Consider the following 133,021-nt stretch of genomic DNA (forward strand, 5'->3'; position numbering starts at 1 on the left):
CGTATGGATGCTTATCTCAAAATCGTCCGCGACCTCTCACAACAGTTTGAGTTCTTTGAGCTCGTCAAGATTCCGCGCAGCGACAATGCTCCAGCTGATGCACTTGCAACGCTAGCCTCCACATCGGACCCCGACCTCCGTCGAATAATTCCTGTGGAAAGCATTGATCAACCAAGTATTGACGTCGAACTCTTTGAAGCCGCCCTTTCAACAGAAGCGCCAGCAAACCCGAGCGCGAGCTCAACAATCGTCTTAGCAGTCACGCGATCAGCCTCAACGGCCACAAACACAAACACTTCCACTGCCACGGACACACCCGCCGCGCCCATTCCGACCCCAGCACCCCCAGCTACCGCCGTACCCGCACCACCCGCCTCCAAAAGACAAGAAGATTGGCAAACTGAGATTATAGCATTCATCGCGGATGGAATCATGCCAAAAGACAAGTGGGAATCAAGACGTCTTCGCGTCAAGAGCGCACATTACACGCTGTTGGATGGTAGCTTGTTCCGTTGGGAGGCCAATGGCGCTCTTCTCATCTGTGTTAATACAAAGGACGTCAACGACATCATGCGAGAGGTAATCACTCAGGGGGGCGAGCATTGGCACTTAGAATTTGCCGCAATGGCCATTTCTGGCCAACCATGGTAGCCGATTGCACCGCCTTCGCAGCCAAGTGTGAAAAATGTCAGCGACATGCACCATTCATCCACTCTCCAACAGAGCTTCTGAGGACCACGTCCCCACCTTACCCCTTCATGCGATGGGCGATGGACATCGTCGGCCCGTTAACTCCGTCAAATCAAAAGAAATATCTCCTCATAATGACGGACTACTTTACAAAGTGGGTTGAAGCAGAATCGTATGCCTCGCTCGAAGCTAATGAAGTCCAGAACTTTGTATGGAAGAATATCATATGCAGGCATGGACTTCCATACGAAATCGTGTGCGACAACGGCCCTCAATTCATTTCTCTCCAGTTTGAAGGGTTCTGCGCTGGGTGGCGAATACGCCTTAGCAAGTCAACCCCAAGATATCCGCAGGGCAACGGACAAGCAGAAGCAATAAACAAGACAATTATCGCTGGAATTAAGAAGCGTCTCGACGCAAAGAAAGGACTCTGGGCAGACGAACTTGACGGCGTTCTGTGGTCTCACCGAACTTCTCCACGCACTTCCACCGGACGAACCCCATTTTCACTCGCCTACGGTATGGAGGCGCTCGCACCAGCCGAAGTTGGAATCCCAATTCTCCGACGGTCAATGCTGGTACATAATCCGGAACTAAACGACAAAATGCTATGTGACAGACTCCTTTTCCTCGAAGAAGAACGCGACCAGGCACTATTGCGCATCCAGAACTACCAGCAAGCAGCGGCCAAATTTTACAACAAAAAAGTCAAGTCTTGTTACTTTGCCGAGGGAGATCTCGTCCTCCGCAATGTTTACGAAAACACCGCCGAGAAGAACGCTGGAAAGCTTGGCGCACATTGGGAAGGTCCCTACTTAGTCTCGAAGATCGTCAAGCCAGGAATCTATCAACTTCTCGAAATGAACGGCACGCCAATCCCGCGATCCTGGAATTCCGCTAACCCCAAGCGCTACTACCATTAGTCAATCAACTTGGAGGATGCTAAAAAAAAAAAAAAAAAAAAAAAAAAAAAAAAAAAATAAAGAAAACCAGCTCGTCACCGAGCATTCTTATGTAATACGAACTACGATTGGTTTGATCCCTCTCGAGGATACGTAGGCAGCCTTTCACGAGGTCCAACTATTACTTTAATAAAAAATAAAAATTTTGAGCAAATCCCTCGTCGTCACACTGACGCCTTGGCCAGGTGCACAGTTCTACGTTCCGCATGAATGTAATGGTGAAATGATCCATACTTTACTTCGGTAAAGAATAAAAGCCGAGTCCATACTCGCAAGCGCTCCGCATGAGTGCCGTGGTGAAATAATCCACGTCCTTACTTCGGTAAGGACTTATAAACCGAGCCCAGACTCGCAAAGCTTGCAGGGCGCAGAGTGAATAAGCCGAAGACCCCGACTCGCACACTCTCGCGATTCCTGCAGCACCCACAGGGTAAGCCGCTCACGACTGAACGCACCTAACTAGTACGACAAGCCCGTCTTGTATACTCTCGCAGTTACGGGGAATAACATATCCAGGATAAGCCAGGAGACGTCCTGCACCGCAAAATATGCCCCGCAACGATAAAGGATAAAACGAAAGCAACTTCATCATTACGAGGCGAACAAAAATTTGGCAATAATTAACACTCGTACCGGAAAGCAAATAACCAAGTTTATAAAGCAAAAGCAAACGAGTTCGCAAATATCCGAGAAAAGTACAGAAGCAATCAGCAACTAAGTGCGACATAACAAGAGAAACACAAAAGCAAGAACAACAAGCAATAATACGAGGACAAATCACTCGTTTGCGACATCATCAGCGCCTCCACCAGCAGCTTCTGGAAACGGCTCAAGATCATCATCATGAAGCGGTGGCACCACAACCCCGTTTGATTTCGCCGTATACTCCTTCTCGCCAGCAGCAAGACGCGCCATCCTAACTTCGGGAATAGCAATACCCCTACTGATCAACTTTGCCAAACATTGCCTAGTTCCGGCCACTTGGCTAAGAGTGAGTAAATGTGGCTGTTTCTCGCGTGTTGCAATCACGTGCGTCCTCAAACGATCGATGCGTTCCTCGCGCGCCCTAATCACGACAGCGGCCTTGGCGCGCTCCTCCTCTCCGCGCTCATCCCTCGCTTTCCTGAGTCGCTCCGTTTCGGAGGTGAACTTGCGCTGAGATTGCTTGAGTGAAGCCGTGAGCTCCTTGACCATCGCTGTGTTTTCTTTGCTTGACCGCTCAGCCCGAACACACGCATCCTGAGCAAGCGAGGCCTCCTTCCTAGCGGCGCGCACCTTCTCATCACAGTCGCCAGCGAGATGGTTGATCCAGCTCATCGCCTAAAGCACCAAACAAAATAATCTGATTATGACTAAGTAAAATCCGAATCGGGGCAAACTGAGAGGTAGAATACAAACCTGAAATTGTCGACGAACGGCTTGCTCGTACGAGTCTTGACAAGCCAAATCACGAGAGGTAAGAAGCGGAACAGAGTCACCGTCAATCCTGCTGGCGAGGTCCGCACAAGCTCGCGGGTTCCCAACAAACGCCTGGTCCTTCACGTCGTAGCGAAATGAGAAGGAGCGATCATCTTCACGACCATCTCCCGTCTGAGGGTCGAATTCCCCGCGCCCATCTTCTGCGTGATGAGGACGCCTAGAACTACCTCCAGCATCACTCCGAGGACTCGAACGTAATGATCTCTTCCGAGTACGATCGCCACCAACTGCTGGAGCACTCCTTCGAGACCCTGAGGAAGGCTTCTTCGCGGCATGAGCAGCAGCAACCTCGACAGAACGGGGTCTGCGACCAGTCTCACCCTCGAGAGCAGGCACCTCACCATCCTCGAGCTCCACAGCAACGATCTCCGCGCCAGTCTCATCGTCCGGTGCAACAACCTCGGTAGCAACAGCTGGTACCTCCTCAGCATCGAACAGATCAGCGTAACATGGCATCGGACAGTCCCCCATTTGCAATCCAGTCCGCGAACCTACTGGATAATGTACGTCTTAGTCATAAAAGCACGTGAATCTCGAAAATGAGGATGAACCGCAAAACTCACAAGTCATGAGATGAGAAAGAACTCTCAGCCACCGTAAAACCTTACACCCAATAAAAGCAGCACCTCTGTCAACAGTTCCCAAGTCGCGCGCAGCTGAAGATGGCGGTTTTCCTGCAAAGAAAAAACATAAGATCAGAAAACAGTTAGAAACACCAAAGCGATAGGAGCCCAACCCAGTAACGGCTACCGGGGGTGAAGTTCCAAGCAGGAGGACAGGTCGTCCCGGGATCTTCAACCGAAGCATCGTTTATCTCCACAAAGAAAAACCGCCTGCGCCAATCATGGATATGACTCCTCTGGCCACTCATGATCGTGAGTCCGATCGCACAACAAGCAACGCATAGCCCCGATTTGTCACGTAGGAATCGAGTCAGCAACTCGAAGAGGTCCATGCTCATCTTGACTTTCATATGGTTGCTAATTATCGCAAGCCCCACTGCATTACGGACGCTGGAAATCGACAACAGCGAGAGCGCAATCTCACGACGCGCACAAAAGCTCGTCAGAAATTCCGGAATAGGAAACCACAGACCGCCATCGGTAAAATAATCTTCGTAAACGCATAGATGACCTTCAGGGCAGTCCCACGGGCGCTCGTCTGCACTCGGTAGCACGAACTTCAGACCGTTTGGCATTTGGAAGAGATCAAGGACGCGGGCTATGGAATCCTCATCGCATAATGTACTCCCCGCGTCACGGGAAATGCGTTCCTTATTTCCCGTACGGTCTCTGCGGCGCCTCGGAGCTCCATCACCAACAGCTAGACCAGCGACCAGAGATCTAGGAGAATCCTTCACAACAGTTCGTTCTTCGTACAGAAGAACCTTTCCGCGACGCCGACCTGGAGGAAGAAGAATCAGACTGAGCGCTTGGTCACCCGTCGGGAATATTACTTCGAGCTCCTGGACCTCATCTACCGAAAAATCCGCCAAATCCGTCACAACACCGTTTCCTTCTGATGGCTCCCACCAAGGAAATTCCCTTCCCGTCTCGTCGAGGTCCCCATCTGACGCGCCATACTGGTCATCGTCGAGCTCTTCCGGAATATCGCCAAAGAAGTCATCTCCCGAAGCCATGGCGCCCTAGCAAAACCAACCAAGCAACCGGTCAGTATGGGAGTAAAGATACCTCGAAAGCACCACAAAATCCGGACAGAACGATCACACCCGAGTGAACCACGTACTGCATACGGTGCACTGCACCAAGCCTCGTGTCCGTCGAACTGCCTTCTCTCATAAACAAGCTGTCTCGCCAAGTTTTCATAAGAGCCTCGACCAATCTCACCAATCGGGCGAGTAACGTACATAACACAATGTCGGAAACTCAACACACCATTAGATTGGGAATTCTCCATCTCGCCAGGATCCCATACGTTACAATCTTGTATTCCCGCTACGAGCTCGCCACCCTCTAGCTCGCCATATTCTATATACGATGTCCTGAATTTGAGCACACCGAAGTCCCATACGCGGCGACATCGGCCTCCCCGACGGCGCCGAACGAAGAAGTGATCTCGCTAAGAAAGAACTCGTCGAGCCCCCATACGCGGCAATCTCGACCTCCCCAATGTTTCCGTACGAAGAAGTGTTGAGCTCCACCATCACGTTAAGCTCCACCTCGCCAAAATCTCGTACAGCCAAGCTCGCCAAGCCGCGAGCTCACATATCCACCTCGCCAACTTGTCGCCGTGACCGCGTCAACTCACGAAACAGTTGAGGTCGCCAATCTCGACCCCGGATCTCCCGTGTGAGCTCGCCAATCTCGATCCTTAATCTCTCATGTGAGCTCGCCAACTTGAGTTCGTCGGGGTCTCACGCGCTTTAGTCCAGACATCAACACTCACCGAGCTCGCACACCATCTCGCAAACACGTAAACGTCGAGAAATGCATTAGCGCGCCCTGTATCAAGACTTTATGCAACTAAAGGCTCAGTCACACCACCGGAGAATTTGATCTCGCCAGCTGAACAGTACGAGAACGCCTTCCTCACGACACGCCGCCAACCCCGGAACAACCAATTACTTCGATCTTTCCGTGACACCTCGCCGGCGGAAGAATATGAGCGCACATCGCCCCCGAATCTCCATCTCGCCATCGGCACTTAGAACACAACCTCGCCTCCGTTCCCACGGTCATCTATCTCGTCACGAATGCCACCTCGCCCCCGAAAACCTCGACCTCGCCAACAACACATGCGACTCGGACTATCGATCTCGCCAACATAAACGCAAAGTCCTCACCTCGCCAAATTCGATCTCGCCACTTCACAGCTCGCCCGCCACGTACGGAACTCATCACTTCTCACGGACACGGGCGAGCTCTCTCCGTTTCTAATCCTGCGAGCTCCACCTTCTAGCTAGAGTCAAGTTCGTCGGCCTCCACCTCACCAAATCGAGCTCGTCAATCGCGAATCCCTTGATCTCGTCACTTCGCCACAAGTCTCGATCTTGTCTTTTCTCCGTTTTGCCATCCCACGCAATTTCACCGCTAAACCCCATTCTCGCACATGGACTTGCACGCGATACCATCACTAGAATTTTGACCTCGCCAGCGAACACGCAAAACGACCACCGAGACGAGTGTTGAGGACCTCGACGAATCTATCAGCCAACCCCGCATCACGACATCGACGCCGCATCAACACAGTAAGGTCGCCAAGCCTGACCCGGATCTGCGCGCACTACCCCACCGAAGTACGCTCCCGCGCGATATAACGACCGTCGAAGCAGCACCACCAAAATCCTTCAGCATCAGTTCAACAGAACTGCGGCGAGGTTGACGGCGAGAAGAAGCAAGACCGGGACGCCGCACGATCCCGGCCAGATCCGGCAGAACGGAGCGAACTCGACGGCGGAGAGAGGTTTGGCACCGGCAGAACGGACCGTCAGCGTCAGCCAGACACCATGACCGGCAAAGAAACCATGTCAGGCGGCAAAAATCTCGGGAATCTCCAACAAATAGACTCAGCATCACCGGTGAAGAAACTATGGCGGCGGCACCAGCGGTGGAGTTTTCGGGAGAACCACCGGCGAGAACGGACGGCGGCCGGGAACTGAACCACCACGGCGGCAAGAAACAGCAAGGCTGGAGACCATGCTTGGCGAGATAGGGGACCGGAAACCATGCTCGGCGAGATAGGGGACCAACCAAAAAAAAATCAAAAAGAAAAAGATAAGGGAGAGAGAAGAAGAAATTACCTTGTGGAGGAGAAGAAAGTTAGGAGAAAATTTTTTAGGTCAAGGAACATATTTATATGGGGGGACCAGCACACTGACCCAGATAAAAACCCTAATTTTTAAGCTGTCTCAACTTCCCGCGCCTCGGCAAACGTGCAGAATACACAAAACTCCCGTAAAAAGCCCAACGGATACCTCGAAAAACGTGCCCGACGCACTGTTCATCCCGGAATCTCTCGGATGCCTCGAAAAACGTGCCCGACGCACTGTTCATCCTGGAATCTCCCGGATTCTTCGAAAAACGTGTGCAACACACTATTCATCCTGGAACCCTCCGGAAGGCGACAAAACTCTCGAAATCTTCTGTTCTTCCCGCAAGACGGACCTGAAGACACAGAGTTGGATCCGACGGGTTCAAGCAAGCCATCACACATCGGACTAGGGGGGGACCATTGTTGGATATGGGCTTTGCCCCCAACATTGATAGAAGCCCAAGTAGAAGATTTCAAGAAGATTTGGGCCAAAAGTCTTGGATCAGGCCCAACAGGCCGCAGGGGCAAAATCGTCATTTTGCCAGGAGACAAAAGAAACCCTAGGTCAAGGTCCCACTATAAATACTTGATGTCATTGTCACGTCAGGGGATCCACTTTTTGGGCAATTAGAGAGAGAATAGCTATTATTTTCGGATTAATTGCGTTAGCTCTTTAATTGTCATTTCTGTAAACCCTTCTTGAATTCTACGTTAAATAAAAGGACCAGATCCGATTTATTCCCACACAAATACTCGTATTATTTAGATCGTTGATTTCATACATCAACAACTACCCTTGTGTGTTACTTCTCTTTACTGCAGAATTGCTTTCATTGATGTGGATGATGAAGAAAGGGGTTTAAAACTAAGTTACAAGGGAGGGTGGAATCTTTATCTTACGCTGGCTAAATATTCACCGGAATACCACCAGTTACCCAACTTTAAAGGCTGCAACATTGTGGTTCTTTTCTTTTGGAGCGCCGTTTGAAAAGATTCCTCGATAGGCCCCCGCGGCGGTATTAGCCTCCCACAACACTATTGCTCGCTCTGCTACTTGACTTGTTTTATTCACCACACCAGATGAAACTTTTCTTATATTAATTATGACTTGTTGTACTGTTTTCGTTGCAAAAACTTCTGTTTGAAGAACGTGCGTGGTTTGAATTTATGTTTAAATTTATGAGACCATGAATATGAATTTGCTTTCTCTTCCTGAGCGCAGAGAACAGTGTTGCATGTAGCTTCGTGAATAATATTATTAACTACACCCTTCTCATGAATGTTGGCCTAACATCTTTATTTAACGTTGATTTATTTACACCCGCACCCACTTTGTGAGTTTAATGTTTCACATCGACCTATTTTGCAAACGATGGTGTGTACTCATCCCACAAACTCTCAAACAGCGACATGTTACTGTTTCTCTATCCTTTCACAGGGATGTTTGACATATCACAAGATATCCGACAAGCCTTTGCTTACATTACATGCCTTAATTTGCTCAACGTTCTAGCACCAAATATGAATACATCCCTCGATAACTTTCCCACATCTCCACAATCCCATCTAACTTTTCAAGCTAAACTAAAAGACTCATATGATCCGTGTGGCTATCGATTTTTCGGAGACATTTGCTGTGAGGAGGTTTGCAAAGTTGCATCATTCATCACATCTGCTAAAGTTGGCGAAGGACTCACTCACGATGGCCTTACTCATGCTTCTATCCTACACTTTAACCGCAGCCAAAAGAAATCACAAAATTCATGTAACCTTAAAAGAACATTACTGCCGGCCTTTCTTTTACAGCCAATTTGGTTGAAAACAATTTCCTTTGCATAAAACAAATCCTACTCTTTCTATTACAATAGCTTGCTTGCTCTGGTCTTCGAAAGTATCTATCTTTTTTTTGTTTGGTTTTATGAAACCAGACAAACAGTATGTGTTTCTTTACTTCTTCTTGTCCGTCCGTTCCTTGTTTTAACAACACATCAAGAAAATTTGGGAGTAACAGCCACAGAAGCATCCTCCTGAACTAGTAGAATTCTAGCAGTTGAGTCAGCGGTTCCACTCTTTAAACCCTCTTGTTGGCTTGTTGCATTACAGAACGTACGTAAAACCTTCATACCGCAGGTGCTGGACGCCTGGACCCGGCCCGCCTGTGCACTAAAAGCATAATAAATCCAATTCTTAGCTTTTTGTTATAGAAGAATATTTAAGCCACACCCAACCATTAAGAAAGATATAAGGACATATACAGTGCCAATAAACCGCAACACTCTCTAGCTGCAAAGTGAAAATCCTCTCACTCATAAGATACTCTCCTGCTCCAGACACACAGCAGTAAAAAACTGAAAAAAACTTTACATTGACTACTTTTATTTCAAGTAATTAAGTATGATTTAAAAAAAAAAACTTTAGATGAAAGGTCATGTATTATGTTATTCAGATAGTCAAATCAAATAGTTTTATTCGGTTGTTGATAGCACATATATTCTACATTATTAAATATAAAATGAGATTGTTCAGTTATACCAGAATTAATAATGTAGAAAAAGTATAGAATACCAACCCTCAGGGATACAAATTAAAGGAAATCAATTCAAGACCATAAGCATAATGTTCACAAATAAGAAACTGAAAAGTTAATTCTCAATCACCTGCCTCCTTATTGTCCTAGTAAACAGTTTTCTCAGAATATATAGCCATCATTAACTGATAAAATTATCTTAATCAAAAGATGATTGAATATTTTTCTCCATCCAAGCCAATCTTCTCTCAAAGCTCAACACACTTGTATGCATATTCCTTGCATCAATCTCAGCGACGATAGCACAAACCCGTAAAAGAATGTAGTAATCCGCGTGAGCCGCGTATATCAGTGCTCCATCATTTTTTTCCCTCAAATATTGAAGATAGTCTAGTCTCTTTACCTTCTTCACACAAAGGCGAGGCGGTATGTATCTGAACAAATTGTCCCCCATGTCTGTTATCAGTCTTATTATCGCTTTCTCCTTGTCGTGATTAATATGATTATCTGGTGATGGCAGCTCATCACTATCGCTTTTTCTTGAACGACGACTGCTACAAAAGGTGTTGTCTCTATCCCTCAACTTGTCATCGTTCAAGGACATTTGGTTAAGTGATAAATCATCTTCGTCCCAGTCTCTTCCCCTCTTGGATGGAATTCTAGACAATTCGGATTCCTACAAAATGAGATGCAGATTATGAAATCATTTATCGTTTATCGTTTATTATCTAGTACTAAACACAATTCTATCGTTTATTATCTAGTACTAAACACAATTCAACTAATAAAGAAAACAATCTGCAGAAGGGTCAACTCCAATTATGCCACAATATAATTTTTCACCTTATCGGGTGGTAACTATTCCACAGATGATCAACAACTTTGCATTGGAAAATCTTTCAGTCATCCCATGTTGTTATATGGTAGCAGATAAACCTAGAGAAAATGCATGAATCCAACAATCATTTGAAAATTCTCAAAAAATAAGTTTGTTTATTGGATAAAAGCTTTAAAATACTACATTCATTTTTTGTTTGGACATTTAATACCTCCTTTTTTTCATTGGAATAAAAATACATGGATCATTTATATTTTTCATTTAAAATATTCGTTTATACAATCACTAATGAATTCATTAACAGCCGTTTACATGGGTGAGTTAAATTTGATCCCCACGTATATAATTATACATACCATTTGCTAATAATACGAATAAATTGTAGTGGTCTAGAGTGGTTACATGTTTACTATTTGACCTGCAGGTTCCTGTTTCTTAAAAATGGCATTTTCGTTAAGATTGCTAATGATGTTCTACCAATATTTTGGTTTGGTTTAGGTTTGAGTTGTCAAGTTATATAAATTTCGGTTTATGAATAAACAACTTTTAATTTAACGTGTTGATGATTTGGTATGGTGTAATTGGGATAGATGGTCATGTTGGTTACATGGCTTCGACTACTTTTATTAGTTGAAGTTTCTAGTTGAATGTAGTTGTTAAATGTTGCTTGAAGAATTTAACCTAGTATTTAGGAGTATGGCTTGTGTAAGATTTAGAATTATGGTTTATGCTTCTAGAGTAAATTCCTCAAATTCTTACACAATTGATCACACTAATGTATGTGTGATGTGTGTTGTGTAAAGAAGTGCAAGTACTTAAAAAGACTATCATACTACCATTAAACAGTTTAAAATTCTTCAGGATCATCCTCAGTTGACATCTTCCGCATGATCAAACTAAAAAAAAAAAAAAGTAAATCAATAAAATTTTTATACGATAGAACCAAAGTAATAAGAGAGATTCTTTTAAGAGGCAAAATATATACCTTAAATTCATAAACTTGGGTAATGAGCCCCTTATGCCGTTCCAATCAAGTAAAACCTTCATCAGCAAAATAACCTCATCGGGTTTCTTGGATCTCAAAGAACTCGACCAACTCACCATTCCGCGGCCAGTTATGACCGAGCAATGATCAACTAAATTCTCGTTAAGCATTTGCTGGATATCAGCAACGCTTGGGCAGAAAACTGACTGGAAAAAGTTTAAGTAGGTACTCGTTGACTGTTAAGTATAAACACACAATATCATATATGTTTGGAAGATTTCAAATTTGAAAAGAGATTAAACGAACTTACTTTCTTTTCTTCACTTTCCGAATTATTATAACCTACTTTTTTGGCGAAAACGAACATAACCAGCCACATAAGGAAAGCATATAGCTACTGTACAAAACTTGCAATTGATTTGAGAAAGCAACAAGTTTGCATTGGAAAATCTTTCAGTCATCCCATATTGTTATATGGTAGCAGATAAACCTAGAGAAAATGCATCAATTGAAAATTCTCAAAAAATAAGTTTGTTTATCGGAAAAAAGCTTTAAAATACTATATTCATTTTTTGTTTAGACATTTAATACCTCAATTTTTTTCATTGGAATAAAAAATACATGGATTATTTATACTTTTTATTTGAACTATTCGTTTATACAATCACTAATGAATTCCTACATATGAGTTAACAGCCGTTTACATGGGTGAGGTAAATTTGATCCCCACGTATATAATTATATATACGGTTTGGTTACACAGTAATATGTATAAATTGTAGTGGTATAGTGGTTACATGTCTACTATTTGACCAGCAGGTTTCGGTTTCAATTCGTAGTTATAAACCCTTTTTTTTGTTCTCATCAACTATGGATAGGAACTATGGATATGCATCCAAATTTCGGGAACTGAGTTGGTGTTTCTTAAAAATGGCATTTTCGTTAAGATTGCTAATGATGTTTTACCAATATTTTGGTTTGGTTTAGGTTTGAGTTGTCAAATTTTATAAATTTCGGTTTATGAATAAACAACTTTTAATTTAACGTGTTGACGATTAGGTATGGTGTAATTGGGATTAGATGGTCATGTTGGTTACATGGCTTCATGTTGACTACTTTTATTTCAAGTAATAGTATGATTTAAAAAAAAAACTTTAGATGAAAAGGTCATGTATATTAATGTTATTCATATAGTCAAGTGTCAACTAACTTTTGCCTAATATCTATCAGCTGCAAATCAAATAGTTTTATGCGGTTGTTGATAACACATATATTCTACATTATTTAATATAAATTGAGATTATTCAGTTATACCAGAATTAATAATGTAGAAAAAGTATAGAATACCAACCTCAGGGATATAAATTAAAGAAAATCAATTTAAGACTAATGTTCACAAATAAGAAACTGAAAAGTTAATATGTCCTTGTGACAGTAAACAGTTTTCTCAGAATATCCATCATATTGATTCTCTATAACAAACAAAGACCATCACTTTCTTGGGATGCAAAACATGCATGATTGAATATTTTTCTCTATCCAAGCCAATCTTCTCTCAAAGCTCAACACACTTGTATGCATATTCCTTGCATCAATCTCAGCGACGATAGCACAAACCCGTAAAAGAATGTAGTAATCCGCGTATATCAGTGCTCCATCATTTTTTTTCCTCAAATATTGAAGATAGTCTAGTCTCTTTACCTTCTTCTCCACTCGGACAACCCGTGAACCCTTTAAATCGGGTTTTTCCTATTCTTCTTCTTTGGTTTTTTTTTCCTTTGTTCAGTCAATTTACAATTTCAATTTGGTGTATTTGCTTTATGGCTTTCTGTGTTCTAAATTTAATCTATATTAACATTTTTGCAGCAGTTTTGGTTAAGAAAACTTGGAGTTGAAAAATATTTAGTTATTTATATCACATGTCATTATAATTAAGACATTTAAAAGGAAAAATAAAGGAAGAAATCGAAATAAGCAAAAATCGGATGTGAAAATACATGTTTTCTTAAATTATCTGAACAAAATCAACTTTTTTATTTTCCTTTTCAATTACAAGTTTTAAATGTTTTAATAAAAAAAAGAAACTATAATATAGTATTTACCTTCTTCAGTGTCGATTTTCCATAATTTGTTTGGGAAATTTATTCCCAAAGATCTTACAAAATACTAACTGAGTTTTGTTTTTATAAGTTGTTTAATGTTTTTAAAGTTAAAATGGATAGACCAATTGATGTCAAAATAGATAGGAAAAACAGAAAAATAAACTAACAATGTATGATTTTATCATACTATATGTATTTTTTTTTAAGCTCCACAAACGATATATGTTTTTTGACTAAAAAAATGTGTCATTTATAAAGTTATGATGTCAAATACATATATATATATATATACTCTGTTACACAATTTAAATATTGAATACATCACATTTAGTCCTATGAGTAATATCAACAATGTTACTAATTTTGTGATAATAAAACTAAATTTGTGTAAATACCGATTTTAGCAATCTAACATATGCACAATACTTTATGGAAAATTTTATTTATCCACGGACTAAACCTAGACTAAAATAATCACAAGTATGTTATGGGAACTAGGGTTAATATTAGTACACTTATATATTTTTGTGGATTGGTCTAAAAACTCAAACAAAATATCTTAAACATAATTTTATATAAGAAGAATTAAAAACTAACACTAACCCGCTTCATCACTCTCATATACAAAACTAACTAATTTTAAATTGGTGAATAAATTTTAAATAATACTATGTAAACTACAAAATATTATAGATATTAACATATGTTTACTTTCACAACAACTAATTATGATTAATTAAATTCCAAAATAAAAGAAATTTGATTAATTAAATTCCAAATGAAAATAATAATTTGTATATAGATAAAGCAAATAAAATCATAGATATCATAATATTATTATTAAAAACTTTAAAAATATATATTTGATCCAACATAATATTTTTTAGTAAGTTATACTGTATAAAATATGAAAAATATAATCATTTAGTGTAAGCGGGTTAAAATCATGTGGGAATGCTCTTGATATACAAGAATTTACAAATTTTGTCCGATTTTAGTATTTTGAGTAGGTAGTAGGTGTACAAGTCAATGTATGTCTGCCAAAACTATTATTTGACCATACAAACTAGGTACTTTTAAAGGAATGATCATTCAAAAGTATGTTTTAAATTGTTGACTTGTTTTTTTTTCATCGATTTATATTCATTCTTTTGTTGATTTTTTTATTCATGGTAGATTAATTACATTTTAGATTGACTTATTAATAAGCTCAATATTTTGAACTTTCATTTAATTCTGGTCGAGTTATTTTATTTTCTACTATTAACTTCTTTTAAATTTGTTGACTTATAATTTGTTTGACTGTTGACTTATGTTTTGTTTAATTGTTTAGATTTGACTATTTTTGGTTATTTAATATAAATTAATAATTTTTAAAAAGAAATTAAAATCATTTAACTTATATTAAAATTTTCTTAAAATAAGTAGTATATTAAAATATACATATATTTACGAAAGTTTGGAAAATATGTAGTAAATGATATCTATTTATATTTTTGTATTTATTTTTAAAGTTAAATCATTTTTATTATATAATTGAAATTCACAAATCTGAAATCTACCTTTTTTTTGTAATGAGAGGTGACTATAGAGAGAAACTAAGTGGGGTGAAGGAAGAAGAAGATCGAGACTTGGGGACACTAGGGTTGACTGACGGCAATAAAAGTTTACTTAAATACACATCACTAGGGTTTGCGTGCCGTTTTCTGCACACAGCATGCCGTTTATGCACACAGCATACCGTTTGTGCACAAGAACACAACACAGCCTGTCGTTTTGTGCACTAGACAACAGCAATGCGTGCCGTTTTATGCATAAGATCAAAGTAACCGTTGGTCTTGTATGTTCCCTTGATTAGTCTCTATATGTTGTGACGATAAATATATCACATAAGACTATCTCAAACTTAAGAGGATAGCATCATAAGATATTACACTACACTCATCATCCGAAAAGTGTGGCAATGATGTGCACATATGAGAGAAAATAAGTTTAATGACTTACTCACTTGATGATCCTTCTACCACAGATTTATCTGACCAGGTCAGTTCAATTTTTGTAGTGTAAATTTGGTTTGGGTTCAATTTTTGTAAAATTTGGGTTCGTGCATAAACAATTTCCAGTGTAACATAACTTTGATGATTTGGTGTTGGTGTGATTGGGATATAAGTTTGTACTTAATAACTACAAAAATCAATCATCATATATACCTTTTTTTAACTGACCAAATTACAAAATCACATCTTTATTTTTAGTTTTGGTTAGGTTCAAAGTTGGACTTGTTGAAGACAACTTTATTATACCAATCAAAGTATTCATAGATTGTGGATTCTATAGTGCCCATCCCTTTTCCATTATGCGTGATGAAGTCCAACCGGAACACCATTCTGCCTAACTTGAAAAGAGTTAAACAAATAGCTTCGTATTCGTAACTACTGAAATGTAGATGCTCAATCGTCGAAAGAGAAGGAGGTTGAGTTATCAATATTCAATAGTCGAATCACTGTTGTTTCGTTTTAAAATCTCATTTTGCATTTGCATTTCTTTTAACTGAACATCAAGGAAAGCAGTCAAATCACCATAATTACATGTTTCTATTATTCACAAATCAAGTCTTGACACTTCTAATCATCATTGGCAATGTCTTCTTTATATTTCTTCCAGAGGCTCTCGAACAATGCGTCTCGAGCAGAGATCAGAATCCGAATATGTATAAAGTCTTGACCTTTACACCATATAGAGCTCGTAAGAGGGTTTTAGCTTTCACAAAGTGTTTCTTCTTAGCCTTCTTGGATATATGATGATGATGATCCATCGATTCAACAAGCCTACTCAAAACAGCTCCGCAGTTTTTGATTCTCGGGTTCTTGGAGACCATGTGCTGATTCCAACTGTCGATATACGATAACTGGAGTTCCTTTTATCTCGAGCTTACTAAAAGCAAACGTGAGCAATAGGTTTCCATGGTTGAGACGATCTAGCTCTGAGGACCGAGGTGAAGGCGTTGCAGAGTTCAAGCAGCTTCAAGCTAATCTCAGAGTAGATATAAATCAGATTTTCCTCCAACTTCAAAGCAAGTTTTCTTCTTAGATTTTTCAAAGACTTCAGAATTCTGAAACATACGCTATGTGATGATTTTTGCAGAAACCAAACAAAAGCGCATGGAAACGATTCAACGGTTTGAAACATTGGCTAACATTAGTCCTTTCACTTTGAACGAATGGGCCTCAATGGACGAAGAATCTTGCATGGAAGGAGGACAAGTGGCAGATATCAAATATGATGATGATGATGATGATGATGAGAACTATGATACTGTTGATGGAGAGAGACTGAAGATGAAGACGCAGATGAGATTGAAGAGAAGGCAGCACAGCTATGGAACCGGGTCAAAGAAAGACATGCAATTTGGATTCACGAAGACCATCTGTCTGATAATGGACTACTTCAGAGATGAATTGATGCAAAGGACAAACTCGTTCCAGGAAACTCAACACTTTGAGGACCAATTGGTGAGCGAGGCAAAAGGATGCAGGTCACAGGGACAGAGAGAAGCAGAGCTCGAACGCGGAACATGTGAGCAGAGGAGACAAGCATGTGCTAGAGAAGTTGAAAGACGAGGCTGGGATCAGAAGCGGATGAAGGAGGAGCACGAAGAGGTTGCCGCGCAAATTAAGGATGGAATCTTCAGCCTCTTAATGGATGAAACTTTAACTGCGCTTTACCAATGCCGATTCCAGTCACCTGAACATGACAAAACGCAACATCATCATCGATGCTTAAGTTACTACTCGCCAGAATGAATCAGACACAAACAAGATTCTAAAGCATAAGTTGTATCACTAGAAGGAAGACACGTGCGAATGAAGGATTAAAGAAGAAGGAGCACGTGACTAAACTTGGAATATAAACTCTGTAATTGTCAATTTGTAGAGCTTATGCATTGTTTGTTGTATGTTGAGTCACGTATGTGTCGCCTATCACCTTCAATGACGTTACCCTAGTCTCCGACGCTTTAGAATAGGATCTTTGCGACTCCTCTTCTCCTAAAGCTATATACAAAACACAGGACACGATGTAGTAACCTTCACAGAACCAGGACATCACTACTTCATCAGCTCAAATCAAGCTCAATGCACTTTGGGACAGAAGTCGTGTATCTGCATAACACAGCTCAAAGGTAGTTTTTTTTTTTTTTCCAGCAAATCGACTGCACCAGCTGACATGTTTGGGAATCTAGCAGCAAAGCTCTGTCTCGGGTACTGTGGAAGCTGTCTAACGTACCTTCTTGCGTTGTCACTCCTTAAGAACCCCAAGCTTGAGTCATCAGGCGATCCTATAAGCTGTTTTTCCAGAGATTTATCAATAGATGCGGACGATACCAAGAAGAAACACTAGTAGTGATGTTATGGATAAAACATATTAAACTAGAGATTACCTCAGTGATGAGTCTAAGCTGATGAACATAATCTTTACCAGGAAACAACGGCTCTCGTGTCATTGTTTCACCGAGTATACAACCGACAGACCAAATATCGATTGCTGCAGTGTATTCTGAGCAATTAAGAAGCAACTCTGGAGCTTGGTACCACCGTGTAACAACATACTCAGTCATGAAGTCTGTCTCGGATTTGGTCCTTGCAAGCCCGAAATCCCCAAGCTTTAGATCACAGTTTGCATTCAGGAGCAGATTGCTGGGTTTTAGATCTCGATGCAGTACATTAGCTGAATGAACGTACTTGAGCCCACGCAGCAACTGATACAGAAAGAACTACAAGCAAAAAAAAAATGGAAACTAGTTACTAAACACCAACAATCCAAACTTCCAAAAAACACACAAACCAAATAAAAAGGAACAAACATAACAAGCAATACTGACTATAACTGTTGTTTGACCAATATTATTTCCTCAGATGCACTAAAATCACAATAGAATATGGATGGCTCTAGCTTCCCGACCCAAGTAACGTCTAAACTAGAAATAGAAGATTCATCTGCAAGATGGTAACTGATAGGTTTCAAAGTAAGAAGCAGAGTGAGGATGAAGTGGTGCCAGCTAGGCGATCAAGTCGGACACATAAGCCTAACAGCAAGTACTTGGATTGACGAAGTCTTGCTGCTTCTTTGTTTCAGTTTCGCAAATAAGAGACGTGGTCTTCCTTGATCGAAGGATCACATTCTCCACTTTCTATTTCCTGTTTTGTAGGAGTTAGTAACTCCACTTTCTGTTTCAGTTATTTGCTTCCTTGTATTCGTTTGTCTATTTAATCAATGAAAAAAACCAAAAATAGGTAGTCTAAACTACCAATCAAATCTCTTGTGTTCTGTTTTACAATCTCTTGGCTTTGAAGAGGGACCAACGTATCAAGTTGGTATCAGAGCGGTTTTCTTTTTTTTTTTTTTCATCTTCATCCATTTTCACCATTTCACCATTGCAAGAACAACTAAAAATTCACGACGTAGATTGGAATTGACTCCACCAACCAGGGACGAGTCAATGGCCAAGGAGAAGGAGAGGATCGACACTATTGAAACAAACATTGGTTCAGTTACGGAGGATGTACGCGCGATCAACACTGGACGATGACAAATTTCGGCTCATGGAGAAGTCTCTTCATCAGTCCATGGAGGAATCGTTTGACCGAATGTTGGATGTTATGAAGACGATGATGCATACTCAAGGAGGAGGAACGGGGTCTGTCAGAAACCGTCAATCCAAAGCACCTCCGCCGTATGGAGAACAACAAAATCTCGCCATCGTACCCACACAAAACAGGGGTGTGAAGCTGGAGTTTCCGAGATTCAACGGCGGTGACCCGACGGAATGGGTGAGCAAGGCGAAACAGTATTTTGCCTATCACGATATGGCCCGGGATCAGAGGGTGAGCTTTGCGTCGTACCACTTGACGGAGGAAGCGAACCTCTGGTGGCAGGCAAAATCAAAAGCAATTGGTTTACCCGATCGACAGACTCCATGGGAGCGGTTCGAAGTGGAGCTATGGACTCGATTTGGGCCTCTGGATGGTGAGGATTTCGATGAAGCACTGTGTCACATCCAGCAGAAGGGTTCCTTATTGGAGTTCCAACGGGAGTTTGAGCGGTTGCAGAACAAGGTGGAGGGCTGGACGGAGAAGGCTTTGGTGGGAGCGTTTATGGGGGGGTTACACAAATCAATTTCGAGCGGCATAAGGATCTTCAAGCCTAAGACCTTGCTGGAGGTCATCAACTATGCGAGATTGAGAGACGACCAGTTACAACACGAAAAACGGTGGAACAACCCTCGCATCATGGCACCACCACCGGCGTATACAGTGAGTCATCCTCGCGGGGAGATCTAAGTCTACGCCACCACGAAAATTAAGTTGGGAGGAGCTGAAGAAAAAGCGCAGTTTGGGATTATGCTTTAGCTGCGACGATAAATTTTTTCTGGGGCACAAATGCAAGCAACCGCAACTGTTCATCATGGAGAGTGAAGCTGATGGGGAAGAGGTCGCGGTTGAGACCATGGAGGAGGTCGACCAGTCCCCGGAGATCACACTACACGCCTTAACTGGTTGGGATGCGCCGACAACCATTCGTCTTCGAGCAGACATCGGCAAACACCACCTGCTCGCCTTGGTCGACAGTGGCTCGACCCATAACTTCATCAGCCTGAAAGCGGCACAACGGCTCCGATTGAAGTTTACGCCAACACCATCGTTTCGGGTTCGTGTGGCTAACGGGGAACCTTTGACATGTGCCGGCAAGTTCGATGAGGTTCTGGTTCAGATCGGCGAGGCGGCATTCACGGTGACCTTGCACGCACTACCATTGGTGGGCCTCGACCTAGTCTTAGGAGTTAAATGGCTTGAAACTCTAGGCCCAACAGTTTGTGACTGGAAGGCCTGTACCATACAAATCGAGTGGGCCGGACAGACTCACACTTTGACTGGGCTTCAACACGGATTGATCCAAGCCACTGATACTAACGACATCGTCAAAGAAGCTCGCCAAGGCCAAACTCTGTTCGCGATCTGTCTTTCTGACGTGAATCCGACGCTGCTACCGGTCGAACCTGAGATGCAAGCTCTCATACAAGAATTCGATACACTCTTTCACACACCCGATGAGTTACCACCACGACGTGCGATCGAGCATCGGATCCCACTCAAGGAAGGTAACGACCCAATCAATGTCCGACCGTATCGTTATGCGTATTTTCAGAAGGAGGAGATTGAGAAGCAAGTCTCGGAGATGCTCAAATCCGGAATCATTCGTCAGAGTTGCAGTCCGTTCTCGTCACCGGTTCTGCTGGTCAAGAAAAAGGATGGGTCGTGGCGTTTTTGCACAGACTACCGAGCACTCAACGCAGCTACCATAAAGGACCGCGTCCCCATTCCAACTGTTGAGGACATGCTCGACGAACTGCACGGAGTGGCATTCTTTACAAAGCTTGACCTCACTGCGGGATATCACCAGGTGCGAATGCATCCCTCCGACATCCACAAGACAGCATTCCGCACACACAACGGTCATTACGAGTACCTCGTCATGCCCTTTGGTCTATGCAACGCACCATCTACGTTCCAAGCTCTGATGAACGAGATTTTTCGTCCGTTGATGCGCAAGTCGGTGTTGGTTTTTTTTACGACATCCTCGTTTATAGCCCGACATGGGAGTCGCACCTTCAACATGTTCGTGAGGTTTTCAGTCTCCTCCAACACCATGGCTTGTCGGTAAAGTTTAAAAAATGTGATTTCGGTAAGCGGGAGCTGGAGTACTTGGGTCATATCATCTCCACTACAGGCGTCAAGGTGGATCAGTCCAAGGTGCAAGCGATGTTAGACTGGCCAGTTCCCACCACGGTGACGGAGCTGCGTGGATTTTTGGGCCTTACCGGCTACTATCGCAAATTTGTGCGAGACTATGGTCTCATTGCAAGGCCACTTACCAACCTCCTACGCAAAGGCCAGTTCACTTGGGGGTCGGAAGCAGAGGATGCTTTCCTGAAGCTGAAAACAGCAATGACGACGACACCAACTCTCGCACTGCCCGACTTTACTCAACCCTTCGTGATACAGACAGACGCCTCTGGTGATGGTATTGGTGCGGTTTTAACTCAAAACGATCAACCTATTGCCTTCATGAGCAGGTCACTGGGCGTGTCAAAGAAGGCATGGTCCACATACGCTAGGGAGATGTTGGCTATCCTCATCGCAATACGGACTTGGCGGCCATACCTATTGGGTCGACGCTTTACAATCCAAACAGATCAGAGAAGTCTCCGTTACATGTTGGAACAGCGTATCCTCACACCAGAACAGCAGAAGTCGATGGGCAAGCTGGTGGGGTACGGTTATGAGATAGTGTACCGTCCAGGCAAAACCAACGCGGCGGCTGATGCATTGTCTCGTTTACCGGAGAGCCCCACATTACAGGCCATTTCGGTTCCATATGCGTCTATCTGGGCGACTCTGCGTGATTTGGCAAAAACGGATCCGTACTTGGTTCGTATTGGGCAACGGTAACCGCCAAGCCTGGTCAGCCATACAGTTGGCGAGAAGGGTTGTTATGCTACAATAACCGAGTGGTTATTCCACCCACATCACCGCTTATTAGCCAACTCCTCCATGAGCATCATGATACACCACAAGGGGGCCACTCTTGCGTGCTCCGCACGTTTAAGCGTCTCTCTCGCCAGTTTTATTGGCCTGGTATGCACAAGACGATCGTGGAGTATGTGAGTCGGTGTGACACTTGCCAGCGTGCTAAGTCTCAGACCATGTCACCCGCTGGTCTTCTTCAACCCTTGCCGATACCATGCCAAGTGTGGGAGGATGTTTCCATGGACTTTGTGGATGGGTTGCCAACTTCCAACAAGTTCACGTCTATCCTTGTGGTCGTTGACAGGTTAAGTAAGTCTGCTCATTTGATTCCCTTGACTCATCCTTATACAGCTGCGAGTGTCGCCACAAAATTTGTTGCCAACATCATCAAACTCCACGCTCAATTCTCAGTGATCGGGATCCGGTTTTCTTGAGTAACTTTTGGAAGGAGTTCTGGAAGATTTCGGGCACCAAGCTGCGCATGTCCACCGCATACCATCCCCAAACAGATGACCAAACAGAGGTGGTTAATCGGTGTATTGAGCAGTTCCTTTGTTGCTTTGTTCAGCACCATCCGACGCAATGGAGTGGTCTACTTCCATGGGCAGAGTACTGGTACAACACGTCCTACCACTCTTCCACTGGTATGACACCGTTCGAGGCTCTTTACGGCCGCCCACCACCACAGCTGCCACGGTATGAACTCGGCTCTTCCTCCTTTGCTGAGATTGATGTTCAGATGCGAGAGAGAGATGAGGTTTTGGGTGAGCTGAAACGACATTTGGAGGCCGCTAATAACCGTATGCGACAGTCAGCCAACCGCAAACGTCGCGATGTTGAATTTCAAGTCGGCGACTGGGTCTTTCTGCGTCTGCAGCCTTACCGCCAACAGTCCGTGCTCCGCCGTTCTTGTCAAAAGCTCGCCAATCGCTATTTTGGTCCTTTTCAGGTGGAGCAACGTATTGGTATGGTCGCTTATCGCTTGAAGCTGCTGGAGGGTTCCCGGATTCACCCTGTGTTCCATGTTTCCTTGTTGAAGAAGTGGGTCGGAGAAGATGATCCAGTGGCGGTGGAACTTCCTCCACTTCGTGACAATGGCGTCTTTCATTTGGAGCCGGCGGAAGTTCTCTCTGTCCGCATGATTCAGATTGGGGCAAAGCGCAAACCCGAAGTGTTGATTCGTTGGCATCAGCTACCTATAGAGGAGGCGACGTGGGAAGACGCTACTCAGCTCCACGCAAGTTTTCCACATTTTTCGATGAACCTTGAGGACAAGGTTCTGTTGGAGGGCGGGAGTATTGATAGGTTTCAAAGTAAGAAGCAGAGTGAGGATGAAGTGGTGCCAGCTAGGCGATCAAGTCGGACACGTAAGCATAACAGCAAGTACTTGGATTGACGAAGTCTTGCTGCTTCTTTGTTTCAGTTTCGCAAATAAGAAACATGGTCTTCCTTGATCGAAGGATCACATTCTCCACTTTCTATTTCCTGTTTTGTAGGAATTAGTAACTCCACTTTCTGTTTCAGTTATTTGCTTCCTTGTATTCGTTTGTCTATTTAATCAATGAAAAAAACCAAAAATAGGTAGTCTAAACTACCAATCAAATCTCTTGTGTTCTGTTTTACAATCTCTTGGCTTTGAAGAGGGACCAACGTATCAGTAACATGAAGAATGAAGCATACCCGACAATGATCATCAGTCAACAGTTGGTTAGAACGTATAATCTGGTGGAGATCAGTGTCCATGAGCTCATAAACAATGTAAACATCATTGAAGTTCTCTCTCCGTGGTGGTCTTATTATATCCTTTACAGCAATAACCTGTCCAGTGAGTAAACCAATATATAAAGATTCACAACACACTAAAAATAGATACAAGGAAAAAAACAAACAGAGATCAAGTGAGTGGCGTACATTTTCATGATGAAGCTTAATCTCTCTCAAAGTTCTTTTAGCGTCGATAATGTTATCAAAAGCATTACCAATCTTCTTGATAGCAACCTCTTCTCCAGTCTCTGAGTTTATAGCAGCACTGATCATCAAACATTGAACCACAAGTTAAAATTAAAGATCATCGACATATACAAAGAAGAAACCCAGAAGAAGTTCACAATTCCACAGTTCAAATTGACAAGTTCCAAATTAGAGAAACCCTATTTTACAAAGTTCAAAATCAGAAAACCAATCGTTCCCAAATTGAAAAGAAGACTCACCAGACGATTCCGTAAGCGCCTCTACCGATCGGGCGAAGAGGAGGAACATATTTTCTGGAAACTTCGAAGAGATTGCCATAGACATTATATTGGACATAGCTACCACCATGAGTAGGCACCCCTTTGCTGCTCTGATCACCTGAACTGCCGAAACAACTCTCCGCCGACATCGGAATCCCCAAAGATAGAACCAACCCTAGATACACGCCACAGAGAAATTGAGGAGGAAGAGAGAGAGAGAGATAAGCTTGTAGCTTAAATCTGTAACAACCCGTCCCGTGGACCCCACTAGCCTCACTGCTAGCCGCCCAAACGGACCCCAAGTTGGCCCTGCAGGGCATCGATCATAACCCATCACTGTGGAAATCCACATCCACCAGTAGGTTATTGGTGCGCCAGGCGTTCCTCGAACCCTGGTCCCCACCTTTTAACAACCTTCCCACAGGACAAGCTATCACCAATTGAGTGCAGATCAATTGGTGGCAACTTGTCCTGTGGGAAGGTTGTTAAAGGGTGAGGACCAGGGTTCGAGGAACGCCTGGCGCACCAATAACCTACTGGTGGATGTGGATTTCCACAGTGACGGGTTAGGATCGATGCCCTGCAGGGCCAGCTTGGGGTCCGTTTGGGCGGCTAGCAGTGAGGCTAGCGGACTAGCAGTGAAGCTAGTGGGGTCCACGGGACGGGTTGTTACAAAATCAATAAATTGAGTTGAGGAGAGATGGGTGGGTGTTGACATTTCTAACAGTCGACCTTTTTTATTCAACAGTGAAAGGTAGAAAAGGCTCCTCCACTCGGGCGACCCGTGAACCCTTTTCAAAACCGGGTTTTTCCTATTCTTCTTCTTTGGTTTTTTCCTTTGTTAAAGACTTAAAAGTCAAGTCAGTTTCAATTTGGTGTATTGGTATCTTAGTTAAGTTGGATATGAATTATATCCGATGATTGTTCTAAATTAATTAATTGATGCATGAATTTCATATAACCGTAGTAGACGTTAATGACTTCAAGCAGGGAATGTCATTGATATACAAGAATTTTAATAAGGGTCCGATTTTAGTGTTTTGAGTAGCTAGGTGTATAAGAATTTTAAATGGTCATTTTCTGCATTAATTAAAAATTCAAATTTCCTCTAAAAAACTAGATACACAATCATTTAAACCAAAAGAAAATCTTAAATCATACAGTAAGAATTAAATTTACATTAAAAAAATAATCCAATTGAAGTGATGTTGAACGATTTTTTTGTTCGGTTACAAGATGGGAATCACATTTTCAGATCAACAAAACATTATTTCATTACTATTAAATACTAAATAACTAAAGAAATGCAAATCAACTTACTTGCCCACTACAAATAGAGTAAGTAAGAGATCAATCTTATGATAAAATCCTTCAATTCTTAGTCTTGGACAAACTTTTAGTCACTGTACAAAACTTGCAATCGATTTGGAAAAACAACAACTTTGCATTGGAAAAACTTTTAGTCATCCCACATTGTTATATGGTAGCAAATAAACCTCGAGAAAATGCATGAGTCCAACAATCATTTCAAAATTTTCAAAAAAATAAATTTGTTTATTATAAAAAAGTTTAATAATATTACATTTGTTTTTGGTTTGGACATTTAATACCTCATTATTTTTTTCATTGCAATAAAAATACTTCAGTTATTTAATATCCAATGATTGTTCTAAATTAATTAATTGATGCATGAATTTCATATAATCGTAGTAGACGTTAGTAACTCCATGTGGGAATGTCCTTGATATACAAATTTTTTAATATGTGTCCGATTTTGTTTTGTTTTGTAATGCGAGGTGACTATAGAAAGAGAGAAGCTAAGTGGGGTGAAGGAAGAAGAAGATCGAGACTTTGGGGACACTAGGGTTGACTGACGGTTGCAATCAAAATATACTTATATACACATCACCAGGGCTTGCGTGCCGTTTATGCAGACGATAACAGAACAGCGTGCTGTTTTATGCAGAAAACAACAGAACGGTGTGCCGTTTTATGCATAAGATCAAAGTAATTGTCGTTGGTCCCGTATGTTCCCTCTATTAGTCTCTATGTTGTGATACCACATCAGACTATCTCAACTTATGGTTGATTAAATAAATAAGATTTCCATTAATTTAGTAAAACTAATAAAGAAATTAAATCAACTTTAGAACATTCTTTTTTTTTTCCAAGAGAAGAGGTGAATCAAAATTCTGAAAGGATTAAATCTTCGATTACTCTAGAAAAAGGAAATAAACAAAATAAAATCCTAAAAGGATTAGGAATGGTACTAAAGCATTATATAAACATTGATAGGGCAACGTTCTCTCTTCACAACTCATCATTCATCAACACAACACAGCACAACTCAACTTTCTCTTTGATTCAGCGAGTTCGAGATCTCATAAAGTTGGATTTGTTGAAGACAACTATATTATACCAATCAAAGTATTCATAGATTGTGGATTCTATAGACCCCATCCCTTTTCCATTATGCGATTGTGGATTCTATAGACCCCATCCCTTTTCCATTATGCGTGATGAAGTCCAACCGGAACACCATTCTGCCTAACTTGAAAAGAGTCAAATAAATAGCTTCGTATTCGTAATTACTGAAATGTAGGAGGTTGAGTTATCAATATTCAATAGTCGAATCACTTTTGTTTCGTTTTAAAAATGTCATTTTGCATTTGCATTTGCTATAACTGAACATCAAGGAAAGCAGTCAAAGCACCATAATTACATGTTTCTTCTATTCACAAATCAAGTCTTGACACTTCTAATCATCAATGCCAATGTCACTCCCAATTCTTCAGCATATTTCTTCCAGAGGCTCTCGAACAATGCGTCTCGAGCAGAGATCACAATCTTCGACAAGCTACGTGTTTCATTAGAGACAAGATCAAACCTTTCCGAAAGTTCTATCACTGACTTCTTCAAATGCTCCAACAACAACATATTAGGAACCGACCCTTCTTGTACCGCTGTGTTTAACTTCTTCACACTGGTTACAACAGCCTCGAGATCTTTAATAACCGTGAATCTGTCTGATAAGAGTGTGTTTTTGATCTCCGGGTTAACCTCGTTCTGCAATTCCATTAAAGCTTGTGCCCATGGAAGCTCCTCCATCTCCTTTGAAACTCTTAGATAGAATAGGTTCTTGGAAGAACCTGAAAACGCTGCAGCAAACACGCTGAATATGTATAAAGTCTTGACCTTTACACCGTATAGAGCTCGTAAGAGGACTTTAACTTTCACAGAGTGTTTCTTCTTAGCCTTCTTGGATATATGATGATGATGATGATCCATCGATTCAACAAGCTTACTCAAAACAGCTCCGCAGTGTTCGATTCTCGGGTTCTTGGAGACCATGTGCTGATTCCAACTGTCGATATACGATACCTGGAGTTCCTTTGTCTCGAGCTTACTAAAAGCAAACTTGAGCAATAGGTTTCCATGGTTGAGACGATCTAGCTCTGAGGTGAAGAAGGCGTTGCAGAGTTCAAGCAGCTTTAAGCTAACATCAGAGTAGATATAAATCAGATTTTCCTCCAAGTCCGATACAGAAAGCTCCAGATCCTTCACGAGTGTCCTGATACTCTTGTGTGTCTCGCAAAGAGACTCCATGGCTTGTATCATCCAAGAAACACTAACGATATCATTCTTATCTTTTGGTATAAGTTGTCTAATCGATACCGTCAAGTTTGTCTCGAAGTTATTCAACAGCGAGAGAAGCTTTGGCGATAATCCAGCATCGTTGCTCTTCTTAAACAGAATCTTTAACGGGTTTCTAAAGTGGAAGAACCGGAGAGAAGGATCTTGTTTACAAGTTTTGCTCATATTACCTGAACATGCAAAAAAGAAGAAACAGAGTTAGTAGTCTGAAACAGTGAACAAAAACACCAATAACATTGTTCTGAATCCTGATTTAAATATTGCCCATCAAGCTTGAATTCCATATAAGATCTTTTCAATAGCTGTAACACCAACAACGTTCAAATGAATAGACTTCAAGAATGCTCAGACAAAACATAACTTTCAGTAAACCAAACAAGAAGCAGGTCTTAAAAATCCGAATTCCAAAGATTGGTTAATTTCACATCTAAATTGACATTAAGAAAAAGTAGCAAACTCGCCGACAATTAACATGACCAACGATTTACTCACCTAAAGAGAGAGTCTCTTGGGCTATGTTACCGCTTACTTCAATGGGTGGGCTAATTCAACAACCGAAGATATGAAAGGAGAGAACAAAAGCAAAAAAAAACCTAATCTAACTTTGCAGAGAAAAGAACTCTAAAAGAAAGTATAAATAGGAGGACGGGTTTAGTGTTCTTACCGAGTAGAAGTAGATAATAGGGATTCGAAGAAATGTCGAAGAAACAAACGCAGAGACTTAAAAACGCGTTCTTATAGGAAGAAGGAATCAACTAAACGTGCCGTGTTCTGCAGATCAACGCAATCCAACAACAACTTTAACTCCCTTCCGCGTTGGTTTTGCTATTGCTAGTTGTAAAGGACTTGCTACGCGGCACTGACTACGAATACAGACAAACATATACAGTTAGGGATTTAGGATGTCTTAATTGTCACGCAGTTGTTGACATTTGTCACTATACCACTAATAAAAAAGCAAAAGTGGTAAGTGTGTTTATAGCCGCCGGATATTTTCTCAATCTGAGGGCTAGAAAGTTCTGGTTTCTGCGCGATAATAATTGTTTTATTTTGGGGGTATATTTGTCATTCTGTCTTCGTATTTCGTAAAAGCTCCAGGCCCATATCACTGGGCTTTTTTTGCAACGAAAACAACATGTGACTTGTGAGTTTGATAGACCAACATATTCATAGAATGCTCTGTTTTCTTGTGAAGTTATTGTTGAACTTGAAGAAAATTATCCAAACAGAACTAATGCTAAAAACGGTCCGATAAAAGCCGTCATAGCATCTCTATCATTTGGATCACGTGAATAACTGTGACCTCTTCTTATCAGAAGATAATATCCGATTCAGTATATTTTCCTTTTTATTATTTAACGCAATGATGAAACAGCTAAGGAATAGTACACATGGATCCATTTTGGGTACCGTTGAGAGTGACCACCACGATGTTGATCGATCCATCATACATGGATTTGTATGAAATGTGTGAGTGTGAATATAACTCCGATCATCATCTTATGTTGAAAATAACAGCTAGGTTGGTCCACTGTCCACACATCTTATAATCATACCACTATTATCAAGCGTAGACATATTCGTCTTGATGTCTAACAAAATAACAAAACCATTACCATTATCATCTTATAACACTACGTAGTCTACGTTGGTGATGTTTGGGACGACAGAGATATATACACAGAGAAAATTTTCATAATTAGACAGTGAGCTAAAAGAATTAAGATAATAATTTTGTCACATACAAGAAATTAAAAATTGATTAACAGAAAAAAATATTTTAAGAACTAATGGTCGGAAAATTTTCAGTTCCTTCTCATACATCTTTTATCTACGGTCTCTTGAACTTTCACTTTCGCTCGTCTCAGCCACAGCCGCTGAAATTTCAGTCTGTCGCTGGTTATAATCGCGGCTTGCATGCTCTCTCGTGGCTCGTCGTTCCTGCTAAAAGTATACTCTGTGAGTAAATAAAACGACTTACTTCAAATGTTTATTTGTGAGTGATTATAAACACTTACGTCACGATAGAACAAGTCTTCAGCTTCAAGCATGTGTATAATATGACCCATTTTAGGTCTCTTATTCGCATCGGGATCCACACAACGCAGCGCGACGAGCAACACACGTTTGAGAGCTTTTGAAGTTGGCGGTTCTGGTATTTTTGGATCGACTACTTCCTCAGACCTTCGGTTTCCAACCATTGATTTCAACCACTCAACCAAATTCACCTAACAAAACGAGACAGTCAAGTCAATAACCGATAATACAAGGAACAAGCACACCGTTTTGAAACCTTAGAAAAATGGATACCTCTCCTTGAGGTCGACTATAATCAACAGGGTTTCTTCCGGTGATTATCTCCATGATCAATATCCCAAAACTATAGATATCACTCTTTTCAGTCAGCATTCCCGTGCAAGCATACTCAGGTGCTACATATCTACATAACAAACCAGTCAAGGAATAATCAAAAATGTGTTTCAAGAACTTGGTATCCTTAAAACTATCTAACTTAATATGCCAAACTAAACAATTTACCCGAAAGTCCCCATCACACGTGTTGTCACGTAACTGCTCTCAGAGAACAACAGCTTAGCAAGTCCAAAATCTGATACCTTAGCATTCCATTGACGATCAAGCAAGATATTACTTGATTTAATGTCCCGATGAACCACTTTTGGTTCGAGACCTTCGTGTAGATACGCCAATCTGTGGGAATATCAACAAAGAAATTACATATAATAGAAAAAGAAGAATTCAAAAAAATGAAAGTAATCAATCGGGTCTCGGAAGTGTTACCCTTTCGCCATGCCAAGTATTATGTTCATACGAATATCCCAAGTCAGTGGACTTTTGTCACCAACATCACCATGAATCCATTGCTCCAAGTTTCCATTATCAACGTAGTCATACACAAGCATCCTAATTTCCCAAACCATTAGCGTAGAGTTATCAATCACAAAATGTACCGAGCAAAATTCCACATTACGCATGCGGGGTTCTTTTTTTTTACCTGTATGCACCTTCAACACAGTACCCTAAAAGCCTAACGAGATTCTTATGCCGTACACGCCCAATGGCTTCCACTTCCACTCTAAACTCCTTCTCAGCTTGACCCCTTCCAACATAATTAAAGAACGGTTTAGAGTACAAATCAAATCACAAGGACCACATTAATTACACAACACAACAAACACATTCCAAGGACCACATTCTTCCCCTAAACAAGACATTGTATACTCATCCAAGTACAAAGAACACTAAAACCATTCCTGTTGTTAAAAAATCAATTTTGACATTGTAATGTAAAAACCAAAACTTGATCAAAGTACCTGTTGTTAAGAAGATTCTTGACAGCGACTTTAGTACCATCAGTGAAAACGCCACTGTACACAATCCCATAACCACCTTCTCCGATCACATTCTCTTCACACAATCCATTGGTAGCAGCTTCGAGCTCACGAAGAGTATACCATCTTCCCCAACCAAGATGCGAAACCTCAGGTCCAACACAACCACTCCCTGAAAACGAAGCCGTTTCACTAGCGCTCACCGTTCCTCTGCTTTCACCACTCGAGAACACAACTCGGTGCTCGATCTTCCCGATATCGACTTGGATCTCCGCCGCAACGGGCTGCGTCTGGTGGTGGTAATGGTCTTGCGCCGGAACGATCTCCTGAATCTCTTTGGAAACCGGCGGGCTCGCTACCGCTGCGGACGCGAAATCGGCGTGACGTGGCTTGCGGTGTCTCCGGCGAGAGGTTAAACAGAGGGAGAGGAAGAAGAGAGCGATGACGATAAGAGATCCGAGTAAAATACCGATGACGACCCAAAGCTTAAGACCAAAGATCGATGTTGGTTTGGAGAGCTCGTTGTTAATTGAATCAGGATTGAATAAAGACATCGTCATTCGAATCTTTCGCCGGAAAAGAATAAAACTTTCCGGCGAATCAATGGATATGTATATGGATAATAATAATAATAATAATAATAATAATAATAATCAGTTAAATCACAGTTGCATGTTGTGGCTTTTAGGCTAAACAACGAAAATAAAAAATAAAAACAGAGAGAGAGAGAAGAATCGAACAGAACCGAAAACAGAGGATTGAGTAAAAAACAAAGAGACGAAATAAACAAATTCGAATCGAATAAATTATTAGAAAAAGGCTCTCTCTCAGTGTTGTTGTCTGTTTAATGTAATCTCTGAGAGAGAGAGAGAGAGAGAAGTGAGTATGGATGATGAGCTGTCGTCTGATTCTCTATCTCACAGTTGTTGTATAACTACGCATGTTGATGACGGCGACGTTAATTAAATGACGATGTTACCCTTTTAGGTTTAGGCGAAAAGGCAGAGGGACCTACGTATTCTGGAAGGGATTTGTTTGTAATTAATACAGACGACGAGATGACCGAACTATAAATACAAGTTGATACAACTCATACAAGTCTAGTAAAATCTCTATAAATTAATAATATTGAAACCAAGACATTTTATTAATTTATAGTGATATTAATTTAAATAAATTAACAAATATTATTTTATAGTGTAAATTATTAATTATTAATTTATAGATATATTTTTAATTGTTTAAATTCTTTAAAATTATTAATTGAGACAATTTTAGCAAAATAAGATTAGATTTTCGGATGTTGTAAATTTTATGGTTTAGGAATTGAACTTATAATATCTAGAAAAAATTATTGACAATTAATTACAAATACTATAGACAAATTGAGTTATACACATGACATACATAAATTCAGATTTATGAATAATAATATCAATTGTCCTATTTTAATAGTCTGTTAAATTATCAAATTGTAAATAATGCATATCTAAAAATTGAAAACTTTAAAATTTAACTATTTTTATGACATGTTATAGAATATTTTAGAGATATAGTTATAGTTTGAAAATACAACATTACAATCGTTTTATAGAAATAAGCTTTAGGAGAAACATACATTATTATATCAATATAGATATATATATATATATGTAAATTTACATGAATGTTAATTTATGATATTATTGGAATCATAATTTACATAGGGATTTCAAAAAAAAATTATTTTATTATCTTATCGAATTTTGTTAATTTTTATATTGGTCTGATTTGGGACCAGTAAAATTTATTAATTTATAATATTTATTAATTTATAGAGTATTAATTTATAGAGGTTTCACTGTACAATTTTTGTGGACATTTTAAGTTTGTTTTTTTATCCTAGAAGAAATTAATGTACTACTAACTAAGATTAGTACATATTTAGTCGTCAAAAAAATTAAAATAATGTTAGCTCTCTGTTATGTTTGTTTGATATCGAATCATGATGGTTTGACTAGAAGAAACATTATTGTATGCACAAAACAGAATAATTTTTATTTTGAAGGAAGCTACGTTTTCAGTACTGCTATTAAAGGGCATTAATATCGAATTAGTTTTTTTCTTTTTTGGAGAAATAAGGAATCAAAAGACTTTGTTATACCGAAGAGACTAGTCACTAGAGTGCATTAATTAACAACATTTCGTTCGTAAAAGAAAATGTATGATTTGGAGGAATTTGGACCTTTCACTTAATTTTTGTTTTTTATTTTTATTGCTTTTGAATTGTGTTCTTTTTTCCACACCTTTTTTAATCACACTAGACGACGTCTACATAAGAAGGATATGTTGTAGAGTTGCCAGATCGGCATTCCATTTGACAAAACGAAAATAGAGAATATTTTTTTCTTTATTCTTTTCATTAAATTAATAGTAGTAAATCCTTTACAATAATGACTAGTATAATAAATTAAGGGGATCATCAATTCAAGGGTATAAAACTTTAGTCAATTTAAAATTGTATGCGTCAAAGGATCCACGAGCGTAAGTTTCCAAATTTATTTTCAGAGTATACTAGGTGCTTGCTTCCCCATGCAACGTGTGGGTTGTGGTGTAGTTGACACTTTTTTTTTTTTTTTGTCTTTTTCGTTTTCTCTTTTGTATTATTTCATTTTAATTAGGCATATACGGGCTTTGCCGTCACTTTTATTTATACACTATATGTTTATACTATTTTGTTCAGATGTGTATAATTGTGGCGTTTACTTTTTATGAATTATGAAGATGTTGTTTCTTGCTTTTGAAGATCCAATCTTATCATTGACTGATATTATTTCCAATACATTTATTGTATTATAGATTTTCTAATTAACAACTTATGTAAACCCTTCATACGTTGATGTTGCAATAATAAGTTATTTTTTTAAAAGATCTTTCGTGTAAGTGATTATGTTTGTATGCTCATGTTTTGGTCTAATATCAATAAGATCGTTTATGTTTTTCTTTAGTTGGCTTTGAAACCAATATTGAGTTAAGCAAATAATGGGTCGAATTATGGTGTTAATAAGTAATATAAATTCTTATGTATATATATTGTATATATGTGACTATAAATTTAGCTAACTAAAAAATTATGTAATATTTAAATACAATCTTGAACATATATATATATATATATATATTTTTTATTTGTGGGAGAAATATATGAAATTATTGGATAGAAGTTATTTTTGAGTTAAATGACCTTTAATGTCTTTAAAGTGAGTTAAATATTAATAAATTTTTATATGTGTCTTGACTTTTTTTTAAAGGAATACCAAGTGTTTCCTTCCAAATTTGAAGTGATATAGTATTTTAGTTTTCTTAAATGATTTTATGAACTTCAATGTAAAAGTTTTTCAAATAATAAGTACACTCACTGATTGAATTATAAAATTTGGAGAAATGTTTATTTCGTTTAATCATCTGCTCTTTTAAATAAATTAAATAAGTATATTGTTATTCCTACAAATAGGACAACATATATTATAGTTTAACCATGGAGTTAAGCAATGGAAATGGAACTTGTGATTACAAGACAAAATGCTTATATGTTACACATTGATCGTTTAAAAATGAATAGGAACATCTAATTCTCAAATAAAGTTGATTGTTTTGTTAAAACCAACATATGTGAATTTAAATATAACTATGCAAATTTAAAAAATAAATATGAATATATTAGAAAGGTAAGAAATATAAAAGAAATATTTTTTTATATAAATAAAATAAAAATTGAAAACAATGTTAAACATATATAATATTTTCTACATTAAAATATAGAATCAAACTCTTACAAGTTACAACACATATGAGATATAACAACATTTGATATTGGTAGGAGAGGAAGAGAGAATGTTTACTATAAGATGGTAATCCAAATTAGATAATAGAGATGAATCTTTAAAAAATAGAACAATATAATATCTATATATATATAATACTTTCTAAATTAAAATATAGAATCAAACTCTTACAACACATATGAGATATAACAACATTTGATATTGGTGGGAGAGGAAGAGAGAATGATTACTTATAAGATAATAATCCAAATTAGATAAAGGAGATAAATCTTTTAAAATAAGAACAATGTAAAATATATATCATGTAGTCTCTAAAATTAAAATTTAGCATTAACAATTTACAATGATATTTCATTTTTTTTTTACAACCCATACAACAAAAATAAGAAATCAAAAATAACAAAAAAAAATGAAAAATGATTTGAGGTATTGTAGAAGAGAATGAGAGAATAGAAGAGAATGAAAAATGATTTGAGGTATTGTATAAATTATTTAAAATGATACATGAATATGTAAGATAACCAGAGACATAATAGATAATTATATATGGATCATTTCAACTTTATGATCTTATTGTGTGGTGAATATTGTAAGGAAGTATGAAAATAATGACTTATAAGATGTTAATATAAAATAGAAAATGGAGATAAACATTTTAAAAGATTAAAATAAATATATAAGATATACATATCATACAAACTCTAAAACTAAGCTTTTACAATGATATTTGATTTGATTTTTTATAACCCATACAACAACAATAACAAAAAAATACAAAACAAAACAAAAAAGAGATTTGAGAGTAGTGGAAGAAGATGAGAGAATGAAAGAGTGATAGACTAAGAGAATAAGATAATGAGTATTTATAGGAAGAGAAATGATGAAAAATTACATTTAGAAAAATGAGAGTTACAATTCTAATTTATTGTTTTGTTTTAATACAATTGATTAATACAACTTAGTGGAGAAATAAAGTTAATGCATAATTTATAGGGAGAAGCTATAAAGATTTCAGTTTTATATTATGTGAGTTAAATGTGAAAATTAATTATTTTAAATTTGTGTTTTAATATAATTTTTTTTTGGTTAAAATTGCATTGCCAAGTGGACCAATAAGGAGAGACCAATAAGGAGAGACTGAAACTCTACTTTTATATATATGATTTTGGAAATCCGTGTCCGTATCAAGACAAAGAGATACAACTATAACGCTAAATTCTAAAATTAATGGTTGGATTGGATTCACCAAAAACATAGTCTTTGCAATTTAATGTTCTTCTGATTTTTTTAACAGGTTAAGATTAATCCTTGTTTAAGAAGGTTGCTTTTAAAGTTAATACTATAATGATGAGAATAGAAAAAGATAATGTTGGGGAGAAAAGAGAAATCCATTATTGCACCATCATAGCAAGAAATGTATCATTTCCACACAAAAAATAAAAAATTGTATTATACATTTTGTGTTAGTTATGGCATTTTAATTTTTAACTGAATGCCTTGGTCAAGTTCGGTATTGGTACTGATTCCAATGTTCCATTTCCATTATGTAGATTTTGTTCAATAATTCTGTGCTGCTGATTACGATGTTCAATCTGGCAACTTTTACACGGTTTTCCAACATGTGGAATTGGGACTGTGATAGTAACACCAATCATAATAAGCTATGTTACGTCAACCTTATCATGTTCAAAACAGGTACGGAGTATAATAACCACTTCTTACTATATTAGGCGAAAAATGATTGATGATCATATCAAACAGTGAGTGATTCCACTTTTAAAAACACGAAACCAAGTAGTCGTAACTAAGCAAAAAACCCATTGTAAAAGTAACAAAAGAGGCCTGTGCCTGTAAGGTTTTTCACTTTTAGTTTAATCTTTCACCTAAAAGTCATTGATCCTTACAAGAGACGAGAGAATATACGGACTTAATCCGTCTTCTTGTCTTCTCCATCGATGGCTCGAAGCCTTTCAACAAGAGGAGGATGTGAGTAGTGATAAGCTGAGTACAACGGATCAGTGTTCATTGCTGATAAGTTCTCTTCCTGAAAAACCCAATCAGATAAACCATTATAGTATGAACACAAAATTGAGGAAACAGTCTTGTCTTTTCTGTTGTTGTCTTCTCTTACCTGTAGTTTCACCAGAGCAGGACGAAGATCTTTTGCATACCCAAGCTTTACAGCAAAAGCATCAGCCTGCATAAGGAACATTAACTCACATTAGTGATGAGGCAGGCAATGAAAGAAAGAAATTATGATTGGTTCTTAAGGGATTGTAAGATCTTACCTGAAACTCAAACGCTCGACTAACGAGGTTGAGGCCAAAGCTTACTAGATGTTGTAGTGGTATAACGGTGTGCTGCAAAATCAGACAGGAGAAATAAGATAGGTTTAGTGTTTTTTTTTTGTTGATTCCTTCTTGATTCATGACTTCAATGTCCCAAAGCAAAACAACAGACCTGAAATATGATCAAACCAATGAGGACTGGCTGTGTATCAAATCCAAAACTCCTGAAGAGATCAGTGGAGTTTCTGACAAGAGTGTATCCTCCAAATTGCAAGAAGGCAAGGATCTGCAATAAAAACATTGAGAGGTCAAAAGACATGATTTCTTAAGTGAAATGTAGATATGAGCCAATAAGTTTTTGAACTGTCGGTTGAGGCTCACTTGAACTGCAATGAATGAGTATGTCGTGTGATTCAGTTTCCAATGTCCTAGCTCGTGTGCAATAACAGCCACAATTTCATCCTCATTCTTGCACTGCACAAAATAAGAATTGTATTATGTTTTAGAACCAAAATCGGAATGTTAGTATAGCTCGCTTGAAGTATCGAAAGTGACTGTACCTGCTGAATCAATGTATCATATAGAACAATCCTTTTGTTCTTGAAGAAACCATACATGTAAGCCTGTACGATGTAACAAGAAACATGAACTTCTAATGGTAATCTAGAAAAGTAGTCATGAAGAGATCTCAAGCCTTTAAGTTCCTCACATTGCTATGGCTTGACCTTGTCGATCCATCAACAACAAACAGCTTCTTCAGAGGAAACATTAGAGAAGAAGCAAGTTTCTCAATTTTCTCCCGGAGGTCTCCATCTGGAAGCTATACACAAATATAATGGATGATTAAGTTGTCTTGTCTGATAATAACATAGTACAAAAAAACATTGATATGTAAAGTGGCCACGACAGAAATACTCACAGGAGTGAACTTGTTGAAAAGCGGTGCTATCAAGACTGGGTATATAGTCATCATCACTAGAGACAGAATAAACATGAATGCCCACAGGTAGATGGCAAGATAAGGACCTCCTTTCTGGAAAAGAGATTATAATTCCATGCTTAGAGAAATCTATTATAATTTTTTAACACGAAACTTTGAAGCTCACACTCATTGGAGATTAGTCATATATGTGAAAAACGCAGAAAGAAGATGAAACCATAATCACCAAACCTGTACTATATAAATTATCGCTGCAACAATGGGTGGGCCTAGTATGACAGAGAGAAGTGTTCCTTTGATCATGTCCCTAATGAACATCCATATTGTTTGCTGTAAACATAATTTAGAGGCAAATTTAATCCACATCTCTACTAAAGGAACGCTAAGTCAACAAGGTAGTGTTGAAAATACGACATACTTTGTTGAACCCATGCCGAGACTCAATCACGAAAGTTGAGTACAACGAAAAAGGCAAATCAGTGATCTGCATCAGAATATGAAAATTATCTTAAGAAAATAGATATTTTAATCATAAACGTATAAGACCACACGAAGGGGTTAGTTTGAAAAACCTGTGACCATGTCATGACACCAGCCAAGAATGAAAGAGTATGCAGTATTTCATTCTCTGGATCGAGGCCCAGCCTCGGTAGAACAGCTCCAGATATCTAAGGTAAAGATGAATATTAATATAACAACTTTATATCCAAAAGGAGATACTATATAGTATATACTGAAACCAGGATATGTACCTTCCAAAACCAAGGCAAGATCCCAAAGAACAAAATTGCAGAGTCCATAAGTATAGTCACAAACTCATGAACAAAGTGAAAATAGCTGTAAAAAATGAAACATCCTCAGTGATAATAATAGCCTTGGCAATAATAAAAAAACTAACATGATATATATAATTAAGACGAAACCTTTTGTCAAGACTGTATGCTCGTGATTTCTCAAACTTTTCTTGGCTAATCACTCCAACCAAGGTTTTCGGGAGAGTTGGCAGCTTGAGAGCAGTGAGTTGCCTCAGATCCAAATATGTCTCAAAAATGTACATCACTATCATAAAACCTGCAAGTAAAAAAGCAGAACATGAATATAAATGCCAAAACATCATTTTTATTTCAATAAAATCTTCTACTTTCCAATCAACCAGATATAAAAGGATCAAATGCTGTTCATCTGATTTAGCTAAGTTAAGCAATCTATCTATGTGAGTACAGCATAGGCTCCTGAAATATGGATCTCTTGTACTGATGGAAACATTAAAGCATTGGCAAGAGTTTTGATGCACCTATCTACATTCACAAAAGGTTACACAACACTAAACCCATTTCAAAACAACTCTAGAAAACCCTAGTTGCTTTCAGGAACATCACACCCTAAAAAAAGCAAGAAGATTTGCCCAAAAACTCTAGCTGTAGTATGACTTCAACACAGAAAAAAATTTCAAGATTCTCAATTTCAAAACTGAAATGGGAGAAAAAGACTCCGACTTTTCTTCACTAAACCCTAAAAAAATTGTTGAATAGAGAGAGAAGCATAAATAAAGCTCCGTATAATCTATAATACGAGGACAAAAACAAGGTCACGAAACCTCAGATCAAACGCACAAGTAAGACAAGAAACAGTTCGATTAACAAAAACCACAGATCAAGATACAAAATATCTGAAAAGAACCAAATTTAGAAACGAGAAGCAGAGACGGATGGTGTATAAAAGCAGTCATGGAATCGCAACACACACACAACAAAAAAACGCAAAACCCAAACAAAAAAAAACGAAATGCGACGAGTGAAACCGGAGAGAAGAATGTTTCAGAGAAGGTTTTGAAACTTACCCACGACGGTTTCCATGTAAGGAATCGCCATGGCTGACAAAACGAGTAGCCTGAGACGCGAACGAAGAAAGAGAAGCAAATCGAAGAAAGAAGAGAGAAACCCAAAAAAAAAAGCTTGGGAGAGGTTTTGAGTTTCTCGCTCGGGTCGGTGTGGTGTGGTGTGATATGTAAAACGACAAAAAAAAATACGGGTACGGGCTTTATAGCATATGGGCTGGGCTTTGGGCCCATTTTAAACAAGCCCTATATTTTAATTTAATATCTCTTGTGAGTTGTGACCCCATATAATATTAATTATCATCAGAACACCCCTTGGTCCAGTTCAATATATAACTTTGGGTTCTTTAATGGAAATATACTGTTTTCTAGGGGTTCAAAATGAAAAATCCTTATCCTCAAACCATGGAACAAATTACAGAAGGTGCCACTGGTTATCACAAATAACCGAACGAACGCCGAGAGAGCTCAGTCTTGGTTCTCCTCTGCTTAACTTTATCCACTTGGAGCTTCGACAATGGCTTCTCCTTCGCTTCTGCAATCTTCTGCTTCTTCTTTTCACGGCCGTTTTCCTCAGTTAGCGGCTCCATCCTCCGCACGGATGCTCTCTCCGCCGCTCAGAAACGTGGTGAAAGTCTCGGCGTCCGAAACTGTGCTGGTCGAGAAATCTGAGGCCGAGAAAACTCAGCGGCTCAAAACCGCGTACCTAGAGAGGATTATCCCTGCGCTTAAAGAAGAGTTCAAGTACGTTAATATCCACCAGGTAACCTCAAATTCTTCCCTCTTAAGCTCTCAAACCTAGTTTTTGTTCTGTTTGAATTTGGGTTTTTTTAGGGAATGTTAGAATGGGTTCTGTAAAATGTCGTATCTGAAATGGGTTGAGATGAGTTACACATAATTTGCTTTTCCTGGTAAATATTTGTGGGTTTTTGGATTGGTTAATGTAGTGAAGCAGTCTAGATTTAAAGCTTGTTGTGTTTGATAAAAGGTACTTATTGAGATATGTGTGTCTTGTTCTATTTTTCAATTTGATGTCTGATTAATGTAGTGAATGCGGTGTGTCATTTTGGTCTTTGATGTGGCTGCTTGGATATCTTCTGTACCAGGTTCCAAAGGTACAGAAGATTGTTGTGAATTGTGGTATTGGAGATGCGGCTCAGAACGACAAGGGTTTGGAGGCTGCAATGAAAGATATTGCGCTTATTACAGGACAGAAACCTATCAAGACACGAGCTAAAGCTTCCATTGCAACTTTCAAGATCAGGGAAGATCAACCGCTTGGTATTGCTGTCACTCTCAGAGGAGATGTGGGTTTCCCTTCTCTTGCGCTCATTCTTTGAATCTTGACTTATCAAACTTTCATATATGAGTTCTTTTACAACATTTGTGATTTTGAATCTTGTGACAGGTAATGTACTCCTTCTTGGATCGTCTTATCAATTTAGCCCTTCCGAGAACTCGAGATTTCCAAGGTGTTAGTCCCAGTAGCTTTGATGGGAACGGAAACTACAGTATTGGTGTGAAAGACCAAGGTGTATTCCCTGAAATCAGGTCAGTTATTCTTTTGTATCTACCCTCAAAAGCCATCAAACTTGTTAGCCAATGGTCCATCAAGATCAAGCGTGGGTTCCCTTTACTCCAATCTTTGTTTACAACATCTAATGTTGGTTGGTTATTTACACTTTCAGATTCGATGCCATTGGAAAAACGAGAGGAATGGATGTATGCATCAGCACGACGGCTAAAACCGATCAAGAAGGACAGAAACTATTGGCACTGATGGGAATGCCGTTCAGGGAAGGTGGTGGTGGCAGCACTGGTGCCATAGTGAGGAAGAAGAAACTAAAGTCTCATCATTTCGATGCTAAAGGAAAAGGAAAGGCAAAGAGATGAACATAGCTGCCTTATATTGTATGTGTGTATTGTCTGTCTTATGTAAACCATTTCATGTTTCAGAAAAACACCTTCCTTTTGTAATGTTTTTGTTGCATTTTTAAGATGATGATAAGAAAAATATGAGTTAATTTGATAACAACTCCTTCTTTCATGGGGTAGCAGCATTAGCAAAGTAGGTTATTTATGTAAATCTTGAAACATTTGGAAATATTATGCAAAATACATTTAGCGCGTGAATGGGCGTGAGAAAGAGGCGCGTGGGAGTGTCAAAATTTGGACCTTCCTCATTGAGAGAAATCTGTCTGTCTCTCTCTCTTCCTTGTTTGTAAGACTTCGTTTTCTCTCATTCGATCTTTTTCTCTCTCTCTCTCTCTTTTGTTTTTCATCAATCGATCGAAAAAAAACACAGCAAAGAGCTAAAGCATCTTTTTGCAGATCGGAACCCTAATTTGTTTTCCTCTGTTCTCCTTTCGCTATAGAATCCGCGACTTCTTTTTTTTTTTTGTTTTTTTTCGTTTTCTTTCTATATTATCTTTTCAGATGGATTCTGGAATCCTTGTAATTCCCTAATAGCGCTAAAAACCCTAGCTATCGACGACCTTAGATTACTGCAGGAAACTATCATTTCTCTCCCGATTTGAGCTTTTTTGGATTTGGAACTTTTGATTTGTTGGGTGTGAATTAGGGGGGCTTCTTCACAATCCGATACGAGAGATTAGCTTTCTCACTTTAGGATGAGCTAGTTTTTTTTCTTTGGGTGGTTTTAGCTGTGATTTCTCTTGAGTTCTGGGCGAAATATCTTAGATTTGCCTTACTGTACATATAGCTAGATCGTGACGACGACGACCTGATGAAGTTGGTGAAGCGTGGGTTTCGTTTTTAAGTTTTGCTAGTTTTGATCATGCTGAATATTGTTGGTGGTTATTAGAGAGAGAGAGAGAGCTGAGATTATTTTAGGAGCCGAGAGATTTGCGTTTTGGGGGATATTTATTAGAGACAACTACTACTGTAGCCTTACTTGATTAAGGCGTTTGAGAACAGATACTGGTGGTTATTTCTTGACCTCCATCAGCTAAGATATTGTGTATCGGCCTGCATTTTATAATGAGTACAGCAAATGAACAACAATTTCCCATGGATCAACTTGTCGAAACCAGTGATGAATCCAGAAAGTATGTTTCTCTTTTTTGTAAATCATGTATTTGTTTTGCTTCTCATTGTTAGTTTCAGCGCAGTTTTTAATTGTTTTTTCGCATTGAATCAGGAAACCAAGAATATCATACACGAGAAAGTTTCTTTTATCCGTGAGTGATAAAGATGTTTGCAAGAAGCTGCCTAATCTGCCCGGTGAATTTGATGAAGCACTGTTGCTGTGAGACTCTATTCGATAGTTTTTATTTCTACAAAACTGTATAAATGTGTTTGATCATGTAGTCGTCTTATCTACTACACTATCTGGTTTGGAGTGACATGTCCTCATCTGTACAACTCTTTGTTTGAGCAGTGACTTCGAAGATCCTTCACCCGAGCGAGTAAGAATTTCTGGCGATTTTTCGTCCCATGGTTTCAGGCGGAATGACTATAGTTCATCCCCTCCCACCAGGGGTGAATTAGGTAGTAACTCTCGAGGCATTCATGGAAGATGGGAAGGGCGCTCAGGTGGATGGAATGATAAAGATAGCGATTCACAGTCAGACCGGGACTCAGGTAGCCTGAGCCTACTCGTATCCCATTCTTTACATGCTGTATCATGACGTTACTACAGTAACAAGGTGGATTAGTACTCTGAATAGTACCTTGTTGTTATCTTTGATCTATAAAAATACCCCTATGATTTATTTCTTTCTGCATAAAGTGTTCAATATTATGATGTAAATTTTATCCAGCTGGCTGTTCAATATGTGTAAATTTAGATTCCCACTTTTTTTACTAAAGCGAATGGCCTGAAGTCTGCTTTTCTAGTGAACATGAAATGAAGGCCATAGCGATTTTTTTTGGAATTTAGGTGTATTATAGTTGATTTTGAATTGTATATTTTGTTAGGAGAGCTTGGGAGGCGTTCTGGTATGCCATCTCGGAGGCCTTGGCAAGCACCTGAGCATGATGGACTTCTGGGGAAAGGTTCTTTCCCTAAGCCTTCTGGATTTGGTGCAGGAACATCAGGCCCCAGACCTCAATCTAATGACTCACATCAGCTGAGTAGAACCAATGAACCTTACTATCCTCCTCGCCCATACAAGGTTAAGTACCCAAATATCTGCTGTACTGATCTTGAATAGTCTCTGGTACCATTGATTGTTGCATGCTGCTCCATTAAGTTACTGGGTTTCATCAGCTGGTTTGTGAGGTGTATTTGAGTAAATTTGAATGAGTTAACGGCACAGATTCCTAAAGATCTCATGTACATTTGTAGGCGCCACCTTTCACCAGACGTGACACTAGAGACTCACTCAATGATGAAACATTTGGTTCTTCTGATTCTACAAGTGAAGATAGAGCAGAAGAAGAAAAAAAAAGAAGAGGTACAGGGGATTTATTGACTTTGATGTGTTCTAAACTTAGCTCTCTGCCAGTTTGTGAGCATCATTCTTTTTGTGTCAATCTTTAATTGACATTCTCAACTCTCCATCAGCTTCTTTTGAGTTGTTGAGGAAGGAACATCAGAAAGCATTCCAGGAGAGGCAAAAATCAAACCCGGACTTACGTAAAAACGACTTTGATTTTACTGAACTTCTTGGGGAGTCCAAAGATGAAAAAGGGCGTCCAACTCCAAGTAGAGGCGATGAAGTCAATAATACTCCAACGATTCCTGGTTCTAATAACACCTCTTTTTCTTCTCAAAGTAGTGCACCCAGACCGCTTGTGCCTCCTGGTTTTGCAAGCACAATTTTGGAAAGAAAACAAGGGGAAAAAACGCAAGTAAGTCGCTATCTATCTGAGACCCTCATCCATACCTAATATCTGAGTTTTAGGAAGGTTACGTTATTGTTTGCATATTTATTGTTAAAGTCCTAAGGGTAGCGAAATCCACGAAGAAGAATCATAGTACTTAGTAGAGGGTACTTTATGATAATATATCAAATCTTCTCCCAAATTTAAGGTAAAAAGTTTAGAAGTGGCTTTCGTATAGAAATAGTTGGAGAGGGGAATTTGTTACCAGAACTTTACAAGTCCTGAGAGAATGATTTTGTGCAATTCATGACAGTAAGGTCGAAGGAAAAGTTCATTCCTAGTTCTTCTGCCAAGTGAAAAGCTTTAAACATACTTTTTGGATTCTATGTTTTAGAGTGTAAGTCGTTTAGAGTAAGGGAATGGAGGAATATAGTATATTTTATTGAGGAATAGAGTATATTAAAAATCTCACTAAAAATACCCATGATACGAGCTGAAACCTTCCATCTTTGATATCATATATTCTTTCAATAACGCCTTTGTTGGGTGTATGTTATCTAAGGCTGCGGTTGCTTGATCGATCACTTTAATTGGACATCATGTTACTGTAATTAGTGAGGGTTGAAGTTTGAATGTGGTGGCTCTGTTTGTTTTAATTTATCGTAAATATTTTGTTCGAATGCATGCTCTGATTAGTACTTTGATTTACTAAGTTTTCCACTATCTTTGGTTGCACCTGTTAACTTGTTATCACATCATTTGCAGATTGAAACTTCTCAACATGAGCGTAGTCCTTTAAATTCCAAAGGCATTAATGTGGTGAATGGAACATCTGTTAATAATGGGGAAAAACCGTCGGGAATCAAGATAGTTTCAAGTGAGATGCTGATAGAAGGTGAAGATGGTCGTGTCTCCTCCACTGATGCAAGTGAACGGGCTGTTAGTATCTCCTCATTTCTAGGAATATCTACAGATACAGTTCATAAGGAGAAAAGTTTTGAAAAGCTTTCCTTCATCTCAACTCCTGCTGAAACTCAGGGGTATCCTAAAAAAAGTGAGCAAGCTACAGTGACGTTGGACAATAAGAAAAGCTTGGAGATTTCAGAGGGGCCATCAATTCTGGATAAGATATTCAACACCGCTATAAATTTGAATACTGGTGACTCCTCTAATATTACTGAGGTGAGTTTTTTCTAATGTCATAGCTCGTGTATCCTTGGAACTTCAAAATTCTACTCACATGATAGCTCTTCCATATATGCTAATCCTCATGAATCTGCTTATCAATATGCACTTCATATTTGGTCCAAATGATGTGTCCTTCTTTCTGATGTAGTTTCCACTAACTAGTCATAAATGAGGCTTTTTCCCTATAAGATCTTGATTGGAAAAAATGATGGATAACATAGTTTGTCTTTTCTCTTAGTAAAGCAAATGATGGTCCATGTGTATATAAACAAAATCAAATGTTTTGTCCTGAGGAAATGACTGTTTGTTTGTGACATGATATGGTACACATATTTAGACTCGTTTATGTACATGCATCATATATGCACTGTGGTATTTGAAGAATCTCATTTGACCTGACGTTTGTCCACACATCTTTGTAGAAAAAAGTCGAAAAGGTAGAAGAAACACGGAGTCCTCAGATCGCTAAATCCTCCAAGTTCGCACATCTATTTCTTGAAGAAGGTAATCCACTCACTGTTATGCTACAATTGTAATGTTTTTTCCATTCTAATGTTCTTTTTTTGGTGCAGATAACAAACCAGTCGAAGATCTCCCATCCAGTGGGCCACCAAGAGGCTTACTGTCACTACTTCAAGGTGCAGATAAGTTGCAAACCTTTGATACAAAAGCAAAGGGAGAATTATCAACGGATTTTCCTTTTCAAGGCCATTCCACTAAAAGCACGGATCAGTTAAGTAAACCAGTAACAGCTGTTCCACCTGTTCTCACTTGTGAAGACCTTGAGCAGTCTATTCTGTCAGAAGTCAGTGACAGCTATCATCCACCTCCGCCACCAGTTGACCAAGACTTGAGTGTTTCTTCAGTAAAAAAGACCAAACAGCGGAAAACATCTGTTGATGACCAGGCTTCGCAGCACCTTCTTTCTTTACTACAGAGAGGTGCAGACCCAAATAGTCAAGAGATGCAGCTACTTTCAGTTACAGAGAGGAGACCACCACCTTCATCTGTGAAATCAACTACAGCTGGAGAAGCAGATCCAGGGAAGTCTTTGACTCTTGAGAATCTGTTTGGGAGTGCCTTCATGAACGAACTGCAGTCAATTGGAGAACCAGTCTCTGGAAGAGGTTTGGTTTCTGATGCTCCAGGTGTCCCGCTTCGATCAGAACGGTCTGTTGGTGAACTGAGCCAAAGAAACCAAATCAGACCTGACGGTCTCCCCGGAGGGATTCTAGCCCTTCCAGAAGATGGTAACTTACTTGCGGTTGGCGGTCATGCAAACCCACAAAAATACATGTCTTTTCCAGGATCTCAGAATCAAGAGCCTGAAGTAGCTTTCAACATATCTGACAAGTTAGCTGCCTTAAACTCTGGACCAAGGAACGAAAGACCAACAATGGGAGGTCAAGATGGTCCTTTTCTGCACCAACATTCCCAACAATACGCGACCGATACCTCTTCTCACTTGAATGGTTCAGGCCCAGTATTCCATCCGTTCGATTCACGACATGCTCATGTAAAACCTCAGCTCGATTTCATGGGACCAGGAAGCATCATAGCTCAATATCATGATCCTCCACCAAATCACCGGTTTCCACCAAACATGATTCATCGTCCACCTTTTCATCATACAACAACCAGTGGACACCCCGAGTTTGATCGCCTTCCTCCACATATGATGCAGAAGATGCATATGCAAGACAACCTGCAACACCAACATCTAATGCAAGGATTTCCGGGTGGTGGTCCACAACACCTTCACTCTCCTCATGTAAACAATCAAATGCCCGGGCTCATTCCTGAGTTAAATCCTTCACAAGGCTTTCCCTTTCCCCATCGCCAGCCCAATTACGGTATGCCACCACCAGGTATAATATAAGGGAACATACAACTCTCAGTCATTTTTGGCCTTGGATAAAAAGATGTGCGTACTTGAGTCTGCTGATCGAGGGACCCTTTATTAATATCAGACAATGCAGGGACTAGTTGATTGAGTGTACTCACGTTTTTTGGCTTTTCAGGTACGCAAGTCAACAGAGGAGAGCATCCAGCTTCACTGCAGGCTCTGTTGGGGATTCAGCAGAGGATAGACCCATCCAAGCAGATACCAACAGTGGGTCAAGCCGGTGGTCCTAATCGTCAAGGCTCTATGGGACATGAACTCGACCTTGGGTTTGGTTACAGGTAAACTCTGCTCTGGCCACAGTCCTCTCAACACCCTAAGCGGTTTGTCTACCTAACAGTGAGTTGCTTTGTGATGTGCTAGTAAAATTACCATTTGTGATTTTTTTTTAAGAAAAAAAAAAAAGAAAAAGAAAAAAATTTATACTCTTGTCTCTGTGAACTGTCGTTTCTCTTGCTGGTTGTCATATGAAGATGCTTTTTAACTAACAGTGGTAGAATTTGATAAACGTTCGAGTCCATGTTATTGGAGTATTCTATTTTAGGTCTTTTGTTTCGTTAAAACCGAACCGTAGTTTAAGTCACAAGGGGTCGAATTTTTTGTTAGAACAGTAAAAACAAAAGAACAGAGATTAAATTATAAAATTTATGACGAGAGCGGAAGTAACTTAAATCTCTGATTTCATAAACTAGTAAGTAAAATATGAATTAAAAAAAACTAGACAAGAGGAGCAAGCCAGAAGTGAGAGGGCTGGAGGAGGTCCAAAGGGAACTGATGGATAGCACCCGTGGCAATGTCGTAGATACCGGCATTGGGGATGGACCCAAGGGCGACAAAATAGATGGAGTTAGGCTTAAGTCCCGGGTACATAGCGGAAGAAAGACAGAAAGCTTCATTCTTTCCAACAAAAATGCAGAGATCCCCAATATCTTCTGTGTAGCTCATCTCAAAATTAGATTGCTTAAACACCGTGAATCGTTTTGCATGGTGGGCGAGACGGTGGTATGTCAGAGCTTGCTCTTCTGCGTGGGAGGTCTGGAAGTAGCTGCATCAATAGGGGAGAACCTAACTCAGTGAAATAAAAGAAAGAAGAAAAACTGAGGAATAAGGTAAACAAATAAATCAAAATACAAACCCGGTAACATGGAAGAATTCACAATCTTGGGAAGGTGACTCCACCAAGTAATGGGTTGTGAAACATGACAGCATCATTTCAGCGACTGACCGAGTGAAAACGGGGTTTTTAGTACGACGAAGTGGAGTCAACCAAGAATTGTCCCAAGAGGAGCTGGTATCAGAGTATGTGTGTAGATCCCAAGCGGCCAAATACTGACTTCCCTGAGTCGTCATATAAAACTTTTGGTGTCTATTGGAGTAGACAATGCTAGAGGTGTTGTAGTGGTTCTGACGTAGATGGACATGGTTCCATGTGGCGTACTCCTCATCGGAAGGCCTGCAGAAACTGAAACGAGGTCCAAGAAACTTCACAGCCAAGATACAATCAGCATCTTCCTCAGGGGAGGACGAAGAGAGAGACACATTCACGATACTCTGAGGGGGATGCTTAGGATCAGACAAGGACGGAAGGCGTGTGTAGGGGATACAGTGTTCACTGTTGTCTGACCTTGGTGAGAGAAGTATGGAGCGTTTGTCGTCTGGTCCGGATATAAGAGCTAGCCATCCACGGGAGGATCCTATAGGATATGATTCCGAGAGTTTACTGGATTGTATCTGGTCTGGGAACGTGATCGTCTCCTCTTTCCTCGGGTCGAATAATCTTGTATCGACATCGACCACTCTATCATCCGAATCGGGATCTGTATGAACATGTGACACAACCTCGTCCTTAAGATACAGATACGGGGTTTGGCTTGACAACGAAGAGAACAACCGCTCAAAAACTGGCCTCCTCTGTGGAAGCTTCTTCAAGATCTGGCCTAGATACATCTTTTTTTTTTGTTTTCTTGCGTCCAAAGTCCCCCTCACAAGCCCTAGTTTTATATTTTCTTTCATTTCATACATATTATACAAATATTAAAAATATATTAAACGAATATAAACTTTTTTTTTTAACACTTAAACGAATATAAACTTAATCGGATATTATTTCAAGGATTGTTTAATCATATCAATTACAAACAAAATATTTACTTGAGATTGAGATTGCATTCTTCGAGTTGCAGAATATTTATTTACTTGATTAGTAAGTTTTTAATATTTTTTTTCATTCTTGAAATAATTAATACTATCACCAAAGAGAAAAGAGAAAAATTTCCGAAATTAACCTTTTTTAAAAAAATTGTCCGACTAATATCTCGTTTAATAATTTTCTTAAATTTATCAGTCAAAATCTCTAATCGAATTGACACTATTGCCCTCCTCATTTTCCCTTAAATCGATTTGGGATTTTCCAAACCTAAAATTTTCCTTCCAATTTGATTTTCTCTACCAAAACTTAGGGGGGTGTATTGAATTTGATATTTTAGGGGATTTGCTGGGATTTTAATATTTCAGGATTTTGAAAGATTTGAGTGTAATTTTGGGTGATTTTGATATTTTGGCAGAATTTTGAGATTTGGGTTCTAGGATTTAGTGAGATTTGATTATTAAATTTTAGGTGATTTTTAGAATATAAAAAAGAAAGAAAAGAATCACATTTGGGTGATCAGAAATACATGGTGATCGAAGACTCGGAATGCAATACGTACGTAGACATTGTACGTAGACATTGTACATGGTGATCAGAAATCACATTTTACCTAAACTTCACTCATATTTTGGTTAATTTAAAACTTCACATATTGCTTTCATGTTCTAACCAGTGGTTATATTGACCTTTAGCTTTCACAGCATGTGAATCTCCCATTGTAGTGTGTAAGCTAACTAGCCATACCATACAAAAAAAAAAAAAAAACAATTCATGAGTAATGACATATCCCACAGATCCCAAACAAGTATTATTTAGAAACTGGCTGGCCATCAATTCGTTTCCAACTTAAGAAATTTCTTTCGTTGGTATATATAACTAACTAGCACCATGATACAAAACGTGGAAATAATGCTACTTAAACAATCTTTGACCTTGCGATCTTCAATACAAGCATCATCTAGTTATAATCGCTCTGATAGAAACAAGTTGCTAGAGGTACCCCAAAAAAAAACAATCCCAAATTTTATGCAGAAGTAGTAAAGAACCTGTAAACACGCTTACAAAAATACATGTAGAACACAGAAAACAATAAAGAAAGAGAGGAGCTAAAAATCTTGTGGAGTACTCTGTCCAAATCTTGCAGCGGCTCAATTACGCAGGGGGCTCAAAGTATACTCTCGCAGAGCTTCCATATACTCTGCGTAATTGCCTTACATGGATAGAAACAAGTCCAAAAGACAGAGACAGAGAGAGAAAAGCATTCAGCTGAAGGTAGAAAAAACAACAAATAGAGATCTCTAGGTAGAAGAAAACTCAATGAATGGAGATCTCCAGATTGTTCAAGGTTTTGTTTCAATCATCAACATAATTACTCAGTACTTCTAATCAAGGTTTTGTTTTGGGAAGTATGTGTTCGGGAAGGTGATGTGTGGATTTGTTGAAAAAACACAATTTCTAGTTCTAAGAACTTGATGCAACAAAATATTTGTTTTCTGCAGGAAATGATCAACATCAGAAACAATCTATACTTGTAAATACTAGCTTAATAAATAAACAAAAAAAAGATGTCTAAGGACATTACACGATCAGTAATTTCTATAGCTCCTTCCCATCCTTTTAACACGCTAATGAACATCAACAAAGTATACTTCTAAATGATAGCTAAATCAATGAACATATAATTATCCAAGTACATTGTTACCAATCCTAAATCAATGTAGAACTCCAGAATGAACTAAACATAGATCAAGAGAGAGATATATGTACCGTGAGGTTGGGTTAGTAATTGGCTGGGGAAACTTTGAAAAGCATTGAGCTTCTTTTCAACAGACTCAGTCTCAGTTACTAAGCTATCGAAATTCCAGTTAGGTTCAGGATCAATATTAATCCCATCAACGTTTCTTGGACAAGGAGGAATCATTCAACGTTTTTTTGTGCGAACCCAAGAAAAATTAAGCAAAATTCAAACAAAATCTCAGTAAAAATCACAAAAACTTTGAGAATAATGAGAAATTCGAAGAACCCATTAAAGAAGAGAGCTTACCAGCCAGCGAATTGAGATCTGATAGGATTGATTCCTGCAGAAGATGAACTCGATTACACAAATTGTTTTTAGGATTTTTCAAGAGTAAAGAGTAAAGAGTAAAGAGAGAAGAGAGAAGAGAGAAGAGAGAAGAGAGTTGCACAAGTCGAAGAAAGTCTTTTTTTTCTTTTGTTTGGGTAGATGGAAGAAGATTTTTTAAACAAATATTATGAAATTTCACCTTCAAAGGTGTGATTTTGTAAGACATATTTTAGAACTAAAAATGTTTTAAAAGTCTCCTAGAATCCCATTCAATAGGTTTTTTAGAAAAATTTATGATTTTTTGAATAACAGTAGATTTGAAGTGAGATTTATAAATGATTGATTGAATAACAACAGATTGTAAATGATTTTTATAAATTTCACATTCAATAACAATGGATTTTAGATGATTTTAAAAAATCACCAATTAAATAACAGGGGATTTAAGAATAACCCAAAATCTTCTAAAATATTAAATTCAATACACCCCCCTTAATCGATTAAATAAAATTGGTGTATTTTCCTTTGAGACAAACTATACTTGCGATTTTCTTCGTTACTAAATGAAGCGATCTAGATAAAATTGCACTATACTATATAGATTGTTGGACTGACGAGTAAGAAAAAAATTACAGAACGAAGGAGGATAAATGAAATGATACAACAATATACATTCATGCTTTATTTTATTTTAAGTAAATCATCCTCTTTGCCTTCTCTTCAACTTGTTTTGTCACTCACTGAATTTGCACTTCTTCTGCTGAGTGCTGACTGCCAAACCAATATCACACAGACTTAAGATTGATCCAAACTCACTTTTTAGCTATATTAATATAACTCTGCAAAACCCTCTATTATCTATACACACATATACATAAGACAGGACAAACAAATGTGCTCCACCGCGACTTACAGGGACATAAAAAACCACAACTCAGTAGCCATCTAGGAATCCTTGCTTGGGTAGTGAGAACTCGAGGCCCTGGATCTAAGGAATGCACAAACAGCCTTGGATGAATGTCTCTTGCTCTCACATAAGGTACATTGCTGTTTTTACCTATCTCTATTTCAAAGCTTTAGCGCTGTATGATGATATCAACCTCCTCTAGAGCACCAAATCAATAAATACGAAATTACTTGAGTACCCCACCGAGAAAGTATTATTAAGAGTGGCAAACTGGTAATGAATATAATTTACTACTTACTTGCTCTGCAAACTCGGGACTTGTCAGATTTACAGACAGGTTTCTCATTAGTAAAAGAACCTGACGTACCAAAGAGAAACATATATAAGCTTTCTCTATTATAGATATAATCAGGAATAAAGTTTTGAACAAAAGGCTCTGAGTAGGAGTAGGCATTGAGTCTGACTAAACGTGTCTCGCTCGTACCGTTTCCATATTTATTGGATCCATCTGCTTTAATCTCTGGAGGTGGCCAGAGATGTTGGGATCGAAGACACTTCCAATGAAGCTGTAAACTTCAGCAAAATCCGGCATCACTGCATTTGAATCCGCCACAAAACAGCTCATCATTGTCAGCGTAAATCTCAAAGATGGTAAACACATAATGTAAACACGACAAGAAAATCTACCTCGATGTGGCTTTTCACAACTTTCTTCACTAGGCTTTGTCAATACTTGTACTTTCCTCCGTGTTGTATCTTCCTTACTGCAAATATTCTTAGGGAGAGCTGTGGCCGAGACTCCTTGTTCCTCTACTATCACAAATTCATTGTCAACACCAGTTCACATATACAACTAACTCAATCGAGAGCTAAAACACACTCATAGATTTAATACCTTGAATGACCGGTTTAGGCAGATTGGTTGTTGTTGGTTCATGATTCCAAGAAGAAGAGGTAGATGCACAAACAGCCTGGTTCCCTAGCAATGACTGTGAATCAGAGGTGTACAAGTAACCAGGTCCAATGACTTGAGACGTAAAAGCAGCAGCAACATTATTTTTAGGAGCCTTTTGAGGATAAGGATGAGTAGCTTTCCTCTTGGGACGAGGAGGTGGAAGGTGTTCATTAGCACCACTCTTCTGTACTTTTAGAAAATATTTCTGAGCATGGCTTCGTATCTGCCCAAATAACACCATTACTCAACAACATCAACACAACAACAACATCAACAGAGTAACAACATAAGTATTAGATTCTTTCTTTAAATTTATTATACCTGTACCACTGTTTTTGATCCAACAAATGCTTCTATTTTCTTCCAATCTCGATCAAATCTGTAATCAAAAAGATATCAAAATCAAATCTTGAAGCTTTCAACGAAAAAAAAAAAAAACACAATCGATTGAGAAATTAAAAAAAAAAAAAATCAAAACTTTATAATGAAACGTACAAATGAAGAGCTTCTAAGAATTTATCGTGTTCTTGCTCTGTCCAGTTCTCTCTGGACTTCTTGATTGTGTACGGCTTCCGAATCTTCGTCGTCGGATCTTCTGAAAACGACACCGTGTTATTATTATTAGTTCGTCCGGTGACCGGAGTCGAACCAAATCCATCGGAGGAGGAGCTCGGTAAACTCATATCGACGGGATCGAAATATGGAAAACCCTTAGGTCTAGGGTTTACAGACACCATAGAGCTTCGACGAAATCGCGATTCGCTTTGCGTTTCAGATTCGCTTTGTGATAAAATAAAAAATTTGGTACAGCTTTTTTGCGTTTCACAAAAGATTTGACTTCTGACAGTTTTTTTTTTTTTTTTTCTGTGGAGAAGAACAACAGAGGGGTAGAAACGTCATTTTAATGTATAATTCATGGTTTTCCATACACGTGTTAGGATCTTGTTGCTCTTGTATGATTTGATTATAACATCATCATCCGTTAAAAAATGTGTTATCAACTTTAAAACAATCTAACGGCTAATAAAAGGTGCCCCTGTGTACTCACGCTTTCTACTTTCCAGTTTCTAGCATCATCCACAATTTGTTCTACTATGCATGCAGCAACGTGTACGTTTTAGTCAATTTTTAAATAGAAAGCTGAAGATTATTTTTATTTTTATTTTTGAAAGCAGGAAACTGAAAATTTTACTTCTTCCAAACAAACTGAGAAAAAAACTATTATCTACTGTTCTGAGAAATTGTATGTGATTTTAGGGTATTAGCCGGATGGATGTTATCAAGGGAGATAATATGTATTCTATTTGCCCTCATGTCCTCGGCTTTTATGTCACATTGTCTTGTTTTTTTAGATCTAACATGCATGGCTTCTCTGGCTTTTGTTTCATTTCTAATTTTGTGCCTTTTTCAGGGAACATTGAGGTCATAGATGAATCTCATGATCAACAAGATACCACAGATCTTGATATAATGCATCTTGTTTGTTATAATCGTCTTGAAGCAAAACACTGAGATGAGATTTGGTGGGGTTTTTAAGCATATCAAACTTTGGTTAAATAAGATAAATCACAGTACCTTCTCTGGACTATACCTATCAAGAAACCAGCAGGACTTCCGGTAAAAGACAATATACACCTTATGCACTGTTAACTTTAGTGTTACGCTAGCTATTATGATATTCCTGATGCATGGAATAACTAAAATTTCAACATTATTTTGTTGATTTGGTTTGATCTTAGTAGCAAATAAATTGATACAAAATTTTCTATAATCTTAGATGGTTGAATTTATAAAAGAAATTTAAGTTTTAAATTGCAATACTATGGAGAATAATCGAGTTTGGATTTTTTTTCCATGTAATGTAATTTTGACACGATGTAATTTTATCACTGTTCTAAGTGAAAAGTCTTGTGATGGTAGTAAAATATATATCTTTTTTGTTTTTGTTTTGTTTTGGTACATTCGGATGGTAGTAAAATTGTGTTGTGTTGATGAAAAAGAAACTAAATCAACTTTAGAACGTTCTTTTTTTTGTTTATTTCCAATAGAACTAGAAGAAGTGAATCAAAATTCAGAAAGGATTAAATCTTCTATTACTCTAGAAAAAGGAAATAAACAAAATAAAATCCTAAAAGGATTAGGAATGGTACAGGATTATATAAACAATGCTAGGCTAGGTTCTCTCTTCAAAAGTCATCATTCATCAACACAACACAATAAAACTCTCTCTCTCATTCGAGATCTCACCACCTTTCTTCAATTCCCTTGTCAATTTGTTCATCTAATCATGGCCACAACAATGAAGAAGATCTTCCTCTTCGTGCTGCTGGTGATAACAACCTTCACGACGGTTCTCTTTGGTTCTTGTTCGGCTACTGTCTACACCGTTGGGGACTCGGCTGGATGGATTGCGAAAGAAGGCTTGTATTACGAATGGGCCAAGGAAAAGGTGTTTTACGTAGGAGACTCTTTGGTCTTCAAATACGATCCCTACGTCAACGACGTTACTCAAGTTTGGGGCGCTTTAGAATTAGAATTCTGCGAGAGTTCTTCTCCTAAAGCCGTCTACAATACAGGACATGATGTGGTAACCTTCACGGAACCCGGAGATCACTACTTCATCAGCTCAAATCAAGCTCAATGCGTACTTGGACAGAGGCTCGACGTCCTTGTTGTTCATGACCCGTCACGTCCTATTCCTCCACCACCACCGAGCAAGATCCTTCCTTCTGGCGAAATCTACAAGGTCGGTGACTCTAACGCATGGAGCGTTCCTGAAGAGAGCGACTACTATAACAAGTGGAGTCAGGATAAACTGTTTCATGTAGGAGATAGTCTACTTTTCTTATACGACAAGGAAGTAAACGACGTCTTAGAGATTACCGGTGACCTTGAATTCATAACCTGCGACCCGACTTCTCGCGTAGCCGTGCACAAGACGGGCCATGATCTCGCTACGCTCACCAAACCAGGAGTTCACTATTTCATTAGCTCAGAGACGGGTCACTGCGCGGCTGGGCTTAAGCTTCGAGTTGTGGTCGGACCATTACCCAAACCCGTTACTTTCACCAATTTTCCCAAGAAGATGGATTTGTCAGCTATGCACCGCCTCACAGAGTGGTTAAACACTTTCATACCCCAGCCCCATCACTAAAGTTTTCGTGTTTATTTGGTTTTTTCTTTTCCTTGTTTCTTCCTTAAGACCCAAGTTTGTTTAGTTCTTGTTTTCCAGTACTACATACTGATGTAACGTTTCAGATTTCTATTCATTATATAATACAATTTCAGTTTAGCTCTTCCAATATTTTGCCTCGAGATAGAGTCAAGAAGATCAAATAAAGTCATTAGCTAATTAGAGTTTCTTTAATTCTCTTGTTATCTTCTTTAATATTTTTTGTTTCCAATGTCGTTTGTAGAGTCGGTTCATTCAAAACAGTATTAAATAAAAAATTCAGATTCCTTAATCATAATTGAAGCCCAGACATGTAAGCATCAATATATAGTTAATCTCCACAATGACTGAGCCACTGAGTTTGTTTGTTTTTATTTTCTTTTTCTCGATATATCTAAAGTTTTCTTTACCCGCTACACACTGAACCAAGTTATTGCGTTTGCCTTTAACAATGATATATATGGAATCGTAAGATTCAAGGTATATATATGCCTTCACAGAATTTAAACCAAAATTATAATGTTACATCCAATATCTTTACAAAAGAAAACATTAAGAAAAGAGTAAACATATACAAGACTGAAATAAATCGTTCGTTTCACCTTAATTGCTAAGAATATATAGTTTACAATATGTCACGTACTTAAGAGAAACCCATTCATGAAGTTTCAAAAGTTGTATATTTTTGCATAAACATATATAGTATACAACATGTTGCATAAACATAAGTAATAGTAAAGACAAAAAGCAATAACAACATGTTGATTATTGATTCTGGAGTGAAATCATGGTGAGGACATTCTTTTTTTTTAGTCTTTGAACCTTTCCCAAGTCTCATGAAATGACTCAGTAGCACTCTGCTGAAAGCTTGAAATCTTGTTCCTGAGAAGAGTATTCCTCGCGCCTGGGTGAAATACTACAGCAAGAAACAGTGCCGGTCCGACATTTATTAGTGCCCTATGCCGAACTAAAAAACATGCCCTTTTATATATTACCAAAAAATTATAACTAACAGTATATAAGACTTTATGTTTAGTGTTTTGAAAATTTATTAACACAAACCAAAATCAAAACATTAGTTTTGATGAAAAGATTTATCTAATAGTTTAACAAAGCAAACTATTAACCTCAAAATGAAAAAAATCAAAACTAGCACTTATATTAAAGTCCACATTTTTGTAAAAATCTTTAGATATATATAAAAACTCTATAATAATTTTACAAAAAATGCAGTCTTATACTCATCCCATGTTCGAACATTATCTCCCTTCAATGACTTAAACCAGCGATGAGCTTTATCATTGAGAGAAAATGAGAATAAACTGCATTTGACAGCATCATCAAGCACCTCATTAATTCTCGTTGTACCACATATAACCTCAAAGTATTCCAAATGGTAAACCGGGTTCTCCGACGGCAGACCATGAAACTGATTTTGCTTCACAAGAGCTAACAGTGCCGGTTTGATCTCAAAATCACTTTTGGCGATTGGAGGATGTTGGACACATCCGCGGTACATCTCAGCTTTGGGAGCATCATGTTCTCTTAAAGTCTGTCAAACATTTGTAGGTCTTTGATTAAGAGCAGCTAAACGGGAAGCTTCTCGGCGAGCAGTCTCACGGCGCGCAGCTTCTCTTTGTACAACTGCACAGGAAGCCTCTCCACCACCAGGAGAATTAATGTTTCCAGTGGGAGGATTATCCTCAAACTCTCCATGATGTTCATCATCCACTTTATCGTCGCGGCGTTACGACCAGCTAAACCATCAGCCATCGCAACTAGTGTTTTCTTCGTCTTATTTTTTCTCTTAAACTTTCCCACGCCCTCCTGATACTTCTCAAGGTTTGAAGAGCATGTATTGCGGGTCATATACCTTAAAACACCAAAAAGAGAGAACAAAGCTTTAGTTAGCAACTGTAAATTTTAAAAGTACTCTACACTATAAACTAATCATAAATCTCTGGGTAACACAATTGGTCCCTGGGTAACACAATCATAAACTTGATTGCTCGAGTAATTATCCGATAAACTTAACCGTGAGACAGTATATGCGAGATCGAATCCACAAGGACCTATGGTACACTAAAAATTTGTGAGACTTGTGAATAGCTAAAGCGAGGTAATGTTTGTTTATTTGGCTTCAGAAATTGTAAATAAATAAAACGATTTAACGTATGGGATTAAAACATTGGGCCATTGGGTATTTCAAAGATCAATGACAAATGAGAAAACGAAATATGGAATTCAACAATTAATAACTGTTCTAGAACATGAACACAATAATAGAATAATCCTCTTTCAATGCATTATAAACTAAATTTGACTATTAGTTTGCTAAACTTAAATTTGCAACCTCCTAGCCAAATTCACATTACAATCAAGTTCATTAAGCTCACAATAATGCGCCCAAACATCAACTTTCACATGCTAGAAATACATTGCTCAATTCATATTAGTTCATGCATTCTATCGAACACTTTCGATGCATAGAAAAATCTAAAATCTAGAGCAAGGTGATCAGTCTTATTCTAGCATTAAGAGCATATGAATCAAAGAACCTAAAGATTGAGAATTCCAAATAACAATCAAAACATCAACGCATTGAATCCCCTAATTAAAACCCTAAACCCCAATAAAGAGACTTCTCACACATATTGAATTGAACAAAACAAAGAAATGAAGAAGACATAATAGATTAATGAAATAAACAAGAAAAGAGTTTAGAAAACTCTTCCAAATTGTCAAAGAGGATGGATCGCTAGAATCTCAAAATATGTCTCACAAAAGGTCTCAAGTGCAGCCAAAATCTTAGAAAAAATAGAATCGTTTTTTTCTAAAACCTAAAACTTCTATTTATATCCTAAAAATTGCTAGGAACTAATGTTGTAAATATGAGGAACTTTGGGGCAGCTTTTGAGTCCTCAGAAATTGAAAAAATCATTAAAAAAATTCTGCCTTTCTGGAACCAAACATCGGGCACTACTCAGCAATATCGGCTGATGTGAAAAACCATCTCTTCTATTTGAAAACTTTCTGAAAAAAATATCAGAATATCTCAGGAATATTGACCGTTGTAGAAAACCAGCTCTTTTGTTTAAAAACTTTCTGGAAACAAATATTAGGCTATCTCAGGAATATCGACCAATGTAGAAAATCAGTTCTTGTGCTTTAGCCTCAACACCCAAAATGTCTCCAAAAATGTTTCAAAACTCTCTATTAAACTCCAAAGCATCCCAAATTGCATATGACCCTACAAAGACCCAAAAAGAACCTAAAAGCAAAAAACACACATATATCATGGTTAAAAACCATAAAAAGCATGATATATCATTAAGTTTGGCGTCACTAGTTCAAATTTTTTACAAGTAATGTAATTTTAACATGATGGATGTTTTTTTGATTCTATAAAGATTGGGGACAAAATAGAGAAAAAAAAAATATGGGATCCTAATAGATAATTAATAGGAAATATATGTTAAGATGACCATCTCTTGCTAATCATGAGAAAAAAGGTAACCTTAATTGAGATTATTGCATATTTGGTGTCAAGTTTCATGGGATTACATCAGTTAAATTGCGGAATGTTAGTCACTTGAGGAGCCTCTTCATCACAAAGTCACTTGGATGATATCCAAGTTTTTGTCCTTCGACCCAAGAGAGTTTGTCACTGGAAACCGGAATTGGTAACTATTGATTCCAGTTTATATTAGAAATCAAAAACAAAAAAAAAGAAATACACAGACTTAATATCTTATTATATAAAGTTAGGTTTTAAAAGTTAGTCATTAACAGGATTTTGACACGTGTCAAGTTATTAATTTAAGATTTTGATATATGTAAAAGTTAATATTTAATAGGAGATATTTGAGATAATGACAAAAAAACAAAAAAAAAAATGTTTTCTAGAATATTAATAATGTAAAAATATAATTATAAAAAAAAAATAAAAAAAAAATTAAACAGTTTTTAAAAAAATACATTATAAGAAGATTATATATTTCATAAAATTCGAAATTATAACATTATTTACTTATTTTTAATTTTAAGGTATTAATTCAACAAAAATAAAATAAAAAAGGGATTAAAGAAAATATACAGTTAATTATTAATTCTAGAAAATGTAAATACTCACTTCTATATAAACATATATCTTCTCACATTTTCATCTAACAAAATAATTTATTCAAAAAAATTGCTTTAAACTTTGTTTAATTGGTAAAAAAGTTTTAATGGGAAAGTAAATTTTCTTTATTTTTTTTTAAACCAAAATTTTCTCTTGCTTTCTCCTTTTTCCAGTTTGGAATAGGTTATATTAAAATGTTAACCCAAGAAAAAATGTAAGATTAATATATCCGTCTCTTTTTCTAATACTGTATTTTAAATTTTATTGTAGTATTTTTAGATTGTTTTGTTTAATTTATATTCTCATCTTTTATTTGAGATTCATATATTACCGTGCTTTTAATTTTTTATTATTTCTTTAATTATGTCAAATTAATTTACTTCTAATTTTTTAACCTTGATTGGTTGGTCATAGATATTTTTTTATGCAAACATAATTGTTACCATTCATTCAATCCCAAAGGGAGATAAAGAGTAGAACCCTATCAACCTAATGGTTGGATAAAATAGGCTAATCAAACTTAAGCTTACAACAAATATAGATAGATAGATTGAAAAAACATAAACCGTTTTTGAAAGGTCCATAGGAGCTCAGAGACAGAGGCTACATCATCATGTGTCAAAGACACTTTCACTTATACATTGGCAAATATAACATTAGTTACTATCAAAAGATTTTGTGACGTTGGAAAAATGCTTTTAGTTTCATTGGTTGTCGGAGCATGCCACTTTGAGATAGCTAAAAGACGTGAAAATGTTCTCTTCACACATGAGTAGGACAGAGACAAGGTTCTCTCCATGGTGGAGGAGGTTGGACGCATGCAAGGTTATCTCCCCAAGGGAGGAAGGCGGAGCCAAGGTTCTCTTCATGGTGGAGGAGGTTGAACGCAAGGTTCTCTCCATAAGAAAGGAGGGCAGACCCGAAGTTCTCTCTATGGTTAGTCATACACTATTATTGTGATCATACATCATTGATTAGTATACTATGTAATATATTTTTAATTCGAGAAGTTTCTTGAACCAACAATTTTAGTGATTCAAGAAAATATGCAAAAGTGAAAATAAATAGACGTATAATAGTTCGCTTAATGTGTTTATATAAATATTTTCCTAGGTAGTGGTAAAAAATATATTTGTAACATACAATATACTTAGATGTAAAAAAATACACCTAATGTTGGATAAAATAGGATAACCAAACAAAAGCTTAAAACAGACATAGATATATAGATTGGAAAACCATAAACCATTTTTGATAGGTCCATAGGAGCTCGGAGATAGAGGCTACATCATGATGTGTCAAACACACTTCCACGAATACATTGGGAAATTTAACATTAGTTACTATCAAAAGATTTTGTGAAATTGGAAAAGGGCTTTTAGTTTCATTGGTTCCTGGAGCATACCACTTTGAGATAGGTAAAAGACGTAAACATGTTCTCTCTAGGAAAGTCGGTATTTTCATACCCCAGCTAAGAGGGTATGTTGAATTCCTACCTCAGCTTTAACAATGAGCAAATTCATACATTAACTTAAATAAAATTCAAATTGACTACTCCAACTTGTAAAACGGTGTTGAATCATACACAAGCTGTAACGGTGTTAAGAAACCGTTAACGGTTGCTTACGTGGAAGCCACGTAAGAAACGACGTCGTTTTGAGAAACAAAAGAAACAACTTCTGCTTCTCAAAACGACGTCGTTTAATACTTCTTCTTCCCCTTTTCTTCTTTCCCGAATCGAGTTACTTTGCTCAATCTCCACAGACCCGTAATATAATACCATAAGAGCAATCAGATCTAAACACTTTGAAGGAGAAAAGAGTGACCGAGAAGCTGCGATGTCGTCCACCTCTCACTCGATTCTTTATGTAGACAACAATCAACAAAACTCCTAAACTCGTCGGAACATCCTTCTGGCGCACGCGGCGGCTCTCCGAAGCACACGGCGCACATCAGCGTCGCCCAATCAGGTCTCTATCCCCGAGGAAGTAACGGAAAATGTCCGACGAATAGCTCGAGCATCATCAGTCCAAAACTCCAGATATCGCATGCGTATACATCTGAGTTTTCTCCGGAGACGGAATCGAATCTCTCCGGACTCATGTAAGCGCACGTGCCGACGAACGAATCCCAGTGATTTTGTGTCAGACTTTGTATATGATCCCGCCGTTTCCACTTCCGGGGACGGTCGATGCGACGGCGGCAGCGGTGGAGGAGGGAAAGGAGAAACAGAGGAGGCGATCTGAGAGACGTGGAAGAGGTAGATAGAGGTTGATCTGACGGTGTTCACGAACAAGAGCCATTGAAGTAATTAAAAGTGATAATGATGATTTGAGAATTTTGAAGAAGAAGAGTGATGGTAACTGCAGCTTTTATTTGGAGATTGAACAAAGTAACTCGATTCGGGAAAGAAGAAAAGGGGAAGAAGAAGTATTAAACGATGTCGTTTTGAGAAACAGAAGTTGTTTCTTTTGTTTCTCAAAATGACGTTATTTATTATGTGGTTTCCACGTAAGCAACCGTTAACGGTCTCTTAACACTGTTATGGCTTGTATATGATTCAACACTGTTTTACAAGTTGGAGTAGTGAATTTGAATTTTATTTAAGTTAATATATGAATTTGCTCATTGTTAAAGTTGAGGTAGGAATTCAACATACCCTTTTAGCTGGGGTATGAAAATACTGATTTTCCGTTCTCTCCACACATGAGGAGGGCAGAGCCAAGGTTCTCTCGATGGTAGAGAAATTCGGACGTATGCTAGGTTATCTCTCCAAGGGAGGAAGGCGGAGCCAAGGTTCTCTTCATGGTGGAGGAGGTCGGAGACAAAGTTCTCTCCATAAGGCAGGGGGACGGAGCCAATGTTCTCTCCATGATTGGTAATACACTATTGTGATGATACATCATTGATTAGTATATTATGTAATATATTTTTAATTAGAAAAATTTCTTGAACCAATAATTTTAGTGATTAATGACACTATGCAAAAGTGAAAATAAATAGACATATGATAATTGGCTTAAATTATGCCGCTTAATGTGTTTATATAGATATTTTCCTAGGTGATGGTAAAAAATATATTTATAACATACATTATACTTAGGTGTAAAGAGATACACTTCAAATGGTAACATACATCAAAATTTTGTAAATTGATATAAATCAATGTATGTATAAATAACTTACAACAAATTTTAATATATTTTTGTTCAATTTAATTTTATTTACAAAGTTTTAAAACTCGCACATCGTGCGGGTCCTTATCTAGTATATAAAAAAGCATAACATTTGATTAAAAGAATTAAAAAGTTCATTCAAGCACAATGGTTTATCAATAATGCACCAAAAGATAAAAACTTACATCAAGTTCAAGCTGCGGGTTTTGAATAAAATTAGCTGGAATCATGTAGAGAAAACATGTATATATAGATGATCCATCATTATTATTTTCAATGAAAAGTCTTGTGATGGTAGTAAAATACATATCTTTTTGTTTTGTTTTGTTTTGGTACATTCGGATTGGCTTGGTGCAAAACCTGATGTCCACCATGGCTTTGCGGATTTCATGCCTATGGGGAAACTTGGTGAACTTTGTTACTTGGTGAAGGATAAGCTCTATGTGAGAGTTGAATTTTATAGTAATTTTATACCACTTATTACTGTTAGCTAATTTAGCTTCTTGGATTTTAAAAGGAACTTCTTTTACGAGCCTTATTGTGAGCTAAAAAAGTAGTATGTAATGCAAAATTGACTTGTGATGGTGGGACAATATTGTCAATTTGTAATATGACTGTGCATCTTAGCCAAAAGTCACGTAAATAAATTTAAGAACATGAAATTGTCGTCACATCTCTTATTTCCATGTGAAGCATTAGAGAATTTAAAGGAAAAAAGAGCTTTATTTTTGGATATGTAAAAATAAAAAAGAAATTGTGTTGTGTTGATGAAAAAAGAAACTAAATCAACTTTAGAACGTTCTTTTTTTTTTGTTTATTTCCAATAGAACTAGAAGAGGTGAATGAAAAGTCAGAAAGGATTAAATCTTCTACTACTCTAGAAAAAGAAAATAAACAAAATAAAATCCTAAAAGGATTAGGAATGGTGCAGCGTTATATAAACAATGCTAGGTTAGGTTCTCTCTTCAAACTCATCATTCATCAACACAACACAACAAAACTCTCTCTCTCATTCGAGATCTCACCACCTTTCTTCAATTCCCTTGTCAATTTGTTCATCTAATCATGGCCACAACAATGAAGAAGATCTTCCTCTTCGTGCTGCTGGTGATAACAACCTTCACGACGGTTCTCTTTGGTTCTTGTTCGGCTACTGTCTACACCGTTGGGGACTCGGCTGGATGGATTGCGAAAGAAGGCTTGTACTACGAATGGGCCAAGGAAAAGGTGTTTTACGTAGGAGACTCTTTGGTCTTCAAATACGATCCCTACGTGAACGACGTTACTCAAGTTTGGGGCGCTTTAGAATTAGAATTCTGCGAGAGTTCTTCTCCTAAAGCCGTCTACAATACAGGACATGATGTGGTAACCTTCACGGAACCCGGAGATCACTACTTCATCAGCTCAAATCAAGCTCAATGCGTACTTGGACAGAGGCTCGACGTCCTTGTTGTTCATGACCCGTCACGTCCTATTCCTCCACCACCACCGAGCAAGATCCTTCCTTCTGGCGAAATCTACAAGGTCGGTGACTCTAACGCATGGAGCGTTCCTGAAGAGAGCGACTACTATAACAAGTGGAGTCAGGATAAACTGTTTCATGTAGGAGATAGTCTACTTTTCTTATACGACAGCGAAGTAAACGACGTCTTAGAGATTACCGGTGACCTTGAATTCATAACCTGCGACCCGACTTCTCGCGTAGCCGTGCACAAGACGGGCCATGATCTCGTTACGCTCACCAAACCAGGAGTTCACTATTTCATTAGCTCAGAGACGGGTCACTGCGCGGCTGGGCTTAAGCTTCGAGTTGTGGTCGGACCATTACCCAAACCCGTTACTTTCACCAATTTTCCCAAGAAGATGGATTTGTCAGCTATGCACCGCCTCACAGAGTGGTTAAACACTTTCATACCCCAGCCCCATCACTAAAGTTTTCGTGTTTATTTGGTTTTTTCTTTTCCTTGTTTCTTCCTTAAGACCCAAGTTTGTTTAGTTCTTGTTTTCCAGTACTACATACTGATGTAACGTTTCAGATTTCTATTCATTATATAATACAATTTCAGTTTAGCTCTTCCAATATTTTGTCTCGAGATAGAGTCAAGAAGATCAAATAAAGTCAACCCCATCACTAAGCATCCGCTTTCTATTCATTAGCTAATTAGAGTTTCTTATCTTTATAAAGATAAGATTTTATCCTTATAAAAAAGAAAGACACTTCTCTTATAAATTACAACGCTTAAGGTCCCCAAGTGTTTTATTAGCCACAACAAAAAGTTACATTAGAAACCAATGAAAGAGTAATTTAATTGTACATGATTTATGCAAAGCATATCCGAGATGCTAAGTTTCTTAAACAGATGTCTGACAAATTAGCGATTAGGTCTTCCAAAATAGTGTTCAATCTGCAGACAACCTTGAGAGGACGAGCCACTTGTTTTAGTTCCAAGCTTGAATCTCTTACCACTTCCTGAGCTTGCATTGGCGCTCTATACAATGCAACAGAGAGGTCAACAACACATTAGGCAAGGTATTGCTTATAGAGTTATAGTGCTGAGATGGCAATAAGAATAAGGGAGATAACATAACTCAAAATTTTAAAATCCGGATTTTGTTATGAATGAAGTAACATACTGAAAGAAGAATGCATAACTCACAGAAATTTGGGGTTTAGATCTCAGCACTTTGATTCTCCCACCTTTACCATCGGGTCCAATAGCGATCAGATCATCTTTGCTTGGAACTGAAGGCCCTAGTGATGGAGTTGCTTCGTTTCTCTCTCCATGTTTGCTCCATCTACTAAGGTTTCGATTTGTTCCACTTGACAACCAACTGTTTCCAACACCTGCATTTAGTTTTTCACAATCTTCAAATCTACTGTAATCAAGAACTTGAAATGATGATGTCGACAAAAAAAAAAAGTACCATTGCTGCCAGGTGAGACTGCTGATGTCGAGTCATTTCTGATGTTGAACTTTATATCCCTTACCATGGGATTATCACATTTCTCTTCAACATTAGTATCTGAATGTCTGACGCCAGAACTGGTGGTTTCAGGAACATCATCATCTACATCGATAACAGAGTCCGTTCTTCTAGTACTGAAGGAGCCTTCTCTTCCGCTTAAGCACGATCCATGATTGGTGAAGCCATCCTTTTTCTCAAATTTACTTAATGGTGGTGTAGAGATGTTCTCAACAATGTTGTCAGATGGAAGCATTCTGAAAGAAGCCAAGCTCTCAGTTGGAGGCTCGTAAACTTCTCTCTCACTGCAATTCTTTGAAGTTTTGATAGTCCTAAGAGCTCTGTTGTCTCTCTCTTCAGTTATCAACTCAAGTTCCCTCATTCGCTTCTGCTCATAGAATAAAGATAATAACTAATAAGAGCCAGATATAGAAGAACCAAACAAGATCGAGTGCAAAAGACACACCTTTAATATATCTATCTTTTCCAGAGCTTTTTCTAGTTTCTCAGAAGATCGAGCTTCGCCTCTGCCCAGCTGACTGCACTTTGCTAACAGTTCCTTATAACTCCTGTCAAAGGATAGATATAGAATAATGTTTTGAATTAGAGACTTCACAAATGATGAATAGGTAAGAACCGCAATGTACAGTCCCCGTTTCCACAACTTCTTGACCATATCTACTTGCTTATGATATTTCGTAATTTCAAAGATTAACAAGCTGCTGTAAGATACTAGTAACCAAACAAAGTACTCTACTCTGCAGGAATAAACGGATGAGTTAAGGTAAATCACCATCTTCCTAGGTTACTGAAGGTCATATGCTTTTTAAAACTGCTGCAGACAGGACTAATGGTAAACAATTCACAAAGTAAATGACCAAAAATGAGACCATGGAAGCAGTGACAAAAATACCTATTTCTGATAACCAAGGACTTGACTAGAGTGTCAATAGTATCTTTTGACTTAGCGTTATTCCCCAACATGGCTAGCTTCAGGACATCATCTTCCTCCAAGCTTAGATCAGAAACCCTGGACGCAAAACAAGAAGAGAGACTCAGAAAGATTTAACCAAAAGATTGAATGATGATTATATCAGAATCTGAAAACATTAGAAAAGAGTAAAAGAAAAATATCAAAGATTCTTCTTCGCACAGTTTAAGCGCTGCGAGCTCCTTGGCAAGAGCCATAGTTCTCTCATGTAGCTTAGCACACTGTGAAGTAAGCTGGATACATTCCTGTAAACAAACAAAATAATAAGTGACTCAACACCAAATGCTACTGTGGAGGATAAGTAGAAACAAAAGCATATTAAAATCAAAGGATGTTGAGTATAATGAAAAACCTCAGACTTCAACTTAAGCAAGTGCTGAGTCGTTGATATTTCTTGCAGAGACTCCCACCTTTTCACTTTATCCTCTTTCAATTGCTCATTGCATTGCTGCAACTGAGAGAAGCCAAAAAACAAAAACAAACACCAAAATTTACACACAATCTTCTTCTTAAGGATACTACTAATCAACAAAAGAATTAACACAAATCAATGACCTTATCGGAGAGCTCAGCATTCTCCTTTTTCTGATTATCAAGAGAAGAAGAAAGATTATGAATCTTCCCTTGGAGACGCTTCACTTCAACTCTCAGTAAAACCGGATCTTCCTCGATTTCAACAGTCTTTTTAGAAGAGGCAATCGAATCGATTTGGTCCCCAGAAGACTGAAAATAAAGCCGACACGGATCTTTTAGAGAACACTTCTGTTTACAGATCGGACAATTTCTCTTGTTCGTATTCGGGCAGTACTCGAACCATTGCTGCAAACTAGGGTTTTCCCCCGAACAAAATCGATTTAGCAACAGAATAAACCTAAGAAAAATAAAATTAAAAAAAAAAAAAAAAACGTAGTATTTACTAACCAGAGTTCGTGAAAGACGTGGCCACAAGCGGAGATCGATTGGAGATTCTCAACCACCGGTTTGAGATCTTCGTAACAGATTGAACAAATAGCATTCCCCGCCGTGTTTTCTTCGGTTATGGACATCTCTTCCGCCAATCCGCCGCGACTGTAGTCAGTTCTGACACCTTCCTCCTCATCCAGTCACCATTTTTATCTCGAGAATATCAAAAAGGAGGAAAAAAAAAACATGGCGCGGGGAACAAAGTTGAAATTTTCTGAGGAACCGCGAAAAAAATGCTGGGGGAAAGAAACGCACGAGCGAGTCACGTGGTGACAATCAAAAGTGGCCTTTGTTTAGGCCCAAATTCTTTTAAAACCAAAAATGACACATTAAGCCCAATTACAATTATAGATCAGTGGAGTACACAATTTATTAATAATTCCCAATAACTGGGGTTTACCGACTTAACCTGTATCACTTGTGCAAGTTGTCCGAAGAATCAAAGTTACTACAACAACAACAAAAAAAAAAAAAAAAAAAAATCTCTTAACTTTATTTTGGAGATAAATCATTAATTAAAATTTGCATCAGTCAAACAAAATGTTTAAATTAATGTTGACTGTACTCGGTTTTAGTAATAATATTTTAATGTATATCTTTATTATTATTATTATTATTATTATTATTATTATTACAATATACTACTAAAGAAACAAAGAAAGAAAGGAAAAAAAGGTGGGTCCACGCGCTTTGATACTATGCTTCCTCGTGCAGCCCACTTGTAGCAATACTACTATTTTGTTTTTTATTAAACAAATAAAAAAAAACCGTCCTCGAAGGTTTCACGTGGCTCATGCACACCCCTGACTGAGTCAGGAGAAACTGGACCGTTTGATGAGTGTTGAAGCAACAAAGCTGGGATATGACCGTAGGATGATGAATGACTGACTGATAAAAAGATGTGATCGTTTATAAGCCGTACGATTTTGACTCACAAAGAGAGAGATAGAGAAAAGAATCAACATCACGAGGAGGCGAGCGAGAAAGAGAGAGATAATGGTAACGGCATAAAAGCATATATCTCTCTCCCAAAGGAGGGACAGCTGTAGCTACTCCACCTCATCATCTCTTATCTTTTTACTCACTCGCTCGATCTCTCGCCGTGTGTGTGTGAACCGTTGATTTCTGTTTTTTTTTTTTTTTTATGATAATGTCAACCTTTTTTAACTCGCAGAGATCACGCGCTCTGGCACGTGTGCCTTACTCTGCTACACTGTTGAATTCTCTTTACCAATTTTTTCCTCAGAAAATGATTTAAAATTTTGTACTTCTTATTTGAAAATTTTGTGTTACTCTTATTAAAGAATGTGTACATAACTTCCTAAGTTTATAGATACTATTTACATGAGCGTTGTTGTTATTCTTAAAAGATACAATGAGTATGAAAACAAATAGTAACCCCCAATGTTTAGAGTATGTGGCAGAGAGAGGGATCAGCTAATGGTGCTAAGTGACAATCACTATCTTTTTCTATCTACATACTTTTTTATACACATCGATGCATATTTTTTTTCCTTCCAAAAAGTATATATAAAATGGAATACATATGTTATCCATGAATAATTTTTAAAAAAATCTCAGTTGTTGGATTTGACTATTGTAATGTCGAAAAGCTCACAATGATCTGGAAAGCTTACAAATATTTAATCTGAACAATTTCCAATTCCATAACCGTAGGTGTTGTAAAAAAGGTAAAAAGGATATTATTAACAAATTTTTAACTTGTTGTGCGCATCGATCAAAAGAAAAGTAGGGATAGGCACTAGTACTACGAAAGTATGGTTTCCCACTACTAATTCAATCAAAGCAAGCTCGCTCGCTCGCTCCCCAGAAAGCGCGTGTGAGAGACGCGTGGAAATGTCCACAAAGGAAGTTGTGAGGTTGACAAAAGTAGAAGAAGGATTTATTCAAAGCCTTTGACAATTCATCAAAGTCAACCAAATACAAGAAACCTGAAACCACTTCTGGTTTAATTTTTTTGGGTGTCCAGCACTAGGCGACAAAGACAGGATAAGCATCGAGATACCATCTCCAAAACCACATAATAATACTTTATAGATTTGTTAAACAAATAGTATATAAAATACGTATTATATATATATACACGCAATATGATTCCGACACTGTTCATAATTTCCAAGTGTGTTCATACTTGTTTGCTTTTAAAACAAGAAATATATAGCTCTGTTTAATTTAGTTAAACTTTAATCACAAAGTAAACATATGTCCTGAGCATATGCTTTTCAGTCAAATAAACCCAAAAAAATTAGAAAATTTGGAACGAGATGTTTGCACAAAAATGGTATAATCGGTTTTAAGAGGATTCTTGATTTATGTTAGAATCCAATGATGTTTACTAATTACAACAACATCTCATATTAGTTCACTATGTTTACCAAAGTACAACATCTCATATTAGTTCAATATGTTTACCAAAGTACCACCATCCGTACATAATTTTCGTTTATCTAATTTTATAATCGCAAAAACATATTTTCAGCTCATACTTTGTGATAGAAATCTATTTATTTTATATATATTTATCAAACTAATAAACTAATATCTGGAAGATGATACTATATAAAAGGGTTCACATGTTGAATAATTGCAATGTTTAAAATAAATATAAAGAGAACAACACAAAATTGTATTTTACACTGTATTTTTATCATCTAATAACAGTTTAATAATAATATATTATCCTTCAATTTTTTCAACCCTTTTTTATTAATTTTCCTCCTCTCACTCTCTTTATAAACATCTCTCTCTAACCTTCAAAAGTCAGCGCTCTCTTTTGTCTCCTCTGGCTTTCTCTTTCTCTCCTCAGAGATTCGAAGCTTTTGTCTCCCCTGCCTGAGTTTTACCAAAATCAAATGGCCGACGATTGGGATCTCCACGCCGTGGTCAGAGGCTGCACAGCCGTGAGCACATCAGCAACTACTTCAACAACCAACGTATTTTCCGGCGGCGTGTCATCTCACACGAGTCCTATATTCACCGTCGGAAGACAGAGTAATGCCGTCTCCTTCGGAGAGATTCGAGATCTCTACAAGCCGTTCGTACAGGAATCTGTCGTCTCTTCGTTTTCGTGTCTGAATTACCCAGAAGAACCAAGAAAGACACAGAACCAGAAACGTCCCCTTTCTCTCTCTGCTTCTTCCGGTAGCGTCACTAGCAAACCCACAGCTGGCTCCAATACCTCTAGATCTAAAAGAAGGTTCGTTCTTTTTAACCTTTTGTCAAACCCATCAAGCGTCTTTTTTCTTGTGTTGAATCTTTTTGTTGTGAAGATGTGGTTAAAAGTCTCAATTTTGTCGAACCCATCAAGAACGTAATTAGCAAATGGAAAAAGATTGGTTTTTCTTTTTTATTTGAAGTCATCAAATTAAAATCTCGAATTTGATTGTACTATCAACTATCAAGAAGGCTAAAAAAAAAGACTCTGTTTTAATTTTTCTTGTGTGGTTGCTTGTTACAGAAAGATACAGCATAAGAAAGTGTGCCATGTAGCAGCAGAGGCTTTAAACTCCGATGTCTGGGCGTGGCGAAAGTACGGACAGAAACCCATCAAAGGTTCACCATATCCAAGGTAAAAAAAAATTACACACACAAAAAAAAAAAGATTTATTTTTCTTTATTTACCAAAAATTCATTTATTGACTTATAAATGTGTGTATTCTTTCAAGACAAAAGAAACTTGTCTGTTTTTGTGATTCTGTCTGCTTTTAGTTTGTTAAATTATCTCAGTTTCAATTTTGGTAATAATACAAAAAACATTCTAATTTATTTTTTATATATTCATTTTTTTTTTTAAAACAGAGGATATTACAGATGTAGCACATCAAAAGGTTGTTTAGCCCGTAAACAAGTGGAGCGAAATAGATCCGACCCGAAGATGTTCATCGTCACTTACACGGCGGAGCATAACCATCCAGCTCCCACTCACCGTAACTCTCTCGCCGGAAGCACCCGTCAGAAACCATCTGATCAACCGATGACATCCAAATCCCCGACGACCACGATCGCCACGTATTCATCGTCTCCGGTGACGTCAGCAGACGAAATTGTTTTGCCGGTGGAGGATCATGTAGCGGTGGTGGAAGGTCTCGACGGAGACGAGGATCTGTTATCTTTGTCGGATACGGTGGTGAGCGATGATTTCTTCGATGGGTTGGAGGAATTCGCAGCCGGAGATAGCTTTTCTGGGAACTCGGCTCCGGCGAGTTTTGATCTCTCTTGGGTTGTGAACAGTGCCGCCACGACCAGCGGAGGAATATGATTTAGATTACGGCTTAGAAAGAATACTCTTTTTTAGGGAAAGATAATAGAATGAGGATTAAGGAATTATTCTCGGATAATATGTATAAATAGGAAAAAGAAAAATGTTCTTTGTTAGTACTTTTTTCGGGGGTTCTTCCTATATATATTGTTTCTAAATATCTTAGAAAAATTTAATTGTATATTCGTTAAGCTCGATTTTTGATATTTGAGATGAAGCATATTTTTTTTGGGTCAAAATATGCTTAAAAAAAAAAATAGTTAAAAAAAAGTCAACCAAAGATAAAAACTTATCCCACAAGTCAATTTGGGCTTTATTTATAAAAGAAAAGCCTTTTACCTCTTATGTAGTACATAACTTATCGACCGTATATATTAAAAATAATACTATAATGATTTGTATATCATGTCATTGCATTAATTATAAAATTGTGTTAAATGATTTCCTACATGTATATGCTTGCATATAGTATCTCAATTTTCATTACCAACAAAAAGTATCTCAAGAGTATATACAATATAGTATTTGAACAGCTTATGCTCCAGTTTCAAAAGCGGCGATCATACTCATTTCTTAATTAAGGGTTTTGAAACAAAAAAAAGTTTTAACCTATGGTATTCGATACAATCAAACATAATAAAGCACTGGTGTGAGAGCAGGTTGCGAGAAAATGTCTAGATTATATGGACAATGTTTTCAATAAGTTAGAAGATCCATACTTTGTAAACATGTAGTAAGAAGTTGTAAACTTTATAATTGGTAGACATTATGAAAAGAAAAAAAACCTTCTTAATATTAAAAAAATACATGGAATCATTGTTTTAAAAATGTCTATTGGGTGTGACTAAATTAAAAATATACTTAAATGCAAGATATATACTCTATAATTTTTTTTGATTACAATGGTCAGAATATAAACATTTGATGTTCAATGATATAGGTCATACGATCATACCATTTCCAGCCTCATTAGTTAATTTTATTCATCAATTCAAGAATACTTAAAAACTAATTGGATAAAAAATGGACCAATATGTGCTAGTGATATCCGTCGATTTCAAGGTCTGATGAAGAGTTGAATAAGCTCAAATCATCGATTCTAAACAAAAAATGAGTTTAATGATTTTATACTCACCAGTAATAAATACGAACTAGGAAAACCATGTTTTGAAAACTAACATAGTAATTTACATATAAATATCTCAATCTTACTATAATTTTTCCTTGTTTTTGTAACCAAAAATCAAAATTACCAATTTTTTTAAAAATATATACATTTAATAAATTTACGTGTATTATTGGTGAATTAGATTTTGGCATGTATCAAAGAATAGTTCATTTAACATGGATTTTAACTGATAAAAATGAATGTTGAAGTTCAAAATAATAATATATAAGTTATGTAAATTAATTTAATTGCTTAAAATGTATATATATCATTGTAATATAGTGTTTTTAATTCATATATGAAAACGCAAAAAAACAATAGTAATGAGTTTAGAAGAATGAATCTATATTACCTGATTAGAGTATGAGTATAGCTTTATTTGTGCTTGATTTACAAATTATGATGCATGTTGTCATAAGTGGAGCCAAAAAAACTTGAGAAAAAGAATCAGGTTCTAAGAATGAAATTTTAATTATTTGATGAGTATATTAGTATATATTTATTTATGTTTTATTCATAAGTTTTAACACATTTTAAACAGTTTGACATTACTAAATGATTACTTATATGGCATATAGAAAATTATAATAAAATGTTGATTTTGTGGATTTCTATTATATATACCTATCTTTTCTTAAAAATTTAATTATTTAAATACTTCCTCTTTCACATTATATTTTTTTTTGGCTAAAAGCACAAATATTAAGAAATAATAAATATTTTATCATTCATAAAATAAACAATCAATAGATAAATAGAATGCATTAAAAATTAAAAACTAGTAAATTTGAAAAAAATGTGCATAGAATTAGTAACTTGAAAATTAATAAAATAAAACAAACGGAAAGCCTATACTATTAGTCTATGTACACTGACGATTATGACAAAATAGTATTACCTGATATTATGTATTTTGGAGTTTTAACAAAAGTAATGCAAAAAACATTTTGGAGTTTCGTCTATATGATGATAGCTAATTACGAGTATGTGATGGAGGGATATAACAGATTTTTTGTTAGCTTATAAGGCTTCCGACCGGCAACCATGATCAATTCCAATCTTTTACCGATTTCCTTTATTTGTGTCAATGGTTGTATACAAATGATTCATGTATTTTGTAAAATTCTTAATGATATAAAATATTTGATTTGCCGAAAAAAACCCTGATATTATGTATATATTATTTTCTATTAAATATTTTAACTTTTATTTAATAAAAAATGCATATAATTAAAATCTGGTTTAATACAAAGAAAAATATTGTTAAATTAAAATCGTGTTTAATACAAAGAAATATTTGCGTATTTGGGATAAATATATTCTTTTTTTTTTTTTTTTTGTTCTGGTGGTTGACTATGTAAATACTCTGAAGTCTGAACCACATTTGCAAATCCGCAAATTTCGTCCACCGTCGCATATCTCCGGTTGATTTCCTCGTTCGGCCACCGGCGAGAAAATGACGTCTTCATCACCGAAGTCTTTACAAGATTATGCAACTACAGACATCGTTCTTTGAAAGCCCATCCCTCCCGATGATGACTCTCCTCCGGTAACTATAGAAAAAAATTGAACTATATATTGTTTGTTTATTAATACTATTTCAAATGTTTTGGGATCCATAAGAATCGGCTTTTCTCATTACTTGCTTCTAAATCTTCGGCTTAATTTATTAATATCCTTCCTTAAAGTCTGCAACTTTTCTTGGGTTTTCGCCTTGTACCCTCGTGGGGTTTCCTAAAAACCTTCAGAAATCTCCATGTGCAATTCGAAGCTTGTGCTTTAAGTAAGTTTGTTTATTAGTATATAATATGAATATCCCAAGGTTTTATATTAATTCCACTAATCCCTAGGTACACTGATGATGTTAAAACGTTCATCCCTTCAACCAGATTTTGTAGAGATTTGTGCTTGTACAGAGAGGTTCAAGGATGGGGAAGACGAATGTATTATCCAAGATTAGAGCTTTCAATGGCGTCAATAGACCCATCTATGTGTTGGCTGGTTTGGCTTTTCTTATCTCTGTTGCTACATTAGCTAAGTTCAACTACATCACACCTCTACGCTTCTCTGATCGGTTCTGTAACTCTCACGGAAGCTTTGAAGGCGACAACTATAACATCGGAAGCCAAATGAGGAAGACAATCGAAACCGCCATTTTTAAAATCCACCAAGAAATGGATGATCTCAAGGCTTTAGAAGCTAATTCTTCTTCAGCTTCTGGATCTATGTTTAGGCATGTAGCTTTCCTTGCGGATGTTCTTTCACTGGTTCAGTCAGTTCATTTGGAGTTACCTTCGTTCGAAGAGAGGTTCGTAGATCATCCTTTGAAGCAGATGAACGGTGACCCCGGAGAGCATTTTATGAGAGAAGAGATAAAGAAGTACATAAAGATCAAACCAAACCGGCTTGGGAAACAGAACTTCATGGGAGCTAACGGAACATTCACATCGATCGGACACGCTTGTTTCGCGATGAAGAAAGATCTTGAAGAGTATATGGACTACGATGTTGGCGAAATCTGCAACGACGATTGGAGGTTAGCTCAGAAGCTTATGGTTCACGGATGTGATCCTCTGCCTAGAAGACGATGCTTCTCACGTGCACCTCAGTTATATCACAAACCGTTTCCGATCAACGAGTCTTTATGGAAGCTTCCTGATAATAGGAATGTGAGATGGGGACAGTATAAGTGCAAGAACTTTGCTTGCCTCGCTAGCAACACAACAGCACGAAAAGGGTTCTTCAAATGCACTGATTGCTTCAACCTCACGCATCATGAATCCCCTAGGTGGCTTAACCGAGGAGAACTCGATCCTGAGACGAACCAAACTGCAGATTTCTCTATAGCGGAAGTACTCGAGATAAAACCGGGAGAAATGAGAATCGGATTGGACTTCAGCATTGGCACGGGAACTTTCGCAGCAAGAATGAGAGAACAGAACGTTACGATTGTATCAGCAACCATCAACCTCGGAGCTCCATTCAACGAGATGATTGCTCTGCGTGGTTTAGTTCCATTGTATCTAACCGTGAACCAACGGTTACCGTTCTTTGACAGCACGCTTGATATGATTCACACGACGAGGTTTCTTGATGGATGGATCGATCTAATACTTCTTGATTTCGTGCTGTTTGATTGGGACAGGGTTTTAAGACCAGGTGGGTTGTTGTGGATCGATGGCTTCTTTTGTCTGAAAGAGGATTTGGATGATTATGCTGAAGCTTTTAAAGCGTTAAGGTATAGGAAACATAAGTGGGTTGTGGTGCCTAAGAAAGATAAAGATGATAAAGAAGTGTTCTTCTCTGCTTTGTTAGAGAAACCTCCAAGACCCTTTAGATGATTGACCATTTATTCATTGCATAGTCTATGTGTGTTTACAATATTGTCTTTGTAATATTCTTACTGTATTAAACAAAAAATTACAGAAAATGTCAAAACAAATTGAGATGTATTTTTAGTTATATGTTTTGTAATAAAAAATATAAAGATTCCATTATGATGCAGTCACTTAATGTTTTGTAATGACTAATGAAGCATATAGCTTACGATACGACTGACTAATGTAACTCTCTGAGCTATATGTCGATATATAAGTAACTAATAGGCTATAGGACCTAGCGATATAAACAACTTTTGCATCTTCGATTTCGTTACATCGGTAGGGTAAAGTTTTTGGGAATTCGGAGGAATGGAGGAGGAGAAGCTAGAGATCGTCGGACCAAGGGAGGAGCCGTTGATGGGGAACATCGTACCAGAGGAGGATTCGCTTTCCTCGTCAGATACTGATAGCGAGAAACCAGGATCCCCTGTTCCCATCAATGCTCCGATCTACCGTATGTTTGGTAGAGAACGACCGATCCACATGGTTCTCGGCGGAGGTAAACGTATGAAACACTCTCTACACTCATTCAATCAATGTTCATTTCTCATAGATTGGTTCGGTTTCATTGACATTGCATCTAAAGGGATAATGATTACAAATGTCTTCCATCAGATAGCGTGTGAATTTGTAGAATTAGAGATTTAATTGATTATGTGACCTAATCAGCTAGTGGTTTGGTAATTTGTTGAAGCTGCTGATGTGTTGCTATGGAGAGACAAGAAGGTCACGGCAGGATTACTCAGTGCAGTGACTGTGATTTGGCTTTTGTTTGGATTTGGAGGTTGTAGTCTTCTCACGTTTATATCTCGTGGCTCTATACTCTTTCTGCTGCTCTCTTTCCTCTGGTCCAATGCACTCAACAAGTAAAGATCCTTTTGCCGCATATCCTTCCCTGATATATGTTAAGTTAAAACCTGATTCCTTGTTTGCTAATCATCCATCATTTGTGTAGATCTCCAGAGAACATAGTGGAGATTTACATCCCTGAGAAGCCATTACTTCAAGCTGCTTCTGTATTGACCTTTGAGCTTAACTGTGCTTTCGCAACCTTGAGGAGCATTGCGTTAGAGAGAGACATCAAGAACTTTGTAGTGGTACGTGTTTAGTTTCTTAAGTCTTGTTTAGAGAAATCACTGAAACGACTTACGAGCTTGTTTCTTTTTGTTGTTGTATGTTCTGAAAATAAGGCACTCGTTGGACTTTGGCTCGTATCGATCATCGGAAATTGGTTCAGCTTCTTGTCATTGCTCTACATCTGTAAGTTCACTACTCGTTTTCACTCTTGCTTATCTATCTACAGATCATGTATTGAACTAATTGAAACGAAACAGGTTTTGTTCTGATTCACACGGTGCCAATGCTTTATGAGAAGTATGAAGATGAGATTGATCCACTTGCAGAGAAGGCTGTGATTGAGATGAAGAAGCAATTCCAACTTTTTGAGGCCAAGTTTTCAAGTAAGATCCATCATTAGCCAAACAACTCAGTAATCGAGAGATTGAACTAGATTTGATTAATTTTAGTTGAGTTCATTTATCTATTCCTTTGTTTGTGGTTTTGGTTACGTACCACTCAAGTCATCTAAACTACTGTGGATATAAAATGGGCTGGGCCTTTCAAAGAATTTCTAGGAAGGTCCTCCTCATCTTTTTATAATTGAAATCTAAAATCTTACACTTCTCCATGGTTAATAAAAAATAAAATACATGCTAATTGCTGAGTTTATGTAAATCTTAACTTTCAATTAGATAGTTTTTTACCTGAAGATGTCAAAATAATTACTCCCTCCGTTTCACAAAGAGTGTATATTAATAAATAATTAATGTACTAGTGTGTATGTGTATGTTATTGAAACAAATACATCTGAACAAATAAAGTACGAGATCAATAATATCCCAATAAACTTGGAGGAACTCTCACAAAAGTCAGAGAAAGAAGTTCACAAATAAATTCTACTGCTTATACTTGAACTGACACACTTCTATTTGATATAATTATGATTACCTTTCCAAAGCACCTTAAAGGTATTGTGGCCTGACTTGCAGGTAGTACTGAGTATAATAGTCACATGTTAGAGATCAATCACTACAAAAAAAAAAAAAAAGGTGTGTTACATCAATTAATTTGTATCATAAACAAAAATGATATTAATTTAAATTACTTTTTAATAACTTACAAAAATTATATACTAACATCAATTACAATAATTGATACTGTTATTGATTGGTATGACATCATTTCATTATAACTGATGCAAATCGAAATTATTATTACATCACTTTCAAAATATTGATACAAATATATAAATTTACTTCACTTAATAATTGATGTATATATTAATTTATATTAACATCACTTAGAAAATGATAAAATGTTTACATCATTAAAAAATGATTTTAGCAAAATTATATGTTAAGTTAATATATTAACTTAACTTAGATTGTTAAAAGTTAAAATTTATGTAATTATTTGTTCATTTTTATCGTTTAAATAATTTTTCTGTTTTTATATTTTAAATTTTGGGGAAAGCCATTTGATTTTAATATATACTCTTTAAAAATGAAAACTCCAAAATAGAAATTTAAGAAAAATGTAGATCTTTTTATTTTTTTCAACAATAAAAATGTAATTCAAAAACTTAAACAAAAAAAAAGAGAAATATAGAAAAAAATAGAATTGTGTTATTCTGATCGATTAAATAATCATATAGTGAAGAACTATTCTCGTATTGAACACAAAAAAAATATACTATGTCGTCCATTACATTATTAATAGAGATAGTTGATAATACATATAATTCAATACGAGAATAATTCTTTAAATATGTTTATGGTAGAGTTTTAAAGGTAGAGTTTTGAAGCATTGAATCTTTTTTTTTTTTTTTTTCATCCATTGAATCTTTCTTTTTTATAAAACATTATTCCATTAAATTTTGGTATTTGTTTAAGAAACAATACAGTAACCTAATTAATCGGAAAAATCCTGCATGTTTTTCTTGACATAATTGTTGATCGATCAACAATGAAAATGAGACAAGAGAGGATATTTTTGGACAACAAACACCAACTTGAGTCGTAAGAAGTGGCTCTTAACACTCTAACGATTCCACTTGGAAATCATACCGTAATTACACAACAACAAACGAATCAATATTAGAGAGAACGATCGTCGCCGTGAGGTAAGAAAATGTTGGAGACGAAGTCTTGGAATCTAGAAGAGTAAATCTTAGGATGAACGGTCGAGATTGAGTTCGAGTTATGTTGGATGGATTTGTAACAATGTTCTATGCGTTTCTTCATACCATAGTCTTGAAACGTGTCTACGATCCCTATATACAAAAGGACGTCGTACCATTCTTCTTCTCCCGTCTCTCTCGTCACTCGCCGTGCCCTCGCCGGAATCTTCATCCCAAAACTAATACTTGAGCTGCAACAAGAAATGTTAGATTCTCCCTTTTTTTTTTTTTCTTTCTAATTCATTGTGAAATTTCTAATAATGTTATATGATGGTACATCTTTACCTACTGTGGATGAGGTCATTGAGTGTTACTGCTAATATGCTTTTTCTGTTGATCTGATTTTTTTTTGAGCTTGTGCTATTGCTTGCTACTGATTGTATAGACTTCGGCTTTTCGCTTTCGACTGAATCTGTCAAAAATTATAAGAATTGTAAGTTTTGTTCCCATATAATGTAAGTACTTTGATTAAACAAAATCATATAAATTAGGTTTACCTCTATCGGGGGAGCATGGATTCATTGTTACAAAAGATCTATTAGGAGAATTCAAAGCCGTCTTGATCGACTTTGTGCTATCGCTTTTGAACGAGCCTGAAAATGTAACCGATAGACATATTTATATATTTATGTTCTAGTCTTGCAATAAATCAGAGATGGAAGAATGTTGGTAAAGATTTGTACATGGAGGTGTGAAGCTACCGTAAACCGGGTTTACTCCATGAAGTGAACCTGTTAAAGAGTGATTTATTATGATCAGAAAAGATCCAAGTCGATATGCAAATAGTTTTAATTCACTACTAAGAACAGAGGAAACCTTACCTGGACAAGACTCTTGAGCTTGTAAACCAACCAGTAAGCTATAATCCATTATACCTTCTTCTTCCAAAAGCTCGCAATCTAGCTTTGTTTGCCTGTAGTCACATAATAAACCCTTTCCGTTTAGCCATTTGAATCATAAAAATTGTTGAAAAGATCAATCAAGATGGTGTAGAGAGAAAGAAAGAGGGATATATACTTGATGATGCGTTGTCTGGCCAATGGATCAACGTAGAAACAGAAATCGAGATCGATATCCTTCAAAACAGTGGTGTTTCTCACTTCAATTTTCTTGTTAGTTCGACCTTTAGGAGAACCTTTTAGATCATAGAGCTTGTTCATGAAGATCGTTGAATGTAGCATGTTTGACATCACAGCAAAATATGTCTGTATATCCAAAACTAATGATTAGTGACGAATCAAACTAGCACTAATCATGATAAATTCCATATAAAGATATATAAAAAATAATTCACCTTAACACCTCCAACAGGCTTCAAAGCATGAACACCATAAATCCTTGTGAATAGTGAAGATTTGTACTTGTTAATATGGCGGTAGTAACCGGGAAGCATCTCTAGTGTCACCTATAGAAATATGTAAATCACAAGATTTTAGAACACACACAAGAATGAGTAGTACATAAATTTTTATAGGTGTAAAAAATTAATTAATGATCTATATTAATGTAAAATGACACTCTTTGTGAAATAATTTTTTTTCTCTAAAATGACACTTTTGTGAAACGGAGGAAATATTTCTAAAATGACATATAACACACGTCCCCCAAAAAAAAAACCAATTGATGATACTGGCAGATAAGGCCGATATGTGGGCCTAATTTCAATATTTGAAGCCCATTTAACACCGACAGATCAAACATTACGACCCGATTAACTAAACGGAATAAAGAAAGAAATAAAAAAATTGTCGTAAAAATAAATAAACTCTTCACAAATGAAATCACAATCGCCATTGTTTCTGTTATTGAGATCTCCCTCCATCAGATCTAACACTTCCCACTAAATTCTTCTCTGTACAATACACTTCTCGATTTCGAATTCGATCTGAAACTACAAATTTTGTTTAGCTACTTAAAAAAAATGGCGCAGCAACAGTTCCTTCACCAGCGTCCAATCCAAAACCCATTCACAAACCCATTCGCTTCCTCTCCTCTTTCTAATTCCTCAACCTCGAACCGTCCAATCTCACTCTTCAGCCGCAACGGTCTCCTCCTCTTACTCGCTCTCCTCGTTATCCTCGGCGTATTCTTACCCTGGGCTGGATCTCCTTTATTCCCGTTTCCAAACAGACTCTCTTCTTCTTCTCAATCCAGATGGCGTGACTATTCCCTCGCTCAAGCCGTCAAGTTCGTCGCTAAGAACGGTACCGTCATCGTCTGCGCCGTCAGCTATCCATACTTGCCTTTTCTCAACAACTGGTTGATTAGTGTTTCTAGACAGAAGCATCAGGATCAAGTCCTCGTCATCGCTGAGGATTACGCTACTCTCTACAAGGTTAATGAGAAGTGGCCTGGTCACGCCGTTCTCATTCCTCCGGCGTTCGATTCTCAGACGGCTCACAAGTTCGGTTCCCAGGTATTAACATCATCTCCATCCGATTTTATCAAATCTGGATTTTGCGTTAGTGTTAGATGATCTGAGATTGGATACTTAATCTGAGTTTTTGAGCTATGTTTGGTACATCCATGGCTAATCCTATGAAATAAGAGCTTGTATTGCGATGGAATCGATCGTATTAACTGACTTCATGTATCCGATTAGGGTTTCTTCAATTTCACAGCACGGAGACCGCAGCATCTCTTGCAAATTTTGGAGTTAGGTTACAATGTAATGTACAACGATGTTGATATGGTTTGGTTGCAAGATCCGTTTCAGTATTTGGAGGGAAAGCATGATGCATACTTTATGGATGATATGACTGCAGTATGTATACATTCTCTCTCATGCATCTCCTTCATCGATTGGTATTGACTTAGTTAGTGTATTTATTGTTATCTTTTTGGTTATGGTTCCAGATTAAGCCGTTGGATCACTCTCATGCTTTACCACCTCCGGGTAAAAAGGGGAGGACTTATATATGTAGCTGTATGATTTTCTTGCGTCCCACTAATGGCGCAAAACTTCTCATGAAGAAATGGATCGAGGAACTTCAAACACAACCTTGGTCCAGAGCTAAGAAAGCAAATGATCAGCCTGGTTTTAACTGGGCACTTAACAAAACAGCTCATCAGGTATGTTCCTTCCTGCTAGGTCCACAATAAAACAATAACTTTCTGTATATTGGTCTCCAGCTTTGATAACACAATTATTGAATTCATTTGAAACTGGAAACTCACAAGACTGAATCTTTTGATACTCTGAGATTCCGCTTTAGCTACTCATAGCTCTAATCTACTTCATGTTCAATTGCGATTTTCAAGCTTTTTATAAACTCCTCTAATCTACTTACGAATGTTTAATTACGATAGGCTTTGTATTAGTCATAATCATTTGTTTGTATTCATTTTTGTGATTTCTGTTTGCAGGTGGATCTCTACTTGCTTTCTCAGGCAGCATTCCCAACAGGAGGATTGTATTTCAAGAACTCGACATGGGTAAAAGAGACAAAGGGAAAACATGTCATAATTCACAATAACTACATTGTCGGTTTCGAGAAGAAGACCAAACGTTTCCGTGACTTTGGTCTATGGCTAGTCGATGATCATTCTTCAGAGTCTCCATTAGGAAAATTAGAGTAAATCGCAAAAAGAAAGATTGTTTTATCTCTCTCTCTCTCTCTCTCTCTCTCTGTCTATCTTGTTCTTATTGAAACTTTTCAGGCCGAAAAAAGGAAGGAAGAAAGATCCAGTGAGTAAATTGTTTTACATTTTTGGGGGTCTTTAAAGTCATGTGAAGAGGTGTTTATATGGCTAATTCAATACCACTTGAGTTGAGTTTGGTAAATGTAGTAGACTGCTAGAATTGGCCGTCGAGTCTGACAATTCGATGATTCGTTCATTCAAGTCAGTTTGCAATCAGCATTTACACCCATGGGATCATAATTACTGGCATACATATATGGTATAACAAAAGGGAAATAACAAAACTGTATCAGTGTTTTTGGTCTTTTGGATGATTATATTATGTTCAATTGTTCATACAGAGAAGAAATTAATATATTTGTTTGTTGGGATATCAATTGATATAAAATGTTTTATTTTCTGTATTGATGATATGAAAATTAAGTACTTTTATGATGGCAACAAGAAAATATAGTTTGGTTATGATTTGATAGATTGTATAAATCCTGTTTCTTGAAATTAAATTTGACACAAACATGAAGTATTGAAATTAATTTTTTTTTTTGTAACAAAATTCTCTGCAAAATAGAAAAACAAATACTGACAGCTAGCATATGGGGGGGATACGAGGGTCCACATTGATTAATATACAAATTTATTTGAATTATAGTTGGGGATGGATGTTATTTCCACATACTTTACAACATGTGACTAAACCAATAATAAATAGAGATAAATATTACAATTATATAGACTTTTTGGAGGATGCTGCTTATGTAAGATTTACCGTAAATGATAAACATTATAATTAATTAATTAATTAAAAATCAAATACTACTAGTTCTTTCTTTCTTGCATTCGTGTGTTTACTACTAAAACAATTTATTCCCCTAGATCTGATATATTTATTGCAATTACTAAAATCCAATTTCAATAAATAATGATTTCTATATACCTCTCGATCCATAAAACTAAATCATGCGTGTAACATAAGAACAGAATATTTGTAAAAATTGTTTATCTTATAGTTATAAATTTTACAATCCCATACTTAGAAAAAAAGGATAATATACTTTTGGGATTTTTTTTCAGTCGTACCAAAAAAAAAGATTATATTATTAATAAATAATAATATCATCTAGTGTTGTGCTAAAGAAAGAAAAAAATGAAAGAAGAAAATAAAAAAAAGAGTGAAGGGAGGAAATTAGAAAGACAGAGAAGCAAAGATTCTTAACTCCCTTCGAATCCGCAGCTGCTTCCAAGCTCATATCCGATTTCTATGTATAATTCACTTCTCTCTATTGAGAAGAAAAGAGAAGAGAAGAGAAGAGAGTCTCCTTTTTTTTTGTTTGATTCTGCCATTGACGCCGTAAGATAGAGAGCTTCTCTCTCTTAGTCTCTCTCCTTTTTGCTTTTACTGAGCTCACAAGAATCTACGCATCTGTGTACTTACTCTGCTGATGCTTTACTACTGAATCATCACCAACACCACACGCACTTCGAGTTGCTTTATCTCTATTGAGTCGCTTTTTTAGATTTTTTCCCCATTCAGATTTCTGGAATTTTCTGTCGGATGCGTTTTTGAGATTCGTCGAATCTAATTTTAACTGGATTGGATTATAGATTGGAACTTAGGTGAGGGGATTTGAGATTCGTAGCCTTGTTGTAAGTTACGTTTTGTTCTTGTTTTGAGATTCCGTAATCTCACCGGAGTTGCATGTAAGGAGGTTTTAGTATAATCAAAACAAAATGGGTTCTCTGGAATCTGGGATGATGATTCCGGTGAAGAGAGTTGATTCCGGGAGAAGCGGAAGACAGCAGCAACAGCAGCAGCATCAGTTCTTGCAGAGAAACAGATCGAGACTCTCCAGATTCTTTCTATTGAAGAGACTTGATTACCTTCAATGGGTTTGCACAATTTGTGTCTTCTTCTTCTTCGTTGTGCTCTTCCAGATGTTTTTACCTGGTCTCGTGATTGATAAATCTGATAAGCCATGGATTCGGATTAGTAAAGACAACTTGCCACCTGATTTGGTTGTTTTTAGAGAGAAAGGTGTTTTTGATTTCGGTGATGATGTTAGAATTGAGCCAACCAAGCTTCTCATGAAGTTCCAGAGAGAAGAAGCTAATGCTTTTAATTTCACTTTGTCTTCTTCTTCTCTCAATACCACTCTGCAGCGTTTTGGATTCAGAAAGCCCAAGCTAGCTCTGGTCAGTTGTTTTAAGATTTTAGAAAATGAATTCTTCTTTTATGCATTGTGGTTTTTTTTTTGTCTTCTTGAGATCTAATCACTGCATTGTGGTTTTCTAGGTTTTTGGCGATTTGTTAGCTGATCCAGAACAGGTGTTAATGGTGTCTCTCTCCAGGGCACTGCTAGAGATTGGCTATGCAATTGAGGTATAGATTTGTTGCTTCTTTATAGGTTTCCATGTTGTTCTTTTGTTTACCCGTAGTATGAAGTCTAATGCCACAAAACCTCTGTCTTGGTAGGTTTACTCGGTTATAGACGGTCCAGTGATTGGTATTTGGCAGACGATGGGAGTTCCAGTCACAATACTCGAGACTAACCATGCATCGAGTTGTGTTATCGACTGGCTGTCGTATGTACCATATCATTTCTTGTGCTATATATGCATTTGCTTCAAAACTGTAGGAAAACTAGTGAACCATGTCTTGATTAATTCAGAGCTTGGAATTAGTATTTGGGATATGGTTAATATAATATATTCATGTGATTATGTTCAATTGGATAATGTGGATCTGAGGTTGATCAATTGTATTATGGGTTCTTTTATGCTATTATTATAGTGCAAACTTAGTTGACTTGACTTGGTCAATGCAATGATTTCTGATCATTGATAATATTCTTTGTTCTTATCTTGAAGTTATGACGGCGTAATTGTAAACTCTCTCCGAGCAAGGAGTACATTTACTTGGTAAGATTTTCGATTCGTTGGCATGAGTGTATATTATATAGTTCTTGTTTTGGTTTTTATTCATGGTACATTGAAATGTGAGTTTATATATATTGTACATATATATGTTACCTATGTGAATTTTCCGAAGTCCTTGATAGATTAAACTATTGTTATTCTTTGACAGCTTCATGCAAGAACCTTTCAAATCTTTGCCTCTTGTTTGGGTCATCAATGAAGAAACTCTCGCTGTTCGGTCTAGACAGTACAACTCAACAGGTCAGACTGAACTCCTCACGGATTGGAAAAAGATTTTCAGCCGGGCATCAGTTGTAGTCTTCCATAATTATCTCCTTCCGGTAATGTTTATGATTAGACTTCCACAAATACATGTTTCTGATGCTGCTTTGAAATAGGTTTTCTAGAGTAGTTTTTGGATATTTATCTCGTTTTACATTCACTTCATGCAGATTCTCTACTCTGAGTTTGATGCTGGCAACTTTTATGTCATTCCCGGATCACCAGAAGACGTATGGGAACCAAATAATCTAGATTTTCCACAAAAAGATGATGTGGTCATTTCCATTGTGGGAAGTCAGTTCTTGTACAAGGGTCAATGGCTGGAACATGCCCTGCTTCTGCAAGCTCTACGGCCGTTATTTTCAGGCTATTATGATGAAAGTTATAATCCCCATCTCAAGATCATAGTTTTAGGTGGAGAGTCAGCTTCCAACTACAGCGTAGCTATTGAGGTATATCAAGGTCCGCTTTGCTATTAGTTTAATGGTTTGTAGCTTTAAAGAAAGAGATTACAAAATTACTGACCTTGTTCCTTGCTTTGTTTTACACTTCTTAGACAATTTCCCAGAACTTGACATATCCAAGAGATACTGTGAAGCATGTAAGTATTGCGGGGAATGTTGATAAGATACTTGAAAGTTCTGATCTTGTTATATACGGATCGTTTCTTGAGGAGCAGTCTTTTCCAGAAATTTTGATGAAGGCTATGTCCTTGGGAAAAGCTATAGTTGCGCCTGACCTCTTCAACATTAAAAAACACGTATGCTCTTTCTTCCTTTACTCATGTTCTTCATGGACATGTATTGTGGCATCTGGCATGTTCTCTGTCCATTTGCTGCTTACTGACTATATTGGCAAATATGAATTAGGTTGATGACAGGGTTACTGGGTATCTTTTCCCCAAGCAAGATCTTAATGTTCTGTCACAGATTGTGCTTGAAGTGATATCAGAAGGGAAAATATCCCCACTGGCTCAGAAGATTGCCTCCATGGGGAAAACAACTGTGAAAAATATGATGGCTCGGGAAACAATAGAAGGTTATGTGGCCCTACTAGAGAATGTTCTCAAGTTTTCTTCAGAAGTTGCTTCTCCTAAGGATGTACAAAAGGCTCCTCCAAAACTGAGAGAAGAGTGGAATTGGCATCCATTTGAAGCTTTTCTGGATACATCGCCGAATGATAGAACAGCAAGAAGTTATGACTTCTTAGCAAAGGTTGAGGGGCATTGGAACCATACCCCAGGAGAAGCTATGAAATTTGGAGTTGTTAATGATGATTCGTTCGTGTATGAAATTTGGGAAGAAGAGAGATATCTTCAAATGATGAATACTAAAAAAAGGCGAGAAGATGAGGAGGTAAACTTTAGATGAGGGTTCTTGAAATGACGTTCTCATCACATTTCCTACTTGCCATTTTGATTTGTTTTGTGTTGTATTGTTATGCAGCTGAAAAGCAGAGTCTTACAGTATCGTGGGACATGGGAGGAAGTATATAAAAGCGCCAAAAGGGCAGACCGAAGTAAGAATGAACTACATGAAAGGGATGAAGGGGAGCTGCTAAGAACCGGTCAACCTTTATGCATATATGAACCATATTTTGGTGAAGGAACCTGGTCGTTTCTACATCAATATCCCCTCTATCGTGGGGTTGGCTTGGTGAGTTTTCATGTGTGAGATATTGTTTTCCACCGCAACCATAAGGTGGTCTGAAAGAGGGAAATTGTTCTCAACTGATTTGAATGCATCATATTGTAGTCAGTTAAAGGACGGAGACCTAGGATGGATGATGTCGATGCAGCATCACGTCTTCCGCTTTTCAACAATCCATACTATCGCGATGCTCTTGGTGACTTTGGAGCATTTTTTGCAATTTCAAACAAGATTGATCGTTTACACAAGAATTCGTGGATTGGGTTTCAATCCTGGAGAGCGACTGCCAGGAAGGTACACATCTCTTCTGTTTTAGCTTAGAAATCCTTCATCCTTTCTATAATAGAATGCTATGTCCAGTACGTGTGATGTAATTTGGGACCTTAAAACAGGAATCTTTATCCAAGATTGCTGAGGATGCATTACTTAATGCTATACAAACACGGAAACACGGAGATGCCTTATATTTTTGGGTTCGCATGGACAAGGATCCGAGAAATCCTCTGCAGAAACCCTTTTGGTCGTTCTGTGATGCCATAAATGCTGGGAACTGCAGGTAAAACACTACAGATTTTTAAATCATAGTTTTATGACAATGTTTGAGACACTGCCTTATGACTCTGTGCACCTTTTATTGTCTTGGATCTAGGTTTGCTTACAACGAAACTTTGAAGAAAATGTACACGATCAAGAACTTGGACTCACTGCCACCAATGCCCGAGGATGGAGATACATGGTCTGTGATGCAGAGCTGGGCATTGCCAACGAGATCCTTCTTAGAGTTTGTCATGTTCTCAAGGTACCTGTTTTACCATTTCCCAGTGACTGTCTCAATCGTAGACTCTTTGGAAAAAAATGAGTACTTACTTAGAGAGTGTATTCTCTCTTGTTTGTAGAATGTTTGTGGATTCACTGGATGCACAGATATATGAAGAGCATCATCGAACAAACCGTTGCTATCTGAGTTTAACCAAAGTAAGAAACTTAATTCTTCTTCTGCCAAAGTTCATCATATGTGGTTTATATATACTTCTCAGATCAATCCACTTGGGTTTGCATTTAAGTAATGTGTTCAACATCTCACAGGACAAGCATTGCTATTCGCGGGTACTAGAGCTTCTGGTGAACGTATGGGCGTACCACAGCGCAAGACGCATTGTCTACATAGATCCAAAGACTGGTTTGATGCAGGAGCAACACAAACAGAAGAATCGGCTAGGGAAAATGTGGGTGAAGTGGTTCGACTACACAACTCTGAAAGCAATGGACGAAGATCTTGCAGAAGAAGCGGACTCAGACCGTCGTGTGGGTCACTGGCTATGGCCATGGACTGGTGAGATCATGTGGCGGGGTACATTAGAGAAAGAGAAGCAAAAGAAGAATTTAGAGAAAGAGGAGAAGAAGAAGAAAAGTCGAGATAAGCTGACTAGAATGAGAAGTCGAAATGGTCGCCAGAAAGTGATCGGAAAATATGTAAAACCGCCTCCGGAGAACGAAACTGTTACCGGAAACTCCACTTTGTTAACCGTAGACGCATAAAAAAAACAAATTATAATTTGTGCTTTTTTTCTTTTTTGTTATGTTAGGTCATAAGATTTGTTTCATTCATTGTTCTTTTTGGAAAGATTACTGTATAAAAAGGTCTCAAGTCTCTCTGATGTAGCACATCTTTACGTATCACACAAGCTTCTAGAATTCTCTGTTTTCCTTTTTGTTTTTGTTAGTTTTCCATTTTTTTTGTTGATTTTCCTTTTCTCTCAAATTTCTATTTCTTTTAGGTTTTCCTTTTCAGTTTGATTTAGCTGCTCTATAAGTAAGACCTCTAATTCTTCTAAAGAGGATCATCCTTGAATTGAATTAATAAAGAGTTATCTTACAAATCTGAGTTTTGCAAAGAAGCCTATTCTTTCAAGTCTCAAACCTCTGTTTTATCTCTCTCTCTCTCTCTCTCAAGCTTCACTGTAAACAACAACAACAACAACAAAAAAAGAGAGAAGATGGTGGAGGAGACGCACGTTCTTGAGATCAATCTCATCTCTGCGCAACGTCTCAAAGAACCGACGGGAAAGCTGCGGCGATTGCAGACCTACGCATCAGTCTGGGTTGAATCTTCAAACAAGCTCCGTACTCGGATCGATCGGATCGGCGCTGAGAATCCGATTTGGAACGACAAATTCGTTTTCCAGGTCTCGCCGGAGTTCCTATCAAGCGAAACATCAGGCGTTTCAATCGAGATCTACGCGGTTGGTTACCTCCGGGATCATCTGATCGGAACCGTACGTTTCCTCGTAAGTAACTTCCTCCCAACCGCCGCCGTGAAAGTTCCGTCTCTCGTCGCGCTTCAGATCCGTCGTCCTTCTGGAAAATTCCACGGCGTTCTTAACATCGCGGCTATGGTGATGGACGCTTCTGAGCTCCCCGCCGATTTCTTCAAGTCCGTTCAAGAGATCCGCCGGATGAGTCGTAAAATGAAAAAGTCTAGATCTGCGGTTAGCGTTAGCTCGTCGGAGAACGGTTTCGCCGATGACGCTGGGAGTTCGAGAGAGAATTCGGTTTGCGGATCTGTAAATTTCTCCGACGACGGTACGGGCTCTACGGCGTCTTCTTCTCCGATGCCGTCTCCTCTCAGAGACTGGAACGCAGTTCGAAATTTGGCGGGAAAGAATCACGTGAGAGCTTCATCGGACGGCGGAGGATTCATGTGCTGTTTCTTGATGAAATCGTCGGGTGTGTTACCACCGCGAAGAAGAGAAATGATGGACGGCTGAGATCTCTTTATCCGATTACTAACGGTTCAGATGTTCTTTTGGTTTTCTAAACCATAGATCTTCGCCACGTTCATCTCTATCGACGGTTTGAGATCTCCCTCTATAATACGTCGTCGTGTAGTGCAGTTTTGGCGGTTATGAGTCTTCTTAACAAATTCTGAAGTTTGGTTCTTTGTTGCTCAATCATCTCTTTTTTTTTTTTTGTGAACGCTTTAAAATTCTTTTTGATATGAATATTAACTAAACAATATCAATATTTTTTTTTTGTTGGTAGTCATAATAATCATAATAATAGTTCTCATATCACAAAATAAAAATTTGGGTACTAAAAAAGAAATGCAAAAGTGAAACAAAAAGCGGGAAGTCGTTTACGACGTAATTGTTAGTTTAACGGCCAAGATTAGTTAAAACCATCGATTAGTCCTACCAGAAATAACAAAATCATCTTTTTTATACAATTCACTCATCTCTCTTGTCTTCTTCAATCTGCTCTGTTTGTGTGTCTTCTCCTCCTTATCAGATATATTGCTTGCAGCTCTTGGAAACAGGTAAATCTCTCATCCGTACGTAAAATGTGTTTATTGTTAGGGTCTTTTAAAGTTCATAACTTCAATCATGTGTCATTGCTATATGATCGCACCTTTAGGGTTTAGCAATTATGGCAAAGAGTACGAGGGAGATAACAGCCATGGAGGTGAGAGCCACAGAGAAAAATCGAATTCGATACTCTACGAATCACGTTACACAATTGCCACCTGGCACAATAACTGAGTTTGATTGGAAGGATTACTGTCCCTTGGGTTTCAGGTAATATATTTCTATATATAGTTTCTTGTTTTCTGGAAATTTGTTTTAATAATGCTATAAATACAATACAAGTGAAAATAATTGATTTTATACTATGTGTTTTTGTTGTTTGTTTGTAGACTTGTACAAGAACTTGAAGGTATCGAACATGATGATTACGTGCATTCAATTTGCACTGATGAGACTCTTCAGAAGCTTTCTTCTGAGAAAATTGGAAAGGTGTTTCATATTTCCAATGATAACCGTTTTCTCATCAAGATCCTTCGAAAATCCGAAATTAAGGTATACTTAAACAAATCTTTTAAGAATTTATGTACTACTCATTCTTGTGTTGTGTGTTCTAAAATCTTGTGATTTATGTCTATAGGTGACTCTAGAGATGCTTCCTGGTTACTACAGCCATATTAACAAGTACAGATCTTCACTATTCACAAGGATTTATGGTGTTCATGCTTTGAAACCTGTTGGAGGTGTTAAGGTGAATTATTTTTTATATATATGGAATTCATGATATATAGGTGCTAGTTTGAGTCACTGATCATTAGTTTTGGATATACAGACATATTTCGCTGTGATGTCAAACATGCTACATTCAATGGTCTTCATGAACAAGCTCTATGATCTAAAAGGTTCTCCTAAAGGTCGAACTAACAAGAAAATTGAAGTGAGAAACACCACTGTTTTGAAGGATATCGATCTCGATTTCTGTTTCTACGTTGATCCATTGGCCAGACAACGCATCATCAAGTATATATCCCTCTTTCTTTCTCTCTACACCATCTTGATTGATCTTTTCAACAATTTTTATGATTCAAATGGCTAAACGGAAAGGGTTTATTATGTGACTACAGGCAAACAAAGCTAGATTGCGAGCTTTTGGAAGAAGAAGGTATAATGGATTATAGCTTACTGGTTGGTTTACAAGCTCAAGAGTCTTGTCCAGGTAAGGTTTCCTCTGTTTTTTTCCTCTGTTCTTAGTAGTAACTTTTCTGATCATAGTACAACACTCTTTAACAGGTTCACTTCATGGATTAAACCCGGTTTATGGTAGCTTCACACCTCCATGTAAAAATCTTTACCAACATTCTTCCATCTCTGATTTATGTGATATTATAGCAAGACTACAACATTCTAAATTTTATGTCTATCGGTTACATTTCCAGGCTCGTTCAAAAGCGATAGCACAAAGTCGATCAAGACGGCTTTGAATTCTCCTGATAGATCTTTTGTAACAATGAATCCATTCTCCCCCGATAGAGGTAACAAAACCTATTTTATATGATTGTGTCTGATCAAAGTACTTACATTATATGAGAACAAAACTTATAATTCTTATAATCTTAATAGATTCAGTCGAAAGCGAAAAGCCAAAGTCTATACAATCAGTAGCAAGCAATAGCACAAGCTCAAAGACAAATCAGATCAACAGCAAAAGCATATTAGCAGCAACACTCAATGACCTCTTCCACAATAGGTAAAGATGTACCATCATGTAACATTTTATTAGAAATTTCACAATAAATTAGTCAGAAAAGAAACTAACATTTCTTGTTGCAGCTCAAGTATCAATTTTGGGATGAAAATTCCGGCGAGGGCACGGCGAGTGACGAGAGAGACGGGAGAAGAAGAATGGTACGACGTCCTTTTGTATATAGGGATCGTAGACACGTTTCAAGACTATGGTATGAAAAAACGCATAGAACATTGTTACAAATCCATCCAACATAACTCAAACTCAATCTCGACCGTTCATCCTAAGATTTACTCTTCTAGATTCCAAGACTTCGTCTCCAACATTTTCTTACCTCACGGCGACGATCGTTCTCTCTAATATTGATTTGTTTGTTGTTGTGTAATTACGGTATGATTTCCAAGTGGAACCGTTAGAGTGTTTAGAGCCACTTCTTACGAACCTAAGTTGGTGTTTGTTGTCCAAAAATATCCTCTCTTGTCTCATTTTCATTGTTGATCGATCAACAATTATGATCGATCAACAATTTTTCCGATTAATTAGGTTACTGAATTGTTTCTTAAACAAATACTAAAATTAAATGGAATAATGTTTTATATAAAAAAAAAAGATTCAATGGATGACCCAAAAAAAAAAAAATACAATGCTTCAAAACTCTACCATAAACATATTTAAATCACTATTCTCGTAGACTCGTATTGAACACAAAAATGTTATACTATTATGTCGTCCATTACATTATTAATTGAGATAGTTGATAATACATATAACCCGATTAATTAAATTTAATATTTTCTGCAAAAATATCTTCTAATTTGCCATTTTTCGCAATTTAACTATCTATTTTTTTTTTAAATAAGATCAATCATACAAAGTCAAGATAATACAAAATATAATCTTCATACAAAATATAATCATATAGTCAAGATCAATCATATACATTATATTTTTTAATTTCTAAAGCTAGATTTACGAGAATTTCAATTCGATATATTATTTATCAAAATTTAAAATTTGACGGTGATAATGGCGATAAGTTATATTGTGTATTACATTTGATTTTGTGGGATTAATTTGTATTTTTGGATTGAAGACGTAAATTTGTGAAAATGCTGACTTAGAGTTTTTTTTGCTTGCAGAAACATCCTTAAATTTATAAAATATAAATCTTAAAATTAGAAGTAAAACAAAAAATATATATATTAATAGTACTAACCTATTTTTTTACCTAATATCTAAGATAATTAATAACTTCAAAATCGCTAAAAAAGATTAAAAAAAGAAAAAAGAAAAAAATCTTTCAACTTCATTAATCAAATCATAAAGTTTAGAATACGCCAAACATAAAAGATTTTCTATCTATATTAATATTTTGAAGTATATTTTGTATTATGCCTTTTTTACTTCTGCTTATTTAAAATTTTATTTACAACATTAACCCATCAAAAACTTCCAAAAAATAGTATTACTTCAAATTTTGTTTCCTAAAATTTTTACATTCCATTCTAACTGGAAAAAAATTACAGCAAAATCAATATGAAAACAGAATGATATATTTAACCAGACATTCTATCTCTGAATCATTTACAAACAAAGAGAACAACACTTTGATTCCCATTTTTTTTTCCAATATCTGTGAGCTTTGATTCTTAACGTAAGAAGAACTTTGATTTACATTTATTTAAATATTATAATTAACATATGTTAACTTAACAAAATTTTAAAATATTATGAATATGTAAAATTAAAAAAGTTTTAAATACAATATGATATGGTTATATAGTAGATGAGTTGTAAAGAAGACATGTCTGAATTAATAAAATATTATTAAATTTGTGCTAAACCCGGGTTAAATCCTCATTTAATTATTTTTAACACTATTAATATTAGAATATTTGACATATAAAATCAATTTGATTTAACTAAGATTGTGTAAAATAATTAAATAATTATGAACAATGTGATTTAATCAAGCGTATTAATAACTTATTATGTATTTGAAAACCCTTATTTTTTTGTTACAATAATTAAAAATCAAAATAGAATCTCAAACACTAAACAAAACAAACTAAATATAACAAACAAATGGTCATGAAGTATATTGCAGGTTAACAAAATTAGTATAAATATTTTACCGTACAAATAGCCGGAAAAATTAGTTATTTCTCTATTTACAAAACATCCAATATTTAATAAACAAATACAATATAAAATATAAATAATAATAAAATTATATGCACGCGGTGTACTGCGGGTTAAAATCTAGTTAATTACAAAGTCTAAAACCCCTACAAATAAGAAGTTCATATGATAATGTTAATTAATAAATTAGATGTGAGTATTTGACAAAAAAAATCAGAAGTAAGTAATAAAAATTTGGAAATCATCTAAATATTTCTTTTGATGTTAACTCCTCCCATATCCAGATAAGTTAATTACTTCAAATCAATGGATTATAGACTAATACCTAAAATACAAAATGAAAGTTTTTTAAAATAAAGAAAAAGCTCTCAGTTTCATTAATCAAATAATAAACTAACATTAAAGTCCTTGTATTGATTATTACAAAAAAAGTCAAAACCCCTAAAACCCATAAATTCATATACTAATCTAGATTAAAGACAAAAGTTAACTCATAATGGTGTTTTATTTTCTATTAACTATTTTGATGTATAATGATAATTGTAAACCTTACATATACATCATACATGTATTGTTTACTTGGCTAAATGCGAACGCGAGATTACGGTGGACGCGCGCGACGTCGAATTGTTCAGTTCTAAGCGATTAGCTCTGTTTTTACTTTTTGTTAAGTTCGAATCATTAAAAGACTCTTTGATAAATCTATAAAAAGTCTCTTGCACATCTGCTCTAGCTCTACGTTATTTATTAAAGATGAGTTCGGATCTCTCGGTCTCCTCCGATGGGGATTTTGGGTTTGCTTTCAACAACGTTAATTTTTCCGACCGTCTTCTTAGGATCGAGATCACTCGTGGCAGCGGTGAGGTTAGCTCTTCTAGTAGTGTCGTCGACTTGGTTACGAATCGCAAACGCAAAAGAGAAGACACCCATGGTTATTTTTAACTTTGGTTATATATATAGTAGTATATTTTAGGATTTTGTCAAATTTTTGGTTGTCTTTGTTTTGGTTTAAAGTACGATATCTTGACTTTTTCAGTTGCTACAACTCACGAGGAGTCTGATTTGAACAAGAACTCGTGTGAAACGAATTATGAGAATAACAACAACAACAAACATGAAGAAGCGTTGGTAATGGCTGACCAAGAACCACAATCAGGTACATCCTTCTTGCATGTTCTTACTTAGTTCTTATAGAAAAATCGGATGACTCAATGGTACTGTTTGCAATTTGCAGGTGGTGAAGATGAGAATGAGTATAATAATAATTGTGGAGTTACTAATAATCCTTCGGTTGTAAGCGTTAGAGGATTACATGTAAGTTCTGCCATATTGGCAGCCAAAAGCCCATTTTTCTACAAGGTATTATTATTTTATTAGTCTACTCAATATTTTTTTTATACAATGCTAATGAAATTATATTATATATCAGTTATTATAATTCACGTTTTTTTTTTTCGGTTCAGCTATTCTCTAATGGAATGCTTGAGTCAAAGCAAAAACAGATGACCTTGAAAATAGATGCTTCGGGTTGGTATATTGTAATTCAAAACTTGTAAAAATCTATTTGGTGTGGTAATATATTTGAAAATAACTTGGAGATCGATTTAATGACAAATTGCAGAAGAAACTGCTGTGATGGAGCTCTTGAATTTCATGTATAGCAATTCCGTATCAGTCACGGCACCACATGCTTTGCTCGATGTTATAATCGTGGCCGACAAGTTTGAGGTTGCTTCGTGCATGAAGTATTGCAGCCAGTTGCTTCTCAAAATGCCTATGACATTAGACTCTGCATTGCGTCTTCTTGATCTTCCTTCGAGTTTGCTAATGGCTGATTCAGTAAAGCCTTTAACAAATGCTGCAAGGCAGTTCATCGCCTCTCGCTACAAGAATCTATTAAAGCACGCCTCTCTGTTATTAGAAGACTCTCAAAGCATACATGAACCATCGTCACGTTTTAAGGGTGTAAGTGGGATTCCAGTGGAGGAGTTGATGGCTTTGCCGTTGGTAGGTATCGAGGCAATACTAGCGTGTGACGGTCTAGAGGTTTTATCTGAAGACCTTTTATACGAATTTGTCTTGAGATGGGCGAAAGCGCATTACTCAGTTCCAGAAGAACGCAAAGAAATACTAGGATCTCATCTCGCTCGCTACATCCGTTTCCCTCACATGACATGTGGCAAACTCAAGCAAATCTTGACCTCAAACGACTTCACACCTTGTGTCGCATCAAAGCTAGTCCTTGAAGCCCTCTTGTTCAAAGCAGAATCGTTGGACAAGCGACGCCTTCTTGCCCATGCACAACCCGCATCCTGGTTTGCTGAACGAGCCTACATATACAGACCCATCAAAATTGTGGAATTCGAGGTTCCTCGGCACCAATGCATCGTTTACTTGGACTTAAAACGCAAAGAATGTGAAAGCATCCGTCCATCAAGCTGGATAACATCTCAAACGTTTTCCTTAGGAGGACAAGAATTCGTTCTCTCAGCTCACCGCAACATGGACCAACCAGGTGCGTTCTACTGTTTTGGACTGTTTCTTTGGATGCGAGAAACAGGGTCGGCGAGTCTGAGCGTGGACTTGGAATTCTCAGTGAGGTCAAAGCCAACTTTGGAATTTGAGAAAAAAATCAAAGGAAACTATAGCTTCACCAGAGGTAAATCTGCTGGATTCAGAAACTTGCTTTTAATACCATGGGATGACTTCGTAGCTGAGAATTCCCCCTACTTCATCAATGATGTTCTTCATCTCCGAGCTGACCTCTCCATCCGCCTTTAGAACCAACCATATATATACATTATCTCAATCTTTTCAATTAGTGTATCCCTTTTCTATTGGTTTAATGGCAATAAAAATCCATAAGTACAGTTTTAGGCTGCGTGTATCTGAAGCAACAATGATATCAACAATTTCACATGCATGTTTTGAGCATCTTTGTCTTAGAATTTAAGGCCATTTTGAAGTATGTCCCCCTCTTAAAAACTAATGCGGTGGATCCAAGATAATAGTTTCAGATACTGCTGCGGATACACAACAATGTTGAAACAGAGACAATTGTATAATAACACGATGTTACATGAAAGAAAACCTTCACAAAAACAAAGCTTGTTTATTTTTAAAAATGAATCTATTCGCTTCCTGCGATCTTCTTCTTCAAGGAATCAATATCCTCAGCCAATTCCTTTCTGCTTGACTGTAACAAGATGATCATTTCATGTCAGATAGATCACTGCAGCTTTAAAGATTATAAGAATCCGAAGAAGAAATAGAAAGAGAGTACATAATCTAGTTACCTTGAAGAGAAGGTATCTGTAGACAAACCATCCAGTGTACCCGAGACCGACAAGTTCCATAACTTTGGGAAGCTACAAACACAAAGAAACATCAGTTAAACACTTAAACTTAAACTCAAACTGATTACACTTTCTCTAGGGGTTTATATATATAAAGATTGTAGTTACCAGAGGAACAGAGTTGATGGCACCAACAACAATGGAAGATAACCAAACAGCAACAATGGCTCCTCCTCCATAAAGAAGCACAGTCGACTTGTTCTCAAGACCATCCCACTGCACCCAAAACACATAACACCAATCAAAACATAACACAACACAAAGCCATACCAAATATGTTTGATCTTGGATAAATATGGCTCACCTTTTCCTTCAAGTCAGTGATGAGTTCGTTGGTGTCGATGGAGGTCTCGTCTGAAGAAGCTCTCATCTTCATCAATTCAACCTTTTGCAAACCATTCCCTGCAATTGAACCGGAGAACCAAATGTTTTGGTTTAGATTCGTGAATTTTAAACAATAAAACCCTCAATTTCGGTTTTTAAAGCCCACTTGCTTGGTAGTTGTAGCTTAAACCATCCAAACCGGATCTACTAAACCGGTTCAATCTACCTGTATATATAATCACTATACCGAACCGCGCAGCATCGCTAAAAATTCAATTCCGGGCCGGAAGATTCTAATTTCAGGCAATTGAATACGATTTCACGGGATTGAACCCTAGAAAGAGAGATTGTAAAGTATAAATATATCACCTGAAGCAAGCTTCAACGGAACGGTGAAAGAGGATCGGCCAAAGGAGCGAGGAGGAGGAAGGTAAGGGACGGCGGAGCATCGGGTGGAGACGGCGGGGACACGTGGAGCAATCACTGCCACAGAGGACGAAGCTGCTGCTGCTACTGATATCGCCATCGAAGCACGCCTCGAGAGAACTTCAATTTCTTCTTCTTCTTCTTCTTCTTCTTCTTCTTCTGCCTACTTCTCTCTCTCTCTCAGTCTTCTTCTCTGTTGAGTTTTTTTGGTGCTGCGCTTTTTTTACTAAACAAGATTCTGTGGAGCGACACGTGGAAGCTTCTCGCGTTCTTATTGGTTGGTGCTCTTATCTTTAGAAATCCAACTCAGTGGTGTTTATAGAATGCGAGAGTCTCTGTGGGGTTTATGAGGCCTGTTTTAGGCCCATCTTACTATGTAGGCCTCTTTTTAAAACCAATCGTTTTTGTTGTCTTTTTCTAAGTGAGGAAAAATGGAAAATTATGCAAAACCTTTTGATTTTTGTGTCACTCTAAACTAGTAGTATAAGATAGTTTACGAGGATGATACGAGATTAACTAAAAAAAGGAATTCGAACAAGGAACTTAAAAAAATTATTTAAATATAAACACAAATAAACTAGTTGACCATAAATGAAGAAACTCAAACTTGTTTTTGATTAGTAAAAGAGTTGTGGCAAAAGAAATAAATTAACAAACCCACGCACTTAAAAATGGAGTGATGATGCGTACAGCTCTTCCACCCTTATACTTCGCTGGCGCTTTCAACTACTAAACCATTACTCCATTTCTCCTGTTATTTAACCAAATAGTTGAAATTTATTTAATTGTATTTGGTAGTTTTCGTGTGATTAATTTACTCATGAAGATATACGTGTTCATGCATCTAGCAAGTGTTGGCATGAGAAAAGAAAAAAGACAAATAGTTCGCTATATATCTATTTTTTTGTCTTTAAATAAAATGTGGGATATGAGTTTTTGTTTTTGAAATAAGCATGCAATGTAATATAGTGATTTATGTCAATATTATTAGTGTTTTACCATTTATGTCAATATTATTACTGTCAATATAATATAGTGATTTATGTCAATAATTATAAATGTTTTACCACTTAATTATTCGCAATGACGCTACTGTATTTAAAGAAAAAAAAATAATAAACGGTTTTATGGACATCTTTAAAAGTGATAATTTTACATGGTCCAAAAAAAATATTTATAGGTAAGAAAATTGAATAAAAATACATTTTAATTGAGGAAAAAAAAGCAATGTGAATGTTATTAATTTTCTCTTTAAAGTTATAGAACATGTTGAACAAAAACTCAATAGTCAAATATTATACGTGAATCGTAAAAAAACCAAAGAAATTGCATGATCATTACGTCATCCGCATATTACAAATCATAGCCGACATCTTCTTTATCATCTCTCTCTATCAAAAAAATTTGGTTAAAGAAAAAAAAAAAACTCCAACGTCAAAGTTATTTTGTCACCTTTTCTTAATTTTAAAACAAAACTTTCTTTCAAATACAGAAAAAAATAAAAATAAAATAAAAACGAAAAAAAAAAACATCCACCATTAATACAGCTCAAACCCAACTTTCTCTCCCCTTTTTTCTTTAAAGTTTTGAATATCTAAAAGTCTCTCTTTTAATTTCTCTAATATATTTTTTTAATCAGAACCATACACACACATTCATCAAATCCATATTCATGCAGCTGTTACATTTTATTATACTCCCTTTTTAAGTGTGTTGTTGCATATGTGCTTAATTATATTCCCTCATCACAACCTCAACCTCAATCTCAATCTCAATCATGTTTCCAATCTCAATCATGCTTCTTCTTCCACTTTGTTTCTAATCTACCTGGATCACAATCTTTAACCAAAAAGCTCATTTTAGTTATATAATTTTCATATCTAGATGAAGATCACCAAAACTCATTTGGTTCTTCTTCATCGTCGTCGTCGTTCTTGATTTTTTTTTTCTTGGCAATGGGATCTACAACGATCAATACAAATCTTGGTCTCATTATCACCGTCTTCGTCTTCTGCGTCATATCTAATTTACATTCCATGGTTCACTGCGCCAACAACAACAACAGCATTGGAGATTTGATTCCTCCGGTGAATCCAATAACCGGAGAAACAAACGAGTAATTATCAGCTAACCGGAAGTAAACAGAAACAAACGACCAACATGAATGATCTCAAGAAACTGAATCTTTCGATCAAGAGAGACGATCGCATCGTGATCAAATTCGATCCTTACGCTTCTCATGAACGTAGAGGAATCAAATGCATTGCCTTCGGTGACAATGGTTCGTTTTCGAGTTTCAGCGATACGATACGGGACTACGAATGTGCCGCTAATGATTCTCATGGGCACTACGCACTCGTGGTTCTAAACCGGAAACCTAAACCGAAACACGAACCGGAGGTGGTTAGGAGGAATTGGTGGTGGTTTGTTTTAACCGGGATTGGAGTTTCGGTTATCGCTGTTGTGGTGATCGTTTTTGTGGTGAAATTGGTTAAGAAAAAGAGGTTAAGAAAGATGGAGAGAGAGTCGGAGAAGAGTGAGACGATCGGAAATGTTTGGATTGGTCGGAGTAGAATGCCGTCGGCGACGATGGTGAGAACTCAGCCATGTTTGGAATATCATGAAGATCTTCCTTCTTCTTCTAATATACCTTGATTTTTTTTTTTACTTTTTACTTTTGTAGTTTCTGGCTTATGTGTACAGTAAGTGAGTTACAACATTCAAAGTTTCAAGTTTGTTTATTTTTGAACAATTCTTACCGTTTTTTTGTCTTTCTTATGCATGAGTAAAACTGTACGTTCGTCGTTTTTGCACTCCATTGCTACCTATTAGCTAGTTCTAAGTTTGGAGGGGGCAATTTATAAATGTTAAAAACTACTCAGTATAATAACTTACTATTTGGTTGGTAGATTTGTGAATGAAACATTCAAAACATTTACACTTTAAATACGTAGTACAGGGGATGGGAGTACAAAACATGAACTCAATCAAATCTTATATAATATGAGAAGGTTTTTTCAGCTTTTGCTAAGGAGATGACATTTGGCATCTTATCTATCTAACACGTGTCTTTTTTTATTGTTTAGATTTAATTAACTAAATTTATTTGTACTTTAGACTTAAGTAACTATTGGCCCATAAAAGAAAAAACAACAAAAAAAACTCTCAACATTTCCTTTTCTCTTTTTTCAATTAAAAACCATTTGTAGGCCTCTACTGATTTAAAACCACCATTTATCAGTTTGTGGTTTAATCTTAGGAAAAAATAATCATAGTTTATTTTGAAATGATAAATACTCCCTCCGTTTCAAAATATAAGATGTTTTGGAGAAGTTTGTTGTTTCATAATATAGGATGTTTTCAAATTTCAATGCAACTTTTAGATTAATTTAGTATTTTATATTATGCAGTATTGTTTCTGATTGGTTGAACTTGTTAAAAGTAAAGACTTCTTAATCTGCGTGCTTTGCTTAAAACATCCTATATTTTGAAACGGAGGGAGTATGAGTTTCAATCTTATGTATGATTCAGGGGCAAGAACAGTTTTTAAATTATATAAAAAATTGATTTATGGGTTTCAATCTTATAAATAATTCATGAGCAATAAAGAATTCTAGATTATGTTAGATTGTAAGATATTTATATGTTCTCAAAATTATTTTATCAATTCATAAATCTTACATAATATGACAAGGTTTCACTTAACTTTTCCTTTCGAGCTGACATGTGGCACTTTGTTTTTTTGACACATGTTCCCTCTTTAGTAAATGTTTTGTTTTCAACCTTCTGCTTTCCATAAATTGGTTAATGTTTTAGTGTGTTAAAAAACCCAATATATATGGACCTACGACTGGATTAATGTTACTAATGGGCCATATGTATTCTTCACAATTACAAAATTAGAACATGGTTAATATTGACTTCTTTATCGTCGATCAATAAACCGTGTAAGGCTAAGAGATTGGTGTATTGAAACAATATTTAGTAACGTCCCATTATCACCTTTAAATCCCAATAAATTAATTTACATTTATACATTTATAAATTGTTTAGTCATAAATATATATTCTAATCTCTTATTTTCTTCATCTAAAATTCTGTAGAGTCCCATTAATTTAAAACCGGCAAATTGTCCTACGTACTATAGTTAGTTGCTGACTGGCTGGTTCCTTAATATGTTTTTGATGTGATTGTATTCTATTTCGTACCCAAATTAATTTCATGATTCTAGGAAAGTCTCATGTCTCTGAAACTTTTTTTCTTTAGATCAAGTAAATGAAACTGTTCATTGCACAATTCTTTTTAAAATGAAAACGGAGGATTCAAGATCTCGGACAAGGAATTGAAGTTTATGCAAGCATGTAAAGTAGTAGTCTGGACTTGTGGTTAGGGGGTGGAGAAAACCTTTACGGAATGACCAAACAATCAATTAAAAAATTTAGTTACTTTGATTTTCTCCTCTTAAGCTTTTTCCTCACAACATATTGAGTAAGGTGTAATGACATTTGTCTGTTTTAGCTCAACGAGTTCGTAAAGGTTCATTACGACATGAAGACACAATGAAGCCTACGTGCATGTACACTACGACATATTTATAAAGTCAAAGGAATCCGTAACATTTTTTCTTGACAGGGAAGAATTCTTTCCGTTCTACAATTTCACAGAGATTTTACCAGAGTTTCACGATGACATCTATCAAAAATAAACAATGCAACTTAGCCTAATTAAGATGTATCCCGGACAGAGGTGTATAATTGCTTTAGAAAACAAATTTTTTGAGTTTAAAATTTAATTATAAATTCTTTTATTTAGGCTGTTATTCTAACTAGGATATTTTTAAAGATTACTACTACGGATAGGGAGACTCAAAGCTTAAAATAGATGATCAGATCTCTAATACATGTGGAAAGAAAGACATTGAAGAAAAACCTTTTATTTACCAGGTGATTTGTAATTGACTTCAGTTAACTTGTGATATGGGACTTTAATTTCAACTTTCGCTTATGTCTTCACTTAACAACAAGACAAAAATGATGAGGATTTCCTTTAATAATGTCGAAGTGAATAAAATCACCAAAAGGTGATCTTTATTTTTTTAAAAATTTGTTTAAAGCCACTAAATAGGCTATGAAGGATTCATATCATTTTTCGTCTTTTGTTGACAGGACAAAAAATGTGCTTGTGATATTAGGGATAATTATAGTATAACAAGTATTGTACTTCCAAAAGGGATAATTATCACTTCAATTCCATATCTTTACAATGGTCATTTTTAATAGACTACTACTTATGGTTACAGTTACATCAGTGAATAAAAATAAATATTATAGCATTTTACATATTGTTAAAATACAGAAAATATAGGAAAATATTCTTTATGGAATCTCAATTTTTTTTGGATTTTAATTAAATCTAAATAAAAAATACTATTGAAGTTTGAATTCTTGGTGAATTAGAGAGTAAAGACACATGAATAAACCTTAAAATATTATTTAAAATTATTTTATTTAAATTTTCTCGAAGTTGGATAAATATTGATCGACCAATTTAATGTTTAATATCATTTTAATGTTTATAAATACATTACATAAACCATCTATTTTGTAATCACAAATTTTGCCATGAATGTATTGTAAAGTGATTACACCGCAAAACAACACGTCCTAATTACAGAAGAGAATCAGTCTAAGCTTGTAAACATGTTGTTATTAGATAAAGTAAACATGATTAATGATATTCATTATACATGAGGATGTAGTTTTAGTTACTTAAGATACATGACTCTTCCCATAAAAATAAACCATTTTAATCAATAGAAAAAGAATCCCAATTAAAAAAAATGAAAATCTAACGTAAAAAATGAAATTACCAATGAAACAAATGATAATTATATTCTAAAAACTAAAGTTACTGAAAAATACGAAGACAAATCCGTGCGTAGCACGGAGCAACTTCTAGTAAATATATATTACTATGGTTTGGTAATATCAGTGTATATCACTAATATACTTCGTTCCTACAGTCCACAGATTTTAAACGGATGTAGATAGATTATAGGTATTGGATCAAGCCAATTATTTCTGTTAATTAGCCTGTCATTACGTACGTAGTATCAAATTATTAATTTCAAAGGGTTATCTTATCTAACAATGATGGAACTCGTATTTGAATAGTAATTGACGCATGGATTAGTCAAACAAAAAAATGAACTGTAATATACTTGATCAGTACTTATCAATAAATAATATGTGGTATATGATTCAGTAATGTCCTTATAATTAATAATATACGGCACAACAAGATAGAGGATCAGTCGTCACTTACACTTTAAAAAGATTTATATAATTCAGTACGCACGAAAAAGATGACAAAAAGAAATGTCATTAGTTAACTAATTTATCAATGCAATAAACTAAGGAGAATCAAATGATTAGGAGAACAATCGATCTGTAAAGCATATTACACATATTTAAACAAATTCATATATTATTATCTTATAGAATTTAGTTTGTCACAATATGCTTAGTTGGTGGATAGCTTACAAAACTCATCATATCTAAACAACTAACAACTAGTATACATCTTATGTCACTATTAAGGCGGGCATAGGTTAATGAGTGTGAATGGAGGATATGATATCGAACCATCGAGAATGGCCATAGAAATGTGGTGGTTTGCGGCCTCCGTCGCGTGAATTCCATCCCAACTCACGTAATTGTGTGGATCACGGCAAGCTTTGGCCGTCGCAGAAGAATTCCCAATCACTTTGGTGTTGCCACAAAATAACTTCTGATCGAAATTGTACGGACGTCCACCGTATCCACAACAAGCTTTAATACCATATTTCAAACCTTTTGATATGATAACAAAACAAAAGATTCGGTTTAAGTAAGTAAAGTATTAAGAAATTGAATTTCATCGGTTTAAGGATAACTAAACGAAACAAAGTTATGACATAAACTTACCGTAGGATTTGGGGTGTTGAAAGAGGTCGAGCAATATCTTGTGAGTGTCTAAGTAAATTACGGTAGCGTTCTTCAGTTCGGCTCTGGTCTCGGATAATGTCTTATTCAATAACTCGTTGTAGTATTTGACGGCGTTGTTTACAGAAATGAGACATCCAAATTTGTCTAAATCCGAAACGGTATGAGTATAACCGGTTAAAATCGCCGGGTAACATCCAACCGGGGCTAAGTTCAATACCAAAAATGTCCGACCACCTATTCCATATATCTCCTATAAGCAACAACATATAGCATAGCTTAGTGGATATAAAATGTATAAACCAAAAAACCTTATGGTGTTAGCAGTTTGGTACCTTAATCGTTCCAGCAATTTGGCCTATGACTTGTGGAAGATATTGTTTCACTCTATCAACTCCAATACTCGCTAAATTTGATGTGAAATCGTTTTGACCAATATAAAACGTGTATAGCGATTTTCCAAAAACATTCCTAGACGGTAAGATCTTCAATCCTATAACATAAGGGAATTTACGTCATTTGCTTTATTAAATTCATCATTCTTTTCACAAATCGTTTTTAGACATATATACCTGGTTGGTCTGAAGAATGTGACTCGTCGACTTTAACCTTGAACTGTTTCATCTGATTCAGCTGAATAGCGAGTGAGAAAGGGCTTATTCCAGAGACAAATAAAGACGTGTTTGGTAAGAGAACTGTGGATGCTAACGTCGCAAAGTTTGCACCGTGCCGAAAATCCGATCCAATAGATTGCAAATATGGGCTAAGGAAAGGCATTCCAAGAGATTTGGCTAAAAGAAAAATAACAACATATTACGTTTACTCATATAATGATCATTTCCGGCTAATAGTAGTAAAAAGGTAAAATAGATTTTGTTAGAAATAAAAAATATAACGCCTAATGATATCTAAACTATTTTATTTTGGATTCTAAATTTTACAATTTTCTTTTTGTAAGTTGTCGAGGGTCAGTATGCAATAATGCAAATATACACACTCTACGACTACGTATACATATTACATAGAACCGGTCTTAACTAATAGTTGTTTACCTAGAAAATCAATGATGAGACGACCGTCTGAAGCACGACCGGCCGGTTTCTTGAAGTAAGTCATTCCCCATGGACCGGATTGAGCCGGAAAAGCAGCCCAAAACCCACCAGTGTCCGAATTCGAGTCTCCAAAGTTGAAAATTGCTTCGAAATCACATTTTGAATAAGCTTTGTTATTATGCCCATAAAGCATCACAATAATCAAGACAAGAAGAGAGATAGCTATTCTTCTGTTTAAATTGGAAGCCATGATGTCTCTCTGTGTGTGAACAAAATGTGTGTTTGTATGTGAGAGTGAGGATGAGATATTTGGTGCTATATGATGATTCCTGTCGGTCCGTGACTTTTAAGTACTACGTGTATGTGTTTGCTATATATACGAGAAAAAGTACCAGGAAAAAAGAAGAAGCTGGTGACCATGAAGTCCTTTTAAGCCCAAAAAAAAGATAATAAAGCCCACTATATCATATTTTGTATGGCTTTATCAAATCAGGGACAATCACTGTAGTAATATGGGCGTATTTATAAAAGAAATGCATCCCGTGAGGCGCGAGGACCCTGCCTGACTAGTTCTTTTAGTCTTCCTTTATTAAGTGTAGGTCTCACACTAGTCAAGAACACATCAATCATCATGTGAAAGTTCAAATGTTTCTTATTTTAGAAAAGGGAACGATCTTTCTACTCTTCTTAATTTGGGTATCCGAACAATAACCCAATAATGGCCCAATAATAACCCAATAAAGGAGGGTACCGACGTAAAACTAATTATGTCTTGGATCGAGTCTAACCTGTACGCATCAAGTGGCTCCCGCTAGTATTTGTCCTCAAGAACACGTCACCTTGTCGGATTTGTCTTGAAATTCAATCAGGGAAAAAAGACCAATAAATCATTTTATAAAATAATTAAACTTTTATCAGATTTATATTCATTCTTTTTATTTAAAAGTTATTCTTAAATTCGGATTAAATCTTAGGCCACGGTGTTCGGATAGCCATTCGAATTCAGATTGGGTACTTCAGATTTTTGGATTTTTGATTTAAAATTATAACAATCGTCTCGGTATTTATTGACTTTAGGTTTGGATATTTCGGATTCGGATTTGGATTATCCAAATTTTTTAAAACTCAAATTCATAAAATCCAAATTTGCCTAAATTATACAAAAATATCCAAACTATCTAAAAATTTAGATTATTTTTACCTAAATTTACTAAAAATAGTTGAAATACTCAAAAATATCTAAAAAAATTAAAAATCTAAATATTTTGGATATTTATATTATTACAAATGTAAATACTAATAATATATTGATACTATATATCTATAATATGGGTATATAAAATATATTGATCCGTTCAGATTTGGATTTAAATCGGATTCAGATTTTTGGATTTATAGATTTTGAACACTTTCGGATATTTTAAATTTTCAAATATAAACTCACCTCAGATATTCAGATTCAGCTATTTTGCCCGTGTCTAATTAAATCTTTCAACCTGAGATTTGATGATGACAATAATAAGTATAAAGAATATTATATGTTTCCTTACGGATTTAAACGACATAGATTAATCTCAACTAGATATTCACCCGCGGTACACCGCGGGATTATATTTTTTATTTAGAAATACAAAATAATTTTTCTTTATTATATTAACTATATATATATAATATATTTTGTATTTTTTAACCTACTATAGTTTTACAATCAATACATTATATAGTGTATAATTTCCATTGTCTACATGTAGTGGTTTATTATATACAAGTTAGGATATCTTTATTATTCATTAAATTTAATTTAGTCAACAAATATATTTTTTGTGATTTTTCCTTTTCATTTACAATGTAGAGCTAGTAGTATTACATAATATATTCTATTTTTATAATTATATGAGTATACTATAATTTGATTTTGTAATTTTGGTTGTTTTATCTCTATATCATTTAACATTTTTGTATTTATAGTTGTGCAAGTCGATTAAAATGGTGGAGTGTTTTTTTTGTACAGTTTTATTTATATCAATTGTATCTTATTAGTATGGATCAAAAGTCTATATATTAATATATTAGCTACTCAAAAACACTTCGGTACAGAAGTAAATTTTTTTTTTAACAATTTGTATCAGTTCGGACCCCAAATTTTTTTTAAAATTAAAATTATTAATAACAGTTTAATCACTTGGCTTTTAAACACATGAAAATAAGTTGCTATCAACAGTTTTGTAGAGAATGTATTAATTAAATATAAAATATTTAATATTAATAATGTTGGTCTGATACTTTTAGAAATTTGAATTGGAAAAATCTTTTTAAGTTAGATTCCAAATTTGATATTATTTTAAATAAAAAAATAATTGTAAAATTAATGTTAATAGCATGATTGTAAATAAATTTCAATAAATGTTTCAAAAAATGTATATATAGATTCTCAACTAATCTCCCAATAAGATAAGATTTTTTTTTGTTAACCATTTTCAATTGGGTGGATCCAACGTGGCGATAAACCAAGTCATTGGTCAATAAATTAAAAAAAAAAAAAGATTTCAAGAGAAAATAGAAATAAAAAAAATATGAGCTGGCGTCGAATCCCACGTTGTCCGTAGGGACCACAACTGTATTCCTTATTCAGTGGGACACGTCAGCTTCAAAACCACTAACGGCCGACACAACTCAGTAGATCCCTAGAGTGGTCCCTACGCTAATCTTTTTGGTAAAATTTTAAAAACATCCAGACCGTTAGATGAAACGAATACTAGCCGTCGATCATGATCTAGATTTAACTAATTGGGTAAAAAAGAATCCGTAGTCCACGTTTCGTCATCCACGGAACCCAAAGGAATTATACATTATAGTTTAATTTTGGTATTTATTATTTTTAAAAAAGGAATAAAATCAGCAGCACGTAAAGACTACGTAGACCATCTCTAGATGAACGGTGACGATTATGACTACGTGTACCAATCGTTCTTTTAAAGGCAATATTTTTCAAAATATGTCCAGCGCTGCAGCGCAGGTCTAGGTGGCCAGCTCAGCATTTGCGTTCCCTTTACAAACCTTTCAAGATGATGACACGTGTACGGTGACGTGTGCTTCAGCCTCTTGGCGCTCCTCTCTCTCTCTCTTTTTTTTTTTCTTCTGCTTCGTTCGCCTTCCTCTCTCTCTTCTTTACCGAACTCTGGTTCTAGAGAGAGAAAAAACCATTCTTTTCGAGTTAGAGAGAGAGAGAGAAGCGAATTGTTTTTTTTCTTTTTAAGAGCAATTCGAATTGTTTACCGTCAAACTCCACCAGGTACGTTTTTAGATTTTTGGTTTCTTTTATATTTATTCAATTAATTTTACTGTGTAGTTTCTAGAGGTAAATTTGTAATCAGCTCTGTTGTTTTCTCGAGAAATTTTGTAACCGACGCAAAAAATTTCTAGGGAAAGAGTTGAATTAGTTTTCTAGGAAAATCTGAGAACCCCCGCGAAAAAAAGAACTCAAAGTTTGAATTTTTATTATTGGTAGATACAGTGATGCTCTGTACTTGATAATTTTAATTGGATCTCTCTGTTCATAAGAATAATTGTTTATCGCAATTTTAACTTATCGTTTGATGTCCGAAACTGCAAGATCTAGGTGTAAATGTATATCTACTGTTCTTTTAGGTTTATGGTTTTACACAGGAAAATCTTAAAGATCTGGTTATGTTTTATGTTACTGTGTCAGTGTTACACTACTCTGCTTTGAGGAATAATGGGTAGCAACGAAGAAGGAAACCTCACAAACTCTGCTGATAAGCCAACGCAAGCTGCTCCTGTAAGTGTAAGTCATGAATCTATTGAAACTGATTGGTTTAGTTACAGAGTTTTTGATTGCTGTTCTGTTCTTGGTGTATCTGTCTACAGGAGCAGAGTAATGTTCATGTGTATCATCATGACTGGGCCGCTATGCAGGTTTGACCTTTGTTTGAAACTCCTGTATGAATTGTGGATTGTGGTCATTAGCCTTACATATGTTCTGAATGATATAGCTTATTTTCTCATGGTACTGTAGGCATATTATGGATCTAGAGTTGCTATACCACAATATTACAACTCTAATGTGGCAACTGGTCATGCTCCACCCCCTTACATGTGGGCTTCTCCATCGGTACTGTTAATTTAAATTTGTTGAATGGATATGCTTAAGTATATGCATTTAGAATATTTATTTATTTATTTGAGTCTGATTTTTGCTTAATTGTTCTTAGCCAATGATGGCTCCTTATGGGGCACCATATCCACCATTTTGCCCTCCTGGTGGTGTTTATGCTCATCCTGGTGTTCAAATGGTATCACCCCTTCTTCTTTTGATTTGTTACTTTACTCATTGCATGTTTGAATCAGACCATTTTTACTGATTTGAGTTTTCTCTCTTGACCAGGGGTCACAACCACAAGGTCCTGTTTCTCAAGCAACGCCTGCTGTAAGTCACTTTTGTTTTGTGTGAATGGTCGCTAAAAATTGTGATGGATATGAATATGAGAATACATATATTTGCAGGTTACTACTCCTTTGGCCATTGATGCTCCAGCTAACTCCCCTGGAAATACGGATCATGGGTTCATGAAAAAACTGAAAGAGTTTGATGGACTTGCAATGTCAATAAGCAATAACAAAGTTGGGAGTGCTGGACATAGCAGCAGTGAACATAGGAGCTCTCAGAGGTTTGTCAAACTAACACAACTCTTTCTTATTCAAAAGAGACTTAGGGTTCATTATTATTATTCTTAGATAGATAATAACGTGGTTTTGATATTACTAGCTCCGAGAATGATGGTTCAAGCAATGGTAGTGATGGTAATACAACTGGGGTATGTAGCCTTTCTTTGAACTTACTAATCTTTCTCTGTTGAAGTTCTTAATTTATAGCAGTCTGTTTTACCACAGGGAGAACAATCTAAGAGGAAAAGACGACGAGAAAGATCACCAAGCACAGGTATTTTTTCCTGAAAAGAACACAACACAAGTAATTGCAACTGCTTAAAAAGCTTAATGGCTTCTTGTTCTTGGTAGGTGAAAAACCTTCATCTCAAACCAGTCCTCCCCTTAGAGGTGAAAATGAGAAGGCTGATGTGACCATGGGGACTCCTGTTATGCCCACAGCAATCGATTTTCAAAACTCTGGTGGCATGAACGGTATCCCACAGCCATGGGTATACTATTCTTGCACCTCTCTTATTGAACTCGTTTTATTCTTGGCATCCTCTTTTTGTTGTTTGTTTATTGGTAGTGGTGTGTTTATCTGCAGAATGAGAAAGAGGTTAAACGAGAGAAGAGAAAACAGTCAAACCGAGAATCTGCTCGAAGGTCGAGACTTAGGAAGCAGGTGATAATATTGCTACTAAACTTTAGTAACTAAAGAGGTGGAAGCTAAAAAAAGTTTCATATTTACACTTAATGGGTCTGTGTGTTGTTCATGTAGGCTGAAACTGAACAACTTGCTGTCAAAGTTGACGCACTAGTAGCTGAGAACATGACTCTGAGGTCAAAAGTAAGCCAACTAAACGATGAGTCAGAGAAACTACGGCTGGAGAACGAAGCTTTACTGGTAAGTGATAACAGTCTACTCATCATACCACACATTTTGATTATAGGTGTATTGGTCATAAATAACAGATAAGCTATTCCTCTCTAGGATCAACTGAAAGCGCAAGCAACTGGGAAAACAGAGAACCTAATCTCTAGAGTTGACAAGAACAACTCCGTATCAGGTGGTAAAAATGTGCAGCATCAACTGTTAAATGCAAGTCCAATAACCGATCCTGTCGCGGCTAGCTAACGGTGATATCTTCTTCTTCTTTCCGGGTTGTGAATGTAACTTAAAAAAGGAGACTTTGTTTTTCTTAGATTCGTAGAGCTCTCTGCTATTGTGAGCAGAAAGAAATTGATGTAATATAATATCGTTTAAGAGGTTCGGTACGTATGGTCTGGTGTGCTGTGACTACTTGATTGATGGAAAGCTAGGTTTTAGTCATATAAGCGAATGTATTAGAGAGACAAGGGGAGACATATTTTGATGGTCTTTCGTTTCGTAATCGCTCTGTGTAGTCTTCTCTATTAACAAACACATTTTGTGTGTGGGTTTTTAGTTTTTACTTATTTTTGAGATATTATCATTACTCTATAATTATAATCTATATCGACGTGCTTCCCTCAACCCGTAAACGTGACTACGTGAGTTGTGACCAAAGTGTTTGTTTTGACAGATCTACATAATACCATTTTTACAGAGATTTGTCACACTCTATCGCGTATACATCCGTTGGTATAATTAAAAAAATCATTGAGCGATTCACATAACAGAGAGCCAATAAAACAGCTCGTCGGTAGAAGAAATTTCAGTAAGTGGCCAAAGTGTCGGGAACAAATCGAATTATTATTGTGTTCGTTTGGTATAGGACAAGATATACAGAAGACTAGTATTGTATTAGACACGAAATCACAACATTTTTATAGTATTTTAAGTAACAATGAAAGACTTTTCAGAATTCATTTTTTGTAATTAATACCTAAACTAATACATGCAGAAGAAGAGAGATCATAATAACACAAGTTCAACAAGTACCACCGGCGACAAAGAAATGGCGGGAGAAACGCTGCTTAAACCGGTTCTTCAAAAACCACCAGGCTACCGTGAGCTCCACTCACAACCACAAACTCCACTCGGATCATCTTCATCAACAACATCATCAACAGCGCTTCGACGCCGACCAAAACATACGATTCCGGCGTCGTTTTATCCGACGAAGAAGAAGCAATGGAGTCGTTGCCGCGTCTTTTGTTGCTGCGTCTGCATCACAGTCGCCATCGTCATACTCCTACTTACCCTAGCCGTCTCCGTCTTCTTCCTTTGGTACAGCCCGAGGCTCCCCGTCGTACGTCTCGCCTCCTTCCGCGTAAGCACTTTCAACTTTGCCGGTGGAAAATCCGGCGACGGTTTGTCGCAGTTGACGGCGGAAGCCACGGCGAGGCTTGATTTTAGAAACCCTAACGGAAAGCTATGGTACCATTACGGCGACTCCGACGTAGAGGTGAGTGTAGGAGACGGTGATTTTGAAACGAGCCTCGGGTCAACGAGAGTCAATGGGTTTGTGGAGAAGCCGAGGAATCGGACGGTTGTGAACGTTCCGATCAAAGTGAAGAAACAACAGGTGGATGATCCGACGGTTAAGAGGCTTAAAGCGGAGATGAAGAGTAAGAAGTTGGTGGTGAGAGTAACGGCTAAGACGAAGCTGGGATTAGCTGTGGGAAGGCGTAAGATTGTTACGGTGGGGGTTAGTATCAGTTGCGGTGACGTGAGACTACGGGAGCTTGATTCAAAGATGAGTAAATGCACCATCAAAATGCTTAAATGGTACGTACCTATCGAATTTAATTAGAGTATTAAATCGGATTTAATGTTCATCTTGAAAATGCTAAAATTGTTATGTGTATGATTTCAATGCAGGATTAAATTGCACTCATGATGATTGATTCATTACGTTAAAGATATGGCCAAAGTTCAGCTTTACGAAAGAGGTCACTCATGTTATTTTTTATTTTTTTTCCTTTCTTGTTTTCACATTTCAATTCCATATAATTACGATCTATAGGAAAGATTAAATATGTATTACTTAATATACCTACCTGTAATATGAAAAGTTGGTTCTTTGTATGTTAAAAAAATTCGTACACACAAGTCACAAACAAGCCCCCCATGAATTTTATTTTGACACGGATACCAATTCATAAAAAAACAAGTACATAATCACGGAATTATTCAACTAAATAGCAAAGTTATCAATAAGAGTTGTAACAATAATTGAATGCGAAAAAGACTAGCCCAAACATGTAGTAGCACAAACTGCAGTACCAAATGTAGTTGGCCACTGACTTATTTGAAAAGCATAAACCCAATCTATAAGGAAAAAAAAAAAGAGAAAGAAAAGAGTTTGGCTAAGCCACTATAGCCTTTATCCTTCCCACCGGATGTTGAAAAGGAGATAAATAAAGCCCCTAAAATTTTTGAACTTCTCTTCTGTCTCCTCTGGCTACAAAAATAGAAGTGTGTTTTCTTGTCGACCCATATTATATCAGATGACTCAGTCTGATATCCTAAACTCCACTCCTAAGACATCTTTCACCATCTCATATGTCACAAAGGCAATCGCAATCGATGGTACAACCTGTAAAGAACATTTTTTTAACTTTCTTGAGAAAAAATGTTCCATCCATCTTCAAAGAAACACAGAAGAAATTGGGTTTTGGTAAATGAAACAAACCTTCACTGAGTTGGGGACCAAACCCTTGTACAATGCTCCAAAGCCTTCATGACGAACTGTTTTCCTAAATGCATCAACCATACCAGTGTATTCAAGCGAAGCCTTGCTTCTCCCTTCGCCTGTAACAACAGAGGAAGCATCTTTCCACCCGACCATTTGCATTCTCCTACGAATCACGTCCAGCGGATAAGCAATTGTTTGACCAACTGTTCCAGCTATTGCACCACAAGTGAGCCTCGTTACAATCGTCAGCTCATTGTTTTCTACTAGACCAAAGGGGTTGTCTTTAACTAGCCAGTCCTTTAGAGACTCATACACCGCAAAGTTCAAACCCACATATGGAACCTGCATTTACCGGAAACGTCTCATAAGATGGTAGATTTGTAATATTTCGTCTGGTTAAGAGGAAAAATACGAGACTTACAACTCCAATCACTGACGGAAGCCAACCACGGTACAAGGCCCGTGGACCTTCCTCTCGCAGGACAGTTGACAAAGCATGAGCAATTCCTCTATATTGATATGGAGAGTTTGCCGTCTGTGCACGTATTCATATTTGCAGAGTTACAACGATGAGCTATATAAGGCTCTTGCAATTACCAAGTTGGGGGTACGAAAAGTTACCTGTACAGTTAGCCTCCCACGAACCATATCCATTGGGTATGTTGCAGACATGGCTATGATTCCAGCAGTTGCACCAGCTCCAAGCCGTAAAAGGGGAGTGAGCTGGGCATTTTCTGCAGAAACGTCATAGAGCTATTAACCATAGAATCTTATAAACAGAGTACCATTGCACCATCGATACGAAAGGCTTGTGATAATATGAGTACAACATAGCTCCAAAGGCTTCATTTAGAAACTTAAATTGAAGGCTAAAGCGATAAGTAATACCGTGCACAGATTCTTCAACAGGGAAATAATAAAAATCTTATGCTGAAATCAATTTACCATTTCCCGTCTGCTGACGATACATGTACAGTATTCCCCTACAAGAAAGAGAGAGAAAGCATAGATTAGATAAAAATACATATTGAGAAGTATGGTGTATCAAGATAACAGAGTAAAAAAGAAGTTTAGAGGTCTTACTTTGAAGCTTGCTCATAGCTGAAAAATTTCACAGCCGAATTTGGAACAATACGAGCACAGTTGGTACCATTTCCTTTGAACAGTCCACGAATGCCCTCAGTTCTCCAAATATACTTCAGCCCTTGGACTGTCCCACTATACTTTATATTATGCGGATTTTGCACCTACACATATTTACAATTAAACAGGACGCTAAGTCACCAATGATTATACATGTTCCAAAACAAAAGCAAGCAACCAAAAACAAACCTGAAGTAATATCTTCATCCTTTCCAGAGGTGCAACTGCAGTTCGTGACCTAATAAAAACACGAATTCCCTAGTGAGAAATATAAAAAAAGATACTAAATTTGCTCATTGAATGTAACGACATAGAGACTGATAGATAAAGCAACTAGCTGATCTTTCTTTTATATGTCAATCACACAAACCTAAATCAAGTAAAGATGGCCTCTTTCTCCAACCTATACCTCTATTAACCATATCTCAATCCTTGGGACATTCACATGTACCTCTTTATTTGACTGATTCAACACGGATTCCAATCCCAAGATAAATAAAGGTAAGTGACTGATCTACTACTCAGCAAACAGATCAACATCAATAAAGTTCTGATTTTTTCATGTTAACCTATGAATAGAGGACAAAAACAATGAGTTCTCAATCCAATTTGGCCTTCTCGAAACAAATTAGAAAGAACCAACGAACAGTCCTACTCAACATTTCTAAAGATCTTTCATTTTCACACAAAAATGGGAAAAAAAATCTGAAATGAGAGAAATGAGAGAAAGGACTCACACTCCACCAGCGACACCACCGGCGAAAAGAGACTTGCAGATGCTGAGAACAGCATAACTAGGAGCTTTGACTCCTTCCCTCGCTAACTTCGCTTCCTCCGCCAGATTAACGATCGTTGAAACAGCTGCTGATTCACTCCTCTTCACATCCTCTGATGCCATCTGATTAATAAAAAATCACCCCAACCCACTTCACTATTATAAATCGCCAAATCAGTCCTCTTTACGATCCCTAAATGATTTCTTTCACAAGATTAAATCTTTGATCTCTCAACGTACGACCAAAAACCCTAACAAGAAATCTCCGATTTAGAGTGGATCGAGAAGAGAGAGATCAAAAGCACAAATCTAACCCCTTTCTCTCTCTTTGTGTCCCGGCGGCGATGATGATAAAAAAGCCAAAAGGAACACAACCTACTACTGATTTAGCCTGAACCATCACGACGCCGTTTTAATGGCACCTTTCTGTTGTCAAAAAATTGCAAACCAACCCTTATGTTTTACTACGTTCTGTAAAGTTGCCCTTATACTTCATAAATTGCAGAAAATCCATCATTTCATTGAAAAAATTTGCACGTCAGCTGTGTAAGTTGACTGTGTGGCGATTGGTAGCCGTTGTTCTGATTATTTTAGTTATACTCAACGTCACACACAATTCGTAATGCATGCATCTCCTAAGTGCTTAAAAGGTTAAAGATTTAAACTATTATACACACTCGAATTTTACATTTAAGAGGTTGTTAGTGATTCTGTGATTGTAGTCCAAGTATTATACACTCGAATATAAGACATGACACTCGTATTATTATTATTCAATTGTTAAAGAGATTAGTTTGCAAAAAGGAAAGAATTTTAAAGTCAAGGGGTATATGCAAACAAAAATGGTTAGTTTAAGGATTAGTTTGCAAAGTTTACTTAAAATGTTGTATATATATCAGCAGTTGTTGTTATCCAACGCGCATAAAAAAGCGCGTAAGATATAATCTGTAAACGCCACGTAATGATGGTACAACTGTTAGTGCCTGATCCCGTTTGGTCAGTATGATCCGTTTTGGTCACTGAAAAAGAAGTAACCCTTCGTATCCACATAAATTTATGTGCTCATAATTTTTTTTATAAAAGTCAAATTCAATTTCTAAAATAATTTTAATTTTGATTTATACTTGAGGAATAGTTTTGTAGTAAATGCAAAAAGTTGTTTTTTTTCTTTTAAAAATATTGTTGGGCTTAATATGGAAAGAATGACAAAAGATAAAATAATTTTCCCTAAACATTTTTATTTTCGTAAGTATAGGAAAGAGACCCTAACTTATTAACTTGTCCCAAGATGATATATCAGATAATGTATCAAAGTTTTGTAAGAAAAAAGAAGAATTGGAGATGTGCCATCAATCTTGTTTCTTGTCTTTTCATAATTTTGAGGGGCCATACCCGAAATAGAAGCATCACCCTTAACGTTAGGTTTCACGGCGTTAACATGAAAATATTTATTAGAAACAAAAGAAATCGATCGACATCGAGTTTTTATGATTTTATAATACATACACTTTCACTACTTTATTGTTGAAAATTACACAAGTGGATGTGTATAAAAGTTGATGTCGGACCACAGTTGGAAAAACAAAAGAGAATCAAATACCGAAAGCCTTGTGGCTAATATTCTAGTACTATACTAGGATTTCATCCGCGATATATTGTGGGACTAAATTATAAATTATTGTATTTTAAATAATCATTTTTTATTTATTTAGTTTTCAAATTTTCAATTAATTAACTTTTTGTCTAATTAATTTAGAATTTTGTTTAGATTTTTTTTTTCTTCTTACGTTTTATAAAGTTTATAACCTAATTACATTAAATTTGTTATTAGATAGAATATAAAATTCTACATTTGTTTTGTTTACTAGAATTAAACAGAAGTATATGCTTATATAATATGTTAGTGTATATTTTTATGTATATTTAATTTTTTTTTTGGAATATTAAAAATGTGTTATAGTATGTGTAATATTTTGTAGTTCATATACTAAATAATTTATATGTTAATTTTCAAAACTATGATTACAAATCTATAGTATATATGAGATAAACTAATAATTTTAGTGTTGGTTCTATATTCCAAACCTACCATGCTAAGTGGGTCTGGCAACATATTCAAAAAATTTTAATCCGCAAATACTCATCATATGAAACCCGTGAAAGTAAAAATTATTTTTAAATACGTAATACAAAATAAAAATAAATCTAGAAATGAGATATCAAATTAAATGGTAAATATGTTTGTTACCTTTTAAAATCATACTGTTAGTTTTTTAAATGATATATTTTATATTTGATTTTGAACATATATTTTAGGGGGAAATCAATGCGTTGAGATCAAAAATCTCGCCCACGGATCCTCCTCCAAGATCGAAAATCAATTCGTGTCTTGGTTAGACCGATTGTTTAGGAAATTTGTGTATGGAGAAAATATTGTTTTGTAAAATTAAAAAATTAATATTAATTAAATCACTTATAAACTTAATACTTAATGTTAATGGGAGTGATTCCAATTGTTTTAGAAATTTATTTAGGATGAGAAATCTTGTTTTCAAAAATAGAAACATAATATTAATTAATTAAATGAAAAACAAATTAATAATTAATGTCAATGGTAGTCTTGTAAATAGGTGGCAACTTCATGATTTATTTGCTAAATGTACTTGGAAAATGTATATATAGATGATAAGTCTTGTAGATCACAAATACAATTAAAAAAGTTCACTGATCAGCTCATACCCTTATATATATATATATATATATATGTCCAATCTTATGAATTTGGGTTTATATAAGATCTTAGCTACTGAAAATGGCGTCGCTTCTCTCTGGGGGCGATTTTTTCTGCGATCTGCAGATCGATTTTTCTTCGTTTTCTCCTTGTCGGAGTTTTTGTCCGATTGAAGATTGTGTCTTTAACATTGCAATTTCTGTCGGGGTCTTTCTGTCAAAACGTCTTTATGGCAGTTTCCTTGGTCCGTTTTTCTCGTTGGATAACCGGTCGAGAAAACCGCCATGGGCAATCCACTATAAATTCGATCTTACCGGACTTTTTTCACTTCAATCCTTCTTCTCTAATCCATTATCTCTGTTCGTCTTTCCTAAATTGTGGAGTATGAGTGATTACATCAGAAAATCCCTCCAAGATTTGGACTTGGGCATATCTGATGCCCCTGTTCCGCTTCCGCCGCAATTCATTGCAAAGGCGGTGAATGCTAACCGGTACTCGTTGGTGGTCTCAACGGTGAACCCCCGTAAACAGAACTTGCGGGCTTTGATAGGGCATATGCCCAGAATTTGGGGGGTTGAAGGAACCGCGGTTAGGCGTATTCTGGGGCCGGGAAAGGCTCTTTTTGTTTTCCAATCGGAAGAGTCTCTTAACATGGTCTTACGTCGAGGTCCGTGGTCTTTCAACGAATGGATGTTGACGGTTCATCGTTGGCATCCGAATATCACCGAAGAGACTATGAAGATAATCCCCTTCTGGATTCAAATACGAGGAATCCCACTGCTATACCTCTCCAATGATATGGCCAGGTATGTCGGAGATCAGTTAGGACCAGTGGAAACGGTAGACTTTGATGAAAATGCTAATATGGTAGAATTTGTACGGGTTAGCATAGATTGGAATGTAGACTGGCCATTAAGGTTTAAGAGGAATTTTCAATTCACTGTGGGTGATAACACAATCATTAAGTATCGTTTTGAGAGGCTGCGTAAGTTCTGTGCTAAATGTGGTTCTCTTAAACATGATATTTCCGACTGTCATTTGAATGCTGAGGACCCTGATTTCTATCAAGAGGAACCGCCTAATGATGACAATAATGACATGGCTGGTCCTGAGGCTGTGCTTGATGTCCTGTCTGATGCTAATACTCTCGAGACTGTTGATCCTGCTGATGTAATACTGGGACTTCGGAATCATTTCTCAACTCCGGGTGCTGGCCCGAGTTCTTCCGTTCCAAGTGAACCACCAAGTGTGTTTGAAGATACTGAACTCACGGCTGAACGACTTCGTTATCTTCATGCCAAGTTCAACAAACAGTTCATCGACACTTTCTCTCCCATTCATGAGGATAAAGGAGTGATTCTTGAGAAGGAAAAGAATAGCGCTAAGCGTAAGAGGGGGGAGGTTGAAGCTTTTTACCAACAATGGGAAGCTGCTGAAGATCAGGCGGTCCTGTGCCAGATCAAGAAGAAGGAGCGAGTCGAGTCTGCTGGTTCCTGCTCTGCACCAAATGAGATCGACAGAGGCGCGGGGGCCCGGTACCCCCACTGTGTCCATGACGATCATCTCCTGGAATTGCCAAGGCATTGGCACATCTATGACTAAATATAGACTACGTAGTATTTGCAGTATCTATAAACCTAATATGTTATTTCTAGTTGAAACTCTGAATAATTGTAATAAGGTTGTTGAATTTGCTAATTCCTTAGGATTTACTAATATAATTACTGTGCCCCCTTGTGGAAGGAGTGGCGGTTTGGCTTTGTTGTGGAAGAACAATGTTCAAGTGTCCTTAATTTCTAAGGATGCTAGAATCATTGATGTAAACGTTAAATATTATAACTTTCAGTTTTATTTGTCTTGTGTCTATGGTTATCCTGTTCAAGATTAGAGACATTTCTTTTGGGATCACTTGAATCAATTATCACATTCAAAGGATGGACCTTGGGTTTTGGTTGGGGATTTTAATGAGATCCTTTCTAACAATGAAAAAATTGGTGGACCGATGAGAGCAGACTGGACATTCCGGAATTTTAGACATATGTTGTCTTACTGTGATCTTTGGGACATCAAGTTTACGGGTGATAGGTTTTCTTGGGTTGGTGAGAGACATTCACACACTGTCAAGTGTTACCTTGATAGAGTTTTGATAAACTCTGAATGGTCAGCTACATTTCCAAGGGGAGAAGCGGAGTTTTTGGACTTTAATGGGTCTGATCACAGACCTGTCCTGCTCCGGTTTGGTTGCCATGATCCAGTTCTGCGAAAACCCTTTCGTTTTGATAAAAGGCTGCTGGATGTTGCTAATTTTAAAAGCTACGTTAAAGAGGGATGGAACGTTTGTAAAGATCAACGTCATCACACCATAGGGGATCAAATACGACATTGTCGTACGTTCATGGCTTGTTGTAAACGTAAAAGCAATTTAAACTCAGCGAAACAAATAGATGTGCTTCAATACCGTTTAAACAGTGCAATGTCAAGCTTACACAGGTCAGATAGAGATTTAATACCAAGATTGAAACAGCAACTAAATACTGCTTAGAGACAAGAAGAGATCTATTGGAAGCAAAAAAGTAGAAATTTATGGCTACATGTTGGTGATAGAAATACGAAATTTTTTCATGCCTCTACTAAGAACAGATTTGCTCAAAATTATATTACTTCAATCAAGAATGATCAAGGACAGGTTTTTAGTGGAGATAAAGATATTGGACATCATGCAGCAGAGTATTTCAACAACATGTATTCTACAACAAATCACCCGGTGTCAACATTGGATTTTGCCGACTTCGTCCCAACTGTTACACAGGATATGAATGATGACTTGACAAGAGACTTTTCTAGTGAGGAAATTTTTAAAGCATTGTCAATGATCGGTGATGACAAGGCACCTGGTCCAGATGGTTTAACTGCTAGATTCTACAAACAATGTTGGGATGTTGTGGGAGAGGATATAATTAAGGAGGTTAAAGAATTTTTTACAACGGCATACATGAAACCGGGGATTAACAACACAAATATTTGTATGATTCCTAAAACTACTGAACCGGAAACACTAGCAGACTATCGTCCTATAGGTCTTTGTAATGTCATTTACAAAATCATTTCTAAGTGTTTGGTCAACCGGTTGAAACTCCATTTGGATGGTATTGTCTCTGATTCTCAAGCTGCATTCATTCCTGGGCGTATGGTTACTGATAATATATTGATTGTTCACGAATTGATGCATTCTCTTAAAGCAAGAAAACGAGTTTCTCAAACATATATGGCTGTTAAAACGGATGTTAGTAAAGCATATGATCGAGTGGAATGGAATTTCTTGGAAACTACTATGAAACTATTTGGTTTCTCTTCTACTTGGATCACCTGGATAATAGCTACGGTTCGTTCAGTGGAATATGCTGTCTTGATAAATGGTACTCTGTACGGGAAGGTCCAGCCGAGTCGTGGCATAAGACAGGGTGATCCTCTGTCACCCTAACTCTTTATTCTATGTGCTGACATACTAAGCTACCTCGTTAAGTCTCAAGTGTCCTCTAAATGCCTACAAGGAATCAAAATTGGTAACGGAGTTCCATCTATTACTCATCTACAATTTGCAGATGATAGTTTATTCTTTTGTAGAGCAAACAACCGAAACTGTCAGGCCTTAAAGGATGTTTTTGACGTATATGAATACTATTCAGGCCAAGTTATTAATAGCTCCAAATCCTTTATCACGTTTGGTTCGAGAGTTTTTGGTCATAGACAAGTTGCAATGAAAAGAATCTTGGACATACCAAATCATGGGGGTGGAGGGAAATACCTAGGCTTACCAGAACAGTTTGGTAACAAGAAACAAGAAATGTTTGAATACATTATTGAAAGAGTGAGACAACGTACAACAAACTGGAGTGGCAAATTTTTATCATCTGCAGGGAAAGAAGTTCTGCTTAAGTCGGTGGCAGCTGCAATGCCGATTTATGCGATGTCATGTTTTAAATTACCTCTTGGTCTAATCTCTGAATTAGAATCGATCCTGATGCATTTTTGGTGAAAAAATCAACCTCGTCTAGAGGCATTTCTTGGATTGCTTGGAAACGACTACAATATTCTAAGAAGGAAGGTGGTATGGGATTTCGAGATTTAGCTAAGTTCAATGATGCCTTATTAGTAAAACAGGCTTGGCGTATACTAACATGTCCCAACAGCTTATTTGCTAAAATTATGAAAGCTAGATACTTCCCTGATTCTTCAATTCTCGATGCCACGCCTAAAAAATCACAATCGTATGGTTGGTCATCAATCCTTACCGGTTTGGAGCTGCTTAAGAAGGGAGTTCGAGTTTGTGTTGGTGATGGTTCAACAATACGACTAAATGTGGATAACGTCATTGTGGAGCATCCCCCGCGCCCTGTTTGTTCCATTGACCATAATGTTTCGGGTTTTCTTTCATCTTTTATTGATGACACTGGCTATTCTAAGTCATGGGACACATCTGCACTTGTTAATCTGATAAAGCCGACTGATATTGAGGCAGTGAAGCAAATATACATACCACAATATACATTTCAAGATAAAGTTATTTGGCATTACAATGCTTCGGGAGTTTACTCTGTTCCTTCTGGTTACTGGTTGGCCACACATGATCCGACTGTGTTGGTTCCTGGCCCTCCCATTCCCCATGGTTCAGTTGATCTGAAAAATAAGATTTGGAAACTGAAAATTTTACCGAAAATAAAACATTTTCTCTGGAATGTTTTATCTAAATCACTAGGTACAGCCACAAGGCTAGTTTCTCGGGGTGTGAACATTAGTACTCTTTGCCAACGATGTCATGGAGCTGATGAATCTATAAACCATACTCTATTCTTATGCCCAGCATCAAAGCTGATTTGGAACAATACTGATCTCCCACTATCTGCTTTTCATTTAACGGATTGTGAACAGAATATTTCGGCACTATTACGTTTGTTTGATGATCACTCTTTGACTAAAGAACAAAGATTCTTACCCTTTTGGGTTCTGTGGAACATATGGAAGAATCGCAACAATTACATCTTTCAAAATATAACTAGTGATCATCACCATGTTGTCTCTCAATCCAAAGCTGATGTTTTTGAATGGATTCAATCTACCCCATCTCACTCTTCAGCTTCAGGCTCTAGCGATCATCCGTTTAATCCTCACTGGTCGAGACCAAGATATCCAACGGTTAAATGCAACTTTGATGTTAGCTTCAACACATATACGAAGGAAACTATAGGTGGCTGGATAATACGTAACCACTGTGGTGAAGCAATTACTTGGGGTTCACGTGTTCTTCGCAATGCACAGAGTCCATTAGAAGGTGAGGCCCAAGCCCTCTTACTAGCTATGGAACAAACTGCAGCAAAAGGCTTCACCAATGTATGCTTTGAAGGAGACTCCAAAACATTGATCGACTATCTAAATGGTTCCCTACATGATGTCTCAATTCACAGTCTATTACAGGATATCAAACACTGTTCTAGGAATTTTGCTCATGTAATCTTTTCATTTATTCATCATATAAACAATGAGATTGCCCACTTATTAGCTAAATTGGGATGTAATACATTAGATTATTATTCAGCTTCTTCCAATCCACCTGTATGGATTATGGAACCTTTGTACATGGACAAATTTTATTCTGAATAAATTTCTTTTGCTGAAAAAAAAAAAAATATGTCCAATCTTATGATCTTCCCATTCTAAGCCCATATAATGGACCCAAACTAATCGGGCCCTTCTATCAAATGAATAACGGGCCTAGACAACTCATATAGTTTAAACTCTATTAATAGTAATTATTAATTAATCCCAACAAAAAAAGATGTAAGTCAACGTTTAGTTATTCCAAATTGCTGAATCTTAAAACGGCTGAATCTTGACATTTAATGAATATTTGATATATATTGTAACGGTCAATACGGTGACAACACGGAGACACAAAAGAGGAGCGTCAGAGTTCAGAATTTGAATTTTATGGGCCTTATTGGACTTACCCATTTAGCATTAGGCCTAATCTGAATTAAAATTACGATCTGAAAAATCGCGGAAAAAGAAGAACCGTCCGATTAGTGTATCTGATGAATCAACGGTTAATTCTGCATAAGTATTTTTTTGTTGCTGGAAATATATATCCGTTAACAAAACGCGTTTGATGTCAAGGTCTCAATATCGGATGAATTATTATTTATCTTTGAAAAATAAAAAAGTATTTTTTCTCTCTCTTGTTCCATCGTTTTTTATATTAGCAATTTTTATTCTATAGATTGCGAATTTTTGGTTTTTAGGATCTGTAAGTTTTCGTGTAGTCGATCTAATGTTGGTAGAGATCTGATCTAGGTTTTTTTTTTTTTTGTTTTACGGTACTTGGAGGATGCTTGATTCGGCGTATAACTGGTAAAATTGTCTGGGTTCTTTCTTCTTCGTCTTCTTAATCGTGGTGATTGGTTTAGATTTCCTCTTTTTTTTTTTTTTTTTTTTGCGATTTTGGTTTCTTAGGGTTTCCATTATTCTTAATACTTTGTTCTTGTTTATAGGGTTTGAAGCTTGTTTCGGGTTGAAACAATCCTCGAGGTATGTAAATCTCTATTTTCTCGTTTTTAATTTGTGGTTTATTTTTATTTTCTTGGTTTTGTTTTCTGAGTTTTGGAAGATTAAAATCGAACGAGAGAAGAAACATGTATGATCAGCTCTCTTCGATGAGATTGTTTTCGCGATTTTGGAATCAAGATGATTTCAATTTCTGGTTTCTTTTTTCTTTTTCTTTTTGTTGATTTTGTTTTCTGAATTTTGGAGGATTGAAATCAAACAAGAGAACAAGCATGTATGAAAGCTCTTATCGATGAGATTTTTTTTGCAATTGACAATTCGTTTTGGGATTTTGGAATCAAGATGTTTTGTTTCAATAGTATTTTCAAAACCTTTTTAATCGTCCTACAGATTCTTAATCTTGGGATATATTGTGAACAGTTTGGTTTTTGTTTTTGTTTTAAAACCCAAAAAGATTCATGGGCAGACACTAATCTAATAGTGTTCTGTCAGATTCTTTTTGGGGACATTGTCCCTTGCAAACTGTGCATTGAACTGGCTGGGTAGTGCATGCATATGTTGGGAGTTGGTAAAAGAGGTTGCGATGGGAATGACCTACGGGTTTAAAGTCTCAAGACAAAGACTGAATAACACAAAAAAGCTCTAAGAGTTTGGTACCCACGGCTTTGGATGGAAACAACCTATGGCTTAGAAAAATTACAAGACAAAAGAGCAACGTCTTAAGACAAAGACTGAATAACACAGAGCTCTAAGAGTTTGGTACCCACGGCTTTGGATGGAAAACACCTATGGCTTAGAAAAACTGCAAGACAAAAGAGCTCTAAGAGTTTGAATGGGAATGACCTACGGGTTAAGAGTCTTAAGACAAAGACTTGAATAACACAAAAGAGCTCTAAGAGAGTTTGGTACCCACGGCTTTGGATGGAAACAACCTATGGCTTAGAAAAATTATAAGACAAAAGAGCTAAGTCTAAGACAAAGACTGAATAACACAGAGCTCTAAGAGTTTGGTACCCACGGCTTTGGATGAAACAACCTATGGCTTAAAAAAATAAGACAAAAGAGCAAAGTCTTAAGACAAAGACTGAATAACACAAAAGGGCTATGGTACCCACGGCTTTGGATGGAAACAACCTATGGCTTACAAAAATTACAAGACATAAGAGCTCTAAGAGTCTTAAGACAAAGACTTGAATAACACAAAAGAGCTCTAAGAGTTTGGTACCCACGGCTTTGGATGGAAACAACCTATGGCTTAGAAAAATTACAAGACAAAAGAGCAACGTCTTAAGACAAAGACTGAATAACACAGAGCTCTAAGAGTTTGGTACCCACGGCTTTGGATGGAAACAACCTATGGCTTAAAAAAATTATAAGACAAAAGAGCAAAGTCTGAAGACAAAGACTGAATAACACAAAAGAGCTCTGGTACCCACGGCTTTAGATGGAAACAACCTATGGCTTAGAAAAATTACAAGACAAAAGAGCAAAGTCTTAAGACAAAGACTGAATAACTTAAAAGCGCTCTAAGAGTTTGGTAGCCACGGCTTTGGATGGAAACGATGGCTTAGAAAAATTATAAGACAAAAGAGCAAAGTCTTAACAAAGACTGAACATATTACTGACAGACTGAACATTTAAGCTTCAAAAAACAAGGTAAGTAAAGGGGCATTTATGTTCAATGGATACTAACTAATTAAGATTTCCTCAGGTATTTGGTTCTGAAGGCGTTGAAATGGACAAACTCTGAGGAGATTACAAGTGTGGCAGACTTCTTTAACAGGTATGCATTGTTAAAATTTGTTTGTAATTAGTTGATTATATTATGAAAATCACAAGTATGAGACAGAATTGGAAGTAACTACTAATTTTGATTTGTTCAGGTATATGCTTGAAAAAGGTGTTCATAATCAGGTATAGACTTTTCTCAACTTGTCTGTGATTAATTGTTATTATCACCTGTGAAAACTACATTTATAAGTTAGATTATATATCTACGTAACGTAGAGATATTAGATATGTATATCTAAAACACCATTCTAATTAAAGATGTATCTTGAATAGTTGTCTTGACATTATTATTTCATTGTTCTAGTATCTGTCGGATTGTAGAAACTTATTGTTAATATATCCATTGTTAATTTATTGTGTCGGTACTTATGTGACATAGAGTTTCTCATTTCGGTACTTATTGTAGTCTGTCGGATTGTAGAAATTCACTGTTAACTTATTGTGTCTCTGTTTCGGTACTTATGTATCATAGAGTTTCTCATTTTATAAATGGGAATGCTCTTGTAGTCTATTGTAGTTTTGAACGTAGATGAGACTCTTGCAAATGATGGTAGTAGTTTGCTTGAATCTTGAGTGTCTTTTTTTTTACTTTATACTCTAAAAACCCTTTTCGATACTAGTAATCTCTGATTTGGTGCTTCTATGTAAGATAAGACTTCTTTTTTTATGAAACTGATAGAGATGTAATTTATTTCACCTAAGTACTATCTTAGTTAGACTTGATAAAGTCATATGATTTGTTTCCGTTTCTATATTAGGTTTCTCTTTAAATAAAGAGCTTAGGTTTTAGAGAAGACAGGAAAGTTAGACATAAGAGTTATTTTCTTAGGATTGGACAAGGGTTTTCGGTCCTTGTAGGGAGAGCTTGTCTCTTTGTTTATCTATCTTTAGTTCCCTATATCGATAAAATCAGTTATATTTCTCATATTTGTAAGCCTTGTGAGTTTTAACTCCATCTGAAATGGATGAAGTTTTTAGTTGATTGTAGCTATTTATTTACGTTCATGAGACTCATGTAGATAATTGTAGTAGTTTCCCTTGAATATTGAATGTCTTCGTTTTGCGTTATGATCTTAAGTCTAAACACTTGGTGACTGATGTTTTGGCGTTTTGTATTATTAACTGATGAATTACTGTGTTTTCTATAAATTGTACATGATGGCTTAGTCTTTACTATACATGTTGTCAGTTTATGGTAGTAGGTCTGCTCTTAGTCTTACATAGTTGATGCAATTTCATGTGTTTGGTTTGTTAGTTTGAATAACACTTTCTATGATTGATGTCAAAATCAGAAATTAGTTCGCTTTTATCATCCTCATTGTAGGCATATGAAATATATACATTTAGGTCGGACTAAATGTATCCTATATCCAGTATTTGGTTTCGTAGTTTGCTATAATAGTTTTAGAATTAGAAGTTCTTAAATCTCTACTTTAGTAAAAAGGTTTATGTAAAACGTCCAGTCTTATACTCTTATGTTTGGTACTAGGCAAAGGACAGAGTATACATGTGTCTTCTGATATGTTTCTGAGAGACATCATAATCAATTGCTAAACTAAAGAGTTCAGGTGTTGAGGCAGTACGATTATATAGAACCTTTCAATATATCTTGCACCTTTTGTCTATTTCCACATTTGATTTTTGAATTCGGCACCATAAAATGATGATTATTGAGTTAGATTCTACAAACTGTATTGGTCGACTTACAATCCATTGATTGAAAATATATCTGCTATGGTGTATTCGTGTCTGTCATTTAGTCTATTGAATCACACGTGTATTTATTTACAAAGTGCAATAGATATTTCTTGAAATCCTTACCATACCTTATGTTTCCATAATAGTTTTCTATCGTTGATGACTTGAGAACAACAGGCGATTCTATCTTTCTTATTGTAGAGTGGCATAACTGATATTCTCTGCTATTTAGATCAACTAAATGTGTTTTTAGATTTGATCATACTCTAATATGTACATAGTTTATGTTTGTTACTAGGCAAAGTAGCCGATTGAGTTACTAACTTATTATTTTAGAGCATTAGAGCTGATTGTTTGTCAATGGAAATTGGATTTCACTGTTTTCTACTTTTCTTGTCAATAAACAATTTTTTGGCAGTTTTCTTTTGATATGGTTTTGTGTTAGATTACTAATATACTAGCATTATATGTTTGTTCATTAACATCGTTTTTGGTATCTTTTTAGATTTGTGTTAGATTATAAGATTTGGCTGGTGTACACACATCACTTGCATTTTGGTTTCTTGTCTTTTGACCATTTTTTGGATGATAGCATTTTAAGTTTTGCTTCTCGATAATTAAGCTTTTGCGTGATAAGTTAATGATAACTTTGTATGTTTATCCTAAATTGCACCACTTAATTTAACTTCCAGTGCTGTCTATGATGGTTTTGCGTAATTAGTATGTGTATGTTTTTGATTGAACCCAACT

At 36.6% G+C, this 133,021-nt stretch overlaps 28 protein-coding genes, 3 long non-coding RNA genes and 1 other non-coding gene across 47 annotated transcripts in view; 20 read left to right on the plus strand and 12 right to left on the minus strand.

The window, feature by feature from the left end:
- The first annotated feature begins 9,511 nt into the window (after positions 1 to 9,511).
- On the plus strand, positions 9,512 to 10,235 carry LOC147948048 (uncharacterized). Its single transcript, XR_015573211.1, has 2 exons — positions 9,512 to 9,855; positions 9,950 to 10,235. It is a non-coding gene; the product is annotated as an uncharacterized LOC147948048 (long non-coding RNA).
- Positions 10,236 to 16,515: 6,280 nt separating this feature from the next.
- Positions 16,516 to 17,157, plus strand: LOC147948049 (uncharacterized). The gene has a single exon (XM_087489580.1). It carries the CDS (start codon positions 16,516 to 16,518, stop codon positions 17,155 to 17,157), a length of 642 nt encoding a protein of 213 aa, XP_087345706.1.
- A 163-nt stretch (positions 17,158 to 17,320) lies between these two features.
- LOC104712306 (mitogen-activated protein kinase 4-like) lies at positions 17,321 to 24,366 on the minus strand. Its single transcript, XM_010429168.3, has 5 exons — positions 24,150 to 24,366; positions 23,851 to 23,968; positions 23,620 to 23,757; positions 17,793 to 18,125; positions 17,321 to 17,697 (listed from the first exon to the last, which is right to left on the minus strand). Exons 1-5 carry the CDS (start codon positions 24,317 to 24,319, stop codon positions 17,485 to 17,487), a joined length of 972 nt encoding a protein of 323 aa, XP_010427470.1. The 5' UTR covers positions 24,320 to 24,366; the 3' UTR covers positions 17,321 to 17,484.
- A 2,441-nt stretch (positions 24,367 to 26,807) lies between these two features.
- Positions 26,808 to 28,796, minus strand: LOC104712312 (protein BPS1, chloroplastic). 3 transcript variants are annotated; one of them, XM_019233134.2, is made up of 3 exons: positions 28,489 to 28,748; positions 28,317 to 28,366; positions 26,808 to 27,994 (listed from the first exon to the last, which is right to left on the minus strand). In XM_019233134.2, the coding sequence occupies exon 3, from the start codon at positions 27,987 to 27,989 to the stop codon at positions 26,913 to 26,915; it is 1,077 nt and encodes a 358-aa protein (XP_019088679.1). In that variant the 5' UTR covers positions 27,990 to 27,994; positions 28,317 to 28,366; positions 28,489 to 28,748; the 3' UTR covers positions 26,808 to 26,912. The 3 variants fall into 3 exon arrangements, with proteins under 3 accessions (XP_019088679.1, XP_010427492.1, XP_087334988.1); XM_010429190.2 differs by lacking the exon at positions 28,317 to 28,366 and having other exon boundaries at positions 28,489 to 28,796; XM_087478862.1 differs by lacking the exon at positions 28,489 to 28,748 and having other exon boundaries at positions 28,317 to 28,473.
- Positions 28,797 to 29,501: 705 nt separating this feature from the next.
- On the minus strand, positions 29,502 to 32,110 carry LOC104712324 (putative serine/threonine-protein kinase At1g01540). 2 transcript variants are annotated; one of them, XM_010429206.3, is made up of 7 exons: positions 31,157 to 32,110; positions 30,838 to 30,942; positions 30,624 to 30,746; positions 30,363 to 30,533; positions 30,135 to 30,264; positions 29,843 to 30,052; positions 29,502 to 29,765 (listed from the first exon to the last, which is right to left on the minus strand). In XM_010429206.3, exons 1-7 carry the CDS (start codon positions 31,732 to 31,734, stop codon positions 29,652 to 29,654), a joined length of 1,431 nt encoding a protein of 476 aa, XP_010427508.1. In that variant the 5' UTR covers positions 31,735 to 32,110; the 3' UTR covers positions 29,502 to 29,651. The 2 variants fall into 2 exon arrangements, with proteins under 2 accessions (XP_010427508.1, XP_010427500.1); XM_010429198.3 differs by having other exon boundaries at positions 29,502 to 29,768; positions 31,157 to 32,087.
- A 4,591-nt stretch (positions 32,111 to 36,701) lies between these two features.
- Positions 36,702 to 40,234, minus strand: LOC104712338 (CAAX prenyl protease 1 homolog). 2 transcript variants are annotated; one of them, XM_010429219.3, is made up of 14 exons: positions 40,067 to 40,234; positions 39,150 to 39,297; positions 38,979 to 39,063; positions 38,799 to 38,894; positions 38,645 to 38,710; positions 38,458 to 38,556; positions 38,206 to 38,319; positions 37,996 to 38,106; positions 37,847 to 37,909; positions 37,668 to 37,760; positions 37,459 to 37,572; positions 37,287 to 37,358; positions 37,130 to 37,195; positions 36,702 to 37,042 (listed from the first exon to the last, which is right to left on the minus strand). In XM_010429219.3, exons 1-14 carry the CDS (start codon positions 40,095 to 40,097, stop codon positions 36,926 to 36,928), a joined length of 1,275 nt encoding a protein of 424 aa, XP_010427521.1. In that variant the 5' UTR covers positions 40,098 to 40,234; the 3' UTR covers positions 36,702 to 36,925. The 2 variants fall into 2 exon arrangements, with proteins under 2 accessions (XP_010427521.1, XP_087349918.1); XM_087493792.1 differs by having other exon boundaries at positions 36,702 to 37,195; positions 40,067 to 40,219.
- Positions 40,235 to 40,380: 146 nt separating this feature from the next.
- LOC104712345 (large ribosomal subunit protein uL5c) lies at positions 40,381 to 42,098 on the plus strand. Its single transcript, XM_010429233.2, has 4 exons — positions 40,381 to 40,826; positions 41,170 to 41,370; positions 41,472 to 41,614; positions 41,752 to 42,098. Exons 1-4 carry the CDS (start codon positions 40,581 to 40,583, stop codon positions 41,954 to 41,956), a joined length of 795 nt encoding a protein of 264 aa, XP_010427535.1. The 5' UTR covers positions 40,381 to 40,580; the 3' UTR covers positions 41,957 to 42,098.
- Positions 42,099 to 42,168: 70 nt separating this feature from the next.
- Positions 42,169 to 48,462, plus strand: LOC104712360 (uncharacterized). Of its 4 annotated transcripts, none has more exons than XM_010429256.2 (10): positions 42,169 to 43,131; positions 43,224 to 43,331; positions 43,464 to 43,666; positions 44,003 to 44,199; positions 44,373 to 44,481; positions 44,592 to 44,878; positions 45,617 to 46,033; positions 46,462 to 46,543; positions 46,612 to 47,907; positions 48,061 to 48,462. In XM_010429256.2, exons 1-10 carry the CDS (start codon positions 43,064 to 43,066, stop codon positions 48,225 to 48,227), a joined length of 2,934 nt encoding a protein of 977 aa, XP_010427558.2. In that variant the 5' UTR covers positions 42,169 to 43,063; the 3' UTR covers positions 48,228 to 48,462. The 4 variants fall into 4 exon arrangements, with proteins under 4 accessions (XP_010427558.2, XP_010427566.2, XP_087349932.1 ...); XM_010429264.2 differs by having other exon boundaries at positions 42,235 to 43,131; positions 46,612 to 47,892; XM_087493806.1 differs by having other exon boundaries at positions 42,260 to 43,131; positions 43,464 to 43,731.
- A 197-nt stretch (positions 48,463 to 48,659) lies between these two features.
- Positions 48,660 to 49,889, minus strand: LOC147948050 (uncharacterized). The gene is made up of 2 exons (XM_087489590.1): positions 49,078 to 49,889; positions 48,660 to 48,987 (listed from the first exon to the last, which is right to left on the minus strand). The coding sequence occupies exons 1-2, from the start codon at positions 49,887 to 49,889 to the stop codon at positions 48,660 to 48,662; spliced, it is 1,140 nt and encodes a 379-aa protein (XP_087345716.1).
- A 1,107-nt stretch (positions 49,890 to 50,996) lies between these two features.
- Positions 50,997 to 52,375, minus strand: LOC109127169 (uncharacterized). The gene is made up of 3 exons (XR_002033895.2): positions 52,136 to 52,375; positions 51,859 to 51,992; positions 50,997 to 51,301 (listed from the first exon to the last, which is right to left on the minus strand). It is a non-coding gene; the product is annotated as an uncharacterized LOC109127169 (long non-coding RNA).
- A 355-nt stretch (positions 52,376 to 52,730) lies between these two features.
- Positions 52,731 to 54,893, minus strand: LOC104712378 (protein REVEILLE 5). 4 transcript variants are annotated; one of them, XR_015585704.1, is made up of 8 exons: positions 54,514 to 54,893; positions 54,340 to 54,397; positions 53,959 to 54,241; positions 53,751 to 53,873; positions 53,548 to 53,657; positions 53,362 to 53,421; positions 53,070 to 53,261; positions 52,731 to 52,927 (listed from the first exon to the last, which is right to left on the minus strand). XR_015585704.1 is itself a non-coding variant. In XM_010429287.3 (7 exons), exons 1-7 carry the CDS (start codon positions 54,753 to 54,755, stop codon positions 53,220 to 53,222), a joined length of 918 nt encoding a protein of 305 aa, XP_010427589.1. In that variant the 5' UTR covers positions 54,756 to 54,890; the 3' UTR covers positions 52,731 to 53,219. The 4 variants fall into 4 exon arrangements, 2 of the variants coding, with proteins under 2 accessions (XP_010427589.1, XP_010427577.1); XR_755512.2 differs by having other exon boundaries at positions 53,751 to 53,876; positions 54,514 to 54,862; XM_010429287.3 differs by having other exon boundaries at positions 52,731 to 53,261; positions 54,514 to 54,890.
- A 1,412-nt stretch (positions 54,894 to 56,305) lies between these two features.
- On the plus strand, positions 56,306 to 57,204 carry LOC104746846 (blue copper protein-like). Its single transcript, XM_010468384.2, has one exon. It carries the CDS (start codon positions 56,306 to 56,308, stop codon positions 57,170 to 57,172), a length of 867 nt encoding a protein of 288 aa, XP_010466686.2. The 3' UTR covers positions 57,173 to 57,204.
- Positions 57,205 to 57,972: 768 nt separating this feature from the next.
- Positions 57,973 to 58,080, plus strand: LOC147948051 (small nucleolar RNA R71). Its single transcript, XR_015586188.1, has one exon. It is a non-coding gene; the product is annotated as a small nucleolar RNA R71 (small nucleolar RNA).
- Positions 58,081 to 65,490: 7,410 nt separating this feature from the next.
- LOC104712397 (blue copper protein-like) lies at positions 65,491 to 66,421 on the plus strand. The gene has a single exon (XM_010429297.2). The coding sequence runs from the start codon at positions 65,555 to 65,557 to the stop codon at positions 66,419 to 66,421; it is 867 nt and encodes a 288-aa protein (XP_010427599.2). The 5' UTR covers positions 65,491 to 65,554.
- Positions 66,422 to 66,688: 267 nt separating this feature from the next.
- On the minus strand, positions 66,689 to 69,644 carry LOC104712407 (uncharacterized). Its single transcript, XM_010429309.3, has 9 exons — positions 69,366 to 69,644; positions 69,000 to 69,270; positions 68,797 to 68,898; positions 68,607 to 68,689; positions 68,367 to 68,483; positions 67,920 to 68,022; positions 67,415 to 67,841; positions 67,147 to 67,334; positions 66,689 to 66,978 (listed from the first exon to the last, which is right to left on the minus strand). Exons 1-9 carry the CDS (start codon positions 69,488 to 69,490, stop codon positions 66,862 to 66,864), a joined length of 1,533 nt encoding a protein of 510 aa, XP_010427611.2. The 5' UTR covers positions 69,491 to 69,644; the 3' UTR covers positions 66,689 to 66,861.
- Positions 69,645 to 72,160: 2,516 nt separating this feature from the next.
- On the plus strand, positions 72,161 to 73,883 carry LOC104712417 (WRKY transcription factor 22). Its single transcript, XM_010429322.3, has 3 exons — positions 72,161 to 72,624; positions 72,886 to 72,996; positions 73,227 to 73,883. The coding sequence occupies exons 1-3, from the start codon at positions 72,281 to 72,283 to the stop codon at positions 73,684 to 73,686; spliced, it is 915 nt and encodes a 304-aa protein (XP_010427624.1). The 5' UTR covers positions 72,161 to 72,280; the 3' UTR covers positions 73,687 to 73,883.
- Positions 73,884 to 76,707: 2,824 nt separating this feature from the next.
- LOC104712426 (putative methyltransferase At1g29790) lies at positions 76,708 to 78,358 on the plus strand. The gene has a single exon (XM_087493845.1). The coding sequence runs from the start codon at positions 76,783 to 76,785 to the stop codon at positions 78,193 to 78,195; it is 1,413 nt and encodes a 470-aa protein (XP_087349971.1). The 5' UTR covers positions 76,708 to 76,782; the 3' UTR covers positions 78,196 to 78,358.
- Positions 78,359 to 78,441: 83 nt separating this feature from the next.
- LOC104712443 (reticulon-like protein B7) lies at positions 78,442 to 79,916 on the plus strand. 2 transcript variants are annotated; one of them, XM_010429355.3, is made up of 5 exons: positions 78,442 to 78,733; positions 78,929 to 79,100; positions 79,190 to 79,331; positions 79,425 to 79,494; positions 79,569 to 79,916. In XM_010429355.3, exons 1-5 carry the CDS (start codon positions 78,544 to 78,546, stop codon positions 79,709 to 79,711), a joined length of 717 nt encoding a protein of 238 aa, XP_010427657.1. In that variant the 5' UTR covers positions 78,442 to 78,543; the 3' UTR covers positions 79,712 to 79,916. The 2 variants fall into 2 exon arrangements, with proteins under 2 accessions (XP_010427657.1, XP_010427652.1); XM_010429350.3 differs by having other exon boundaries at positions 78,444 to 78,739.
- A 1,473-nt stretch (positions 79,917 to 81,389) lies between these two features.
- LOC104746851 (putative phosphatidylinositol 4-phosphate 5-kinase 11) lies at positions 81,390 to 83,266 on the minus strand. The gene is made up of 8 exons (XM_010468396.2): positions 83,258 to 83,266; positions 82,767 to 82,877; positions 82,490 to 82,677; positions 82,294 to 82,385; positions 82,156 to 82,203; positions 81,970 to 82,065; positions 81,758 to 81,884; positions 81,390 to 81,663 (listed from the first exon to the last, which is right to left on the minus strand). The coding sequence occupies exons 1-8, from the start codon at positions 83,264 to 83,266 to the stop codon at positions 81,390 to 81,392; spliced, it is 945 nt and encodes a 314-aa protein (XP_010466698.1).
- Positions 83,199 to 85,256, plus strand: LOC104712460 (UDP-D-xylose:L-fucose alpha-1,3-D-xylosyltransferase MGP4). Its single transcript, XM_010429363.3, has 4 exons — positions 83,199 to 83,888; positions 84,075 to 84,236; positions 84,329 to 84,544; positions 84,839 to 85,256. The coding sequence occupies exons 1-4, from the start codon at positions 83,394 to 83,396 to the stop codon at positions 85,049 to 85,051; spliced, it is 1,086 nt and encodes a 361-aa protein (XP_010427665.1). The 5' UTR covers positions 83,199 to 83,393; the 3' UTR covers positions 85,052 to 85,256.
- An 834-nt stretch (positions 85,257 to 86,090) lies between these two features.
- Positions 86,091 to 91,653, plus strand: LOC104712468 (uncharacterized). The gene is made up of 14 exons (XM_010429373.3): positions 86,091 to 87,304; positions 87,405 to 87,491; positions 87,585 to 87,694; positions 87,980 to 88,030; positions 88,197 to 88,368; positions 88,480 to 88,761; positions 88,866 to 89,069; positions 89,179 to 89,664; positions 89,755 to 89,964; positions 90,064 to 90,252; positions 90,351 to 90,514; positions 90,608 to 90,757; positions 90,855 to 90,933; positions 91,045 to 91,653. The coding sequence occupies exons 1-14, from the start codon at positions 86,843 to 86,845 to the stop codon at positions 91,495 to 91,497; spliced, it is 3,099 nt and encodes a 1,032-aa protein (XP_010427675.2). The 5' UTR covers positions 86,091 to 86,842; the 3' UTR covers positions 91,498 to 91,653.
- Positions 91,654 to 91,790: 137 nt separating this feature from the next.
- On the plus strand, positions 91,791 to 92,990 carry LOC104712476 (BON1-associated protein 2-like). The gene has a single exon (XM_010429385.2). It carries the CDS (start codon positions 91,956 to 91,958, stop codon positions 92,724 to 92,726), a length of 771 nt encoding a protein of 256 aa, XP_010427687.2. The 5' UTR covers positions 91,791 to 91,955; the 3' UTR covers positions 92,727 to 92,990.
- A 394-nt stretch (positions 92,991 to 93,384) lies between these two features.
- On the plus strand, positions 93,385 to 95,463 carry LOC104746861 (putative phosphatidylinositol 4-phosphate 5-kinase 11). The gene is made up of 9 exons (XM_019229511.2): positions 93,385 to 93,533; positions 93,653 to 93,815; positions 93,901 to 94,011; positions 94,093 to 94,280; positions 94,385 to 94,476; positions 94,551 to 94,598; positions 94,697 to 94,792; positions 94,881 to 95,007; positions 95,091 to 95,463. The coding sequence occupies exons 1-9, from the start codon at positions 93,385 to 93,387 to the stop codon at positions 95,362 to 95,364; spliced, it is 1,248 nt and encodes a 415-aa protein (XP_019085056.1). The 3' UTR covers positions 95,365 to 95,463.
- Positions 95,464 to 97,727: 2,264 nt separating this feature from the next.
- Positions 97,728 to 100,069, plus strand: LOC104746872 (BTB/POZ domain-containing protein At4g01160-like). Its single transcript, XM_087493841.1, has 5 exons — positions 97,728 to 98,077; positions 98,183 to 98,302; positions 98,381 to 98,505; positions 98,610 to 98,673; positions 98,768 to 100,069. The coding sequence occupies exons 1-5, from the start codon at positions 97,900 to 97,902 to the stop codon at positions 99,925 to 99,927; spliced, it is 1,647 nt and encodes a 548-aa protein (XP_087349967.1). The 5' UTR covers positions 97,728 to 97,899; the 3' UTR covers positions 99,928 to 100,069.
- A 71-nt stretch (positions 100,070 to 100,140) lies between these two features.
- LOC104712484 (protein CURVATURE THYLAKOID 1A, chloroplastic) lies at positions 100,141 to 101,612 on the minus strand. The gene is made up of 5 exons (XM_010429397.3): positions 101,196 to 101,612; positions 100,807 to 100,904; positions 100,611 to 100,718; positions 100,443 to 100,514; positions 100,141 to 100,342 (listed from the first exon to the last, which is right to left on the minus strand). The coding sequence occupies exons 1-5, from the start codon at positions 101,350 to 101,352 to the stop codon at positions 100,277 to 100,279; spliced, it is 501 nt and encodes a 166-aa protein (XP_010427699.1). The 5' UTR covers positions 101,353 to 101,612; the 3' UTR covers positions 100,141 to 100,276.
- A 1,740-nt stretch (positions 101,613 to 103,352) lies between these two features.
- Positions 103,353 to 104,065, plus strand: LOC104712492 (uncharacterized; the record flags this gene model as incomplete). Its single annotated transcript, XM_010429411.3, has 1 exon — positions 103,353 to 104,065. A coding segment is annotated over one exon (555 nt), but the record flags the coding sequence as incomplete, so codon positions are not given.
- A 3,655-nt stretch (positions 104,066 to 107,720) lies between these two features.
- On the minus strand, positions 107,721 to 109,629 carry LOC104712502 (GDSL esterase/lipase At4g01130-like). Its single transcript, XM_010429421.3, has 5 exons — positions 109,288 to 109,629; positions 108,808 to 109,026; positions 108,571 to 108,728; positions 108,218 to 108,488; positions 107,721 to 108,103 (listed from the first exon to the last, which is right to left on the minus strand). Exons 1-5 carry the CDS (start codon positions 109,535 to 109,537, stop codon positions 107,847 to 107,849), a joined length of 1,155 nt encoding a protein of 384 aa, XP_010427723.1. The 5' UTR covers positions 109,538 to 109,629; the 3' UTR covers positions 107,721 to 107,846.
- Positions 109,630 to 112,288: 2,659 nt separating this feature from the next.
- On the plus strand, positions 112,289 to 115,346 carry LOC104712513 (G-box-binding factor 2). Of its 4 annotated transcripts, none has more exons than XM_010429444.3 (13): positions 112,289 to 112,579; positions 112,997 to 113,092; positions 113,176 to 113,223; positions 113,324 to 113,419; positions 113,520 to 113,600; positions 113,693 to 113,734; positions 113,812 to 113,975; positions 114,074 to 114,122; positions 114,199 to 114,247; positions 114,325 to 114,464; positions 114,560 to 114,637; positions 114,734 to 114,859; positions 114,947 to 115,346. In XM_010429444.3, exons 2-13 carry the CDS (start codon positions 113,024 to 113,026, stop codon positions 115,088 to 115,090), a joined length of 1,086 nt encoding a protein of 361 aa, XP_010427746.1. In that variant the 5' UTR covers positions 112,289 to 112,579; positions 112,997 to 113,023; the 3' UTR covers positions 115,091 to 115,346. The 4 variants fall into 4 exon arrangements, with proteins under 4 accessions (XP_010427746.1, XP_010427755.1, XP_010427739.1 ...); XM_010429453.3 differs by having other exon boundaries at positions 112,292 to 112,579; positions 112,997 to 113,086; XM_010429437.3 differs by having other exon boundaries at positions 112,367 to 112,579; positions 112,997 to 113,086; positions 114,184 to 114,247.
- Positions 115,347 to 115,477: 131 nt separating this feature from the next.
- On the plus strand, positions 115,478 to 117,023 carry LOC104712550 (uncharacterized). Of its 2 annotated transcripts, XM_010429482.3 has the most exons (3): positions 115,478 to 115,652; positions 115,839 to 116,665; positions 116,759 to 117,023. In XM_010429482.3, the coding sequence occupies exons 2-3, from the start codon at positions 115,893 to 115,895 to the stop codon at positions 116,775 to 116,777; spliced, it is 792 nt and encodes a 263-aa protein (XP_010427784.1). In that variant the 5' UTR covers positions 115,478 to 115,652; positions 115,839 to 115,892; the 3' UTR covers positions 116,778 to 117,023. The 2 variants fall into 2 exon arrangements, with proteins under 2 accessions (XP_010427784.1, XP_010427775.1); XM_010429473.3 differs by lacking the exon at positions 115,478 to 115,652 and having other exon boundaries at positions 115,673 to 116,665.
- On the minus strand, positions 116,991 to 120,353 carry LOC104712539 (mitochondrial adenine nucleotide transporter ADNT1). Its single transcript, XM_010429464.3, has 8 exons — positions 119,456 to 120,353; positions 118,908 to 118,956; positions 118,659 to 118,822; positions 118,521 to 118,558; positions 118,197 to 118,309; positions 117,997 to 118,110; positions 117,573 to 117,917; positions 116,991 to 117,476 (listed from the first exon to the last, which is right to left on the minus strand). Exons 1-8 carry the CDS (start codon positions 119,614 to 119,616, stop codon positions 117,393 to 117,395), a joined length of 1,068 nt encoding a protein of 355 aa, XP_010427766.1. The 5' UTR covers positions 119,617 to 120,353; the 3' UTR covers positions 116,991 to 117,392.
- A 2,255-nt stretch (positions 120,354 to 122,608) lies between these two features.
- Positions 122,609 to 123,826, plus strand: LOC147948052 (uncharacterized). The gene has a single exon (XM_087489734.1). It carries the CDS (start codon positions 122,609 to 122,611, stop codon positions 123,824 to 123,826), a length of 1,218 nt encoding a protein of 405 aa, XP_087345860.1.
- A 4,566-nt stretch (positions 123,827 to 128,392) lies between these two features.
- The window catches only part of LOC104712564 (uncharacterized), a 6,527-nt gene continuing 1,898 nt past the window's right edge, over positions 128,393 to 133,021 (plus strand). Inside the window, exons 1-5 of the long non-coding RNA XR_015585759.1 lie at positions 128,393 to 128,441; positions 128,606 to 128,672; positions 128,770 to 128,806; positions 129,275 to 130,565; positions 130,666 to 130,696. This is a non-coding gene — a long non-coding RNA (uncharacterized LOC104712564). The remainder of the gene's footprint in view (positions 128,442 to 128,605; positions 128,673 to 128,769; positions 128,807 to 129,274; positions 130,566 to 130,665; positions 130,697 to 133,021) is intronic.

Source organism: Camelina sativa, chromosome 2 (genome assembly GCF_030686135.1).
Source record: "Camelina sativa cultivar CO46 ecotype springtype chromosome 2, ASM3068613v1".
Classification (NCBI taxonomy): Eukaryota; Viridiplantae; Streptophyta; class Magnoliopsida; order Brassicales; family Brassicaceae; genus Camelina; species Camelina sativa.

Excerpts from the sequence above, each read along its gene's own strand:
- LOC147948049 (XM_087489580.1), top strand. The coding sequence starts at position 16,516 with ATGGAAACGATTCAACGGTTTGAAACATTGGCTAACATTAGTCCTTTC.
- LOC104712306 (XM_010429168.3), bottom strand. The coding sequence starts at position 24,319 with ATGTCGGCGGAGAGTTGTTTCGGCAGTTCAGGTGATCAGAGCAGCAAA. Across the intron at positions 23,969-24,149 it reads GGCGCTTACGGAATCGTCTG|TGCTGCTATAAACTCAGAGA; the intron begins GTGAGTCTTCTT and ends TTTGATGATCAG. Across the intron at positions 18,126-23,619 it reads TGACTGATGATCATTGTCGG|TTCTTTCTGTATCAGTTGCT; the intron begins GTATGCTTCATT and ends TTTTGCTTGTAG.
- LOC104712312 (XM_010429190.2), bottom strand. The coding sequence starts at position 27,989 with ATGAGCAAAACTTGTAAACAAGATCCTTCTCTCCGGTTCTTCCACTTT.
- LOC104712324 (XM_010429198.3), bottom strand. The coding sequence starts at position 31,734 with ATGACGATGTCTTTATTCAATCCTGATTCAATTAACAACGAGCTCTCC. Across the intron at positions 30,534-30,623 it reads ATACTTGGCATGGCGAAAGG|ATTGGCGTATCTACACGAAG; the intron begins GTAACACTTCCG and ends ATATTCCCACAG. Across the intron at positions 29,769-29,842 it reads AAGACTTGTTCTATCGTGAC|CAGGAACGACGAGCCACGAG; the intron begins GTAAGTGTTTAT and ends GTATACTTTTAG.
- LOC104712338 (XM_087493792.1), bottom strand. The coding sequence starts at position 40,097 with ATGGCGATTCCTTACATGGAAACCGTCGTGG. Across the intron at positions 37,910-37,995 it reads CAAGGTCAAGCCATAGCAAT|GCTTACATGTATGGTTTCTT; the intron begins GTGAGGAACTTA and ends TACATCGTACAG. Across the intron at positions 37,359-37,458 it reads TTGGTTTGATCATATTTCAG|CACACCGTTATACCACTACA; the intron begins GTCTGTTGTTTT and ends CTGATTTTGCAG.
- LOC104712345 (XM_010429233.2), top strand. The coding sequence starts at position 40,581 with ATGGCTTCTCCTTCGCTTCTGCAATCTTCTGCTTCTTCTTTTCACGGC. Across the intron at positions 40,827-41,169 it reads AGTACGTTAATATCCACCAG|GTTCCAAAGGTACAGAAGAT; the intron begins GTAACCTCAAAT and ends CTTCTGTACCAG. Across the intron at positions 41,615-41,751 it reads GGTGTATTCCCTGAAATCAG|ATTCGATGCCATTGGAAAAA; the intron begins GTCAGTTATTCT and ends TTACACTTTCAG.
- LOC104712360 (XM_010429256.2), top strand. The coding sequence starts at position 43,064 with ATGAGTACAGCAAATGAACAACAATTTCCCATGGATCAACTTGTCGAA. Across the intron at positions 43,132-43,223 it reads ACCAGTGATGAATCCAGAAA|GAAACCAAGAATATCATACA; the intron begins GTATGTTTCTCT and ends GCATTGAATCAG. Across the intron at positions 46,034-46,461 it reads ACTCCTCTAATATTACTGAG|AAAAAAGTCGAAAAGGTAGA; the intron begins GTGAGTTTTTTC and ends ACATCTTTGTAG.
- LOC147948050 (XM_087489590.1), bottom strand. The coding sequence starts at position 49,889 with ATGTATCTAGGCCAGATCTTGAAGAAGCTTCCACAGAGGAGGCCAGTT. Across the intron at positions 48,988-49,077 it reads GAATTCTTCCATGTTACCGG|CTACTTCCAGACCTCCCACG; the intron begins GTTTGTATTTTG and ends CTATTGATGCAG.
- LOC104712378 (XM_010429275.2), bottom strand. The coding sequence starts at position 54,755 with ATGGTGTCTGTAAACCCTAGACCTAAGGGTTTTCCATATTTCGATCCC. Across the intron at positions 54,398-54,513 it reads TTCTTAGAAGCTCTTCATTT|ATTTGATCGAGATTGGAAGA; the intron begins GTACGTTTCATT and ends TTTTGATTACAG. Across the intron at positions 53,658-53,750 it reads TTGTGAAAAGCCACATCGAG|TGATGCCGGATTTTGCTGAA; the intron begins GTAGATTTTCTT and ends ATTCAAATGCAG.
- LOC104746846 (XM_010468384.2), top strand. The coding sequence starts at position 56,306 with ATGGCCACAACAATGAAGAAGATCTTCCTCTTCGTGCTGCTGGTGATA.
- LOC104712397 (XM_010429297.2), top strand. The coding sequence starts at position 65,555 with ATGGCCACAACAATGAAGAAGATCTTCCTCTTCGTGCTGCTGGTGATA.
- LOC104712407 (XM_010429309.3), bottom strand. The coding sequence starts at position 69,490 with ATGTCCATAACCGAAGAAAACACGGCGGGGAATGCTATTTGTTCAATC. Across the intron at positions 68,023-68,366 it reads TCCTTGGTTATCAGAAATAG|GAGTTATAAGGAACTGTTAG; the intron begins GTATTTTTGTCA and ends ATCCTTTGACAG. Across the intron at positions 67,842-67,919 it reads AAAAGATAGATATATTAAAG|AAGCGAATGAGGGAACTTGA; the intron begins GTGTGTCTTTTG and ends TTCTATGAGCAG.
- LOC104712417 (XM_010429322.3), top strand. The coding sequence starts at position 72,281 with ATGGCCGACGATTGGGATCTCCACGCCGTGGTCAGAGGCTGCACAGCC. Across the intron at positions 72,625-72,885 it reads ACCTCTAGATCTAAAAGAAG|AAAGATACAGCATAAGAAAG; the intron begins GTTCGTTCTTTT and ends TGCTTGTTACAG. Across the intron at positions 72,997-73,226 it reads AAAGGTTCACCATATCCAAG|AGGATATTACAGATGTAGCA; the intron begins GTAAAAAAAAAT and ends TTTTTAAAACAG.
- LOC104712426 (XM_087493845.1), top strand. The coding sequence starts at position 76,783 with ATGGGGAAGACGAATGTATTATCCAAGATTAGAGCTTTCAATGGCGTC.
- LOC104712443 (XM_010429350.3), top strand. The coding sequence starts at position 78,544 with ATGGAGGAGGAGAAGCTAGAGATCGTCGGACCAAGGGAGGAGCCGTTG. Across the intron at positions 78,740-78,928 it reads GGTTCTCGGCGGAGGTAAAC|CTGCTGATGTGTTGCTATGG; the intron begins GTATGAAACACT and ends AATTTGTTGAAG. Across the intron at positions 79,332-79,424 it reads ACATCAAGAACTTTGTAGTG|GCACTCGTTGGACTTTGGCT; the intron begins GTACGTGTTTAG and ends TCTGAAAATAAG.
- LOC104746851 (XM_010468396.2), bottom strand. Across the intron at positions 81,885-81,969 it reads TCCATGCTCCCCCGATAGAG|ATTCAGTCGAAAGCGAAAAG; the intron begins GTAAACCTAATT and ends AATTTTTGACAG. Across the intron at positions 81,664-81,757 it reads AATGACCTCATCCACAGTAG|CTCAAGTATTAGTTTTGGGA; the intron begins GTAAAGATGTAC and ends TTCTTGTTGCAG.
- LOC104712460 (XM_010429363.3), top strand. The coding sequence starts at position 83,394 with ATGGCGCAGCAACAGTTCCTTCACCAGCGTCCAATCCAAAACCCATTC. Across the intron at positions 83,889-84,074 it reads CTCACAAGTTCGGTTCCCAG|GGTTTCTTCAATTTCACAGC; the intron begins GTATTAACATCA and ends GTATCCGATTAG. Across the intron at positions 84,237-84,328 it reads TTATGGATGATATGACTGCA|ATTAAGCCGTTGGATCACTC; the intron begins GTATGTATACAT and ends TTATGGTTCCAG.
- LOC104712468 (XM_010429373.3), top strand. The coding sequence starts at position 86,843 with ATGGGTTCTCTGGAATCTGGGATGATGATTCCGGTGAAGAGAGTTGAT. Across the intron at positions 87,492-87,584 it reads AGATTGGCTATGCAATTGAG|GTTTACTCGGTTATAGACGG; the intron begins GTATAGATTTGT and ends CTGTCTTGGTAG. Across the intron at positions 87,695-87,979 it reads TGTGTTATCGACTGGCTGTC|TTATGACGGCGTAATTGTAA; the intron begins GTATGTACCATA and ends CTTATCTTGAAG.
- LOC104712476 (XM_010429385.2), top strand. The coding sequence starts at position 91,956 with ATGGTGGAGGAGACGCACGTTCTTGAGATCAATCTCATCTCTGCGCAA.
- LOC104746861 (XM_019229511.2), top strand. The coding sequence starts at position 93,385 with ATGGCAAAGAGTACGAGGGAGATAACAGCCATGGAGGTGAGAGCCACA. Across the intron at positions 94,012-94,092 it reads AACCTGTTGGAGGTGTTAAG|ACATATTTCGCTGTGATGTC; the intron begins GTGAATTATTTT and ends TTGGATATACAG. Across the intron at positions 95,008-95,090 it reads AATGACCTCTTCCACAATAG|CTCAAGTATCAATTTTGGGA; the intron begins GTAAAGATGTAC and ends TTCTTGTTGCAG.
- LOC104746872 (XM_087493841.1), top strand. The coding sequence starts at position 97,900 with ATGAGTTCGGATCTCTCGGTCTCCTCCGATGGGGATTTTGGGTTTGCT. Across the intron at positions 98,303-98,380 it reads TGACCAAGAACCACAATCAG|GTGGTGAAGATGAGAATGAG; the intron begins GTACATCCTTCT and ends TGCAATTTGCAG. Across the intron at positions 98,674-98,767 it reads CTTGAAAATAGATGCTTCGG|AAGAAACTGCTGTGATGGAG; the intron begins GTTGGTATATTG and ends GACAAATTGCAG.
- LOC104712484 (XM_010429397.3), bottom strand. The coding sequence starts at position 101,352 with ATGGCGATATCAGTAGCAGCAGCAGCTTCGTCCTCTGTGGCAGTGATT. Across the intron at positions 100,905-101,195 it reads TCCGTTGAAGCTTGCTTCAG|GGAATGGTTTGCAAAAGGTT; the intron begins GTGATATATTTA and ends GTTCAATTGCAG. Across the intron at positions 100,515-100,610 it reads CCATCAACTCTGTTCCTCTG|CTTCCCAAAGTTATGGAACT; the intron begins GTAACTACAATC and ends TTGTGTTTGTAG.
- LOC104712502 (XM_010429421.3), bottom strand. The coding sequence starts at position 109,537 with ATGGCTTCCAATTTAAACAGAAGAATAGCTATCTCTCTTCTTGTCTTG. Across the intron at positions 108,489-108,570 it reads AAATTGCTGGAACGATTAAG|GAGATATATGGAATAGGTGG; the intron begins GTACCAAACTGC and ends TGTTGCTTATAG. Across the intron at positions 108,104-108,217 it reads TCAACACCCCAAATCCTACG|GTTTGAAATATGGTATTAAA; the intron begins GTAAGTTTATGT and ends TCATATCAAAAG.
- LOC104712513 (XM_010429430.3), top strand. The coding sequence starts at position 113,024 with ATGGGTAGCAACGAAGAAGGAAACCTCACAAACTCTGCTGATAAGCCA. Across the intron at positions 113,735-113,811 it reads TTTCTCAAGCAACGCCTGCT|GTTACTACTCCTTTGGCCAT; the intron begins GTAAGTCACTTT and ends ATATATTTGCAG. Across the intron at positions 114,248-114,324 it reads AGAAAGATCACCAAGCACAG|GTGAAAAACCTTCATCTCAA; the intron begins GTATTTTTTCCT and ends TGTTCTTGGTAG.
- LOC104712550 (XM_010429473.3), top strand. The coding sequence starts at position 115,833 with ATGCAGAAGAAGAGAGATCATAATAACACAAGTTCAACAAGTACCACC.
- LOC104712539 (XM_010429464.3), bottom strand. The coding sequence starts at position 119,616 with ATGGCATCAGAGGATGTGAAGAGGAGTGAATCAGCAGCTGTTTCAACG. Across the intron at positions 118,957-119,455 it reads GGTGGTGTCGCTGGTGGAGT|GTCACGAACTGCAGTTGCAC; the intron begins GTGAGTCCTTTC and ends TGTTTTTATTAG. Across the intron at positions 117,918-117,996 it reads TTCCGTCAGTGATTGGAGTT|GTTCCATATGTGGGTTTGAA; the intron begins GTAAGTCTCGTA and ends CGGTAAATGCAG.
- LOC147948052 (XM_087489734.1), top strand. The coding sequence starts at position 122,609 with ATGAGTGATTACATCAGAAAATCCCTCCAAGATTTGGACTTGGGCATA.